Source organism: Phragmites australis, chromosome 1 (assembly GCF_958298935.1).
Source record: "Phragmites australis chromosome 1, lpPhrAust1.1, whole genome shotgun sequence".
Lineage (NCBI taxonomy): Eukaryota > Viridiplantae > Streptophyta > Magnoliopsida > Poales > Poaceae > Phragmites > Phragmites australis.
This window is the reverse complement of record NC_084921.1, coordinates 41,214,442-41,356,946: the sequence shown is the minus strand read 5'-3', so window position 1 is coordinate 41,356,946 and position 142,505 is coordinate 41,214,442. Positions and strand designations below refer to the sequence as shown.

The window sequence follows — 142,505 nt, the reverse complement described above, 5'->3', positions numbered from 1 at the left end:
GTGTATCCATCTCGATCTCTATAGTTTATTTTATCGGAATATGTTTTTATCTCTCTGAGATTTGAGCTATCTCTTAAGGGTTTGGACATTTTAAATACGGGGTGCACTCTTTATTGTAGAACACAGATAAAATAAAGAGAAAAACTTTCTCCCACATCGTATCTCCTTCTGTGTGATTGTTCATCGCTGAAATCTCTGGACTACACCCGATAGCAGAGGTTTCTCAACACGTTATCAGCACGAAGCTCTGCCGGAGACCAAGCTAACGGAACGAATCTGCCTGTGACCAAACTACACTGCATCGAATTCATCCTGCACTACGCGATTTACCGACATCAATCCCTACGATATGTAAAAGGAGTCCATCGTATTTCTGGATCCTGAGACCATTACAATCTCGGTCATCCAATTTCACCCCAACTATGTTTGTGGACTATGTGGCCAGGACAATACAACAATATTTCAAAATGGACTACCTAGTGAGCGCCCACAACATCGGTGACCATTGAATCTTACTGGTCATTTGCCTCAAATGGAACTTGGTATTTTACCTCGACTCGTCAAGACTAGTATGACCAAAAGGCAAACTTAGACAGCTTGATTACAACGCTGTAAAAAGACTCATCGATATGTAAGTTCTGTCTGTCTTAGTTCACATATTCAACTTTTCTAACATTCAAATGTTTTCTAATTGATCCCTCTTTATACAAGGCTTTTGACAAGTACCTTCGAGCTGATCCTGACTACGACGCGAAAGCCGGCTGCAGATGACACACAAGACAGGGTTTGCAGTAAATGCTACATAACATAATACCAAATGCTCTATGTTGCTGTTTTTTTCCTTTTGATCTAACAGTAAATTTGCTTTTTAACAGTGCCACCACCAACTATCGGGCAACGCTTGCGGATTCTATGTTGCGTGGAACATGATCCTCACGGTCCGAGTAAAGGATATCAAGTCTCCCGATGTAAGTTCAATACAAGATTTTATTAACTAATTTTAGTAATTATTTTAATTATATGATAACATGACATTAGTTACGCGTCAAATTATGCATAAATTTTTAGCTTGTTTTTTCGACCACGGTGCACTTCTGGAGATTTGATGACGGATCGCTGAGTTCACGATGTCTGAAGTCATCAACCCACACGGCGAGTTCTACTGTAGAAACCCTAGGTTCTGAGATCTTATATAATATGAATTGATTAAAACTTTGTAACCTTTGCGATTCTGTGATGAATTGATTGGAACTTTATAACCTTTGTGATTATGTGATGAAGTGAGTTTGTCGATATGGATTTGGATGCATTGCTGTTGCTTGCAGGGAGAAGACGTCTACCAAATCCTGGCTACGCTCCAGGATGCAGCCATGAAATAAAAAATTCCCGCAGGGTAACCTACACATAAGTGACAGGTGAAGAAGTTACACGTCACTTATGTCTTTCTCGCCAGCGTATGAAAACGCTTATAGGTGACGGATCACTGTTACGACCCGTTAACTATGATCACATTGATGATGAATCTTTACTCGTCACTTATACTCAGTCATTAATGACATATTGAAGATGACGGATATAGAATCTATCATTATCTGTCACCTTTAATTTTTTTAGGTTGTGTTTGAATCGCAGGGGTTTATCGTCAAAGATATTGACAACGCCATGCTGTGCTCGAGCTCGCCACAATTTATTCGGCTTTGAGATTGGGATAGATTGCTTTATGGCATCGAAAGCCACTGACGTCCGTGCATCATTGTAAGAGTAGTTTTGAATTGCAATGCAGGTTGTATTCATGATCTCGGTGTACATTTATACGGGAGCAGGCAGTGCTCATCGTGGCTAATTGAGAAGCTACAAAGCTGCTAACGTGCATGGAAAGGAGGTGAGTGTCGTATGAATCGGTCTCTGGTGAGCAACCTGAAGAAGCTGTTGCGTAACAGCCAGTGGACTGACGACGTGTTTGTTTGGACTTGTTCCAGCTGTTTGTACGGCATTTAGTTCTTAGAAATAGTCCAAACAAAGGCCTATTTTTTATAAGTGCTTGTCACAAGCGCTCGAGAAAAGTTGAACTACCGGGCGTAAGTTCCCCGTAGCCCCTGTGGCTTCTTGGATCTCTTAGTTTTCACATTGCCTATAAAGTTTGTCAGATTTACCAGAAAAATGTCATCTACTGTATAACTAAAAATTATTTTAAACCAATCTAATAATCTAATAGACACGACCCATTTAGATACTAACTCAAAGTGAAACTGAAGTAGCTTTTTTTCTGTTCTGGTCATCTCGCCTTCTTCCTCCCCGCTTCCGTCTCCTTCCCCAACCTTGACCCCGCAGCAAAGGGGGCGGGGCGGCCATGAGGGGGAAGAAGCCGCTCAAGGAGCTCAAGCTCTCCGTGCCTGCGCAGGAGACCCCCGTCGACAAGTTCCTGTCGGTCTCCTCGATACCTAAGCCTAAACAGCCCCCTTTTCATTCCCCTTTTTTCTTTTTTAATTTGCTCCCCTATATTGGTTTGGCTTGAGTTGCCAGAGTGATTCTGTAATTAGTGACCTTCGTTGTTGATCTTTTCATGTCGGTGTTTAAGTGGCCCGGATTTGCGGTTCCAGATCATACTTAATTTGGTTGATCCTTCGATTTGATCGTGTACTCCATTATTTGTTGTCAGAAGTTAATGTACAAAGTGATCTGATGCCCTTGATCGCTGGTGATGTTTTAGGACGGCGAGTGGCACATTCAAGGATGGTGAACTACGACTCAATCAAAGAGGCTTGCGGCTTATCTCTGAGGAAAATGGGGATGGAAATGTGAGTTCCTGTATCGGCAAGAATTACTTCTAGTTCTATCCTTTGTAGACCCATGCAATTGTATTCTTGCAGAATGTACTTAGTATGGTGGCATTGTAGGTTTGCACATAATGTAGGCAGGTGTACCAGTTCAATTGCAAACCTTCTCCGTTGTTGTTAAATAAAAAATCCCCTTGGTTGATTGAATGGAATCTGTCCAATGGTATGGACTCGAGGGGAACCCTTGTTTCAAATCGTTTTGTCATTTTTTTGTTTCAGGTTTGTCTTGATTGACAGATCACAGATCTGGAATTTTCATGCATAGGGTTTAAATTCTGTGACTTTTTCTTTGAAGTGTAATAGTATGGATGGCTCCTACTGGTTGTAATTTATTAGGTGAAAAAATGTAAATTGGAGAGCAGGAAAAAGAGTGTATTAATTGTTACTGGTTATTAGATGTGTCATGTGTGTGTTTAGCTGCTCTTGAATGTGTTCTTCATATTCCTGAATGAGCCTGGAAGCTTTCTATCGTGTTGCCAAGTCATTTTAGTCCGATCTTTAGTTTGAGTACAAACTTAGGTCTGACATCTTTTAGTTTCTGTAAGACTTGGTGGTTTCTGAACCTACTATTCCAGCGATGGTTTCTGTAGAACTTCATTCTGTTCTCTGAATGGAAGTAGGGAGTCCGATTTCAGAAAGAAAAAAATGTCACTCCAAGAAGGCTAGAAGTATCTCTACTTAGTGAGAAAGTATGTTGTCCCTAATGGCTATTATTTTTTAACTTCAAGTCCTATAAGGATATCTTGTTTTCTAGTTTTTGTTTGTACTTCTATTATTTGGTTGGTCATCTAGTAGTTTCTGAATTTGGATTGCATCTTTTCCCCAGGAATCAACAAAGCTGAAGGTGGAAGATGTGCAGTTATCAATGGATGATCTTGAGATGATTCAAGTCATTGGTAAAGGAAGTGGTGGTGTTGTCCAGCTAGTGAGGCACAAATGGGTCGGGACATTGTATGCCTTGAAGGTAATTTCCTGTATCCTAAATTTATCTGGTGAGCCACACAACCGACACACTGCTGAGATGGAAAATATGTATATTCGTGCACTCCTAGACCGCTAACTTCCTCCCATTTTTCTGTTTTTGTATTTTTTGTTTTTCTAACTTGAAAATAAAGCTCTTTTTTCTAGATGGCACATGGAATAAAACTCTTTTTCTAGATGGCACATGGATATCTATATGTTCAAATCCTTTTTTGAAGATTCGTTACATGTTATGTCTTATTCTGACAATCAGAATATTCTGCATCTTCTTGTGTGGTTGCTTTCTTTAGTCAACTTTGTAATGGCATGGCAGCATTCATTTCAGTTTGCACCCTCTAAAATGAGGTGGAAATGCTATGAATGGGATAGCCATAGCATCTAGTACCTACATGCGAAATCTGTGGATAAACTAATTGTCAATGAATTATGATGCTAACGAATGAGAGTACATCAGCTAATATATTCAGGTCACTTGATTGATATTGACCAATTTCCTCTGTAGGGTATTCAAATGAACATTCAGGAGGCAGTTCGCAAACAAATAGTACAAGAGCTAAAAATAAATCAAGCAACACAGAACCCTCATATAGTTCTTTGCCATCAATCTTTTTACCACAATGGTGTAATATATCTTGTTCTTGAGTACATGGATCGTGGATCTCTTGCAGACATCATTAAGCAAATGAAGACAATTCTGGAGCCATACCTCGCGGTACTTTGCAAGCAGGTATGAGTAAATTTGGCCTTTGTTTTCTGCTTTGACTTCTCCTGTATTTAGAATAAGCTCAAATTTGTCTCATTAACATCTGTTGAAACTTGAAACTATGTTCTTACACAGCTAACATTGTATAGTATTATGTTAATTCAGGTCTTGGAGGGTTTATTATATCTTCATCATGAAAGGCACGTGATTCACAGGGACATAAAGCCATCTAACTTGTTAGTCAGCCATAAAGGTGAAGTAAAGATTACTGACTTTGGGGTAAGTGCAGTGCTAGCAAGTTCAATGGGTCAGCGAGATACATTTGTTGGAACCTACAACTATATGGCGGTATGTTGAATTAATCATCTTCTATGCCATGTGATTGCTAGTTTATGTTCATCGAGGAATGCATAATTGTGTGGTGACTGTTCTTTACTTTTTGTCCTTCTTAATCCTGTCTTCAGCCTGAGAGGATTAGTGGAAGCTCGTATGACTACAAGAGTGACATATGGAGTTTGGGCTTAGTAATACTTGAGTGTGCCATTGGCCGGTTCCCCTATATACCTTCAGAAGGAGAAGGTTGGTTGAGCTTTTATGAACTTCTGGAGGCAATTGTTGATCAGCCACCACCTTCTGCACCTGTAGATCAGTTCTCTCCAGAATTCTGCTCATTTATCTCGTCTTGGTACGATAAACATTCTTCTTTGAAATTACACATGGAAATTATCCCAGTTAATGCCTTTATGCATATTAACAGAAACATTTTTAGTTGTTGATAAAGCTATGACTAGCAGAACCATTATATTGTGAGCATTTGAGCTTCACTAATTAATGTAACATAATGCCTCGTTCATCTATATAGAAGTTTTCAGATAATTACTAATGGAATCAACTTAAGCCCAGATTTAATCATGGGCTATATTTTTTTTGTTACTACCTTTCATATTACAATTGATCTTGCAATGTAACCACTGAAAACACTGCAACTGTGCCACAAGCATTTGTGATGATGCAAGATTAATTTTGCTACCAATGGCCTCTGTGAGTAAAACTTTTACAATAGGTGTATCTCTTGCTATTGGTAAAATGCTTTGTATATTTGTCTTCAATCTGGATCTGTAGTAGGTGAGTACTAATCAAGGAAGCTTAGGATTCTATGCTAGTTGGGATGCAATGTGTTACTTACACTTGGTGGTTCTGTCTTAGCATTTTAATGTCATACCTATATCGTTTAACAACACTATTTAATTCTATCTTATCCTTTAACACAAATAGGTTTTGGATACCACTTTGACCCATGAAACATCATATTGTACTACTTTAGCTAAAATCTGAAGTTCAAGTTATCAATAGTTCATTTGAAGCACTAGCATTTGATGGCCCTGACCATAATGTTGACAGTGTTTTTCTGGATTGATAAAATCCTGTAGGTGAGGTCGTGAATAAAACTCTCTTTGTATTTCTTTTTCTGAGCTACTGCCATCGTAAATTTCATGAAGATTTTTCGTTCAAGAACTGCACAGCTTGAGCGCAACTATCATTACTTATTCCTATCGTCTGTGTATACAGTCCTGTAGTTTTATATTTTTGCTATGTTTTATTGGCAGCATACAAAAGGATCCAGCAGAACGCATGTCCGCTTCAGAACTCTTGGTCAGCATTGCCTTTGACTAATAGTACAGATGAATCTTACTGTTGCACCATCTATCGGGAAAGTTGTGCTGAATTGCCATTTATGTTCTTGCAGAATCACTCTTTTATCAAGAAGTTCAACGATAAGGATTTAGACCTGCGAATTCTGGTCGAGAACCTGGAACCTCCAATGAATTTACCCGAGTAGTCTGTCATCAGGAGGGATGAGGCTTTTGTAATGTTTTCAGGGTCGCCCTCTTCTCTTCTTGATACCAGCACATATGTCTCCTGAACTGCAATATCTCCCTAGATGCGAAGCTGTGTGTATGTGTTCTTGAACATGCCAGATCATTCTATTACCCAAGGCCCTTTTGTTGTGTTTCTGAATAGGATACCTCTTGTGACTAGTTGAGCGTGAGAGTAGAGGGAATCATGCTACTGCCTTCATATTCTTGCCGATTGCCTTATTGTAGCTATTGTTTCGATGGGCCTTGTGATTATGAGTCGTGCTTCACTTATTGTGGTCTCATTAGTAGAGGATTCTAAAGAGAAGAATTGAATAATCAAACATCACATTGCTTGCCAATATGCTGTAGTATGACGGATAGCTGTCTTTTACTGCAGGAACGCTATTTCACTTGAAAACGCCATTAGATTAAAAACTGTAAACTTACACGGCTGAAGTTTCAACTTAACAATATGGACTTTGAGATCAAATAAGATTTCAATTTTTTAGTGTATCCAAATCCCATGTAGAATCCCCTTGTTTTGAGTAGAGTTGTAAAGGAATAGTAGTTTGGGAGAATCAGAACGGTCTCACATGTTAAAGGATATAAACATGTCCATTTAGTACTAAATGGGTGCCCTTTAGATGATAACTGAAAGGCAGTTAGCATTGCTAATGATATTTGATCACATGCACAATACAAGAGGTGTCTGTTTGTAATACTCCTTGATCAATTATCTTGTATGTAAATTTTTTATTGAGAAACTTCTCTAAAATCCTGTGAGAAAAATATAAGGAGAAATACTATGTTATAAGTTGATAATACCATTAAAATTACTTTAAAATCAAATAGAAAAATATAAGGAGAAAATGATATGGTATATATTAGTTAGGGATAAATGCAAAAACCTCTCCAAAAGTCACTTGGATTTTGACTTTCCCCTCCAAAAATTGTTTTGTTGCCAAAAAAAAACCCCAAAAGGTTTGATTTTGTTGCAAAAACACCCCTAAAAGTTCAAAAAAATTAAAAAAATCATAAAAAATTCTAAAAAAAACAAGAGACAATTATAAGACCTTTTGTGAAATTTGTTTTAAAAAATAATATCCTTTGCATCATATTTTAGGGAGAGTAAGTTTGAAAAAAAAAAGAAAAATGTGCAACTCATTTATTAATTCGAGTTAAATGCATAGTTAATTATTTACTAATCCAAAAATCATGAAACAAAATTTTTTAGTCTTCTTACATGATCCTCTATCTTGTAAAAATACATGAAATCTTGAAATAGTTATTGTAACGTGCAGGATTGAGTAAATATGTTGCAGATAGATTAATTCATAACTAATCCATAACACCCCCAAAATTAGTGAAACCACTTTTATTAGTTTACTTAAACAATTATTTGTGTAGGAAAAATAATGGTAGACATGAAAAAGTTAAAATAACATGAGTTACTAAATGAGCTGCACATTTTTCTTTTCTTTTTTCCAAACTCCCTCTCCATGAAATATGATGCAAAGGATATTATTTTTGAAAACAAATTTTACAGAAGGTCTTAGAATTGTCTCTAGTTTTTTTTTAGAATTTTTTTGATTTTTTTTAAATTTTTAGGGATTTTTCAACAAAGTCAAACTTTTGGGGTTTTTTTTCAACAAAACAACTTTTGGGGGGGAAAGTCAAAATCCAAGTGACTTTTGGGGGTTTTTTTTTTTTGCAGTTTTCTCTATTAGTTATTGCCTCATTGTAAGGTTATATGAGAAAACTCATTGGTGAGCTTAGAGAGTAATAATTATGATCTTTGAATCATATTAAAAACCTTCGAAAACCATTTGGAAAAATAGGAGGAACAAAGTAGATATTGTCTCATTAAAAACCTTGTATCAGAAACCGTATAGGAAAAATTTATAAAGAAAAAAAAGTGCAATATAATATGAACAGGTTATTATTCATGAATCAACTCCCCCTGAACATTGTAAATCTTGCTATCGTCGCATACCAATTCTATGAATATATTTTTGGAATGTAGAAGTTGGTAAGAACTTAGTGAACAAATTAGTAAGATTATCACATGATTTGGTTTGCAAGATTTCTATTTTTTTATTATTTTGTAATTCATGAGGATGGAATATTTTAGGGGCAATATGTTTAGTTATATTGTTTTTTATGTAACATATTTGCATTTAAGCAATGCATGCAAAATTATCTTCATAGATAATTATCGGTGATTGAATAGAACCAATATCACATGATTGTTGTATATAGTTGATCATTCTGCGATGTCATACGCATTTACGTGATGCTTCATATAATGCAATTATTTCAGAATGATAAGTGGATGTAGCCACTAGAATCTGTTTTGAAGACATCCATGAAATGGCTGTTCCACCATTTAAGAACACAAAGCCTGTCTGTGATATGACATTATAGGGATCTAATAAGTAGCCAGTGTCAATGTATCCAATCATATTCATATTTTGATTTCTTTGAAAGAAAAGACTAAGATCTATAGTGTATTGGAGATATCATAAGATATTCTAGACTCCTGCCCAATGACGTTTAGTTGGAGTAGCGCTATGCCTAGCTAGTAAGTTTACTGCAAATGCGATATCATAGATATATAGAATACATACAACTTTATTGAGTATCAATGTGTTGATACATTATTGGGATATATAATACAGTATAAAATGATAATAACCTATTACAACACTATGTAGAACATGGATATAATAATATCTAATTAATTGAGAGCCTAATTGATGTTTCCAAATAAGTCCTTAGAAGCAAATTCCATAAGCATATTGTCCATGCTCTCAAGGCCCTCTTGCTGCTGCAGAGTGATATCGTTGTTCAGTTCTGGATGAATGATTTGAGAACAACTTGCCGTTCTGGTGGTGTTAGGTTGAAGATTGAAATGAGCTTCAAATCTTTTGCCTTGAGTTGGTCGGCTTTGTCCGACGGACTTAAGGTAGAGATCAACCAAGTATTTTAGGGTGTGGTATTTCTTAGTTGTGTGGCTGTAGCAACTACATTTATGATAAATATCAGATTTGTTTTTGTTGTTCTTGAAAATACCATTCCCCTTGTTGTTTCTATGGAATTTTTGCTTCTTGATGTGGTTCTGCTTGCCTTTGAAGCTTTTTGGGTGGCGTTTGTTGCTGTCGAACCTCTTAGTATTCTGAATATTGGAGTTTACTTTAGGTAAAGGGGCAGTGCCTGTAGGGCGTTGGTGATGATTCTTTAAAAGAAGTTCATCATGCTTTTCAGCCTGAAGTAAAATATGAATTTATTCAGAATAGTGCTAATAGTTCCTAGTACGGTATTGTTGTTGCAATACCCTATGGGCATGAAGCATTGTAGACAAAGTTTTTTTTATTTTCTCCGTATCGGTGGGAGTTTTGTCACAAAATAGCAATCTAGAGCAGATCTTGTGAATATCATGGTATTATTCTCCAATGGACTTAAAGTCCTGGAGACGAATGTTGGACCACTCGCGTTGTGCTTCAAGTAGTATTATTGTATTTTGCTGTTCATATCGCTCCTTGAGCGAGTTTCATAGGTCATGTGGATTTTCATCTATCAAGTATTCAGATTTAAATCTAAATGTAAATGGTGTCTTATGTAGTATAAAGCCTCATACTTGATTTGATTTTGAAGTGATGGATCTCCCTCTTGAGGAGGATTAATCGTCGTCATAAGTCCGCGGGACGATAGACTTATCTTCATGTCCATTGCCCATGTTAGATAGTTTTTGCCATCTAACTCGAGTCTTTCGAACTCGACGTTGGACATTTTGTCATACAAATTGACCAATGATTGAATGAATTTACACTTTGGGTAAATTAAAGAATTATGGTAATGTTGTAATAGTGCAAAAATTGTGAAGTCAAGTTGATACTTGAATTACATAGTGTAGACCTCAAATTATATTGGTAACACATTGAAGGTAGTCACCGAGATGGTGTTGACCTTGTTTAATTCATACTCAAATTGGGTACGCACGTAGAGGATAATCACTATATGCAAACATAGTGTAGATCCCATAGTAGTATATAGATATTACTTTGTGTATGGCCAATATGAGATATGAATTAAGGTAATCATCTGAAAAAGGTGTAGATCTTGGTTCCAAATTTAATATTGGGTATGCACTTTAAGGATAGTTAATGTGTGTTAGACATAGTGTAGATCCTGTAGTAGTATTAGAGTACTACTTAGTGTATGGCCAATATGCAAAGATTTGGAATATAGTGTTATATCAAATGGAAGAGGTAATCACTTAATTTGCAGTAATAAGTATTTTTGCAAGAAATATAATTTCAAATGCAAAAACAAAGTTGTAAACATATATGTATGTCATAGGGAATGCACAAGGGCAAACACATGGGACATGACAAATTTTCAGAGAAAACAGGGTCTGGAACATATATTTACAACATAAAACAGTACGAATCACAATTATAAATAAAGATAGGGACTAAAACATAAATTGTATAGTATTGTAAACATAAAATATTATAATTGGCTATGAAATAGATTAAACAACCCAGGGGGTTTTCTGGAAAATAGCCAAAGTACACAGTCTTTTCCAACCGGCTGGCCGAAATAACCTGGGCTCCAGCCTTTTTGGCCTTTCGGCCCAAGCCCATACGGTCCCCCCTCTCCCTAACCCTAACCGCCCCTATGCCACAGCCGCCATGCCCATGGGCTGCCGCCGCAGCCATGTGGTAGAGTCGCCAGAGGGTGAGGGAATGGAGCCGAGCCGCCAGCCGTGGAGGGCGCGGGCCACCGGTGCCGAGCCGTCGGTAGAGGAGGGTGTGGGCCGTCGGTGCCGAGCCGCCGGCAGAGGAGGGCGTGGTCTGTCGGTCGAGGAGCCGCGTGGGTTGTCGGTCGAGGAGCTGAGCCGCCGGCCGAGGGGGTGCACCACCCCCTCCCCTCTCGCACGCGCATGCCCCCGGGCGCGTTTAGACGCCCTTGGAGGGGAGGCTGGAGGCCGCAAGGGCCTATGACCCCGGGTGGAGGCCCGGACGACGGTTGGCTACCGCTATTGCGAAGCAATGGAGGGTGCGATGGGCTGGTGCAGTGGGAACAACCATGGTGGAGCCATCGGCTCGGATGGGCGACGCGGCGGCCATGGAGATACCAGTGGATGAGTCGTTGGAGAGGTCATCCTCGACTTCAAAACTGGAATCAATGAAGGCTGGTGTGATGGAAGATGACTCGGCCGGCAAATTGAGGTTGATGCCCCGGGAAGAAGAGGCTGGACTGTAGTCCAACATTGCCCCTGGGAGGCTTCTGCCGCGACGGACCCGGAAGATCCAATTGCGGCGGCGGATCTCCGGAGTCGGTTTTGCCACCTCAGGAGAGGGAGCTGCGTTGGCCATGCCAGTGAAGGTGCCAGTGGGTGGCACTGGAATAGAGGTAAACAGCGGAGTGTACTCTGGAGAGTACAACACGTACTCCTCCGGATCCTCCTCCTCCTCAGACGCCACTGTTGGTGTGCTGTTGAAGAAAGGTGTAGCCCCGCTGCGTGCTGCCATTGTGGGTGGTGGGCCGACGGGAACAGTGGCTACGGGAGTCACTACAGGGGTTGCTGGAGCCCTTGGAGGACCATGGCGGTGGCCAAGACAACGATGACCACATGTACGAGGGCGGCGACGGCGACGAGCACGTGTTTGGCTGAGCGGTGAGATGTGCCGGAGAACTGCCGCCTCCAAATTCATCAGACAACGAAGAACTTCTCCAGTGGTGGATGAAGGTGAAGCCATCTATTTCTTTACCTTTTGTGTCTGGGAGAGACCTTCGAGTCCTCTGGTGCCTGTGGTGGCCGATCGGCCCCTGGTTCTTCTTCTGTGATGTTTGCACAGTGATTGCTCAGTGGTTGAATCTATGTGTGCTGATAACGTGTTTTGAGTAGAGTTGCAAAATAACAGTAGATTAAGAGAATCAAAACTGTCTTTTATGATTGATGATTATATATATATATTCAAAGAATATAAATATGTTCATTCAGTACTGAATAGATGCCCTTTAGATGATAATAAAAAACAGTTAGCATTGCTAATAATATTTGATCACGTACACAATGCAAGAGGTGTTTGTTTGTAATACCCCTAACAAGAGAGTCTAGTTTATTCACTGAGTTAAGCAACAAAGATTTTTCACATCACAAATTAAGTTCAGACCCCTGACACAGAAAGTATACATCCCTCCTCTTTCCGGCAATGCGGCCTGCGCTCATAAATCTATCAATCCATGTCAGTCATACCAGTCCACCAGCGCATCGACGGCGGCACCGTCGGCTCCCTCGATGTAGTACATCTTGACCTCGTCGTGCTTGAACTTGTGCCTCCCCTTGCCCGACGCCGCCACCGCGCCCTTGCCGCTGAGCTCCCTGGACGAGCGGCCGCCGGTGAACTTGGAGTGGTTGGTGGGCTTCCGCGACGCCCTGACGAACCCGCCGTTGGCTGCAGTCGGCCCCTCCACGGCGTGCACCGCGCGGCGCTTGCCCTCCGGGTCGACCAGGCTGCGGTCGACGGCGTACACCCACCCGTGCTGCCGGCCCTCACGACGCATCGCAGCACGTTTCTTGGCTTGCCTTTGGTTCTTGTTGGGATTGTGTGCGGCGACAGGGGGGCGACCGGTGACATATTTATAGGCCGGGAGTTGCTGTGCGCCGCGGCCGCGCGTACGGTTCCTTGGCGGTCACGCCGTTCGTGTAGGGATCGGCAACTTGGCGTCCAAGTCTCTGACGGTGACGGACTGACCGTTCTACTTTTTTTTAAGAGAGAGAGGACTGACGGTTCTACTTCTACCTACGTTTGAAGGTCGAAGCTACAGTACCTCATCCGAACGTCACTGGCATCATGGGAAAAATAAATCTCAATTATTAACTATTCAATTTCGTCTTTTATGCACCACACTAAACATGTGTATCATATAGACATAGATACGTTGAACTGTGCACTCCGGTCCTGAGAGCCTACGTAGGGATGCTAACGGACACAAAACCCGTGGATAGAGACTATACAAACTCATATTCACAAGCTAATTTCTAAACCTATATCCACACCATTACTCGTCACAGGTAAGAAATAAAATCAACACATGTCACCCACAGGCATGCCTGTATGCCTGTCAAAAACATAGGAGGTCCCTCATATTCCCGTGAAAAAATATCTCTACAAGCTCATGCATCTCCGATAGTTACCCATAGAAGCATTTATTCAAAGGTGTGCTGGTTACAAATTGTGTTTGAAAAAATTAAAGTAGCAAAAAAATAAGGGCAAGAAATAAGATAAAAATAAAATAATATAGAAGTATTTGGACACACATGCTGGACTATACAAATATTTGGGAACACATGTAAGGTGCTTGGAGCAGGTACACAGGGAAGATTTTTATATATCTGCGTATGTATGCCCATTAAATTTAGATATAAATCCGTGTCTATTAAGGTTTTGAACCGTGTGGGCACGCGGATAATATGTGCTCATTATCATCCCTAACACTACTGGTCTGCGGAGATTTAGGCCTTTTGGACTGTTGGGCCAGGCCGAGGCCGCAGATGTTGGGCCTCAGAAATAGCTACGTGCTAAGCCTGATCTAGCCTGCTCAGTACCTAGTTCAAGTCATAAATTTTCTTAAAAAAAATTAAGTCTCGCAAAATTAGTCTGGATTTGCTGAGTCAAGCCAGGCTATATTCCTGATTCCTGTAAACATTGTACTCGATCTATGCTACAAATAGAAAGTTTCATCGTCCTCTCTCTCTCTCTCAATAGAAAAAAAGGAAGAATGTTTCATCTTCAATCTAAAAAAGAAGGTTCCACCTTCCGTCTGGATTTGCCGAGTCAAGCCAGGCTATATTCCTGATTCCTGTAAACACTGTACTCGATCTATGCTACAGATAGAAAGTTTCATCGTCCCCCCCCCCCCCCTCTCTCTCTCTCAAAAGAAAAAAAGGAAGAATGTTCCATCTTCACTCTCAAAAAGAAGGTTCCATCTTCTCACTCATAAGAAGACGAAGAATGATTCCTCCACTCAAAAACAGGAGGAAAGATCATGGTCGTCAGAAACTCAGAATCTCGATTTTACCATTTTTAATATATAAATTGACTAGACTGATTTTATGATTCTAGTCAGTAAAATTTGTGATTTTATTATTCTAATAGCTACATGATTCTACGATTTGGGATTTTATTACGAGACTTCCGGTTCAATTTAACATCTGCAATTTTAACAATGTTGGGAGATATTTTTATATGTGATTTTAATTATCGGTCACATACATCCGTGGATGTAGTGGCTGAGATATTTTTATTTGTCTGATAAAATAAAACTCTCGTTATCTAAAAAGCATTCTCTTGCAGCTGCCACTCGCGCAATCTCTCCCACAGGTGGACGTTTTCATAGAGTGCTTGAACCGACAGCGCCGGTGATGTCCCGATCCATCTGCGCTGGGATAATCCTTGGGCCAGCGATTTGGCGCACCGAAACAGAGTTGGCGCCAGCGATTTGATCGAGGTCCCGTGCACCCAATTATCAGTCCAGAAGAGAGCTTTGCGTCCATTGCCCAGATGAACTCTGATCGACGCATCGAAGAATTGCACAAGAGATGGCTCGATCCTCGATATGTACCTTAGAGGACCACCGCCGCGACTGATCGGTCTTCTGTAACCATGCCCAACGAAGCCGACGGGCTTCGCCGGCCAACTTCAAGTCCGTGAGGCCCAGCTCGCCAAAATGAGTCGGCCTACATACTCGGGTCCGTGCAACCATGCACTTGCCACCATGTCACTTTTGTTTGAATTATTTTTTACAGTCACGGCATAGTATATTTTGTTCCCCTGTTAACAAAATGTGCCTAAAACTCAAGGACCATCTGAAAGTGGCCACGGCGTAAAGTAAATGTGCCTAACACCGAGCATCGGCCACCTCGTGCGCGCCACATGCACCTGCACGGGAGGGAACTGCGACGGGCCGCGCCGCACCGTAATACCGTCGCGCCGTGTTTGAGCGAGCCCCACCTCGGCGTCAACTCCTGGCATACGGTGCACGTCACTGCAGCAGCGTGTCGAGGGCAATCCGGACGTCCAGGCCGGTATCACCAACGTCGTGCCCGTCCAGGCACACGGTAATTTTTTTTCCCCTAGGTAGGAGCGTGGGTTACACAGGTAGTAATACAGGTTGATCAAGGATCTGATGCGCCATAGCCACTGTTATTTATTTGGTCATACATTTCAAGTACAATCCCATGCAAATCTCCTGACACGAAAGTCTAGTTCAGAGTTCAGACTAGCACCACAATTTCGCCGAAGCAACAAAGGTTCACATCACAAAAAAAGTTCAGGCTCCAGATACAAAACTACGAAGAGTTAATCTCCACCTCTTCCTGGCAATGCAGCTGCGGTCATGCATCCATGTCATACACATCGACGGCGGCACCGTCGGCTCCCTCGAGGTAGTACATCTTGACCTCGTCGTGCTTGAACTTGTGCCTCCCCTTGCCCGGCGCCGCCACCGCGCCCTTGCCGCTGAGCTCCCTGTACGAGCGGCCGCCGGTGAACTTGGAGTGGTTGGTGGGCTTCCGCGACGCCCTGACGAACCCGCCGTTGGCTGCAGCCGGCCCCTCCACGGCGTGCACCGCGCGGCGCTTGCCCTCTGGGTCGACCAGGCTGCGGTCGACGGCGTACACCCACCCGTGCTGCCGGCCCTCGCGACGCATCGTGTAGCACGTTTCTTGGTTTGCCTTCGGTTCTTGTGTGTTAGGATTGTGTCGAGCGACCCGAGACTTATATGTACGCGTCGTGGAGACGTTGGAGATGCAGCGTACGGTTCCTTGGCGGGCACGGGTTTGTGTTTCGGTTGGCAACTTGGGGTCCAAGTCCCTGACGGTTTAATTAACCTGAGCTGGAATATGGACTTACGGATACACGCGTCTGATGAAGCCGTATTTGGACATGTTGAACTCTTGGACCAAGAGGAATTCGAGTTCTTAGGCCTGGCCTCAAATAAAGAGGAAACATGCACAGCCCACGGAAGTTTTTGGGCCAATAGCACCCGGTGCCGCGCCGCGCCATAGCCCGAACGTTTCCAACGCGTCGAGGACATTGTCTGAAGTGGCTCGACGCCACACCTCTCTCATTCCCGGGCTGGAGGCTGCGAACTCATCGCCCCCGTCATGGCAAGACCGAGCGTTAGCTCGGCCGGTAAAGTCGCTGGTGTCCGACCGAGCCTGTCCGTGTTCCAGTTTTAGGGCCGGCGCAGGTGTTCACCAGACCTTTATTCTCTAATTGCTGTTACACACGTGTACGCGTTTAATAATACTGCACGTTTCCGTGCATAGAGGTCTTGAGCCTTTCCATTCAATCTTATCGTGTGTATAGACGTATACTTGTATGGACGTGTGATGTGAGTATGGTATGTGTATTTTTAAAAAGCGGCCTGAGTCGGAGAGTGAAACAACGACCGGCCATGGGTCGTGCAGGAACGGTGCTGCGTGGAGTTTCTTCTTGTACACGTACGACTGTACCAGGAGCGGCGCACGGTTGCATGCACGCGGTGTATCGGATGGCGCCTTGGCCGGCATGAAGGGGAGCGTCAAACGTCAGCAGGTCAGGGATGCACGCACGGGCACGGCTGGTTTCTTGCATGTTTCGTGATGCTCTCGCTGTTCGGCAGATCTCTTTTTAGTTTTTGCCTGTTCCATGCATCCGTGAGCCTCTATGACGCGGCCCCGTTGCCTCGTTCGTTCCTTCCTTCCCACGGACCACGGCGCCATGAGGCAAGCATGACGCTGTGACTGTACAATCTGACGCGTTTTCCTCTCTACTCGTTCACGGTGTTCTGGTCAACTAGCGTGTTACTATTTCTCTAATTATTTTTTGCGAGCACTATTTCTCTATTTAGATGGTACCTTTCACTCATACGTCTCGGAATCTCAAAGCTTGAAGCCTTGAACTGAGGGGATGATATTGGTTCAAGGGGGCGTCGCAGAGTAAGAAAAGCCTTTGGCTCGTCGGTTGCCACCACAACTTTGATTATTTCGCTGATCAGCTACATGGGCTGTGTTTGGCAAAACCTTAAATTCCAGCTTCACCTTAGATCTGTAGTATGTAGGTTAAAATGAAATGAATTAAGCATCTATTTTTATAACTCATCTAAACATCTCAATGTACATATAACTTCAGCTCCATAAATTCTTGAAGCTAGATATACATCACTCCAAGAATTATGGAAACTCGAGCTCTACCAAACAAAACCCAAATCACCGGACATCAATATTTTGGTAGATTTATTGCGCATCAATTTACTAAAAATCACATCCATACAGTCAATGTCGATGGTTAGTGGGGCTTAGTTTCGGGTTTTGGGATGGAGTTGGATTAGAGTAGGGTCCATCGGGTTTAGAGGGATGCTTAGGGTGACAACTTGACCGATGGTGGGAGGTGGCATGGTGGTATGGCGAGACAACGGAGAGTAGTAGGTAGTGTCGGCAACGGGGAGGTGAAGAAACAGTTTGAAAGCATTGGGTTAACGAAGCGATGGGTTAACGATGGGAGGAAGAAGAAACGTGAGGAGCAAGATGACCTGATGACCATTGGATCCTAACCTGATGGCTTAGATGTGTCGAGGACAAGTTATTGTATTTTCAGTTTATTGAAGTATACCATCTCCCGTATTTTGGCAATAGAGTATGCATATCTTCCACAATTGCATAGCATTCTTTTTTACTTCTCAGTTTCAGAAAGATTGACACGTACATATACGTACTACATATGCAATCAATGGGATTGCACAGACATCATAACGTCTCTTCGAGATCCGTCATCATCAGTTCATCACTAGCTACAACAGGCAGCAGCTACGTGTATATCACTCTTATATATAACTACCATGATCCGGAATTTTCGTGACAGTGGACTATTTCCTTGTGGGCATGGAAGGACCCCAAGAAAATTATAGGGTAGACGAAAAAACCACCAAGAAAATATTTTTTTCTTGGGTGGGGTAAAAATATCGCCACGAAATGGGGGGGGGGGGGGAACTGCCAAGACAATTGTCTCGTTATTCTGGTAGTCATCCTAAACCGCTAAGAAAATTATTGTCACCGCCAAGGTATTGCCTTTTCTGTGGCTACGAAGCACACCACCAGGGAAACGTAGTCGGATGCGCCACCATTTTTTCGTTTGCACCGTAATTTGCTTGGTTGCGCTCCATTCCACACCATTGGGCCAATAATTTTCCAAGCGCAGCACATCGGCGCGCGACTCCGTAACCTAACCCGCCATCGAGCCCGAGCGTAAAAAAACAGATCAACCCTCCGTAAACCTTGATCTCCCTGGCCGAACCCCGCCGCCCCCAATCGCTCCCCAGGTGGTGCCTCTGAACCCCATTGCACGCTCCCCTTGCTGCACCCCCTAGATCCACTTCCCCTAAGCCGGTTCTCCCTAGATTGGAATTGAGCAGATGGGCGATGAGAGAGCTGCCGGAGGTGCCGGAGCCGATCGACGCTGAGAGGAGATGACCGCGTGACACCACTAGCAGGAGAGGAACCATACCGACGGGTGTAGAGCCGATGAGCAGCCAAGAGGAGCCTCTCGTACCACACTGCACCAGTCTAGCTAGGAGCTGCCTGTGCCATGCCCCACCATCTAGAAGTGGGTTTGTGTTCCTCTTCGACAAGGTGCATCCATCTAACTCTTGTTCTAAAGAACCGTTTGTTTGAGGCCACCCCTACCGCCTCGAGTACATTGGTAAGATTTATGTTTCCCTCTTTTTTCAGTTTATGGTGGTTTATCCTAGTGTTTAGGTCTGTGCTTTGCTTAAATCTGTGACTCATGAACCATTTAGCAGTTTGCACTTACCAAATCTTTATGGAGATTTATTGATTTTTCTAGTGCAGTAGTCACATTAGTTTTAATTTCCAAGTCAAGGTGCATATCTAGTAAAGTTCCTGGTATACATGAGCTAGTTTTATTTATTTCAGAGCTGCACTCAACAAGGAAATAATTAAGCTATGTGAGCATGTGGTTTGCTATTTGATTCCTGTAATATTCAAATCTACATTGTAGCATGTGTTGAGATCATTACTAGTGCTCTATTTTCATGTAACATGTTTGACTATCGTAGTTTGTTTGGTTACTTGGTACAGAGCCAAATAATGGTGACCATGGTTGGATGTACACTGGTTGATCTCGTAGGCGGGCTCCCTCTAATTATTGGATTGAAAACGCTAACTGGTTCAGCCAAATAATGGTAGACCATGGTTGGATGTACACTGTTTGATCTCGTAGGCGGGCTCCCTCTAATTATTGGATTGAAAACACTAACTAGTTCTTAGATCTGTTTTCTCTATGCCTAGTTTGGTTGAAGGTGGTACCATTAAGTCTATATGCCTTGTGTCAGAATTATGTAAGGCACAAAAGGTACAATATAGAGCTGCATCTGTGTAAAAACGGGTTTAGGGAGAATTATACAATATGGATAGAACATGGTGAGGGTTTTGATTGTACCGATCACATGTACGATATGCTGGCTAACCTAGGCCATGACCATCCACCGGCAATTGATGAAGAGCTAACAGCCTCTGTTCAAGCTTTTTATAGGATAGTTGCTAGTGTTGATGAATCAGTTCATGGGAACATGGCACACTCGTCTCTCTCTGTTGTTGCGCGCTTGCTATCTTTGAAATCTCAATATAACATGTCAACTACGCACTTTGAAGAAACTTAGAGTTAATCCATTGCCTCCTGAATCTAAGTTGACGGAAGACTTCTACCATTCAAAGATATTATTAGAGGTCTTTGTATGCCATATGTGAAAATTGATATATGTCATAACAATTGCATGCTTTACTACAAGGATAATAAAAATGAAGACAAGTGTGATATCTGTGGTACCTCTCGCTATGAGGAGGGCTAGAACAGAATCCCACGTAAAGTGTTACGGTACCTTCCTATTACTAATAGACTACAAAGGCTATTCACATAAGGAGACAACAAAGCTTATGCGGTCACATAAGTGGTCCACATTTGGTAAGATGGTGCACCCATGTGACGGGGAAGCATGGCAACAGTTCGATGCAGATTTTCCAGATTTTGCTAGTGACTCAAGAAGTATGAGGCTTACTTTTGCAACGGATGGTTTCACTCCCTTTAGTTTGGGTGTAGCTCCATACTCATGCTGGCCAGTTTTTGTTACTCCACTAAATCTTCCACCAAGCATGATTATGAAGTCAGAATATATATTCCTTGCTGCTTGTAGTTCGGTGTCCTGAACATCCTAGGAAAAGACCCGAACATTCTAATGCAACCTTTAGTTAATAAACTTATGAGATTATGGGATAGGGTTGAAACATGGGATGCTTCACTCAAGTAAAATTTTATGATGCAAGCAGCCTATCTATGCTCAGTCAATGATTTCCCTGCTTATGATAACTTTGCTAGATGGAACATTCATTGGACGTTTGCATGCCCAATATGCTTGTTTGATAGTAGGGCATTTCAGCTCCGCTATGGTAAGATGGCTTGTTGGTTTGACTGCCATAGGTGCTCCTTACCTAGAGACCATCCATTCAGATTTCAAGGTAACGCTTTTTGAAAGAACACATTGGTGCTTGATGATGCTCCAAGGAATTTAACAGGAGAGGAAATACTAGCCCAAATGAATACACTCATAGAAGATACAAGAAACTTTGGTAAGTTGCACAATTGGGTGCATGTTAGTTGCTTTTGGCAGCTCCCATACTTCCACAAATTGTTGCTACGACACAACCTTGATGTGATGCATAATGAGAAAAAATGTAGCTGAAGCAATATGGAATACATGCTTTGATATACCTGATAAAACTAAAGATAATGCAAAAGCGAGGTAAGATCTAGCTGAGATATGCGATCGCCCATCATTGCATTTGGAGTTAATGGAAAATGGCTAGTGGCACAAGCCACGAGCCCCATTTTGCATTGATAAGAATGGCAAGATAAAAATACTTAAATGATTTCAAGAGCTCAAGTTTTCTGATGGCTATGTAGCAAATATTAGGAGAGGGGTCAACTTGTTGCAAAGAAAAAAATTTGGCCTAAAGAGTCATGATTATCATATCTTCATGGAACACTTACTCCCTGTTGCTTTTCATGGATTCCTTCCAGAAAACATATGATTATGTTTGGTTGAGCTCAGTTTCTTTTATAGGCAGCTATGTGCCAAAGAGTTGAGGAAGGATGTCATATACTCACTAAAAGATCAAATTGTTGTTCTTGTATGTAAATTGGAGAAGATATTTCCTCCTAAGCTCTTCAATCCTATGCAACATCTCATTATTCATCTGCCTTATGAGGCTCGATTAGGAGGCCATGTCCAAGCCTGTTGGAACTATCCATATGGGAGGTAAAAATATAAATACTTCCTTCCATAATATATTCTTTTGTGAATTCATTTTTTATTTGGTCTATGTAGAAAAATCCAAAAGCTTAGAAAGAAAGTATGAAATAAGGCTCCTGTTGAGAGTTGCATTGTTGAGGTTGAACTAGTTGAGGAGGCCACAAATTTCCTCTCTCTACATTTTAGTCACTAGGTTCGATCGGTTAGAAACAAGATTCCTCGATATGATGATGGTGACTCTACCTTTCAAAGTTCATACAACCTTAAAATCTTTGTATACCCTGGCTAGTGCACTTGCCCTTGAAATATCCGTGAGCTCTCAAGAGAAGACTATGAGGTTGCTTTCTTATAAATTTTGACAAACATATCGGAGATGGACAAAATCTTCAAGTACGAACAAATACAATTTATAAATTTTAATTTAATTTCCAAATATATTGCTGGCACTATTCTAACTTAGTTTTGTCCTCGTAAAAAATTTGAGAAGGAATAATGGAAAAGCCAAGTTAAACCAAAACCTGAGCAACTTCATGACTTGAGGTTGAATGGGTGGAAGGCTAGCCGTGGGAAACATAGGCCTAATTTATTTGATTGGTTCAAAGAATAAGTAATGTTGGTGAAAGCTTTCAGATTAGAACAGAAATGTTGCTGAAATCTACCTAAAAACATTTTGAACTGACATAACAAACTTTTTTTTTGGTTTGCAGTGCATGAAGATGTCTAGCATTGATTGTGCCCTATGTCAAATCTCTTATGGTTTTTGTAGAAGAGTCCCCACATATGGGTGCTATGATGTGAACGGATATAGATTCCGTTCCAAGAAGTACGAGAGTGCAAAATCAGGATTAACTATGGTCAATAGTGGCATCAGTGTGTCTTGTATAGATGACAACAACAATGAGCTAGAATATTATGGTGTCATTAAGGACATCATCAAAATTAAATGGGAGGGAAGCATGTAGTTAGAGATGGTATTATTTGATTGTCTCTAGTTTGATCCAACACCAAATGGGACGAGGCATACTGAAAATTTAGGGTTGGTGGAGACTAAGCATTCCTCTAGGCTTTCATTTTTTGAACCTTTTGTCATAGCAAGTCAAGTTAAACAAGTTTTTTATTTGCCCTATGCATGTAAGGACAGATCAAATCTAATAGATTGGTGGGTCTCATATCATGTTGCTCCATGCAGCTATGTTCCTCCAAGTGATAGCAATGATGATTCAAACCCTCCCAATGAGTCAATATAAATCATTCTATCAAGAGGATGGACTTGAAGGCACATTTGTCATTGAGCTTGAGAATATAACTTTAAGTGATTCAGATGAGATAACCAATCATAACTATTTGGATTTTTTATCCAAGCTGAATACTGAAGGTGAAGATGGAGAAGATGCAGATGAAGAAGATACAGATATAGAAGATGAAGAGGGTCACGATGGTCAGGCTGACCATGCACCTTATGACCCAAATGAATTTTGACTTTATTTTGTTTATATTATTGTGTTGTTCTACTAATGGAATGCTCAAGCTATTTTTGTATTTATGGAATTAATGCTCAAGCTGTTATTGTATTTATGGAATTAATGCTCAAGATGTTATTGTATTTATGGAATGCTCAAACTGTTATTGTATGTATGGAATGCTCAAACTGTTATTGTACTCTATAGGAGTTGGCTTGCCCCATGGTCGCTTACCAATAGCAAATGGTGCCGTCAAGAAGGCAGACGTTGTAGCAGCTGCTAAATATGCAAATGATAAGCCAACAAGCTCCACTTATTTTCGTTGTGTGGTTCAAACTAATGATCAACTGAAGGAGACAAATGGGATCCTTAGTGAGGAAAATAGCATTTAGCATGAATAGTGAACAAGTGGCTTCTTGTTGACTACAACATGGCTTAACCATAGGTTTAAGTAATGGTAAGGTGGAAGAGAAGGAATTCGCTTGACAAAAGGCCCTTGCCTTTACTTATGTGATGCTTTAAGAGAGTAGTATTCATATTATAGCTATTAGATGTGTAGACCTACTATGAATTTGAAGAAAAGTTTCTACACCTTATCTAAGTGGCAGCATGCATTTTTATTTGGTTCAACTTGCATGTTTATTTGGTTTAGCTTCCATGTCTATACATTGTGTGCTATCGTCTTGGAAATTTTTTCTACCTCATGTTCATAAATGATATCACTGATTTTCCCCTTCCTTCTCTGTTCAAACCATACATGTCATCTCTACATTTGTTGCTAACTCACATCTTGCATGTTCACCTCTGATTTTTTTTATGGCTAGCTCATGTTATGCAAAATATGTTGGTTTCAGAGTTCATTTTAGCAAATATATGTTCCTTGTAGGGAACTGGATCACCATCGCACACAACCTTTGGATCGGATTATATGCACACCACTGACAGTGTTGCTGGTGACACAGATGGAGATGACGACCGTTGCGATGACATGGACAATGAACACAATGACTACAATGATGTTGATGGTGGCTCAGGCAGCAAAGAGCTCAACATGGCTAAAAATGGAAGTGCCACAAGAGAACCCAAAGCAAACGCCTATTGATGCCTTGGCTCGGAATGAAAGCGCACTACTACAGAAAAGCATAAGAGTGCCGGTTGAAAAACGATTTCAATACCGGTTTTTCAGTTGGCACTCTTTACTTGACACTGATAGTCAGTGACTATCAGTGTCGGGTCTAGAATCGGCATTGAAAGTTCTTTTCAGTGCCGGTTCATGCCTCCAACCGGCACGGAAAAAGGTTCCGAGCCAAAAAATAAACGAGCTGAGCCGGCTCGAAAGAGCTAGCTCGGCTGCTGCCTTGTCGTAGCCACTGCCGTCGTCCGCCCCTTCTGCAACTACGCCTTGCCCTTGAGCAGCGCTGGCCACATCAAACAATTTGCACCAAGTCAAGACTTCAACCACCCAAATCTATGAACCACCATCACATTAGGCAATAGAAGGGGCACTCACATCGCGTCATGGTGACCCACACGGAGCCACTGAAGAATGGTAAATTGCTATGTAATATGTGTTGCATCAAGTGAGAAAATGGGCAAACAACAAGAACCGAAGTGATAACAACATAAGTACTACACCAAGAACCAAAGTGATACAACGGCAAGAATCGAAGTGATACAACAGCAAGAACAGCAAGTCCACCGAGCTTGGGGTAGCATAGCGGCAAAAGAGCTCGAGGCTGGCGCTGTGCTTGGGGACAACGAGATCTGCCATCGCTCAGGGTTGGCATGGTGCTCAAGTGGCCGACGAGCTTGGAGGCCTGCAATCTCAGATCTGGGTAGTGAGGCCAGGCCTCGAGGGTTGGCGAGCTTGGCTGCTACTTGGGACCAGCATGATTGACCACCCCTTGGACGACGAGCTCAGATCTGGCATCCCATCTCCTTCTTTGACTGGCCCGCTGAAGGAGCACTAGTGCCTTGTGCCACTTCCTGACGGTCCGCTGAAGGAGGTGGCGCTGCTACTGATGGGGCCGTACCACGTCGAGGAGCAGCTCAGGCGGGGAGCAACTGAGAGAGATGGAGGAGAGGAGGAAGAGGTATGATAGAGAGAGGGAGGGGGATCGATGAGAGTTGCGCGTGTGCCTGTGATCCCGTGAAGAGATAAGGTAGCGAGGGAGAGGTGGACTCGAGCTGGACGAGCCAACACTCAAATTCATAAATATTTTGGGTCCGATTTTATCAGTGTCGGTTGTATATGAAACCGGTACTGATAGTCCTTATCAGTGCCGATTCTTAGCGTCTCAGCCATTGTTCGCGCGTGGGAGTTTAACAACCGACACTGATACGTCTTCAATGGCAATTTTTGCATAACCAACACTGATATGACGCTTCTTATGGCATGTTCTATAGTTGTGGTGGCACAATCTTTGGACTTATTTTGGTCTCTTTTGTTCAAACAAAACCCATGTAACACTTGTGGTACTAGTAGTAAGCTTATGTTTAGAACTGAATTGATGGTTGTCCTTTTTGGTAGTGACTATGCATGGGACTTACTATATAGGTTGTTTACTGTTATATGCGCAAATAGACATCTATTGACTTGTGATTTAAGTCATGGTTAATTGTGATGCATTCATGGATCTTTAACCTTGAATGTGATATATGTTTGTGTATTCCTCAATGAGATAAATGTATGTGCCCATATAGCGCCTAGAAGCAAATATGTTTGTTCCCGTTTAAATTCCTAGCGGCATGATTCATTTCCTTGGCCATTGAATTTGGGCATGGTTAACAATTTTTTTGGCAGCATCATTGTCCCCTTGGCGGTGCAAAGCAGCCAAGGAAATAGGCATATGTGAATTTTCTTGGGGTGCTGTGACACCAAGGAAAAAACATTTTTTGGTAGTTCTATCATTTCCTTGGGGGGAATATACCGCCAAGGAAATTGAATTAACTTGGCAGTCCATCCAGCCAAGAAAATAATCTTTGTCTACGTTTCTTGTCATGTGCCATCACAAATATGACTGTGGACACCTGTCTAGATTCTAATTTCCTTGGCAGCCACCTCCAAGTAACACCGTTAGGAGTCATTTTTTTTTTATGGTTCACCACCACAGTAAATGATTTTTTTTTCTGTCAGCGCATTCATGAGAGGATTTGATTACGGTTCACCGACTAGATACATTTTCATGGCGGTTATGGGTATTTTCTTAGCCGGGATTCACTCTCAGAAAATTCCAGATCGTGGTAGTGACAACATCAAGTTGACCAAGTCAATGCCTAGTACTAGTAGTACAGCAACTCATGCGCCACTGCGGCAACCTCGTCGTAAGACGCGGCCAGCAGGTCTAGGAAGGAGTACGCGGGCAGAGCCGCACCGAACGCGTCATCGCCACCGTAAGCGTCGAACAGGCTGCTGCCGGTGCTGGACTCGGACAGCAGTGTTGTGTCCTGCACGTCCATGCCCCACATGCTGCAGCTACCTGAGCGGCTAACTGTCGGACTTGTTCCCGACGACGATGAAGACGTCGCCGTGAGCGACTCCCTGTCCCTGGTCGACGGTCCAGTCGTCGACGTTGACTGCTGCTCGATGAGGCCCATGAGCTCGGCGTACAGCTGCTCCGACTTGAGCAGGAGCTCATCGTCCTCGGCGACGGCTGTGCCGAGATTAGCGAGGGCAGGAGGTGTCGGTGGCGGAGGAGGGGGTTCATCGTCTTGGGATTGGCTGTCGGCGACGGCGATGCTGCCATCACCGCTAGGAGGTGGCGGCGGCGATGGCTGCCTTTCTTCTCTTGTGATCGCCATGTACCTCTTCTTGAGCTTGGTGTTCCAGTAATTCTTGACGTCGTTGTCCGTCCGTCCGGGGAGCCTGGACGCGATCACCGACCACCTGTGTGTCCGCGCCAAGGCCAAGCAAAAGCGTCACTGGTCAGTAATCAGTACACATGAAGCATGCAGATGCAGTTAACCATGCATGGTTTTTGCTTAGTCGATCATGCAATTCATGCACGCGTACTTGCTTCCGATTTCGCCGTAGAGGGACAGGATGAGGTTGTCTTCCTCGTCGGTGAAGCCGCCGTGCCGGAGCTCCGGGCCGAGGTAGTTGAGCCAGCGCAGGCGGCAGCTCTTACCGCATCGTTTAAGCCCTGACGAAGTGACGAGACAAGCAAAAGGTACATTAACCTAGCTGATCATTAGCTTGAATACGCGAGCGTCAATTAAACTACATGTTAACCTAGCTATATATAGCTAGACAGAGACAGTACAATACTACTACGTTCCGAAACATTCCACCAGACCGGATAAAAAAAAAACCCGGACGGACCAACGGAACCCTTTGACCACTGTGCGCCACCAACCACACGGAGGTTTGCACTTACACGGAAAGTGATACTGCACGGCGAAAAAGACTGAAAAAAAGGAAGCAAGTTGAGTAGTTCTTGATCGATCAGTACGCACCTGCTTTCTGGGGCAGAGCGATCCAGCTGCCGGCATTGCCGAACCTCTCCACGAAGCTCTTGAGGATGGCGTCCTCCTCCTGCGACCACGGGCCCCGCTTCACTCTCGCCTTGTCGCAGCACGGCGACCGCCCCATCGCTAGCTCGTCAGCTCCCTAGCTGATTAGCTGCGTGCCGTTCTGCTAACTGCACCTGCACCTGCACCGATCGGCACGAGCTGCCTACTGGATATATAGAAGCCTGAAAGGGCCGGGAGTGTGTGACGGAGGTGCAACGACTATATGTACAGGAAGATCGGGAGGAAGCAGCAGCAGAATGCAGAGGAAGTAGAGGGAGCAGAGAGCGGAATTGGCGAGGTTTAGCCGCGTCTCCCGGGATTATATCGCCCGCGCGACAGCACTGAACGACTTGACCAAGCGCGTCTACATCTGCATGCCAAGAAAACTAGACGAGAAAAGTTCAACCACTAAGCTTGTCGCTGTGTGTTTTGTGAGACTTTTTTATGATTCAGGACATGTATTACCCTGAACTTTTAACAGGGATGAAACGCATGATCCTGAGAACTATTGTACCCCGTTTCATACATCAAGTGAATTGTATATATATCAAGCTTATAAGAGTTCGAAACGCAACTGAATGATATATAGTAACTCATATGTGTGCGCTTGGTCAAGCGACAAAAATGTCCACAGGCGCGCTTGCTTGTGTGATCTGATCAGCGCAGAGATACTCTTCTATTCTATAGACTCAGCAAACCTACTCGATAAGTACTTTGCAACAACCACGATACAGGCTTACCCTGCATATTTTAGATGAGGCCCAAGTCCAACAAATTAGATTATTTCAGTAGCGGCTATTAACTATGTATGAATGTGTCCAGAGTGCATTGTTAACATGGTGTTCTTCTCTTCAGAGGTCTAGAAAACAGTTTTAGAATTTCAGCACTGCTTGAAAGTCTTCCGTCTTACTCTTTCCTAACTTTTCCTACTGTTCATACGAAATAAGGACTGTTCTTACTCTTTCCTTCTGCTATTTTACTAACATTTTCAGAGAGTTAACGTAGGTACCTCTGTATCTTCAGAGAGGCACTTTTCTTTTCAAGTAAAAGGCATCAAGACAACACATCTACGTCATCAGTAACTTCGGTCTACAATGATCGGACTATAGATACATATATACGTAAGTGTAGTAGATTAAGTAATGGTAACGTCGCAAGCAAATTGGTAGGTAACCACTAACAACCTTAAGGACCGTAAACAATTATACCAACCCGTTGATCCAATGCGTACGAACAATACTGTTGAGCTCATCGCATATGACGGCAAGAACTAACTCAATTGGTCGATGCAGCTTATTTCATTGATAAGGTTATTAAGTTCATGTTGATTATATTCACAGTGATCACAAGTGAGCCCTGCACTTAATCATCTGAATGCATGCGAAATGTGTTTGGACATATAGGGTCCAATCCAGTGCATTGCGATTTTCTATAGTTCAATTTATACACGTACAGTTTTATATATATCTTATTAGAACATTGATCAAGATACACTTCTCATCACCTAATTACTTGAGGTTCAATCTCATCGCACGGGACATACAATGTATGTCTGGGGTGATGAACGTTGGCGTTAAAAGAAATGTTAGACTCTAAATAACGATTATTTTTTCTGCAACTGTGCAGGGAATAATGTGTGACACTTCAACTGCTCGGGACGACATCATCCGAAAATAATAGTTTTCCGTTCCAAAATAATGCTTGTTGCTATATTTTAATGTACATGGTCCTACAAGCACGTCGCCATTTTTTTCTGCGAAAAGTAGGACAGGTTGCAAATATTTAACACGTTGGTCTAGTTGAAGGCAGGCAGCATACATAATTAAGGTGCTAATTATGTCAAATATATGTCAGTTCGAAAGTTTTTAACCAGCATACCTTTGTTTCATATGTTTCCTAGTTGTTTCAAACAGCAGCTGCATCTGATTTGGCTCAGTCCATGCTCGTGCTTTAGTTGTTCTCCATATTTTTTCTGTAGATTACTGAAATAACAAGGTAACTGCTTTCAAAATTAAGGTTGGTGTACTGACTGTCCTTGCCTATGCCCATGCATGGATATGATCATCGATTAATTTGGTTGCTAACTTCTCAAAATACTAATCTTCTGCTAATTAACTCCTAGAAAACTAAGGTGCTAAGAATCATCTAGAAGACCATCTCTATCAGTCTTAACACGTGTACAAGGAACAAGGTGTCAGGCAGTTAGGCTACTAGCACACTTAAACCATCATTCTACATGTACGAAAAATAAACAAGCAAAAAACATGTCCACCGATTATATCCTATGCTTCATGTGCAAAATTGCAACAAAAAAAAAAACAAGAATATAAAAAGTACGAACATTACCATTTGTTTGCCTTATAACTTGTGCTGGGGAAACTAATTTGATTTGGTCACTATCAAAATCTTGTTAGATAGCTGACATTCTACAACTCAGAGCAAATAATTGCCCTAGTCTACAAGTGTCACACCATGCGTGAAGCACGATCCTATCGTGTGTTAATTTGGTGCACAAGCTATGCATGCATCGAAGGAGAATACAAGTTGCTCCTCCAAAGAATACATGCATGTGAAATCAAATGCAATTAGCAACACATCAAAATATAAGGTAGGCAGTATAAAATACTGAAATCGTGTTGCTGTATCGTCTTCTTTGGCTCATGTCATGCAAACGTTCAGGAGCTGCTTAATGGTGCAGCTAAGTTATCTAATCACCAACCAAAAGATATTGCTCGTTTCTGAACAGCTAGCATATAGGGACGGTGTGTAAGCATGAGATATGTATGTCCTATTAATGTAATATCATTCCGCTGAAGAAGAAAAAAAGACAAAACTGTCAATATAGTAATGTAGATGGATGGCACTTGTTGGAGCATTCGAGATATGTCATAAGAGTTGAACACTTGATAAGTGGAAGCGGATTACAAAAGAATCTATACGTTTGTTCTAAAAATAATAATAATAAAGGACAACACTATTTATCTGTCGATTGAAAAATGGGGTAGAAATTCATAGAATTTTTTTTACTGTACTATCCACGCCAAGATTCACACTGCCTTCTTCCTCGTGACTGCTCTGGTGAGCTCGTCTTCTCTGGCGATGGCTAGGGTTAGGGTTAGGTACTGGGTTTAGGGTTTCGGGATTCGGGGGGATTTGTGGTCCTTGGATTTAGAGGGAAGCCCTGGGGAGGTCGCCGACCCGATGGTGGAGGCGGCCACGAGGGCAGGGCGGTGAGGCGACGGGCGTGCCGCTGGCCGTGGGCGGCGGAGGACCAACGGTTGGGCGGGGATGGCGGCGAGGGTGTCGTGGTTGTAGTGGTTAGCGGTGGTAGCGGTTGAGGGTGGTGGTTCCAGCATTGGGGGCACCGCTGGTGGCGACGAGGGAGCGTGGGGAGGAGAAGCAGTGGCGACGAAGGAGGGCAGGTCACACCTGCATCGGACACAACGCGTGGGTCAGGGAGGAGCTGAGGCGAGGTATGGATCGGGAGGCGGCGGGTGGGAATGAAGAAGGGGCTATGCAGGCTTAGATGTACGCTGGGCTTCTGATCCCAGCCACCAAACCCATCTAATAGCTCAAAATTCCACAGATTTGGATGAGTCAAATCTGCCAGCATACAGCTAGCTACTCCCATATATAAAAATGGAAAAGATGAAAAAATCCACTGAAGAACAAAAAAAATGAAGAAGGCAAATGTGTCCTACGCGAGATCCTAGGGCTATGGACACAGGAGGCAATAGAAACCATATAGTGCGGAACACCTGTCACGAAGAGACGGGTGGAGGGCTGTGAGGCCTCCGATTTCTTTCAGGATTAGTATATAGATAGATATATGAACACGATACAAATAGTAGCAGCACTGGCTGCCTAGAATAACCTCCTGCGATTTCTCCCTATAGTATTGTCTCTGCCTTATACCGTTAGGCCATCTTCAATAGAATCGATATTATAAATTGTATTTCTGTGCCTGTCAGATTTGCCGATAGCAGTTGTCACGAACCAGCTCTAATGGAATCAGCAAATTACTTTTTCAAAGCTACAGGGATATGGGCTGTAGCTGGAGTTGGGCAAATATGCGGACCGAAAAGTGAGCCTGTATCACTGTGCACTGAGTATGCATGTGGATCCGAGGCAGGACTGGCCCTGAGGGGGTCAAGCAGGGCGACCGCCCTGGGCCCCTAAAACCGAGGGGCCCCTCTTCATATATCGATATATAATATACATACCTAACAGTCCGTACGACAATAGATAGAACTAGGTCTAAAATAGCAGCTAGGTTTAGTAGTCCGTACGGTAGGACGCAAGTAGCCTGGTTCCTCCAGTCCATAAAAATTCAAGTGACCTGTCTGTCTAACCTATTTGGCTGTTTGTATGTTTCATGTTTTCTTCCGTACAGACAGTCTAGTTTCTTGCGTTCCGTGGGACCACAACTCCAAGGCGTCTCGCATGCCCGCAGCTTTGATCGAGGACATGCATCAGCCATTGCCATATGAGTTTTCGACGCTGATTTTTCTGCTCTATAGTTTCTACTTCACCTCAAATGGATCTGATCCTTATTGAGATCGCACGTTTGAAATATGAAAAGGTTCCCGCTTGCTCTGGTGATTCATGGGTCCAGCATTTGTACTGCAGTGCTGGCACATGCAAGCAGATAGCTCCAAAGCTACTATGGTTGCAAGCTAACTGCTGCATGTACCGATAAGTAACTAGAGCTGCACGCAGCAAGTTGTACATAGGCATATGAGTATCTCTACCTAGCTAGCATGCATTAACGCAAGCATACGTGCATATACTCTGATCCCTCACAATTTTATTCAGCATTTACGATAATTTTGTTTCAGCTTACCGTAACGGATGTATTTCAAGTTGTTCAAGTTTATCTTAAATGTTCGTGGATTTTATCCAGAATATTATCTTTGTAATTAATATATAAATATTTCAATATTTATATTCAATGAGGCCTCGCTTTTAGTTTCGTCCCGGACCACCGAAATCTCAGGACCGGTTCTGATTCGAGGGAAGGAGGAGAGTAATAGAATGTAGGAAATAGAGTAGTTGTTGAAAATAAAAAAAAAATAGAGGATGCTATAATAGTGTTAGGGGATATTGTAATAGCATTATAGATGATGAATTTTTAAAGTATTCGTTGAAGATGACCTTATTGCTTAAATGCTGCGCAGATTGCTTCAGGATCCTTGTCCTATATAACAGTAACGTCGTCCTGGAAGTGTACGGCGCATTAAGCTTTCTGAATTGCTGAACTGTATGGGGGTAGTTAATTCATTTATGAGAGCTTGTTTTACCTGTCAAGAAAGACAACTCATTATCCCAAAGAACAACGTTGCAAAACTCGGTGTACCTTAATGGTTGCACTATTCAGAGGATCCAGGCCAGAATGTAGTCTGAAAAAAATCCAGGATCCCTCATAAATTAGCACACGACTATGGAGAGGTGAAGATTCATACATCCAGAACAAAACTGACTACGCAGGGCTTCCTGAATGTCCCATTCCTGTAACTTATGTGAAGAACATCTTGTTGGTCACCCGGTTTGGCCTGGATTCAGGTCCAATATTCAGCATATTCATAATGTATTCATGTGTTTAGGTATAGAAGATCAACGGCAACACCGAATCTGCACAAGACAAGGATGATTCCCTCCAAATAGAAAACTACCCGTTTAGACTGGATTTTTTAAATATTTTTTTGTTTTTATATTTTCAAAACTACACCTCCATTTGAAAATTTAACAGGAATAGGTTATCGTCGCCCGTTTATCGGGCAAGAACAAAATGTCGCCTGATGAACAGGCGAGACCCTGTGGGTCCCAGCACTCTGAGAAGGTCTCACCCGTTCATGTTGCCTACTGAACGGGTAACACCATTATAGCGTCGTTCATCGAGCGATCATGTTTGTGAATAAATTTAATTTCTGGTATAATAGATATGGTTTTAAAAATATATTTATTGTGTAAATAGTTGTCCAAACGGCTTTACAGAGTGGTTTATATTTTTCCTTCATTTATTATTAATTTTGGTTTGATGTAATTTTGTTAACATTTCTTTATTTAGTTGATGTAAAATTGTGTGAGAATTTTTTTAGTGAAGTAACGTTGGGAAGATACAAAATTAAATGTAACACTTAGTTTTAAAGAAACAAAACCAGGTACAACACATATATATCAGGATCAAGTTTTCGTACATATGTTACATCATCAGTTTATCATCACAGCACCATTATTACAGTAACGTTATTAACTTATTACAAAATGACTCGAGGTCTTAAAAGAAAATACAATGGAAAAGATAAACTCTAGGGCCAGAGGGTCCTTCATCTTCCACAGACGTCAACTGGGGGTACACCAGCCTAGAAAAGGAGCTCTGAATCGAAGTCATCTTCATCAAATGATGCAGCTTCATTGACAGCTTCTGAACGGTAGAAGGATGAAAGAGAGGGAGCAATGGGTGTGAGTACATAATGTACTCCACAAGTGTAGTGAAAACATGCTATGGGGCTTAAGTTAAAAAAGGTTTAGACCCTAGTAGACTGCACTAAGCAACCTTAACCTATGACTCCAACAACAGGCATCCTATTTAATAATGTGAAAACACAACTATAACAAGAAGGAATGAATCATAAGATTCCATCCGACTACCAAGACTCACTAGGTAATTCCATTACCCAACTATCCGACAAACCATACTAAAACCTGATCCCATCTAATCAAGAAGAAATCCAAACCGCTCTTAACCGAGAGCACGACTGACCGAGCAGTTTTATACTATGTAGAGTACACACAGCTTTTTTCACGAGTCATGATTCTCATGCTGCTTCACACTTCTAGGGTGTGGAGTCGGGATCACACTACAAGGCCTTTACAAAGCTCCTGCCGATTTGTAGGTACCCACTAAGGTTTCACCGCTAACAGTGATTCCATCACTGCAGAAGCCCCCTCTTGTACCACTCAACCGTCTACTGGTGCCCACAAAATCAGATGGGTAGCTAATTAATTGGTTAGGTCATACCCATATAAGCCTCGTGGTTGTACAGTTTAGCCGGGTTACATGTTTCCAGAACCGGTCCTTAGGATCCTACACAGGAACAACCACAAACCAACTGTGCATTCCCACACCATCATCACACAATCATCCTGCTAGGATCTCGATACAATGTTGCTACAAAATTATCATACCCATTTCATGTTGCATAGACATTAGTCAAGATTAATATTTACCTCAACCATGATAGTAACTAGCATATCTACCCTTCATTTTCCATAACTCATCAACGATGATAAGGATAATCATACAAAATCTAGTAAACCCTAATCATAGACTTTCATTTTAGACAAACGTGCAAAGAAGGATATATAACTACATATAAACTCTAAAATAGGAGCAAGATGTTCAAAGACACTTGTCTTCAGTTGAGTGTTGCTCGAAGTCTTCAGAAGCTTGGTCTTGTAGGTGCACGAACTGCTCACCTCCTAATCGGCACACCGAAAAAGTATACAAGGAAAACTACTAAGAACAGTACAACAAATAATACTGAAATTAGGTTAAACCCCTACAAAAATATTCTACACGTCGCTATGAAAATTTGAGCGCAAAATTCACCCAAATCGAAGCTACGAGTAAAAAGTTATAAACTTTTGAAGTTTTAGGGTTTTTTCTGCAAATTTTATACTGAAAATCTTGATTATGACATCATAAAGCAAAAAGGCATATTTTCTATTGAAAAACCTACGAAAAAGGTTCATGCGCCCATGGACCACGACCTGAAGGTCGATCCATGGTCCATTGTGGACTGGTTAACTATGAGTGAAGGGGTATGCGATCTGGGTCGCTAGATCTTGATCTGTAAGACCCTGTTCCCGGGTTCTCCTGTGCCTCTAGTATCAGTCTCTAGATTAAATAGCTGATACGCATAATATAACAGTTGTAGTATCACGGTCAAACTTCGTACATAATTATTAAAGTTATAGAGTACAAAAGATTACAAACCATAGTGTATTTGTCGGTGTACCAGGAACTGGGGGTCCCTGAGTCTCGAGACCAGGCCGACCGTCCGCCACGTGTCACTATCTCGCGAAGTCCCTCCTGCAAGATGAGGAAAATCTAAGTTCCGGGAGAAGGTGCTCGGGACCACAGCCTCTGGTTCCCGAGCACCCCAGTTCCCCAATGACCCGCAGAGTCCAAGTATCGGGAAGAAAGTGCTCGGGAGGGTGCCGGCTCGCCCCCGAGTACCATAGTCCCCCGATGGGCCAAACAACCAAGTACTCGGGAGAGAGTGCTCGGGGCTGCACGTGGCAGCCCCCGAGGACTCGGTTCCCCGAATGTTCTATAGGAGGGCTCGGGAGAGAGTGCTCAGGGCTGCACGTGGCAGCCCCCGAGGACTCGGTTCCCCGAAGGTTCTACAGGAGGGCTCGGGAGAGAGCGCTCGGGGCTGCACGTGGCAGCCCCCGAGCACTCGATTCCCCGAAGGTTCTACAGGAGGGCTCGGGAGAGAGTGCTCGGGGCTGCACGTGGCAGCTCCCGATCACTCGGTTCCCCGAAGGTTCTACAGGAGGGCTCGGGAGAGAGTGCTCGGGGCTGCACGTGGCAGCCTCCGAGCACTCGGTTCCCCGAAGGATCTACAGAAGGGCTCGGGAGAGAGTGCTCGGGGCTGCACGTGGCAGCCCCCGAGGACTCAGTTCCTCGAAGGTTCTACAGGAAGTGCTCGGGAGAGAGTGCTCGGGGCTGCACGTGGCAGCTCCCGAGCACTCGGTTCCCCGAAGGTTCGCGCAAGATCACCCGACGACCCGGAAGGACCCGTCGGCGAGGTGTCAGCCAGTCAAAGGTCCGAAGCTGCATTTAATGGGCATGCACGGCTTGACATCCTGACATTCCCAACTGCCCACGCCGCAGTGTCAGTCCCTGCCATGCTTTGGCAAAGGGGCGTGGGTCCATTAATTGCACGGGTCCCGTCCCGTATCATCCGGGGTATCTCGGGATAACGTTGCTAGGATCAAAACGTTCCGCCTACCACCCTGCCCTGGTAGAAGAACAAGACAGGGTGGGCGCGCCGGGCGCCTCTGTGGCCACCCGGTAGGCCCTCTCAACGGCGCCAAGACGTCCACAGTAACGGGTGGTCGGATACGCACCGCGTTTTTCCACCGCCCCTGTCACTTTGCCCGGACGGAATGATGACGCCTTTCTCCGTGGCGTATTGGAACTCGTGCCCCCACTTTCCCATTTGGGGTAAGTCGAGGTCGGCGTGTGTATAAAAGGAAGGGATGGATAACACAGGAAGGCAGACCTAAGAAACCAAGATAGAACCACAGGAAGACAGGCCCAAAAACCAACCCGACACTCTTGAAGAACACCACAAGCAAGCTCGGGTAGAGCTAGAGCAAGGGAGCCCCAAGCTCTCTGTTAGCCATACATCCTTGTAACCAGGCACATCCTTGAAGGATTCCCTTAAAAGAAGTATATTGCATCCACACAGGAGTAGGGTATTACGCCCCCGAGCGGCCCGAACCTGTCTAAACCCCGGTGCATTTATTTCTTTTTGCACTAGGTCGATTATTCCCCCACCACCGACCGTTGCATTTATTTCCGTTTCCATTTATTCCCCCGATGAACTCGTTCAGGATCATCCCCCCGGCCGAATCTTTAAAAAGGGGTCTCTCGGGATCCCTGCGACAGGAGTTCATCCTCCGACAGTATTTATTACAAACCTAGCTGAACGGCTAACTAAAATACAGCGGAGGGTAAAAACCCAAGCCACAAGCAGCTAGGGTATGAACGCGACTTCTAGGACTACTCTTCATCCTCTCCTTCACCTCCAGCGAAGTCGGCATCGGCTTCCTCATCTGAATGATAGCAGTGGTGAGTATGAAAGGTATTCAGCAAACCCTATACTACTTCAAGGTGTTGATAGATGCATAAAGGGGGTAAATCAAGGATAAGGCTTTACGATTTAGTTTTTAAGCATAAAGCAGTTTATGCAAGCATCCAATTGTATCATATAAGATTGACTTAAAATAGTTTAAACAGTTCAAAACCAGGTAATAAGCTATATCTGGGGGTTTTCGGTCTTGGGAGGGCTACACCTCACTCCACAATCTCCGTCATTACCTCTGGTGTACCTCTAGTACCATACATCTTCTAGCCGATTGAGCCAGGAACCTCAACACACGGATATCTAGTCCACACACTCACTCATCAAGACACACACACTCACTGTACCCACACGATATGCTCAATCTCCAACTGTTGCAATCGAAGGAGCGAATCATACCGAGATACTTCAATAACCTTTCCTGCCGGGCTTTTCTACGAGATTTACCCCCAAATACCAGTGGTCTTGTACTGAACGGCGGGTTCCCTTTTTAAGCATTTGCCGGTCTCTGCATGCTCAAACAGAGGGTCACATAGTCACTTGACTGCTCGCTACTCTCAGCCTCCTAGTATGATGCCAACTCAGTCTGGTGAAGGAGAAGTCAAGTCCCGCCAATTCAGGACGTATGGTTGCACAGGGTGGCTAAGCATGACGGTGCAACGACTCAGTCCTTAACTGGAGTAGGTATCTTCTGGCAATGAACACCACAAAGATGACTCAATCCCCCATGAGCATCCTCATCCAGAGTACTACTCCACCTGCCCCTGCCAAACAGTTTTCACCCATTTTTACACATTACCCACCATATCCCACACGACATCAAGTATTTATAACCATCACGGAATTCATAATCATGAAGAATTCATAGTATATGAATTATAATTGATAACAGTAAATCTTATTCCCAAGGAGAGGTGTTTTAAAAGTGATGTATCCGAGAAGACGTATTCAATCATATGCATGCTAGATATCAAGGTGTTCGATATTGATTTTGAAGTAGTCAACCTTCCAAAATGTGAGGCTATTTTGACTTGTTCCGACGTTGATTTTGAAGTAGTCAAGCTTCCAAAATTGTTGCTTAGCTTCTATTTTTGTCCCTGTAATTATTTTTCTATCAAATATGCAAGTTGGAATATTCTTTGTAATCAACTATGTCCTGAATTTTATGCCTCAACCCTACATAAAAGCGTGTCATTGTAGCATCTTCATTCTCAATAATATCACAACACAACATACTAATTTGTAGCTTCTGATAATATTCTTCTATGAATCTATCACTTGGGTTTAAATGCTATAATTTCTTACGCAAATCACGCTTAAAAGAGGGTGGAACAAATCTGTCACGTATAGCAACTTTTAAAGCATTTCATGTAGTATGCAGTAATCCGTCTATTCCACCTGATGATTGCAAGGTCTTTAAATTCACTAGATGTGTGCTTAACTCTATGCACTTCAGGAACCAAATGAGCATTAAACTTTTGTTCGACCGTCATCTTACTAAATATTTTTTAGCGTCATAAGCATCCACAAAAGATGGTATAGTAAACTTAACCTTAGCAATTGGGTCATCATTAACATATGGGTTATGTTGTTGAAAATTATTACCTCTCATACTTGACAATTGAAGTTTAATCGATTCTATTTTTGTGCATCAAAGGCATCTTATTCTTGCCTCAAAATTTTATTATCCGCGATGGACTCCTCTTGCTCATGGGATGCACCATGAGGATCCTCACACCCATTGTTTGGTGGCTGATTAGCCAACCTATCCAAGTGTGCATTAAGTATTGCAATACTATCATTGAGTTGTTGCAATGTAGTATTTGTTTCTATGAGCTTCTTATCAATGTCGTCATTAATAGCATGACGGTGATCATCCAACACCATTGTGAGTTCTTCCTTCAAAACACACTCTTGCGCATCCAACGCTTCACATGACATGGTTTGTAGCAAACAAGAGACAACAATATATTATCCCTATTGACAACTGGGTGGTAAAGGTGAATGTGGAGTCACACACTCTCAAATGTCTTACCATTCTCTTGCAAGTGTTCTTACCAATCACAGCAATTGGAACAACCGGTGGCTGGTTTGTAATACCTTATAGGTACGAATGAGGTAGTTGCAAGGGTAGAACTGTTCTGATCAAGAGAAGGTGGAGCTCGGACAACTAATACTTAGTAGTAAGGAATAACAATAATTGAAATCAGATTAGCAAAGCTGAGTAAAAGATCATAGTACTCGTCACAGTTATTAGCCCGAACGTATTCCTAGAACTAGCTCAAGTAAGTCGAAATATATGATAGGCACAAGCACAATGGAACAAAATTCACAATGCAAACTATTTTTTTATTCTCTTTTTTTGCATTCTTTGCTTCTTACTTTCTTCTCACTTTCTTTTTTGTTTCTGTTTTTTTTTGTGAATGTGTCACAAATTCAAAACTCTTCTACTACCTTTTCTATGATCAATGAGGTGAGTGAGACACAAACTTTTTTTTTTTTGAGAGTAGGGGTATAAAAGAAATAAAAAGGTACACTCTCTCTGGATTTTTGATTGCTCTGTTTTGGCATAGAGTTGCTACTCGAACTCTGTATGACAATGCTCAATATGAAGGGTGCATATGGGTGTCCGAGAGCATCCAGAAATAGAAGAACTCTGACTAGGTTGTGGAGGCGAAACCGAGTGGGTGGTTAAACACGACTAGTGGTCGAACCCAAATAGGTGGTCAAAGCGACTGGTGGTCAACCCAAGTTGGTGATCGAACCTAACTAGCAATCAAACTCGAGTTGATGGTCAAACCCGACTAGTGGTCGAACTCGAGTTGATGGTCGAACCCGATTAGTGGTTGAACTCAAGTAGGTGGTCGAACCCAAGTAGGTGATCAAATTTAACTAGTGGTCGAATTCAAGTAGATGGTCAACACGACTAGTGCTTGAACCCGAGTAGATAGTCGACACGACTAGTGACACAATCTCGGCTAGAATAGACAAGAGCAAGTCGATATACACGATGACTAAAACAACAAAGACTCAACGCTAGAAACTAGAACATGATGACTCAACCAGCAACAAAGACACTGGCGATAGACTTGAACTCAACACGAAAACTGAAATCAAAATTGCGAAAGGCACAAAGTGGTTTGGATAGCAGAAAAACTAAGATCTAAATTTTTTTTGTAGGGCAATTTTTTCTGGACTCTAGGTAATGGAATACGACGAAACAAATAGGAAAAATGAGATTACCTAACAGGCAATTGAGGCTTTGATATCACTTGATGGGGGCATGCTCGATCTTCTGAAAGGTAATATGATAAGTCGATTTGGTGAAGCTTCGACGTTGATGATCTAAAAGCTCTAACCAAAACAGATCAAGAATTCTAGCAACCACTAAACCACTACTCCGTGGTTATCAACTATATCAAGACGCGGTTAACCTCTCCAAAAATGCTTTTCCTACAAGCGAATCGAGAACACAAGCAAGAACAAGTAGATGCAATATGAATATTGCTGATTACCGATGAAGTACTTGAGTTGAGGTTCTACAAACTGATATATGGCAAAATTATCCAAAACAGAATAATCTAAGCAAATTTCGAGCCTAAACTATGATGACTATTGTATATTTATAGGAAGGATGTGAGGAGATCGATCTAGGGTTGTGCAGCCATAGAAAGAGACACACACAACCTGGACTCCAACCCCAACACCTTACAAGACCTCACAAGGCCCACAATGGTGGCGCAACACCTTATTTCATTGACTATACTAAGCTATTACGAGTATTTAGTCGAGATCAGATCCATAGAAAAGTGCTCGTCATAAGCTTTTCAACAAGTCCAAGATTGTCTCAATCGGACTTTGTATGTGAGAGTTATGTCCATTTTATTGATGTGTTATCCTAGGACTCGACCTCAAGCTCAAGTAGACTTTAGAGTTTGACTAGAAATCGACTTGGAGTCCGAGTAGACTTGACCTTCGAGTGATGATGTCTAGGTGAACTTGTGGTGCTTCTCCCATATTCTTAAGCATTAAAACATCACAAGAATATAGTAGTAATCCATCTAAGAAGTCATGTATCGTGGTTGTGGTGGCTAAAACATTGACGCTGGTTTTGTGTAGAAGCATGGCACCGTAGCCTGAGTGCGTGATGGAGAACTTAGGTGTGTGGTAGGCTCTACGACATCCGGTAACCTCTGGTATGAAGCTTGTAACATCCGGTAACCTCCATAGCGAAAGTGTCGGTGACCTCCGGCTTGTGCCGTGGTGGTTCCGAAGGCACTGGTATGCACCTAACCCGTGTTGCCACGTAGAACCAATGAAAGGGCGCGACCTCCATCGTAGGGTTGTAAGGGCCGCTGGGGATGTGGATGTGTGCAGGCGCATCCAGCCACTGCTCGACCCACGACTACATCTTATCCATCCAGGTAGCATCATACGCGATGTCCTGACCCTTCCTCATCATCCTACAAGAGAAATGTACCATTACGGAATTGAAAACATAATTAGTAAAGCACATTTAACAACAAATAGTTACAAGTGAGTGATGTCAGTCGGTCGTCACTGCAAGGGAAAGTGTTGTTGATACCTGAATTGCCTATAGACTCTGTCCGGGTAGTAGGGCTCAATCGTGACGTCGAACATCAACTGTCACCTCGTAAGCCAAAGAGCTTGGTCCTTGTGGCACAACTCAGAGAGGCCAAGACACTAACCATGCAGTGTCACACCTCGGCAAAAATCCATGAACTCTCCAAGTGCAACTTTCGGCTAAACATTTAATGTCGTATGTTCGAGAACTAGAAATTACCACATTGAACTGTCTCTTCTCCGAGAAACACCATCTCATTACTGCATGCTGCAGATAGACCTTGTCATGAAACATTTGCCCTTTGGTCACCACAGTAGAATCATGCTGCCATGAAAACTCGTGCCCATTGTTCACCATCAATTTCTCTAATGTAAAATTCATCCATTCCTCCATAATTCCTGCACCTGAGTCCACAAATGTGTGGAACTCATCATCATCTGTCTACATCTAGTCCACAAGTGCCTCATCCCGCTCCCCTGATTAGCAAGCATCACGACCTGATTACCTTCCTCATTGTTACGTTCTTCTCTTGCTATCTCTACCTCAATCAGTGCACTAGTCCACAAGGAAACCTCCAACACAACACTCTCCTACTCCTCCTCATCGATAACATTTTCACCAATAGCTTCTATGGTTCTACGGCTAGCTACTGTCGAACCAAGACCGCTCACTTCTACAAGGATGCACTGGGAAAAACACTGTCTCAACCCTAGTGACATAAATTGCTGCTATTGCTTCGAACATGTATGCTCCCAGAGCTCCCATTGCCACCTCGTTTCATGATGTCTATGAATCACAACCTTCACTGTAAGCCTCCGTAGCGAACATGATCATTTTAGAGCATGTATGTGATTTTGGTGATTAATGGCAACATAGTCAATGTGACTAACATGTTTATCAAGTATATACTTTAGTATAGATGCTATACATAAAGAAGCCACCGAAGTCGAACTCAAGAAAGATAGAATTAGATGAGTTTAGATAAGATTGCACTCACTGGATGGTCCGGTGCTTAGAAAAGTTATTAATACCGGATGATCCATGCTCAGAAAAGTTATTAACACCAGATGACCTAGAGAGAGTTGTTACTAGGTATTGCAACCTAGAGAGGGGATTAAGGAGTGGTCCTATATTGTACCAAGTGGTACATCAACACCTTTGAATATTCTTGTTAATGAGATCAATGGGCTAGGTTTGACACCAATTAGAGATGATCAAGTGACGAGAAGAATACCTCTTCTTCCAAAGTACAAGTTGATAGTTTCTATCATCTAAGACAATACCAATATTAGCAAGATGACTCCAAACTAAGTTCTCGGTAAGATCACCGCCCATGAGATAACTATGAATATGAAGGTTGAAGGCTCATTCTCATCCAATGCCAAGGACTTTGCCCTCACAAGCAAGAAAACTTCTTGCCCACGCATGAAAGAAAAGATGAGAAGGCAAGAGCAATAGTCAAGCTCAAGCGAAGATAATAGTGATAAAGATGAAGAGAGTGATTAAGAAGATGAGCAAAATATCTCAAGTGATGAAGAGATGTATCTCAAGATCGCCAATCTCATTTCAAGATTGGAGAAGAACCTCAGGAGGATCAACACTAAGATTGATTATTCAATCTCTATGAAAAACTTAGTTAACACAATTAATCATATTAAGAAGGAAAAGAAAACCAAGAACAAGAGGGAGACAAGGGGAAGAGACAAAGTATTTACAAGCATAAAAAGATAGATGAGTAAAGATCAAGATTCAAGCTCAAACGATAAGAGCTTCACCATCCACTCCTTCAAAAGAAGCTCTTCCTTAAGGTCGTCATCACATAAGTGTTTTATGGCCAAAGGTACTGAAAATGATGTAAGTGGTGATGAATCCGATGATGATTCACTCTCTCAAGAAGAACTTCTTGAATTGATCAATGAGAAACAAAAGGCCTTAAATAAACAAACTAAAGAATTGAAGAAATTCAATGCCCTTAATGGTATTCATACTTCTTTTGTTTCCAATTATAAATAATTGTTGAGCAAATTTGAATCGTTAAATAAGGATCATGAAGAGCCAAAAGCAAAACTTATGGACATTGAATTTCAACCTAAGGTCCATTTGAAACAATATACCTCTCTCTTTGATTTTAATCCTAAGGTAGATGCTTCCAGTTTTCGTGATGATTTGATTGATCTATCTAGCGCACCCTTTGTAATGAGACATGTGTTGAGAATGTTGTTGTAAAATCTTATAATGATCTGATTGCATAAGAGAATGATGAGTTAATGCAATAAGTGGAGACGCTCAAAAACGACTTAGCAAGATTAATGAAAAAAAATCATGTCCAACATCCTCAAGATAATCGTGACAACATGGTGAAGATGCTTACAGAGGGTCCACCATGACATATTTCAAGTGTCATCAAGAATATCACAAATTCTTCTAATGCAAGCAAGTCAAGAAGGAGACCAATGAGAAGAAAAAGGAAATGAATATCTCAAACAAGACCTCAAACTTCTACATCAATCCCAACTATAAGATCAAGACCAAGAGCAACTGCTATAAACTCAAGAAGAAGGACAATAGCAAAGTGGTTGCACATATGGTTGGAAGAAAGGATTAGAGGTGGAACCAAACCATTTGGGTGCCCAATGAAGTCATCATCAACATGAAGGGGCCCAATTAGTTTGGGTTTCAAAGAAGACTTGAAATCCATGGGTCGGCTCGAGGTATTTGAAAACTTGACTCACAAGATGAAGTGAAGGTTCAAGCAAAAAAGTCAAGTGTACAAGATTAGACGTATTGATGAAAATCTTGATCATTATATACCCAAATTCCCAAAAAAGGTAAAAAAAAAAAGGGTAATGGTAGCTAGATTTTTGTTCATGCATTTTATTTTTGCATCTAGTACCTTTTCTTTGTCTAGGATTGCATGAGCGCATTACATTTCTTTGCAATGCTTAGTATATATTTTTCATATGGTAGGTTGCTTGTATTTCTCTCTAACCGATAAGCAACCTATATTGTTTTGTTAGTTGTAGGTTCTTTTCATGACACTTGTTTTCAAGTCTTTTCTTTATGTGTCATAAGTCTAATCTATAAGATAAATTCTCCATTTTTATCATATAAAGTGCATATCTCTCGCAAGTATTCGACACTTCCATGCATACATTTAGGGAGCATATCTTATGAGTTGTGATTTTGAGACTAATGTGTTGTAAGTAATATATTTTGTAGTCTCATGGAGTAATCTACAAGTCCCCGAAGGTATGTAATGCTTCATCGTCAATTGGTATTATTTTCAATTTATTTGATCTTTTAAGCTACCTCCATACATAATATGGCTTAAACTTCTTATCTTGTCATAGTGTCAAGTTGTGCATATGTGTCACTCTCATCATATGTCTGCACGCATATATGGAGAGTTTAGATCATATTATATGATTCTCATGAATTTTTACCCATGTATTTTTATTTCAAATGGTATTCGCATAGCTCATTTCAATCACATTCCTATAGTTGGCATGAATACCTACGATTGATATCATTTATCCTACAGTTGATATCATTCCTTTCAATTAGATGCCTATAAGTGATATCATCTTATTGGATCATGATTCATGAAGATCTCTCCCGTATGCTCTAACGTTTTTTCTTGAGTTCAACGTGTGTTTGTACCTTTTGAGATTGTTGACAAAGGGGGGATTTTGATGACCAAAGTTCAAGTTGCATGATGTGAGATTGTTGAAGATTATTAATAAAGGGAGAAACATGATGTAAGAAGCGTGTATGGAAGGATTATAAGTGATATCAAGGCTAGAAGCACACAAAGTAAAGAGTTCTTGCATGGGTCGATAAGGGGAGATAGTGATGATGGAGAAATAGGGAGAATTGTCTACATGGTAGTCACAACAAAGAGGGACAAAGTGAATATAAGAACAAGGTATAACAAAAATGGGATCTTTTCTTTACAATTGATCCATCTTCTATTGGTATCTTTGGTGCACTTTCAATTAACATCATTAGTTTCCTTACCATTGGTACCATTGGTTGTTCTTACCATGCATCCAAGCAAAGTGGTAAGGCTTGTCAACTTTAAAAATTATTGTCATTCATCATTTCTGCACTTTTACGTTTGGTATTATTTATGTTTTGTCACTTGCTTTGGTTGTATTGTCATCAATCACCAAAAGGGGATATTATAGCGAACATGACCATTTTAGGGCATGTATATGATTTTGGTGATTAATGATAATATAGTCAATTGAACTAACATGCTTATCAAATATATGGTTTAGTATCTCTCATGGATGCTATACATGAATAAGCCACCGAAGCCGAACTCAAGAAAGATTAAATTGGTTGAGTTCAGATAAGATTGCACTCACCGGATGGTCCGGTGCTCAGAATAGTTGTTAACACCGGATGGTTCGGTGCTCTGAAGATTATAATCATCGGAATATTTTTTAGTTTAGAGGAGAAAATGAACACTACACCAAATGGTCTCATGCTCAACAAGATGTTCACACCAGAGCATTTTCTAGGAGAAATATTTTGGTGCAGAAGATTTGTACACATCGGATGGTCCGGTGTTCAGAGAGATATACACACCGGAGCATTTCTCCAGAGAACTATTGAAGACTGAAGATCTATACACCGGATGGTCCGGTGCTCAGAGGTGTACGCCGAATGGTTGCTCCGGAGCATTTTTCAGAAGAAGGTCTCAACAACTAGTTTTGCGTGGTTGTACACACTGGATGGTCCGGCATCCTGAAGATCTACATGCTGGACAATGAACATTGAAGAAGAAGTGGCTTGGTCAGCTGAAGTATACACCCCGAATAGTCCGGTGATGGAGTTCATATTATTGCTGGAATATCTGGTGTTCATAATGTGTTTGAGTTGGGTTCCGATAGCTAGTTTTCTACTGATATACATACCGGATGGTTCGGTGTTTGTACAGTTATTAACGCTAGATCATCCGGTGTTCACAATCTTTTGTGATCGTTGGAGCAATGACTAGTGCACAGACTTGAGGCTATAAATACCCTCACTCAACCATTTGAGTGTGTTGAAGACTAAAGAAGCTCATAGACACTTGAGAAGATATCTAAGCCACCAAAGTGCTAAAAATTATCATCCAAGGTAATTAAGCACAAGATTAGAGAATAATTAGTGCAAATTGGCCTAGAGAGAGTTGTTGTTAGGTGTTGCTGTCTAGAGAGGGGATTAAGGAGTGATCCTACATTATACCAAGTGGTACACTGTAACCTTGAGTCTTGGTGATTCGCCAGCACCGTGAGCCTTTGTGGCTCATGCTTGTTGACCTTCCGACTTGATGTGGAATGATGATAAGACTCCTGTACAGGGACGCGGTGACTTGTATCTTGGTGGCTCAAGCTCCGAAGTGAAGACGGTGACAAGTGACCAGAAGAAAGACTTGTGGTGAGACCTTGTCTTAGTGGCTCAACCTACTTGAGGCCTAGGTGGCTCAAGGGCTGTGATCAGGTGTCGTCTTGGAGCTGTAGTATAGGTGGCTGCTCCAACGTAGATTAGGGATGGTATTTATACCATTGATATCACAGGAGAAAAATCTCTTGTGCTGAGTTTGCTCTCTCTGACATCTTTACGTTTTCGCATTGACTTCTTGCAATCTATCCTTGCATGTTTACCTTCATAGAGTAGTTTGCTAGGGTTGGCTATAGGTTGTAAAACTTTTGAACGGACGAGTAGACACATTAGATGAACCTAGAGCACATTTAGATAAAAATTGATATAGATTTATCTTGTGAAGTTTTTGGAGTCGATTAGTTTTAGATGTCCTAATTCACATCCCCTCTCAGAACGTCACCGATCCTTTCACCGCTCATGTGCCGAACTAACTTGTTGTAGAGCATACAACCAATCTAACATTTAAGCCTACCGCACCTCTCCCAGACTACTCAATTATGTGTCAATATACTGAAAGTTACTCAAATTCACTCCACTATCACAATGCATGATATATTTAGGGTGTAAAAAACCTTGAACCCCAATATGATTGACATCCCTGATTCAACAACCATACTATACTCTATCAAATTAATTAATTGTAATCAACATACAACATTAACAAATGAAATACCTATGCAACCTCAACACATGTATTCTACATAACCATCTAATATCACCATTACTATACCCTTTCTGTAGACATTATACCAGTCTAAATATAATGCTACCAAAAAAATACTCTATTTCCATTCTAAAAATTCTACAACTATGAAATATTTGTACTACATATTCATAACAATTCAACCCCAAACTATTCTAGATTGTCCAAAATATGAATGCTCTATGCTAACTTCTCTATTCTACATCGAATAATATCAATTTTTTGAAGAACATTGAATAACATATTTCAACTCTAAATTATCGAAATATTTCAACTTTTTCAACTATTTTACATTTCCTAACTAATTACTATATTTTGTGCATATAGCTAATTTCCAAACCAAACCTACTCTATTCTAAATTTCATATACTTATTTTTCTAAATTATATACTTTATTCTACATTTCTCTAATATTTTCTAACTATTTTTCTATTATTTTTCTAAATACTTATAGTATTTCTAACTATTCTCTACTATTTTTCTAGTATCCTACATATTTTCTAATATTTCAAACTATTCCTAATTTCTAACTATTTTATTCTATTTTTATAAATCACCTAATATTTTTTTAACTATTTACTAAATTCATATCCTACTGTTTTTCCTAATTCCAATTTTTCCTAACTATTCCTATTTTTTAACTACTTCTAAATTTCTAACTATTTTTAAAAAAATTCACCGGTGTAGCCACTGCCGCTTGCCGACCCGCCATCACCCACTGGTCTGCCGCTGCTCGATGGCCCGCTGTCATCCGCCACACCACCAGCAGCCCACTCGCTCGCCCGCCGTGCCTCTCCCTCGACCGTCGCGCACTCTCTGTTACAATGGTAGCGCATGGGAGAGAAATCAGCGACCAAGAAATATAAATAAGCTTACCGGCGCTCTGCGTGCTGACATACCTAAGGTTGCACATGTCGGCATTCCACATGCCGACGAGTAATGATACATCACTTATCGGTACGCGGAGTGCCAACAAGTCCCTTCGCACCACAAACATCCTACGTGGCACCCTTTTTGTCGGGTCCACCACTTATCGGCATTTTATGTGCCGATAAGTCCTCGAGCCCACATCGACACTCGGAGTGCTGACATGTCACTAGTTGGCACTCCGTATACGAACATATACTTATTCTTGTATTTTTTTGATTTTGACTATTATTTTTATAATTTTTTAATAAAATAATATTATTAAAAAATCTAGAGGAAAAGGGTATCATAGATAAATATTATGTATTGGTGTTGCGAGAAAGAAAATCGAAAGAAAAGTGATGCGCTGTTAGAAAAATGAAAAACAACATGGTCGAGAGTTTGGAGAAATCATGAGGGCCATGGATGTAAACCGGAAAATGAAGTATGCGGAGAATGATTGCAACGATAAACATGCATATAGACTAATAGACATCACATCATGATGGGAGGTTATATAATACAAACCCTTTGGTGGAAACATAAAAACCATCCGACAAAACCAGTGTAAAAGTTTCGAAGAGTTCTAAAAGATGTAAGATATGCAGAGGAGGTGATATTATACAATCATGTAACATTTTTTAAAACGATATTTCCCCTTGATAAGCATGGATTAAACTTAACCTCAAAGAAAAAACATCTCATTTTCGCTGCTAATTTAAATAAAATGGATCATTCATCACTTTTTTATTTGAAGCCTCAATATTGAGGTATAAACTGTAATATCTCAATGCATGTCCAAACACACACCACACCTTATATATGCACACCCACATACACCTTTAAGACACATGATAGACCTACAATCTATACACACGCTTATTGAAGAGATCCATGAAGCCTCTTGCGGAACCATTCGTCGCTCTTATCATGTTTTTTTAGAAGGGGTGGCTTTATTAAATCAAGTAAAGCATAAATATTACAAACACGAACCTTCGACAAAGGAAAACATAAAGAAACAACACACCCTATTGCCAACACACTGAGCTTCATCTTTGATCCATAGTCGCCAAACATGGCCGAAGAAACTGGAGCCAAACTATGCACTGATGAGGAGGGGCCATTAAAGGCCATTAGATTTTTCGCAGCCACCAAGAATAACATCATACTACCAGGATGCATTAAGAGTGATGAATGCTGTAGCCAACATGACCCTATTAGAAAATATATGTAATTTTGGTGACTAATGAAAACATAGTCAATGAGACTAATATGTTTGTCAAATATATACATTAGTAGGTCTTATGGATGCAATACATGAAGAAGTCACTAAAACCAGGACAAAGATTGATTGAATTGAAAAACTCCTAGAAAAATGACTATGTCGGATGGTCCAACGCTAAGGAGTTTGCACACGTCGGATGGTGCGTCGGAGTATTTCTTCCAGAGAAGGTTATAGATGTTGAAGAATAAAGATCAACATGCCGGATGGTCCGACGTCTTGATGATGAACACACTGGAGTATTTTGTGCAAAGAAGAAGTGGCTCGGTCTATCTCAAGTGTACACGCTAGAAGGTCCGGTGATGGAGTTGAAGAGCACACCGGAATATTCAGTGTTCACAGAGGATTTGAGTGGGGTTTGAACAACTATTTTTTGAATGATACACACACTAGATGGTCTGGTGAGTATAATGCTATCCACACCGCATCATCCGACGTATACAGTAAAGTTAAGCTGTTAGGGCAACGACTAGTTCGTGGGGTTGACGCTATAAATACCCCTCAACTCGGTCATTTTAGTGTGCTGGAGTCCAAAGAAGCTCACATACACTTGAGAAGACATCCAAGCCACCAAAGTGTTTAAAGTAATAATCTAAGGTAAATAAACACAAGATTAGAGAGTGATTAGTGCTAATAGACCTAGAGAGAGTTATTGCTAGGTGTTGCTACCTAGAGAGTGAATCAAGGAGTGATCATAGAGTGTACCAAGTGGTACGCCAGCATCTTGGGCCTTGGTGGCTCAAGCTTGTTAACCCTCCGACAACTTTTGTACGGGGACGTAAAGACTTTTGCCTTCGTGGCTCAAACTTCGAAGTGAAGACGGTAGCAAGAGACCGGAAGAGAGGCTTGTGGTGAGGTCTTGCCTTGTTGGTTGGTGGCACTACCCAATTAAGGCTTTTGTGGCTTAAGGGAGCTATAGCATATGTGGATGCTCCAATGTGGATTAAGGGTGATGTTTATGCTATCAATACCACATGATAAATATCTCTTGCGTTGAGTTTGCTCTCTCTAACTCATTACGTTTTTGCATTTATATACTTGCAATTTACCTAATGGTAGAATAGACACACTATATAAACCTAAAACATATTTAGATAGAAATTGATATAGGTTTATCAACAGTAGAATAGACACAATAGATAAACCTAAAACACATTTAGATAGAAATCGATATAGGTTTATCTTGTGAAATTTTTGGAGTCAATTAATTTTAAATGTCCTAATTCACCCCCTCTTAAGACGTCACTGATCCCTTTAAACACATCAGGTAAACTTGCCAACCAGAAAGGAACTCGACGCTGTCGAACACACCGATGACTTGGAAGGGAGAACTGGCACCTCCAACAAGCACGTTGTCAACTCGGACTTGAAGCTCGTATCCCTTCACAAAGATACAACACAACAAACACAAATACACAAATAACATATGCATACCTATCACCAAACATCTTCCAAAACACAACAAATAGACACAAACACTTAAACTACTAACCTAACTATCAAGATACTAGATTAAGAAATCAAGTTGAAATATGACTTGGTTTATATGTGATGAGTAATTGACAATATTATTATTTTGGTTTGTTTTGTGGATTGGATGAGTATGTATATGTCTTGCAATTATGATCATATCTGACCAAAGTTGCAGAGAGAAATGGAGTTGACATGTTTGTCTTTGAATAAAAAAATTATACACACCGGATGATCCATCACTTACGATTTTGTACACGCCAGAAGGTCCGATGTTCAGATGAGGCTCACGCACCAAGCTTTTCAACTCATAAGCAAAAATTGAATTACACACCGGATGGTTCTGCGATGAGCAGCAATACACGCCAAAATATTTCTTGCAAAGATGTTGCAAATTGGCTCTCGTGAACTTAAACTCGCCAGATGGTCTGTCGATAAAGAGCAATGCATGCAGGACTATTTCTTGCAGAAAGATTGCAGAACAGTGATCTAGTGAAAGTGAACTCGCTAGATGGTTCGACGATGGGATAAAATGTACGCCGGAGTATTTCTTCCAGAGAGGTTGCAAGATAATTGGTCTGCTAGATTGAACACACCAGATGATCCGACACTGAGGAGGTGATAATGCCGGAACATTCGTCATTCACGATTTTTCTGAGATGTGCTTTAACTGAGGATTTTGATTATGGACTAATCTATAATAGAGTTGGAGATATGTGTGTGCTTGTCTTATGTTATGCAGGTGATGGATGTAACTTTGTAGTCGATGATAGGATGATCGGGCCTAAGAAGGGTGCTTAGTGCCGGACGATCGAGGAGGTCGAGCGGAGCTAAGAGTGACCCTAACTGTGCACATAAGAGGTCAAGCAAAGCGTGTGAAGATGGATGAAAACTGTGTGTTGATAAAGTCAAGCGAAGGAGATGCCAATGCAAGTGATAAGGCGGCCAGAGAGATTGGAAGCGAGAGAGACTTGCCGGCGATCAAGATCACAAGACGGAGTACACGTGTAAATATCAGGATACTTGCTTAAGGTGTAAGCAAATGACAGTGAGTCACGTTTTGAGAAACGTGCAAGACTGTTTTATGGTTTGGTCTCAAAATCGTGAAATGATGGAGTGTACGTGGCATCATTGTAAAGTATGCATTGAGGCAAAGCTAAGTCATGAAGAAGTTATGACCATTCGATAAAAGAAGCAAAAAATAGACCAAAATACCCCGATGGTAAGAGATCATTGGAAATGAGAGTTATTTTGAAAATAAGAAAATTTAAGGACTAAGCTACCTCCCTAGGTCTATAAATAGAGAGGTAGGACCGTGTGGGAGGTGAGTGAGGGTCAACCATTTGAATTTTGAGTGTTAGGTTTTAGAGGAAAGAAGTTGGGAGAGCTTAACCTTGTAATATGTGAGAACTTTTTTGTGAGGGAAAGACTTTGTAATCTGCCTAAAAGAGGGCTGATCTTTAAAAAAAATGAAGTGCATGTTTCCTCCAATACTTGTGTTCATCTCCTTTGCTTTTTATTGGCTCCCTTGCTTTGTTGCGAGTTTTTCCTATTTCAGCTGAGATTTTCGTTTTTGTTGATAAGATGAGTTTTTCCCTTCTTACAAAGTTATTCTTCTTGTTGCTAAAGATATAAAACTCATATAGAAATGTATACAAGTGAGTTTGAATTCTCTTACCTCTAGATCATCAATTCGAAGAACTTCTTCTTCCAGTGATCTTTACTTTGAAGCAAAAATTTCTTCTGTCAAGTTGCTATTTTACGTGCCGATGACTCGTGTATGAGTATCAATAAAACCTAGTGTTCATCTACGAGAGCCAAGCTTTCCTTTGTTGAGCATGTGTTTCTTAAGTTTTTGCTTCCATTTCTAATTTTAAAGTGTGTTAGATGATAAAATAAAAATAATCATAAAAAAATTTATAAGATACCTATTGAGTCCCTCTAATAACCATTCTCAATACTTAACCTAACCGCCGAGAACAAACCACTCCAGCTCCGACGCACCCGCGTCTACAAACAGGCCGGTCAAGTCACCGAATCACCTTAGAGTCACGTGGAGTCGCCTATCTTAGTCGCTCATACAATAGAAGTCTCTACAGAGCTCAGTTGTGTTCTCTCGCTGATTGGTCCTACTCTTGTGATGTTTGTTATGATAGGAATGGACCGGACCCTCTCACCCCGGGGTGATTGATTTGGTTCCCTTCCAAATTGATTTGGTTCCCTTCCACCTAATCCCCACCTATCAAACTTGAAACCAGTCCCGACTTGACACGCATTTGGCGACGAAAGCATATCACAGCCGTCCGATTGGTAGCCACGGCTTCAGTGGCCAGATCCCAAATCCACGAGGCGCCTCACGCCCCTCGAGGACCACGGTACCCAGGAATTCCGAAGCTACCCCTCTGGTCTACCTCGGCGCGCCAAGCGGCTCAAACGCACTTACGCAGCAACCACTCCTAAAACGGAAATTACCTCTCAGTCCCGAGGCTATTACCGTAATTCCTAAGATCCCGAGCCAAAATGGTACGTAAAAAATTCCAGTAATCCCACACGAAGGCGAAAGGATATGAGCTCGCGTAGGAGTGCGGCTAGGGTTTCTCCGTGTTGTACACTCTGCCCTCCCTTCCTCTCCAACCCCTCGCCGCCGCCGCCCAAAACCCTACCTTCTCCTCCTCTCGCCCCTCCTTCACTTCGCATCCTATGGCGGCCCAAGTCCGGCGAAGCTGCTAGCGCCTGTATAGTTGTATCTAGTCTGCGCCCCCAAGTACCTCGCGAGCCCACCGCAGCATCCTCCCCGCCGCCGCCGCCATGGCCACCATCAACCCGTTCGACATCCTCGGCGCCGACGACAACGACGACCCCTCGCAACTGATAGCCGCGGCGGCGGAGGCGCAGAAGGCCGAGGCGAAGAAGTCCGCCGCGGCGCCTGCTGGGAAGGTGGCCCAGCCCGCGGCGGCCGCCAAGTTCCCGACCAAGCCCGCTTCCCCCACGCAGGCTGGTGAGTTGTGGTTGCCAGGGTGCTAGATCTGGGGTCTTGGGCATTTACGCTTCTTCTAGCTTTCCATGTATTCTGATTCATACACACTTTTTATGATAATTTCTAGCATGTTTTAGCAATAATTTCTGGTTTTCGTCTATCCATTCCTGAGGCTGCAACTGCCAGTTGTAAATTTGGATGCCGTGAGTGGTAAAGATGTGACCTTTTCTCTGCTGGAAAGTAGAATTTATACCTTTCTTTAGGCCGGATGTACGAACCTCAAGTAGATTTTAGCTCCATTTCTGAAAGCACGAATGCTATTCTAAAACCATTGAATTCTAATTGTTTCAGTGAGAGATGCACGCGGTGGCGGTGCACCATCACGTGGTGGCTTTGGCCGTGGTGAACGTGGCCGTGGCAGAGGTGGACGGGGCTATGGCCAGAACCATGACTTTGGTGGCGACAACACGAATGGCTTCCAGGGAGGTTATGGTGGCGGAGGCTTTGGGGATGGTGCTGTAACTGGTGGAGGTGAAGGGGATAGGGAAAGAGGCCCTCGTCCCCCATTCCGTGGAGGAGGCAGGCGCGGTGGCTACCGAAATGGTGAGTTTGGCGATGACTCAGAGAGACCACCTCGGAGAAACTATGAGCGCCACAGTGGAACTGGCCGTGGGTATGAGATGAAACGCGATGGCGCTGGGCGTGGGAACTGGGGCTCTGCCACTGATGAGGTTCTTGCGCAGTAAGGAAACTATACCACATTGTTTTCATTGCTGTCTGCATTTGTGTAGCATTTTTCGTTGCTGTATGGATTGGTAGAACTAGATTTAGCTAATGTAGTTCTGTGTGACTAGGGAAACTGAGGAAGCTCTGAAGGTTGACGAGGGTACTCCTGTTGCCGAGAAACAGGGCGAGCAGAATGATGCCCCAACAGCAGATGAGAACAAAGATAGCAAGGATGCTGCTGCAAATGAGGAAGAAAATGAAGAGGATAAGGTAATTGCAAATCTGATGTTATCCACTTTTTAAGTTTACTTATTTTTTAATTGGCAGTGTTCACAGTTGTGATAAAGATTGGAGAATATTTGCCATAGCAGAGAATTTTATTACCTTACCTCGCTTTTCTGATAACCTTGATTTCTAGTCCAGGACAATCCAGATCACTCAAAATTTTGAACTTTGTTTTTCAGTTTTGGTTCCAAATAAAATAACATGTAACTTGGCATTTGTTGTATTATATCTTTCAGGAGCTAATTTTCTATTGATGATTTATTTTTAATTTTCTTGTTACTGTTTGTTAATCACAATTCCATATCCTGAGGTATTCTGCTCATTGAACAACTTGTATGTACCAATTTCCCCCCTATAGAGCTAAGGCCCTATTCGCTTCTTTTTGTGTGTGTATAATGATATCAGTGCTGATCTATCTATGTTCTAATATTCAATTTTGCAGGAGATGACTCTGGAGGAGTTTGAGAAAATAAGGGAGGAGAAGAGGAAAGCACTACTTGCATTGAAGGCTGAAGAGAGGAAGGTTGAAGTGGATAAGGATCTGCAGTGTATGCAGCCACTTTCCACCAAGAAAGGAAATGTTGAAGTTTTCATTAAGCTGGTTAGTTTCCCAGCATATGATATTTTGATTATTTGATTCATAAAGTCTTCTGTAGCTTTGCCAATGTGTGCTTGAATATATTTCTTATTTTCTTAGGGTTCTGACAAGGATAAGAAGAAAGAAATTGCAGAGCGCGATGAGCGTGCCAAGAAGGTATTTATATCTTATCCATGTAGTAGCATTTTGCAATCCTGGGTGCTATCTGTTGGAAATCAAAATAGTTGCAGACATATAGTCCCTCACATGTTTAGTTATCTGTGCTGCTATTGCACAAATGTGATGTTATTGTGTTAATTCCGTGTCAGATAGATTTAGTTTTAAATTTTGTTAGCTTATCTCGTCCTCTTTTCCTATTGATTGCTTGGACTGGGTGCATTTAGACCAATCCCCTTGGGAATTTGTTATATTTGTAGGGAATAAAATCTGAATTAACTCTGAAACTGTAAGCTTGTGATTTGTGAGGAATAAGTATTCTGAACCCTGAATAACTAAATCCCAATAAGAGGAAGAAAACCCATGGTGCAGTCTTAGTTCAATGACCCATATAATTCCGTCAAGTCCATGTTTGTGATAATTATGCTCTGCTGTTTTATCATTACTGCTTGTAAGTGAACAGATTAGTTAGGGCAAACCCTCCTGGGTGCTAATAAGTAATTGGCAAAAATCTTTGGTGCAGTCGCTGAGCATCAATGAGTTCCTGAAACCTGCTGAAGGAGAAAGGTACTATGGTGGCCGTGGTCGTGGAAGGGGCCGTGGGGAGCGTGGTGGTTTTAGAGGTGGATATGGTGGGGGGTACAATCGTGGCCCAGCTTCTGCACCAGCCATTGAAGATCAAGCGCAGTTCCCAACCCTTAGTGGGAAGTGAAAGTGCGTTTAGTGTTGTCTCGAGCATTGCATTATCTCTACTGGTGTTGCCTTTAAATTTTGCCCGACCTTGAATTATTGTGCCACGGTTAATTGGAACAAATAATGGTGTCACATGTTGCTTTATTTCACTGTGTGTTACTTGACTTTGTATACCGGAGTTTGTCAGAATTAGCCACTAATTTCGTAGGCAAGCTTTACCATTTTGTTAAAGATCGGCACTCCTAGCATGTTATATTGCTTCTTGCTTGCCTTAGCTTTATATTTGCGTGGCTGTGATTACGCAATATGGTTTGTGTTGTGTGTCAAGACTGCTAGGTTCAGCAATCAGCTGCTTGTGGATCTATAGCCTTCTGTTTGAGCTTTAGTGCAATTGGGTTTTTAGCTGGTGTCAACTGTCTGTGAGTCTTGTGGTTATTGCCTGTGGAAGGGCGTAATACTCGAGGCATGGATCAAGTATGTTATTCTGTTCGAAACCTTTCAAGATTGCACCAATACTACTAGCCTAGTGTGAAGTACACAATTATATGATACTACCAGAACAAATTCACATCAAACCCTCGCCTGCCGAGGGCGTTTCTTGCTGACCATTGAGCATCTGGCGGCCGTCTGGGACGCACCGTTCGCCAAGTATGTGTATGCTAAACCTCCGTATTACCATGCGGAACTTGCCCTTGATTTGTGACATCCTGTGAGAATATCTAGTGCTGTTAGCTTGGGTACACCATGCTGGGGAGAGCGCTTCTGATTAAACTTTGCAGATTGTAACGACATGTTAAGTCCTGGCCATCCTCCATATGTGTACTGGCTGCTCTCCGTAGAAGATTTGTAGGATCCTCACCAAACTGGGCGTTAAGACTGGCTCTCATAAGGCTTGCCACTACGTTTGCTCCCAAGAAAGCACCTTTCAGCAGCACCGTGATCTCCATACCTAGAAATGCAAGCTTTGGTTGATCATTGGGGTTCGTGCTCCCCGAAGGCGAGGACCTTGAAGAAGTACCAGTAAGCTTCTTGAGGAGATCCGTGGCGTCGATCCTGCTGCAGCCACTGGAGCTTGTGCTTCTGCATCTTCTGCCTTGGCTGCCTGTACCTCTGGATCACCATGGACAGGGCTCTGCGAGATCACTCGCGATCGCTGAAAGAATGGGTTCCATTTCAGGAGTCCTCTTGAGGAGAATGTTGACGGTGCAATGGGGCGAAATTTTGTGTGCAAACCACTCTCGGTGCAAACGTGCACACGAACGTTCTCAATCGGGCGATCCACATCCAACGGTACCCAGCGAGTCCACCATCCCACCGGCCACTTTTCGCACATACCCCCCTGCACCCATTCGCACCGTCGCATTTTCGTCCCCCTTCTCCGCTCGTAGTCGCAGCCAAAATCCCCAATCCCGAGCTCCAGCCTTTTCCTCTGCCGTCGCCTCCTCCCTGCGGCATGCCTCTGCTGGCTCCGCTGTCAGCCTCCTCTGCTAGCGTGGCCCCTTCACCGACGTTGGCCTCCTGGGCGAGCGCGACCTCTGCGTTCATGTCTTTGCCGGCGGCCACGAGGGGCTCAACTTCACGGAGGCCGTGGCCATGACCAAAGAGCGCAGCCGAGAAGCTCTTCAAGGTGCTCGACATGTACGAGGCTATCCGCTACGCGGCCCTTGTCGTCGACGTGTTCCTCGTCTCGGAAGACGAGGCCATTTTTCAAGACGGGGGCCGACCTCAAGTCCGAGTTCACCTCCGTGCGGTCCCGCTTGGGTGAGTCGGCTGTGGCCATCTTCTGCGACCTGGAGAGTTCCATCCTCGCGGACTCCGGCAAGCAGCCTGCTCCCAGCGGCGTAGCCAAGAAAGTAGAAACCCAGACCGCCTCGAATGGTGCTGTCGCATTGCCAATTTCTATGTCGCCGCCGCCTATGTTAGAATAAACCACGCCATGGGCATGTGTGTGCGCCGGCGCCATGGACGTGAGTGTGTGTGTGTCTGCGCCATGGACGTGAGTGTGTGTGTGTCTGCGTGTTCGACGGCGCGTGAGTTCGTGCTCGCGTTCGAGTCCGTCATCTAGGTAGTTGAGGTCGGTTCGGTTGATGGCCAAGTCTTCGGCGTGTGGCGACGGAGGCGGGATGCGGCACGCACAAGGGGCGCAGTCAAGCTGGAGACCGAGTCCTGTGGAGAGCAGCGGCTCGGCGAGGAGTTCGGGGGCGCCAAGAAAAGCGTTCGTGCGCATGGTCTTCGGCTTGGTAGTTGCGTGGGTGGTGCGTTGCCATGGCTATAAAGCCGGATGTAATCGTTGTGTTCTGTGTGAGAGTCCTTGAGTGAAATAACAGCCAAGATATAGGCCGTACGGCAGCCGCGGCGTTCGTCGCCAAAATCGCGTCTACTGTTCATCGTCTTCAACCTCCGTCCGGCGAGAGAGAGATAGCGATCCTCGGGCTTGGCTCCAACAGCCTACACTAGCGTAGCTCCTTCTGTTCTTGCCTCGCCAGTTTCTTGCAATGGATCTTGCAGTTGTGCCTATGTTGCACGTGTGTACCTGCAGGCCCAAATCCATGGAGAAATGCACGCTCTTGCTCCCCTTCTTCTTTTTCCTGGTGCTTTCCGCCCTGCTCCCGCCAGCGCGTGCCACGCCGTGCACCCGGACGACCTCCGCAAGCTGCGGCCCTTCGCTAGCAACCTCACCGGCGGCACCATCCCCGTCGCATGGGCTGACGGGGCGGTGCCGCGTGCTGATGCCGACGGGGGCGTCGTGGCGTTGCGGCTCCCCGGGCGCGGCCTCGTGGGTCCCTCCCCGTGGTCCTCGTCGACATCGAGCGTTTGGAGGAGCTCGACCTCAGGCGCAACACACTCCCTAGGGACCTCTCCCCGGTCGCCACCGTCGCCGGCCTCCGTGCTGCCAACCTCTCCTCCAACCTGCTCGATGGCGAGCTGCCCGACCTCGTCGCCCTCCCAGGCCTCGCGGCATTCGATGCCAGCAACAGCTCGCTCTCCAGCGCGCTCACCCCCAACCTCTGCGCTGGTGCGCCAGCCCTGCGGGTGCTAGACCTCTCCGCCAACCGCCTTGGCGGCGCACTCCCATCCTCCGTCAACTCCACGCCGCCGCTCTGTGCCGCCACGCTCCGGGTGCTCTTCTTGGGCTCTAACGCCTTCTCAGGCACCCTCCCCACCGCGCTCTTTGGCCTCACCGGGCTACAGAAGCTCTCCCTCGCGTCCAATGAGGACAGAGGAAGCTTGATGGTGAGTGGAGTGAGAGTGTGAAGCACGTGGCCTTCCGGTGGCTTCCGCATCGGTGGAGGGGACACGCCAGCGGAGGAGGCTGACGGCGGAGCCAGCAGAGGCATGCCGCGGGGGAGGAGGCTGACGGCAGAGGAAGAAGCTGTAGCTGGGGATTGGGGATTTTGGCTGTGGCTGCGGGCGGAGCAGAAGGGGGACGAAGATGCGACGATATGAATGGAGCAGGGGGTATGTGCGAAAAGTGACCGGTGGGATGGTGGACTCGCTGGCTACCGTTGGATGCGGATCGCACGGTTGAGAACGTTCGTTTGCACCGAGAGAGTGGTTTGCACAGAAAATTTCGCCGTGCAATGGAGATGAGAGCAGAACGGGGCAAGTAGTGGTCAACTTGATGTGCACAAGTCCTTGCTTCTGTGCATATTTGACTGCAACTTTGAAAATAAGGGCAGCGAAATGAAAATGTGACTGGCATAATAAGTCTTTGATTTATATTTCAAATGGAGCCTACTGAAATTTCAATCCAAATGAAACTTATCTAATAGTTTCGGTTATAAGCGTCAGATATAATGGTCCTGGTTTGAATATTTGACACGACTCTGTAGTACAACGTGGGTAGAAAAAAGGGCATGGATGACACAAGAGGTGGTTCATAAGTACAAATGTTTTTCTATGATTGTGAACTTAGTACAAGTGTCGCTAGAGCCTACAGCCATGCCTCAATAGTCAATAGTCAGTTCCTACTCTTGGAAGAACTTCCACACAAAAATCAGCCTATCTGTTTTTCTAAAAATTCTTTTAGGGCTATCAGCCTATTTGGTCACCTAAGTTGCAACTTGATGCAGACAACAGCATGCATGATCAGAATTCTGCATTATGGTATGCTACTGAACGGATAAAACATACAAAGCCTTAATATCAACACAAAATCAGATCAAATTGAATTCTGAATGCTAGATCGCCATGCCAGGGCTTCAAACTTGCACTTCCAGGGCTGCTGGGCAGATGAACATGCTTGACAACAACTGTAAGCAATGAACACAGCATGATCCAGTAAGCAAATACTGTACTCTGGTTGGAACCTTACAAGATTACAGCTAAACGCTACGAGTAGTGTTTTGCACACACTGATATATATGATATTACGAGAACAGACTCGTATCAAACCCTCGCCTGCCGAGGTCGTTTCTTGTTAGCCATCGAGCACCTGACCGTCTGGGACGAACAACTGGCCAAGTAGGTGTAGTAGGGAGGTATGCTAGATCTCCATGTTACTGCGCGGAACCTCCCCTGATGTGGAAGTGGAACACTTCCTATTACAATATCTTGTGCAGTTACCTTGGGGTCATCATGCCGGGGAGAACGCTTCTGATAAATTTTGCAGATTGTAACGACATGTTGAGTCCTGGTCATTCTCCATATGTGCACAGGTTTGCCTTTCTGTACAAGATGTAATGGATGCTCACCAAACATCAGCAGGTGCTTGCTGGTGAAATCTCTCAAGCACTCAAGCACCCTGCTCCAGAACTGGGCGTTAAGATTGGCTCTCATCAGGCTTGCCACTACGTTTGCTCCCAAGAAAGCACCGTTCAGCAGCACCGCGATCTCCATGCCTATGGATGCAAGCTTTGGATGATCGTTGGGGTTCGTGCTCCCGAAGGCCAGAACCTTGAAGAAGTACCAGTAAGCTTCTTGAGGCAGAAGCTTCAGTCTGAGAGCCTGAGCTGTTCCGAAAGCCGTTATCTTCGCTGACCGGCTTGTGACTATGATCTTGCTTCCATGCTCCATGTTGCTTGCCGCTGAGGTGTACAGCCTTCTCCATGTCTCCTCGTCCATGTCCCCAGCTAGCTCAATGACCACAAGTGACCTCCCATGCTTGCCTGCCGTAAGATCTTGATGCTTTATTACACCACTGCCTCTCAGAGTAGCCATGTCTTCGGCACCAAAATCGCCACCGGTGAAGAAGATGATGTGCGAGAAGTAGCCGCGCACCCTCTCATCAAGGCAGACATGCTCAACAAGCGTGCTCTTCCCAACTCTCGCTAGGCCAACGACCGGAAGCACGCCTGGATTTCCATTGCCGGCAGCTTCTGGCCGGAGCAGGAAGTTGATGATCGTCTCCTTCTCCATCTGCCGACCGAACATGACTTTGTCAAGAATCAAGTACGTGCTGTACGGCTGCCGGCAGATGCAAGGGTATCCCTCCAAGAACACAGTGAACTCCTCCATGTCGCCAATCATCGTCTCGAGGCTACCGAGAATCTTGTCCAGCTTCTTCACGCTCTCGGCGTCGAGGACGGTGTTCTGCACGTTCTCTGTGTTGCCGCTGACGGGGGAGAAGTGGAGGCGCTTGGCTGAACTGAATATAGGAAAGGCAACTGCACGGCCACAACTCACATGGTCGTCGCCTCCATGGCCTCTGTACCTGAAGGTGTCGAGCTCGTAGTGGCCGCCGTACATGCCTTGCCTGAGCATCTCAAGCTGCCATAGCATCGACTGGTTGGTGATATGCCGCCCCTCGGCCTCCTCGACCATGGCGTCGATCCGGAGCAGCACGCGCTGCAACCGCTGGAGCTTGTGCTCTGTCTCTTCGGCCTTGGACCGCCCGTATCTCTGGATCACCATGGACAGGGCTCTGCTCAGGAGATCGCTCGCGATTGCCGAAAGAAGCCGCTCCATTGCAATACTCCTGGAGAGGAGAAGGTTGGCGTTGCAGTGGATCGACCAGAGAAGAAAGGAGAACGGGGCAAGGAGTGGTTTGCTTATGTTCACGTCTTTTCTCTGCGCATGGTTGGACTTTGAAAAGGAGGTCACGGAATTAACGGACGTGACAGTATGATGCATAGACATATTATATAAATCTGGATTTATAGGTCAATCGAGTATGCTCAATTTTCCATCGAAGTGGAATGCTTCCGACAAGGTTTCAAGCGTCAGAGATGTGTGCTGATTCGCATGTTTGACTCGACTATTTAGAACCACGTGTGTTGAAGAAAAGGTAAGCATGTACTAGCTAGTAAAAGAGCAAAACGGGTCCAAAGACATTTTGATGCTTGAGAACTTGATAAGTCAGCAAGGAAGACAAGGATATGGCACAAGGGTCGTTGATTCGTTTACAAGTTCTGTGAATTTGTAGCTATCTAGGGACTCTCTATACTTCAGTCGTTTGAAAGCTCAATAAATTACAGTCGACACTTTGTGTCCGTTCGATGCCCATGTGTTGTCTGCTTCCTCCATCAGCGATCCACTGTTTTCCTTCCACCCAACAGTGCTGATCCACTGTTTTGTCCGTTCGATGCCCATGTGTTGTCTTCTTCCTCCATCAGTGATCCACTGTTTTCCTTCCACCCAACAGTGCCAATGCTTTGTCTCGCTCCCCCACCCGGTCCTACTCCTCTCACCTCTGATGACGCTCCCACCACTAGATCCATCGCCGCCGCACTAATGACTCAGTGCCTTGCCTCCCTTGTTACCAGTAGCACCCACTGTCGGTCCTGTGCCACCCCAGCCGATAGAACCTCCACCGCCACACCACCCTGCCTATTGACCGTTACCACACCTGGGCTTGCCTGCCTTGACGGGCACCCCTCTAAAGGCCAACACTGATGAATCCCCCTGCCCCCGCAGCAAGAAGGTAAACCCCCACCACGAAGTCCTCGCTGGCCCCATCGAGTGCAATTTTCGACATTTTCAGTCGCGTGCACTTTAGGAAATCTGTATGCTATAATAAAATACTCTAGTCGAAACTTTATAAGGTCACAACTAAATAGTAGCATTTGGTACACAATATGATGCTGCCAGAACAAACATAGTACATATCAAACCCTCGCTTGTCGAAGGTGTTTCTTGCTGACCATCGAGCATTCGGCTGTCTGCGACGCACAACTGGCAAAGTAGGTGTAGTAGGGAGGTATGCTAGATCTCCACATTACCATGCGGAACTTCCCATGATTTGTGACACATCCTGTTATAAATTCTTTTACTGTTAGCTTGAGGGCACCATGATGGGGAGAAGGCTTATGCTAAACGTTGCAGATCACAACGACATTCTGAGTCCTGGCCATCGTCCATGCGTACATAGGCTGGCTTTTGTACACAAGATCTGATGGATGCTCACCAAACATGAGCAAGTGCTTCCTTGTGTAATCTCTAAAGCACTGAAGCGCCCTGTGCCAGAACTAAGTGTTCTGGTTCGTTCTCAGTAAGCTTGCCACTATATGTTTGCTCTCATGAACATGCTGTTAAGAGGCATCGCGATCTCCATGCCTAGGGATGCAAACTTCGATTGATCGTCGGGGTTCGTGCTCCCGAACACAAGCACCTTGAAGAAGTACCAGTAAGCTTCTTGCGGCAGAACGTTGAGTTTGACAGCCTGCGTTGTTCTAAGAGCAACTATCTTCTCTGGTCTGCTTGTGATTATGATCTTGCTCCCATGCCCCATGCTTCTTGCTACCGAGGAATACAACCTCCTCCATCTCCCCATCTAGCTCAATTACCACAAGTGACCTCTCAATCCCATGCGAGGCGACAGTAAGATCTTGATGCTTGATCAAACCACTACCTCTAAGAGAAGACATGTTTCCGGCACCAAGATCATCACCAGTGAAGAAGACGATCAACGAGAAGTGACCACGCACCCTCTTATCAAGGCAGACATGCTCAACAAGCGTGCTCTTCCCAACCCTCACTCCACTGACGATGGGAAGCATGCTGGGATTTCCATCGCCAGTAGCTTCTGGTTGGAGCAGGAAGTTGATGACGGCCTCCTTCTCCATATGCCGGCCGAACATGACCTTGTCAAGAATCAAGTATGTGTTGTACGGCTATCGGTAGATCTTAGGGTATCCCCCTAAGAAGTGACCACGCACCCTATCGTCAAGGCAGACAAGCGTGCTCTTCCCAACCCTCACTCCGCCGATGATGGGAAGCACGCTGGGATTTCCATCGCCAATAGCTTTTGGTTGGAGCAAGAAGTTGATGACGGTCTCCTTCTCCATATGCCGGCCGAACATGACCTTGTCAAGAATCAAGTATGTGCCGTACGGTATACCCCCCCCCCCCCCAAACACGACGAATTCCTCTATGTCGCCCATCAGTGTCTCGAGACTGTTGAGCATCTTCTCCAGCTTCCTCACACTATCGTTGTCGAGCATGGTGTTCTGCAGGTTCTTCATGTCGTTGCTCACATGGGAGAAGAGGAGGCGTTTGGCTGAACTGAATCGAGGCAATGCACACGGCCACCGCTCACCTCGTCGTTGCCTCCATGGACTCTGTACGTAAAGGTGTCGAGCATGTAGTGGACCACCGTACATGCCTTGCCTGAGCATCTCAAGCTACCAGAGCATCGACTGGTTGGTGATATGCCGCCCTCGACCTCCTCGACCGTGGCGTCGATCCGAAGCAGCATGCGCTGCAACTGCTAGAGCTTGTGCTCCGTCTCTTCTACCTTGGACCACCTGTATCTCTAGATCACCATGGACAGGGCTCTGCTCAGGAGATCACTTGCGATTGCAGAAAGAAGCGGCTCAATTGCAATACTCCTTGAGAGGAGAAGGTTGAGGTGCAGTGGATCGACCGAAGAAGAAAGGAGAACGGGGCAAGGAATGGTTTGCTTCATGTGCACATGTCTTTGCTTCCGTGCATGGTTGGACTTTGAAAAGGAGGTCACAGAATTAGTGGACGTGACAGTATGAAGAATGGGTATATTATATGACTGTAGATTTATAGGTTAATCGAGTGTGCTAAATTTTTAATCAAAGTGGAATACTCCCAATAATTTCAGTTTCAAGAGTCAAAGATGGGTGCTGATTCACATATTTGAATCGACTACGGAGAACCACATGGGTAGAAAAAAAGGTAAACATGTACTGCTAGTAAAAGAGCAAAACAGGTACACTAACATTTTGCTGCTTGAACAAGTCAGCAAGGAAGACAAGGATATGGCACAAGGGTCGTTGATTTTGTTTGCGGGATGCTGTAGTCTACCAGTGGTGGCATAACAGAGAAGAGACAAAAATCCTAACACATGTATTCCTTGTGGTGACAACTAAAAGAATAAAAACTGTAAAAAAAAAAGGCTTGCACACATGAAGTTTCAAGTGTGCTTCTTCCCCCTTCTCCCCCTTACCCTGGCCTTACTTTCCTAGTTGTTCTAAGTAATGGCGAGCCTGATTATCCCTAAACCCAATGTGAGACCTATAACAAGTCATGAACTTCTTCAATGAAAGAAAGTCTCATGGAAATGTGCCACTCAAACCGCTCCCCAAAATGCATTGAGGCGCACCAGTTGATTGGTGAAGAGAGATTGTAAGATACTCTCAATAGGGCAAGCACCCAATACCTCGTAGAGTCCAAAGCTCCTTCTCAAAGAGTTCAGGAAGGCCAACCATCTACACTTGATTAGATGTAAAAAAAGACTTGTGGTAAACTTGTGCAAGCTACTGGACCTGATTTTGACATGCAAGTGTTTTGTGCCCTTCGTCCTTTCCATCCATATGAACTAATGGGGCTAAGGATACAACTCCTTTTAACTTGGTCTCTCTAAAATAGGGATGAGAATTCTACTCGTAGGTTCAGGTACCCGCAGGTTCTATGCCCGACAGATGTGGATTCGGGTGCAAAATCGCGCCCATGGGTCTGGCAGGTCGGGTGCTCGAAAAGGGTGCGGGTCGACGGCGGGTTGCTGATTTCACTCGTTGGTGCGTATGGGGTAGTCTGAGGAGATGTCATTCCACTCTCAGATCTACTCACAATCATCTACTTGGTCGTCTTCCCCAACAACTTCAAGCTCCAGGAGACGTTTGGGTCATCATGCAATGAAGGCATGAAGGCACCGTCGGCGTTGGCCCAGCTCACTAAAATGTACACCACAAAGCCGCCCCCCGTTGACTTATGCGTGTTCCTCAGCATTCTCACTTGCCTGGACACGTATGAGCAACACACGCTCCTATGGCTCACCTACTCCCTCCAGTCGTCACCCGTTCGTGCAGTCATCAACATGTGCTTCGTCTTGTGCAACCTTGACAAGGAGGAGGACTGTGTACTAGTGGCACTAGAGATCATCACGCATGGCCAGGAGCCAATGGCAAAGAGTAAGGCCACATCCAGAGGTCAAGGAGGCGACCGCGGCCAGGAGCTGCTGGGATCGAAGAAGCATGGTCGGGGGTAGAGACGGATGGCTGCTTGGGATGGAGGAACCAACTTCTCACCATCTTCATTCGGATCAAGCACCGTTGATGTAGCCATAGGGATCGCTAATGGCTTGGTGTCGCTCATGTCGAACTTCTTCAACATCTCTTTGGTGTACTTCGTCTGGTGGACAAATTTACCGTGCTTGCATTGCTTGATTCAAAGTCCAAGGAAGAAGTTGAGCTCGCCCATCATTGACATCTCGAACTCTCTGCTCACACTTTCTGCAAACTTGGCCACAAGTGCACGAGAAGAGCCACCAAAGATGATATCATCCATATAAATCTGAATAATTAAGAAATCTTTGCCATGCCTGAGAGTGAACAAAGTTTTATCAACCGACCCCATCACGTACCCATGCTCTAGCAAGAAGGACCTAAGCCTATCATATCAAACCCTAGGTGCCTGTTTGAGCCCATACAAAGCTTTCTGAAGCTTGTATACTCTATGTGGCTATTTGGGATGCTCAAAGCCCGAGGGTTGCTTGACATAGACTTCTTCCTGAATAGAACCATTTAGGAAAATACTTTTAACATACATTTGATACAACTTGAAACTCTTGGATGCTGCAAATGCAAGAAGAATCCTAATGGCTTCTAGCCTAGCTACGAGTGCAAAGGTTTCTCCAAAGTCTATCCCTTCAATCTAAGTGAAACCCCGAGCTAGTAGTCTAGCCTTGTTTCTCACTACAGACCCATTCCCCCTCTGTTTGTTTTTGAAAACCCATTTAGTGCCTATGGTGTGAACATTGGGAGGTGGCTCTACAAGGACCCAAACTTGGTTTCTCTTAAAGTTTTCTAACTCTTCATGCATAGTATTGAACCAATTTGAATCAGATAAAGCATGTCCAATATCATAGAACTCAAAAGAAGCAACAAATACAGAATCAGTAAAATGAGCATGAGAAGTAGACTTGGACCTAGTTACCCTCTCATCAAGATCTCCGATTATCATGTGTGGAGGGTGTTGCCGCTGAATGTGTTGAGGGACCTCACGCCGTGAGAGAATCTCCCCCTCAAACACAGATGGTGCAGGCTCAAGAGCAGCTGAAGTGGATGTAGCGGCTGCAGCACCCTCTGCTGGAGTAGTTGCAGGAGCCAACTCTGGAGCAGGTGTGATCGAGGGAAGTAGTGGAACATCCTCGTGATCACTGAGAGCTAGAAGGTCGCCATCTACAAAGATGCTCTCGCTCATCTCCTGATCTCCTGCACACTCAAAAAAAGAACTAACACAGGGGGTTGTTTCATCAAAAGTCACATTACATGATTCCATAATGGTGTTAGTGTCAAGATTATAAACCCTGTAAGTATGACCATGATGAGAATACCCTAAGAAAATACCATCAGAAGAACGCGACTCGAACTTGTCAAGATTGACATACTTTAGGATGAAGCACCGACAACCAAAGACTCTCAAATGTGAAACTTTTGGCTTCCTCCTAAAGCGCAAATCATAAGAAGTCAAATTCAAGATCGAGCGTAAGAAAATCCAATTTGAGATGTAGAAAGCTGTGCTAATAGCCTCTGTCCACAACCTCCTATGAGTCTTATGCTCATCAAGCATCGTCCTAGCCATCTCAACCAAGATTATGTTCTTCCTCTCAACCACGCCATTCTGCTGAGGAACGTGTGCGGCAAAAAATTGATGCTCAATGCCATGTTCAAGGTAGAAAGCATCAAAGAGACAGTTCTTGAACTCGGTATCATTATAACTGTGAATTGTTTTCAATACATCGGGAAGTTCTTTGAACAATCTCAAAACTAAACTCCGAAAATGTGAGAACTCTTCATCCTTGCTCACAAGAAAGAAAACCCAAGAGTAGCGAGAGTAATCATCAACAATGGCAGGAATATAACACTTCCCACCGGCCGAACGAACCCGGGAAGGACCAAAATATCCATATGGAGAAGTTCTCTTGGTCGTTCAGTCATCACCAGATTGACTGGTGGGTAAGGACCGATAACCATCTTGTCATGCCGACAAGAAGCACAAACAAGGTTCTTCTCAAACATGAGCTTGGGCAATCCTCGGATCAAGCCTAAGGCACTCAAACGAGTAAGCAAATCAAAGCTCATGTGGACTAGTCTTCTATGACACATCCAAAGCTCAGAAGAAGGTTGAGCAAGTAAACACCGAGAAGAACCAGAAGACTCAGACAAATCAGCTCCAAAAACTCTCCCAACTCTAGAAATCTTGCAAATCAAAGCACCAGAAAAATCAAGAAGTTGAGAAGTATCGCGTTTAAAGCACACTACCAAGTCCTCATCTAGCAACTAAAATACAGATAGCAAGTTGTATCCCATATGCTCAACCAAAGCCACATCTTTGAGAGTGAAACTCTCATTTACCTTTACCATTCATTTGGCCTTCACTCTACCTTTCCGATCATCCCTGAAAGTGATGTACTCGTGATGCTTCGTCGGGGTGAGGCTGGAGAACTATGATGATCTCCGGTCATGTGGTGTGAACAACCAAAGTCGATAAGTCACTTGTTCTCCAGGCTTCCGCTTGCCACGTACATACAAGAAGAATAGAAGGTGGATGGCTTAGGACTGGGGTTAATCAGAAACTTCTTGGGAATCCAGTTCTGGGTCATCCGACTTGAAGTAGAAACAGTAGGTGCATGCAACTCAACACCAATACGCTGGGGATGAGTACCACAATGGGGAACACGTGGTCCGCCGAAGCGCTAGGACTCAAAGCCTCCGGCACGTGGATCAAAACCGTGTGAGCCAAGGTATGATCCACGCCAGGCAACATCTCTAGGAAGAGACTGAAAAGCGCTAGAGACTCATGGGTAGGAGCGAGAAAAAGGCTCATGTACACTAATAGAGGGACGATACATGTCCCAAGAACTCCACTCCCACTCACGTCGCTCATATCTCCTACGACGAAAGCAAAAACCAAGCAAGTGACCCTCCTTCTGATAGTAGGTGCAATGATAAAGTCTCTCAAGAGCTCAACTATTGGTCACTCTGGTCTCTCTCACAAGAGCTCTCACCTTAGGTTGTGGAGCTTTCTTGGGCTATGGTGCAGGTTTCTTCTTGATGGGTTGTGGTATGGGTTTCTTCTTGATGGGTGGTGGTGTGGCATTGATTTTGGACTTCTCAACATCTAGGGTGGTAGGTGTGGTGAACACAGTCTTACTCTCCCCATTGTACGTCACCCTCTCAAAACCCAACACAAAAGCCAAACCCACCTTGTCAACACACAACTTGGTCTTATCTAAGATCAAATTCATTTTTCCTTTGCCCTCTAAGCACTTCTCCACTAGAGAAAGGAGATACTCATTTTCAGTCAAAAGTTTTTGAACTTGCCCTCTAACCCAGCTGACCTTGTCCTGAAAGATAATGTAGGTGGAACAGTTTGGCTGCACATCCTTCGAACACCCAGCACTCTCTAATCTAGCTTCTAACTCCTTAAGACGCTTGTCTTTCAGTTTGACATCCTTTGCAAGAAAATGGCAATTCTTACAAGCACCCAAAAGAGTAGACCTAGACTCCTCCTCAAGGAGCTTCTTCTCAGCATTCTCAAGCCGACTGGCGACTTGAGTATGCACATTCCGAAGCTCAGCAAGTTCCAGCCATGACAATCAAACAACTTTCACACTCCTCAACATCCGGCCTAGACCTAAGCAATACAAGTTAAGAAGACACAGACTCATACTTAGGACTAAGATCCTTCAACTCACGCACAACTTTCTTAAAAAGCATATTCTGGCTAACAAGAGCATCATTTAAGGTATCTACTTGGATGGAAAGCTGGTTGTAGGAAAGTAATACCTCGAAAGGATCAAGATCGGGATCGCTGTCACTGTCGTTGTCATCCGCCATGAAGCAGAGGCTGGTGAAGTCCTTGACCTTCTTCTTATTCTTCACTTGTGGTTCCTCCTCTGAGCTCTCCTCCCCACTAGAAGAGGTGTCGACGTTGCTGAGAGTTGCAACAAACGCCCTAGAAGTCACCTTGATCGCCTTCCTGACCATCTTGTTGCGGTTCTTCTTGAAAAGGGGGTTCTTGTTCTTCTTCTTGTGCTTGTTGTAGTTGTGGTCGCTGTCCTCCCTATTCTTGAGCTTGGGGCAATCCTCCTTGAAGTGGGTGGTGTCACCACACTCAAAGCAGGCTTGAGAGCCACCCCTCCTCAGATCTCGGCGGTTGTTGTAGAAGCTGGTGAACTTCTTCACAATGAGGGCAAGGTCATCATCATCAAGTACCTTCACCTGCTCCTCTGTGATAAAAATAAGGGATGACAAAGAAAATCCACCAGATAAAGTGTTAGTACAAGAAACACCACCTCCAGAATGGTTGCCACCGCTACGTCCGGAAACTTGATGAATCTTCAATACTCAAGATCTTCACTTTACATATGCTACGATAGAGAGTATAGAGAAGCTTGATCGCCCATTCATAGTCAGAGTAGGGCAAAACATTAGTGGATCTAAGGTTGCTCATAATTCCATCAAAATGAGCAAACATAGCATCCAGAGATTCACTAAGTCCTTACACAAACATTTGGTATTCTTGGTTGTATTTGCTTTGGCGTCTGGCCTTAATCTGATTAGTGCCTTCATAAAAGACACTCAGAGTAGTCTAGATTTCCCAGGCAGTAAGGAGGTGCTGGACCCTATCAAACTCATTCCAACTCAAGGTAGTGAACAAAATATTTCTAGCCTTGTTGTTAGCCTTATACTGTTCGATTTGAACCTGAGTCGTGCGAGCAGCAGGAATCTTGTAGTTAGAATCAACTACTTCCCATATTGAACTTCCTTGACTTAGAAGATAAGCCTCCATGCACATCTTCCAGTACGAAAAGTCTCATCCATCGAATAACAGAATATTCCTACTTCTCTCCATATTGCATATGGATCACAAAGCTGGTTAAGGTCAACTAGTGATCAAACCGGCTGCGATACCAATTGTGGGACCGAGATAGGCGACTAGAGGGGGTGAATATGCGCCTTACAAATTTCTTACGAAATAGATTGCCTACTCTTTGTTCACCCAATGCTCCTCAAAAAACGCACAATCAGAAGCATAAACTTTAGAGAGACAAAGGGAGAAAGAAGGTTCCAAGGCAACATGACACTACAGATGAAATATGAACCATAGGTTCTATTTAAGACCATTCCATGTGTCTTTGTGCACAAAAGTTTAAAATTTGAACGAAAAGCAAAGCAAAACGACAGTCACCTAGATAAGCAATTCCTCAAGTTGATGGTCTAGAGGCAAGGGGATTCAAGATCCTCTCAAATACATGAGTATATAAACGTTTATGCCTCTAGCAACAAGAAGAACAACTTCTTAAGGTTGAAAAATCGCAGCTCAAAGGCAAAAGGCGAAAATCAACAAGAAAATTGAAAAACTTGCACTGAAGGCAAGGGAATCAAAAGAAGTAGACTAGAAGGAGATGAACACAAGCTCATGCGAGAAAATAAACTTTATTTAGCACATAGGTCAGCCCTATTTTAGACAGATTACAAAGTTTTTTCTCTCACAAAAACTCTAGCCTATTGCAAAGACTAAGCCTATCTTCTCCTCTACTCCAAAACATATCACTAGGCTCTCAAATGGCTGGCTCAACATCTCTCTACAGCCCTACCTCTCTATCTATAGGCCTAAGGAGGTGCCTTGGCTCTTCCTAGTTCCCAAAATATCCCCACCGGTAATACACTCCTACCTACCACCAGGGCATTTTGGTCCATTTTTCGCTCCGTCCATCGAACGGCCATGACTTCTTCATGACTTAGCTCCGCCTCAATGCAAGCTTCGCGATGATGCCATGTGACCCTCCAGTCCTCCCGCGGTTTTGTGGCCAAACCGCGAAATCCTAGCACACTTTTCAAAACATGACTAGTCGCCATTTGCTTGGCCTCAAGTAAGCGCTATGATGTCGATGCGTGCCCTCCGTCTTGCAATCTTGACCGCCGGCAAGTCTCTCCCACTCCCGATCCCTCAGGCTACCTTGTCACTTGCACCAGCATTCCCTTCGCTTAACTTTATCAACACGTCGTATTCATCCTTCTCCATCTATGCTTTGCTTAACCTCCACGTGTACCGCTAGGATCACCCTTGATCTTCCAGCACCAAGCCTCCCGCTTGGCCCCGATCATCTCATCGTCAACCGCCAAGTTGCATCCATCACCTGCACACCATAAAATAAGCAAACATGTTTCTCCTACTCCAAACCATCTCCAGGTTAGCTCAAAACAAAAGTCCTTAATTGAAAGCACATCCTATAGAATCGTGAACATCGGATGTTCCGGTGTGTTCTGCGTCTGAACACCAGACCATCCGGTGAGTCCAACTCCTTTGTGCACTGAAGAATCTTGCTTCTGCAAGACAAGGTCTGGTGCATTGCTCCAATGTTCACTGTCTAGACACCGAAACATTCTGTACATTCATATCTACCAGAACACACTGTTGCAATCCCTCTGCAAGAAAAGCTTTGTGTACTCTCCGGTGCTCACACGGCTCATCACCGAACTGTCGGGTGAGTACAACTCACCAGAACCCAGTTTGCATCCTTCTCTGCTAGAAATAGTCCGGTGATCACAAGTAGCCAACACCAGACAATCCGATACCTATTTCAAATTTTTTCACCAAACTGAAAACCTCCGGCATCAGTATCAGCACCACACCAGATCATCCGGTAAAGCCAATTTCCCAGGCGCCGGATAATCCGGTGAGAACAAATCACCTGGACTCAGAGAAAAACATTCCAATTCCATTCTCCTTCAACTCGAGTTAGTCATGAATAAAAACAAACATCAATAAACGCATACTAACCAAATCCAACTCAACTCAAACATTATCTATAAATCATCACACATATCACTCAAAGCTCTTATCCACTTGGTTTCTCATTGAGTCCTCACCGTCCTCCATATGCACACAGGCTGGCCTTTCTGCATAAGATTTGTAGGATGATCACCAAACGTTAGTAAGTATTTACTCGTGTAATCTCTCAGGCACTGAAATACGCAGCGCTAGAACTAAGCGTTCTGGTTGGTTCTCAGCAAGCTTGCAACTATGTTTTCTCCCATGAACACACTGTTCAACAACACAGCGATCTCCATGCCTAGGGATGCCAGCTTCGGATGATTGTCGGGGTTTGCGCTCCTGAACGTGAGCGCCTTGAAGAAGTACCGGTAAGCATCAGCGACAACGCACTCGACAGGCATCGAACGGAAGACACGCTCCTAGATCACTAGGTCATCATCTTGAAAATCTTCGAAGTCCTCCACTGAGCAGCATATGTATTGTGGGAGATAGCAAGGGTGAGTACATGAAGTAATCAACAAGTGTGGTAAAGCAATGACATGCAGGCTTTCAATAAGAATATGCTAACACTTGGTATATTTGCATAAATGCGAGTAATAAAAAGATATTTGGACGCAAAAGCATTAAACAATCATTAAGTGAAGGTAACCCGATTATCCAACTATTAGACTTCACCCAAAGCTAATCATCATGCAAACCATAACCATCTAGTACCACCAGCACCATAGCCATAACCATTCCACCACCTAATCATGTGAGGATCCAAGTCTCCCATATCCGTGGGCTCGATTGATATATCAGATTTTACACTCTGCAGAGGTTGTCCATCTTTACCCACGAGATGTGATTTCATCACCTGCAAGCAAGTGACTAAAGTCTCCATTATGCCAGTGCTGATTAGGCACATATCACACTACCTAAATTCTGCGGCCAGGAGATCACTGCAAGACTGTTACAAAGCTTCTTCCAGAATGTGCATGCCAGCTAAGGTTTCATCGCCAAGTTTTATGAAACAAACGCAGTTGTCCTACCCAGAAGCCCCCTCTTGCGCCAAGTGGTTCTCAGGATCTTAGATTCGTTGCCCACACGTCCACTACCACTTAACTAAAACACATCCACTCCTACATTCGGCACACACAAACTAGAATCCACTAATTAATAAGTCAGTCCCTCCCATAAAGGGTCGTGGTTGGTACGATACTTCTTGGGTTGTCGCTCTACGAACCGATCCTTATTTAGGTCACTTGAGCAAAGACTAAACTAACAACATATCTATGATCACCATCACAATCACCTATTTGCTCAAGGCCTAAGGTTCCATGTTTCTATACCATTAGCCAATTAACTTTCATTGTTGCAAAAGTTCATAAATCAAGTATAAGACACTTCCCAACATTCCCGACAGCATGGCTAAGCATTTCTATGCATAAAAGACACCTAACCATAGACCACTTAGGCTTCAAGGAATGATAAGGGAATATCTAGGTAAACCATAACATAGGTAACTACCCATCAAATTGACATTGTATGAAATTTTGTAAAACAAAACAATTTAAAAACATAGGTTCAAGATAATCAAGGACACTTGTCTTCTCCTTGCTGCTGCTCAGTGTACTCTACCTCTTGGTCTTGATGTTCCTCAAACTGATCCCGGACGTTGTCGACTAATCACACAATTACCGGCAAAGCACACAAACAAACACACTAAGAACAGAGCACAGAATAGAAGAACAACAAGATAAAACCTATCTAGAAAGATAGAGCTCAGAAAAACAAATCTAATGACACAAGAATCGCTCAAAGAGGAGCTAGAACGAAAAAGTTATGAGGCTTCTACTAAACAGGGGCTTTTCTGCAAAAAGGTCAGGGCTAAAACCTAATTTATTGGTCCAGGGAGTATTTGTAAAAAGATAGGGCTTAAAATTAATTATTAACAAGTCTAGGGTGCTTATTGCAAAATTTAGGACCTAGATCTAATTATTTAAACTAGCCAGAGACCTATTTGTAAAACTAAGGCTGACTTGGCTCGGTTGGCTTGCGTGGCGCACACGTGGACGCTAACCGGGGCAAAAGGCGCTGACTGGGTTATGGAGTGACATGTGGCGGCTTCTAACTGGCTAGCCAAGGGGTAAGTTTTAATCTAATCCGGACCACACGATCTAGATCGGATGACTGAGGAACAAGAGGGATGCCGAAGGGGATCGATATGGTCGCTCAGGGGTGGCGGTGAACAAAACACAGCGGCGCATGGCTGGAAAACACGTCGGACGATGCTTCGGTGCACGGCGAGCTACTACGAGTGGCAAAATATGGAGAGGAGGCAACGGCGAACTCGATTGATGGCTTACCTCGGGCGATGCGGCTCGGGAGGAGGGTCAACGGAGGAGGCAGAGGTGCTCGGGATTTCAATAGGAAGATGGCTCTGACGATCGGGAAACGAAGACGGCGGCTGCACGGGCTTTGGTGGGTGGTGGTGGATCTGTTGATCAGCTTGGACGGCATAACTCGGTGCTAGAACGGTGCGGCGGCGAGCTAGACCGACGCGGTGGCTATGGTGGCGGCGGCGGCTAGGTCTCGGCGAGATGGCTCGGGTTTCGGTGACTTCGGGATGAGATGAGAACGGGGAGGAGGTCTCGAGTTATATAGGTGGGCGGAGAGGACGTGGGGAGGCTCGGGACTCTCAGCGGCAGCGCGAGACCAACTCGGACACGATGCGGGTTCGAAACTGGCTCGGAGACGATGACGCAGCGAAGGCAGAAACGGGCGCGACACCTTCGACTGAGCAGGCTGGCGAGCGGGCACACTGGGCTGCGGCGCGGGCTGAGCAAGCTGGGCCAACGTAGCTGGGCTGCTCGGCTGACGGGGCCCAGGCAGGGAGAGAAGGGGAAGGAGAGGGAAAAGACTGGCTCGGGCCAAGCCAAGGTGAGGGAGGAAAAGGGCCAGGCTAGATTTAGATGTGAGATTCCACTTCTTGAGAGACTTTAATGAGAAAGGAGACATTGAGTTGAGCTATATAGATAACCAACACCAGCTAGCCGATATCTTTACCAAGTCTCTAGATGCAACAAGGTTTATCTTTCTGAGGGGAAAGTTTGGTGTGTGCCTTCCCTATAGCATTGTGTGAGGGGGAGTTGCCTTTGTACATACTCTATCTTACTTTTGTTGCATTTGTATTGCATAACATTCTTGTAAGATGATCATGTTAGCAAGCTTCACTTATATGTTCTTTGCATTTTCTTGTACTAGTTGTGAATTTGTGCTAAGTGTAGTGGATATATAACAATTTGTGCAAGCTTAGGTTCTTCTTGAAACATGACATAAAATCTATTGAGCAAGCTTGTCTTTTCTAAGAATGAACTTAAAATATGAACATAATCTCTTGTCACCCTTGAGTGTTTACTTTAGCTTGATCAGTGCTTAAATTAGAGCTAGTTCTATGAAAAGCTTGTGCTAAGCCGCTTTGTTCAGTTCAGCGGATTGTGGATCTTTGATCTTTGTCTATGTAAATATTTAACTCATAATTAACTCTTGGGAGAGCATGTGCTTTTTTATGTCACAAAGTCACAACTTGTTTTGGCTTTGTGAAAAATTGCATATCTTGAATCCTATGTTGAGTTAATAAAATGAAGGATCTAGTTTTGAGCTAAAATTGAATCCAATACGGTGGCTTAAGGCTTCTTGTGGTTTGCCAAAGAAGTGAACTCATGATTGCTTAAAACTCACTTGAGGATAGTTAAATGATCGAATGAGAAAGTTAACTTATGCTTTTTAATGTGCTAAGAATGTTCTTTTTCATGTTGTTAAACTAAAGCTTGGGTTGATATGTGAGTGTTTGCATAGCCCGTCGGGTTGAACTTGTTTGTCTAGTTTGAACTTGATATAGCACTAGTTTTTTCTAATCTTTGCACTGATCATGAAACTGTGGATGTTTTTGTGGTGACATCTTTTGGATAATTGAACAACATAATCAAAACTTGTTTCACTCCCGGTGCTTGTGATATTACTCACTTCGAGACTTTGTGCATCTTTGAGTTATATTGTTTACTTCTCCTGGTGCTTTGACATCTCTAGTCCTTGCAACTGCTTTGTGATCTATATGTGAAGCTTTGTAGGTTTATATTTTATTTACACATCTTTTGCATAGTCATGTATCCTTGATGTTTGCATTGCCAAATGGGGAGAAAATATGTCCAAAGATATTATGCACAAATATTCAACAAAGGAGGAGAAAATTGCATTTATCTAGAAATGAAAGGAAAAAAAATAGAATATATGTAATCATCAAGGAGGAGAATGTGTTCTTGGGTTTTTGAGTTTTTCTTGCTCTTTTGAGGTTTTTAGCTTGTCTTTGCCTCTCTTAACACTTTTGCAACATTTCTTATGCTAAGTGATATATTTTGCTCTTTCTCAAGTTTTTATCACTCGGATTAGCTTATCTTAATTTCTTTAAACCAAAATTTTTGTGCTTTGAGGGTTATCAATGCACTCATCAAGGGGGATATTGAGAAACCAAGTTGAAATATGCCTAGTTTACTTGTGATGAGTGATTGACATTGGTATTTATTTGGTTTGATGATTTTCGGTTTTGCATGAGCTTTGATGTGATTTGAATTGATTTGGGATTTTATTTGAGCATATTGATTATGGATTAACTGGAATTGGAGTTGTAGATATGTGTTTGCTTGTCTCATAATGTGCAGCTGATGGATGGAATTTGGTGATCGATGGCGGGATGATCGGGGTCAAGCGGAGTGCTTGGTGCTGGACGATCCAAGAGGTCGGGCGGAGTCAAGGGTGCTATCTGAACACATGGATGCCAAGCAAAGCATGGAAGACGGATGAAGACGACGTGTTAAAATAGTCGAGCGAAGGGGGTGGCGGTGCAAGTGACAAGGCGGCCCGAAGGATCGGGAGCAAGAGAGACTTGCCGACGATCAGGATCGCATGATAGAGTACACGTGTCGATATTGAAGCGTTTGCTTAAGGTGTAAGCAAGACAGTGAGTCACGCTTGGAGAAGCGTGCACACGATTTCGCGGTTTGGCGTCAAAACCGTGGGAGGACTGAAGGAGTACGTGGCACTATCACGAAGCTAAGTTGTGAAGGCGCCGCAGCCTCCGATAAATGGAGAAGAAAATAGACCAAAATACCCTCAGTGGTAGGTAGGAGTGTACTATAAGAGAGTGATATTTTGGAAAAAAGCTAGGAAACTTAGGAGTCAAGTTTTCTAGACCTATAAATAGAGGGGTATAGCTATAGGAGAGTTTGAACTAGCAACTTGAGCCCCCTTGTGCCACCTATTTGAGAGCTTAGAGCTAGAGTTTTAGATGAGAGAAGGATGAGTGATTAGCCTATGTAATATGTGAGAGTTGATAGGGAAATCTTTGTAATTTAATATGGCTGACCTCTTTGAGTAATGAAGTTTATGCTTTCGCATATGTTTGAATTTCCCTCCTTCTAGTTTTCCTTTATTGGTTCCCTTGCAAATTTGCAAGTTTTCAATTTTTGGTTTTGATTTTCGTTTTGGTTTTTGGGCTAAAATTTCAACATCTTGTGAGTTTATTCTTCTTGTTGCTAGAGATATAAAATTTGCATACACACGTTTATGTGGTAGGGTTTTGAATTCCTTTGCCTCTAGACAATTAACTTGGAGAGTTTCGTTGCTCGGTGTTTATCTTTTCTTGTTTCATTGGAAGTTGTGATCTTTCGAGTGTTAAGACACATGGATTGATCTTAAATAGAACATATGGTTCATATACCATCTGTGGAGTCGTGTTGTTTTGATTTTCTCTTGTTAAAACTTCTCTCTATTTCGCTTGAGTTTTGAGGTGCATTGAGTGATCCAAATAGGAAAAGATCATCAATTTCGTAAGAAATTTATCAGGACATCTATTCATATCTCTCTAATCTTCAATCTTGTTCCTACACTTCACTTCCAAATGGCATGTAACTTCTTGAAGAGTATAACTTTTTGCATTGCCTTTCGTCTAGTACTAAATTATCAGCATGCTCCATGACAATAAGTATCCTTCCATGTGAACCATGGGCTTGCTTCTTCACTACACCACTGTCTTCTGGAGCAGTAGGATCTCCGCTGCATAGAACTATTGAAGAGAAGTGGTTGCGCACCCTCTCATCATAACAGACATGCTCAACGAGGGTGCTTTTACCAACCCTCGGTGGACCGATTATCGGAAGCACTTGCAAACTTTCCACCCCTTGAAGCTCTGGCTGCAACAAGAAGCTAATGATCTTCTCCATCTCTGCCTGGCGGCCAAACATGCACTTCTCCAGAAACAAGTACTTTCTATAAGGCTCGCGGCTGATGGGAGAATAGGATTTCAGGAAGACAATGAACTCTGCCATGTCGCCAATGATGCTATGCAGGTTTCATAGCATATTGTGCACCTCCTTCACCCCATCACCTTGAAATGGCATGCTCATCCTCCTGGTAGAGAAGCACAAGCGCTTGGCTAGACTGAATTTGGATAATGCAAAGGGTTGATCACCAACCTGATCATTGCCCCTCTCTTGTTGCAGCACCCGATACCTGAAAGTATCAAACAGGTAGCAGCCTTCGTACATCGCCTCTCTCAACATGTGAAGTTGCTGCAACATCGCTTGGTTCCTGATGTGCCGCCCCTCGGCCTCCTCGACGGTGGCCTGCACTCTCAGAAGCACGCGGAGAAGTTGTTGCAAGCTCTCTCTGTAGGAACGAGAATGGCGACTAGAGGGGGGTGAATAGGCGTCTCAACAAATTTCTTTCGAAATAGATGGCTTTTTCCTATTTCTCACTCAACGCACCTCAAAACGCTCAAGCGGAAGCAAAAGAATTAGAGATACAAAGTAAGAAGACTACTTCCATGACAACATGACTCCACAGATGGAATATGAACCATAGGTTCCATTCAGGACCATTCCATGTGTCTTTGTGCACAAAAACTCGTAACTTCCAAAGAAACTAGATAAGATGGACACAGGACAAGGTTATCCTCCAAGATGATAGTCTAGTGGCAAGGGGACTCAAGACCTGCTCAAATACATGAGTATGTAAGTATTTAAGCCACTAGCATCAAGAAAAACAACCCTGTAAAGGTGAAATATTGCAGCTCAAAGAAAAAGATCATTGGGCAAAAATCCTCTCCAAGTTGATGATCTAGAGGCAAGGGTACTCAAGACCCATGAGCATACACTCGTATGTGAGTTTTTATGCCTCTAGCAACAAGAAGAATGATATCACAAGGTGCTGAAATTTCAGCTCAAAAATCAAAACGAAAATCAAAACCGAAAATCAAAAAACTTGCAAACTTACAAGGGAACCAATAAAGGGAAACTAGAATGAGGGGAATTCAAGCATATGCAAAAACATAAACTTAATTACTTAAAGAGGTCAGCCCTATTTTAGGCGGATTACAAAGATTTATCTCTCAAAACTCTCACCTATTACATAGGCTAAGCACTCATCCTTCTCTCCTCTAAAAACCTAGCTCTTAGACTCTCAAATGAGTGGCACAATGGAGCTCAAATGGCTGGTTCAAAGCTCTCTCTAGCTCTATCCCTCTATTTAGAGGCCTAGAAAACTTGGCCATTAAATTTCCTAGCTTTTCCTCAAAATACCATTCTCTTATAGTGCACTTCTACCTACCACCGAGGGCATTTTGGTCAATTTTCTTCTTCATTCATCAGACGGCCGCGGCGCCTTCACGACTTAGTTTCGCCTCGACGCAAGCTTCGCGATGGTGCCACATACTCCTCCAATCCTCCCACGATTTTGAGGCCAAACCGCGAAACCGCCTGCACGCTTCTTAAAGCGTGACTCACCGCTTTGCTTACACCTTAAGCAAGCGCTTCGATATCGACGCGTGTACTCCGTTATGCGATCCTGACTGCCGGCAAGTCTCTCCCGCTCCCGATCCCTCAGGCCGCCTTGTCATTTGCACCGGCATCCCCTTCGCTTGACTTCGCCGTCTTCATCCGCCTTCAATGCTTTGCTTGACCTCCATGTGTTCAGCTAGGATCACCCTTGACTCCGTCCCGCCTCCTTGATCGTCTGGCACCAAGCACTCCGCTTGGCCCCGATCATCTCGCCGTCAACCGCCAAGTTGCATTCATCACCTACACACCATGAGATAAGCAAACACATATCTCCAACTCCAATTCCAATTAATCCATAATCATTATGCTAAAATGAAGTCTCAAATCAATTCAAATCACATCAAAGCTCATACAAAACCGAAGATCATACAAAACCGAATAAATGATAATATCAATCACTCATCACAAGAAAACCAAAACACATTTTAACTTAGTTTCTCACTCTCCCGCACCCTTCTGCCGCTGGTAGTACCTGTCGACGATGAAGGATACTGATCTGCTGACAAGATCCCCGTGAAATGCAGAAACGAACCTCTTTTCTGAAAGAATGGTTCAGTTCATCACTGGTCTCTAACAACTGTATGAGCTGAGACAGAGCCAGCCAGACAGGTTACCTAAATGTTGTAAGACTAGCTACAAGGATCTGTGCTGTTTCTGCCAGTTGACTAGATTTTTAGGCGATGGCTGTGTAGATTTGTGCGAGTTTGTGTGTGAAAAGCACGTAAGGTGCTGTTTTGGTTTGCACGTGTTTGACTGTTCGAAGTAACCATGTCAAATATTGGTTTGCAAGCTACGGCTTCTTCATTAATTAGTTGACAAGGTTGGGCAAGGTTGGTGGAATTCCACACATCAACCATGTAACAAATTAATGGAGATGTTGACAAATTCCACACATCAACCATGTTAACAGATGTGTGGAATTGAGTTGTGACAACTCTCGAGTCTTTTGAGTCCAATATTTGACATGTTGACGAGTCTGAGATTCTTGTAACCGTAGCTTGCGGTTAACAGGAATTAAGATAGAAGTGCTTACGCCCAACATGTAGGATCGAGTCAGAACTTCTTCAGTTGTACACCGATCTGCATTCTGCAGCAGGCGTCCAAGCTCACATGCTTGACTCTGAACGTCCTCTTGTTTCATTCCTCATTGGCTATTGTTTACTGAATTTCTAAAAGAAAATAAGTCTGTACGGCTTGGACCAATGGAGCTTAGATACGATTCCCTGATGAACAAAATGAAATGACCGAAGCGACTGCTTGGACCATTGGAGTTTAGATACGATTCCCTGATGAACAAAATTAAATGACCGAAGTCAGTGCACGTGCAATTTCTTTTTTTTTTTTGAACGAAACAGCACGAGAAAATGCTGATATCTATTGCATAAAGAAGAGAGTTCTGTACATGGTAGCAGCCCCGGGGGGAACTAGAGGAGCCAAAGAAAGAAAACAGAAAACAAGAAAGGATTAGCCTCTCGGAATGATACTCGCAAGTCAGCGCGCTCCCGCCAGGGCCCATGTTCTTCCCTCCTCTTTGATCTTGGCAAAAAGCGACGTCACGGAAAGCTCTTTGTGGTCGAAAATTCTTGCATTATGTTCCTTCCAGATCTCCCAAACAACTAGCAGGATTAGAGATCGGCTAGCTCTCTTTGGGATTCCTTGTGTGAAGGCTAGCATCTTCCACCACTCATGCACTGAATTGCTTTGGCGCCAGGAGGATGGTTGGAGTTCCCGATACGCAACCCATGCCACAATTACAGTCCAAACCCTTCTCGAGTATCTGCAATCAGCAAGTAAATGATGTGCCGATTCCGATGTGTGCCTGCATAGAGGGCAGTAAGTGCCGTTTGGCCATCCCCGTGCAGCTAGTCTGTCCGCGGTCCAAACGCGGTTTTGAATGATGAGCCATGCAAAAAAACATGCATTTTGGAGGAGCCCAAACTTTCCAAATCATTATGCTGTGTAAGGTCCTCGCCGATCCGATAAATTGTGCTCCATATGCCGAGGATGCCGTGTAAGTGCCCGTAGTGTTCAGCTTCCAGGAGATTTCATCCTTATGATCTGAGTTGAGCTAGAGACTTTGAGTCGCATTCCATAGTAGGACGAATTCCTGAAGGGTTACCGAGGTGATATTGCCTTGCAAATTCAGATTCCGCATCCATGTGCTGTCTCTAAGAGCCTCCTTGATCGAAACCTTTTTCTTCTCTGAAAGCTTGTAAAGATTTGGCGCTAGGTCTTTTGGATGTTGGCCTTGCAGCCAGCCCGAGAGCCAGAAGCTCGCTTTTGCACCATCTCCAATGGTAATCGAGGTCACTGCTGCAAAAAAGCTTACTGCCAATATCATCGCACGGCATACCCATACCTATCCAAGGTTTGTCTGTCGATCTCCATTCTTACCATAACCATCGGAGACGTAAAGCTCTTGCAAATTTCTCCAAGTCTAAAATTCTTAGGCCTCCCGAGTGTGTTGGCCGACACACTGCAGCCCAATTGACTTTGCATTTACCTCCTGTCAAGTTTCCTTCGCCAGCCCACAAAAACTGTTTTCTGTTGTGATCAAGCTTCTTTAACACCTCCTTTGGCACTTTGAGGGCTATGAGGAAGTACACAGGTTGTGAGGAAAGCACGATCTTGACTAAGGTGGCTTGGCCGGACTGGCCTAAATTTTTCCCTCACCAACTTGTGAGCCGCCCCGCTGCTTTGTCAGCAAGAGGTTGGAAGTCAATTGTTCGGAGCCTTCGAATTGCAAGGGAGAGGCCTAAATAATTCATAGGAAAAACTGCACGTGCTGCCATGAAATCTTGGAGAATCTCATTGAGGTTTACATTGTCACACCTTATCAGAGCCACCAAAGATTTTTGCAGATTTTTTTTTAGACCCGAGGCACTTCCAAAGTTGTCGAGGATTTGCACTAGAACCTGCACATCCTCCTTGACCGGATTAACAAAGATTGCGGCGTCATCTGCATACATCGAAGAACGAAGCCATGTGTTCCTTCCCCTAAGCTTGCTCAGAAGACCTATTTCTGTTGCTTTGGTCAAGATTTGTTGGAGAGGGTTGAAAGCTAGAATGAAGAGGAGAGGTGATAGGGGGTCGCCTTGCCGGAGGCCGCGACCATGGCGGACGACCGCGTCAGGGATGCCATTCAACAAAACTCTGGAGGACGAAGTGGCGAGCAGGGAGGCAATCCAGTCCCGCCAGCGCGAGGGAAAACCTCGATGTTGCATCAAAGCCAGAAGGTAATCCCAACGAACCGAGTCAAAAGCTTTGGAGATGTCAAGCTTCACTAGGAGTATTGGAGTCTTTGTCCTATGATATCGCCTAGCCAAGTTGCGAACATAGAGGAAGTTGTCATGAATGCTTCTACCTCGTTTGAAAGCACTTTGGCAGCAAGGAATTAACTTGTGCATGAGGGGCGCAAGACGGAGGACCAGCACTTTTGAGAGGATCTTGGCCACCCTATGGATTAGGCTAATTGGCCTGAAGTCAAGTATGTTGACTGCCCCTTCTTTTTTGGGAATGAGAGTAATGTTAGCTGAGTTGACGATGTGCAGGTGGGAGCATCTCAAGCTGTGAACTGAGTTGAAAACTGCAATTAGGTCTTGCTTGATTAAGTTCCAACACGACCTGAAGAAGTTCCCGGTGAAACCATCTGGCCCCGGAGCCTTGTCGCTAGGCAGCTCCTTTATTGCTGCGAAAATCTCATCTTCAGTGAAAGGAGCATCGAGAGAGCTTAGGTGAACAGATGGGAAGCCTAGGGTATTCCAATTTATGTCCCTGTCTCTGGGCGGCGGGTGGCAGAAAATGTTGGAGAAGTGAACTTGAACTATATGTGCCTTCTCCTCATGTGAGACCGCCCACCCACTTCCATTTTGAAGGCATTGAATGTGATTCTTCCTGCAACGTGCGTATTTGGTATTGGCATCTCCCTCTTTTAGGTTGGTGATTCGGGAAGATTGTCGCTTTCTTGCTCTCTCGATAACAGCAAGGCCCATTACTCTACGCTTGAGACTTGCCCGTAGACTGAATTCTACTTGTGTAAGAACCATGTTTTCTTGTGCAACGTCAAGGCGTAAAATGACATCCTGCGCCATTTGAAGTTTAAGTTTTGCCTCTGAGAGAAGCAATTTGCTCCAAGACCTTAGACTCCGTGCCGTATTGCTAAGCTTCTGGTTAAGTCTGTGGATTGGTTCTGTGTGGCAAACCAGCTGCAGCCAAGGCCCCTACACCACCTCCATGAAACCAGGAATCTTTGTCCAGAAATTCTCGAACCTGAAAGGTCGCGGACGTCTCAGCCCACTTTGGGTTGATAAGAGGAGTGGGCAATGATCTGATGCAGAGGAACCAAGGGCGTATAAAACATGATGATCAAAAGTCAGATCCCAACCCTCATTACAGAAAACTCGATCTAGCCTAACCAAAGTCCGAGATCGTCGCTCATTGCTCCAGGTGTACTTTCTATCCTGTAAGTGAATCTCCCGAAGTTCACAGAAATTCAGAGCGGTACAGAAGCGTCTCATCAACGAGGGGTTTAAATTGTGGTTGTTTTTGTCTTTTGCACGGTAAATGAGGTTAAAATCCCCTAGGATTATCCACTTCCTGTCACCTTCTAGCTTGAGGCGGTGAATGTGTCACAGAAAGGCATTTTTTCGGAGGTTCTTGAAGGGCCGTAGACTGAGGTGAGCAAGAAAGTGGTGGAGCAATGCCTCATGGTTATAAGTGCAGAGATGGAATATCTGGCCACGGCAACCTATTGCACATCAATAACATTCTCATTCCATAGAAGTAGGATTACCCCTCTGGTGCCCTGAGCTTGTTTATACGCAAAAGAGCTCAAATTGTAGCCTCCCAGATATGCAGCAAGAGAAGCGTCTATGTTGCGCAATTTGGTTTCTTGCTGGCATGCTAAATGACATTTCATAGCCGAGAGCAATTCATGGATTGTGGAACATCTTGCCACTGTGTTGAGACCTCTAGCATTCCAGCAAATTATATCTAGGTTTGTAACTGTCATCGAAAGGGTGATGAGCTCGGTAGAAGGAATGCTTTAAGCTGTAGAAACTCTGAAACCTGGCTTGTTTTGCCGTCAGCAACAAAGGCAGTGGCCGTCACTATCGCCTGATACACAGGAAGCAAGGTAGTAGAGGGGCAAGCTAGGAAGGCTAAGTAGGTGAAGTTTAGAGAAACCAGGCTGCGCAGCATCACAATCAGAGCACAAGCATTACCATACATCAGGCGAACCTCTACAGTTTCTAAAATAAAAACTGTCTGTTGAAAGGCGGGCATGGTTGATGCACGTATAAAGTTGGAGCTGCTGATCATATAAGCGATATCAGAAGGCAGAGGTTCTGAAAACATGGATAGGCCGTGAAACATTGATAACAAGGTCTAGCTCTAAGAGGCCGTGCAGACGTAGCAACTAGGCAGCTGCAGACTCAGGCACATCAGGTAGATCAGCCACCCCTTCTCCAGCAAGCTCAATCATCACCCCGTGCATATGGCCGGCGACCTCATCGTCGATGTCGAAGAGCACCGTAAGAGCAGCGATGACGTGCGTCAGAAGGGGTCCGTCGAACATTGCCATGTACTTGGTGAGAGCCTCTGCAATCGGAGGATGATCGTCTGCCTCGTTTAGGAGGCCAAGTCTACGGCAGAGCACCAGGTGCGCCCGCTCCATCGTCGTCATCCGCGATTGCTTGGCGATGCGTGCATTGCGTCGAAGGTTGGACATGTTGAAGACCCGTCTGCACCGAGACGGTTGGGGGATCTGTGACACTCGTGATGATGCGTTAAGAGCTAGTGTAAGTTGAAGTGGCGGTTTCGCTGCAACAAAAAGGCAATCGGTGGTTAGCTTGGCGGCAATAGGAGTTGTTGGGTCCACCTCCATCGTCCTGGTGGTAGCCAGGAGGTGGTTGCAGTTCGCCACTTGGAGTTCGATGTCAATGTCTGATGCCATGATGGATTGGTCCATTCTTGGAGCAGCGGAGTCCGCAGCAGAAGCTGTAGCACCGATCAAAATCGCAGGTGCCGCCATTGTTGTTGTAGCTGCAGGAAATTCCACCGTGGGCGTGGTCCTTGTGGGACCCGCCGGGACAGAAGGAGCAGAGGCAGCATGGGGGACTTGGTGTGGGCCCTGCTACCAGAGAGGGCGGTCGATACCCACGTCTTCCCCCTCGCGTGCAGCAGCAGCAGCAGGGGTGATCAGTGGTGAAGTCGCTGCTAGGTGCAGAGACTTATCGAAGAGGTCAAGAGCGTCTTCAACCGCCTGCTCGGTGATGGTTGGAGGGGAGGGCAATTGCAGGCGACCGCCTTCGAAAGCAGATAGGATGTCATTTCCCAAGCACGGCAGTTGTGGTACGCCTGAGATATTGCGCTGATCAGTGGACCGGCAAGATTTGGTGATGTAGGCCTCTGCTTCCCTTAAACAGCGAGCAGTGTTTTCCTGCAAAACATGGAGCTGTGCATTGACCGGTAGGAAGGCCGCCTGAACATGTTCTTTTACCTGATCTCTTAGCAGCTTCTGCAGGTCGCCCCACAAGGCGGGTGTTTGAAATGTAGAGCAGTCTTGAAGGCTTGATATCTCCTTGGTCCTAGGCTCAACCGTCAATGGCGGACCTGATAGCTGAGAGATCTCTGTGGTTGGGGTCGTTGAGGTCTGGCGCATCTAGCCGTCAAGTTGACTCCGCCCATCGGGACAACTACCATTCTCTTCCCTCCGCCTAGGGGAGCGCGAGTACTCACGGCAGAAAGCTTGTTGCAGGTTACCTTGCCGGTTGTTGCCAAAGCCATGGCGGTGATGGTCGCCATCGTTGTCGTCACGGCGGCCGCGTAGGGAGTCGTTTGGGTGCTCGGTGTTGCAGCTATGCCCTCCGTTGTGACCTTGGCCATCCAAAAGCACGCGGTTCCCGGGGATCTCCCGGAGAGCCCGGCGTAGCTTGACTCGATCCTGGTCTGCCGAGCGAGCTGAGTCGCCATCCGCCACCCCATAAAACCAGTCAAAGTGCTGACGCGTCGGAGAGAGAGGAGCCTGGGCATATCTTACGTTGCTGATGTGCACTGCTATTGCTGAGAAGTCTTCAATAACCTCCAGATGTACAAAGACCTGGTGCTTGCTTCCCTGCTGCCAAGGAGCTGGCTGCATTGCTGATACATGAGTGGTGGAGGAATGGTCAGACCCTGCACTGTGAGAGAAAATAAGCCACACTACCTTAGGGATAAGGCCCGGGTTGGACGTCGAGGCCCACAGCGCAATGTGGCAGGTGTGTTCCGGTTGAGAGAGATCGGCCTCAATACACTGAAGCGAGCAGGAGCACCCCACTATGCGTTCCACGATGTCCAGGGTCCAAGCATGCCTTGGGACGTCATCCAGGCACAACCGAACTCTGAAGAGGAGCTTCATTGCAATGGCCTTAGATAGACTGCGCCATGGACCAAGGTGGAGCTCGATGCCATGCCTTTTGATGCATTGACGCCGGCGGGCTTCTTCACAATGGCGCCTTTGGTGGAACTTAAGGAGGAAGGCTTCAGGATGGTGCCGCGTGACGATGACATCCCCGCGGTGGAGCCGTAGCTCAGCTAGGACGGCATCTTCAACATCCCGAGCTCCCGCACCTGGAGGGAGGTGAACAGCCCACAGCACAAGTGCGTTTGCCTCCCACGCCAGACGGTCGTGCTCCAGATCAACGGAAATGGGGACGAAGCAGTCTTCTTCAACAGGACGTGCAGCAGGATCACCGAGCCCAGACTCAGCGGGAGGCGTCGCATGCCTCATAGGCTGGCACTCCCTATATGGAGCAGCATGGCGAGGGGGAGCAGTGACACGATGAGGAGAGCGACAATCCCTCTCCCTGTGCCCAGAGCGCATGCACCGGAAACAGCGAACTAGATCCCTGCAAGCAGCAGCTCTGTGATCGGGAGCCAGGCAAATGAAACAGCGACCCTTAGTACGCTCCTGGAACAGAGCAAAAGTGGAGGACGAGCGAAGAAGGGGGATCCTAGAGTCCTTAGGTGGCATTCGACCTGCCCTCCCGTCCTGTCGACTTAGGGAAGGTTGAGGCGTCACGTCTGAGCTCTCCACTTTGCGCCACCAGTGCCGGCCACTGACTATGGTCCAGCCCGACTCCTCGCGCGCACCGCCGAATCCCGCGCACTGCTCGGCAATCCACGGGGCGATGCCGGGAGGGGATTATGGTGACGGACTGGAAGGGGTTCATAGAGACGAGACCGGGCGCCAGAGTGGAGCCTTGGAGGGCTCGGGGCGAAGCGAACACGTCGGCCGACAGGGCGAAGAGGTGAGACAGGGCGCTGATGGAGGTGTGCTGAAGCGAAGTCCAGGGAGGAGCGCTTCACAATCTCGGCGTAGGAAGGTGGCGGCGAGGTGGCAAAATCCGGGGTGGCCGGCATGAAGGCGACGTCGGCAGCGCCGGCTGTAGGGGGTCCTGGCGGAGGTGGCGGCGGCGAGATAAAGGTGTAGAGCTGCAGATCTAGAGCTGGGCTATCAGGATTGGCCCCCGAGGAGGTGGACACGGCTTGGATCTGGAGGGAGTGGGTGCTCACTGGATGGGGCGAGCGCCGAAGGATTGCGATGCGGGTCTAAGACGGCGGCGGCGAGGGCTGTGGGGGCAGCAGGAAGGTGGTGAAGCTTTCGGAATGGTTGTTGGCCACTTGCTTACCCGCTGGGCCGCAAGGACCAAAGAAAAGGGGGAGATCCTGAGGGAGGGGAAACGGGGATGGTTGGAGGTTGAAGATCTCTGGAGGGGAGGGCGAAAAAATGATGGATTGAAGGGGATTTGGTGGATTTTGGTGGTGGTTCGTGGAGTCGCCCGAATAGCCGTCAGAGAGGCCTAACGGCTCCATCCTCCTCGCCTGCAGAAAATCACCCAAATGAGAAAAATCCCACGTGCAATTTCTACGATTGTCAGCAGAGAACATGTGGCACTCCAAAGTTTCAGAAATCTGAAGTCTGTCTGGTAGGTTGATACAGGACGAGAAAGAGTTCAACGAGGACAAAGAGGATGCGCCCTTTGACGTTTCTGGAGGTAGAGTCGTCCATTCGCACACCGCACGTCGGTGATCACCGGCATACAAAACATATTGACGATCTGATAATGATATTTACGTCCTTTTGCCCTGTAGAACCCCAGGTTACAAACAGCTGGATAGAGAGAGGAAAACATGTCTGTACTCAAAGATTCAGCTACTAACTACAATGGAATCACAGAGGCATGCATTATTGTTTGGCAAGAAATTGGGAGAAATAATCGCCATAGCATTTGATCTCAACAGGGTAGACACGCCAAAAGGAAATAAGTCAAATAACTAACAAGAAGCTTTCTTTAAGAAGTATCGCAGAAATTAATATTCCAATCTCCAAATTCAAACCACTACTATGCCACTACCACCTGCTAGTCTGCTACAATCCAGCCACCACTCACATAATCACAACTGATCTAAAAATATATCTTCTTAAACAACAAATATTCCAGCAGTTCCGTCACGAGTTGTAGTAGCTGAATCAACATATAAAACCTTATTTAATCTAATCTAATTCTAAACATGGTAAAACTAACATAAATGCAGATAACTACACATCTTTCTGCCGAGACCGCTTCTTGCATGCCCGTGACTCACAACTCATCACATAGTCGTGGTAGGGAGGTATATGTGATCTCCATGCTAGAACTTCAAATTTCCCATGAGGTTTAGCACTTCCAGTTTGAACATCAAGTAACATTACCTTCGGAAAGTCCTTGTTAGAAGGGTGTGTCTTATAATCACGGACTATAAATAACTGTGAGGCCGGAGGAATTCCCCAAAGATATATATGTTGATTTTTCTGAAGTAGAGTATGAGGATGCTCACCAAAGAGAATGAGATGTCTCTCTGTGCAGTCTCTGTGGTACTTAAGCATTCTCCTCCAAAACTTGATGCAAAAATTAGCTCTCAATAGGGCACCAGCTATGTTTGCGCCTGTAAAAGATCCATTTAGTTCCACTGCGATTTCCATACCTATAGATGCTAGTGTTAGACTGATCTCTCACTAATTAAGCCCAACGGCTTAATTAGAACCTTGACCCGCGCCCTGATCGGGGGCGTCCAGCCCATTTTGGCTGGTGGGCCCCCGTCGCCAGCGCTATAAAAAGATGTGGGGGCCGGGGCGCTCGGCACGAGGTTCACCGCGCCGCTAGTCACCCCACCGACACCTAAACCCTAACCGATCTAGAGGAGAGGGCGCTGTGCCGACGGGAAGCTCCACCTGGCCCTCTGCGTCACGCCCTGGACTACGTGCGCCTACGTCACCATCGTCGGACGCCGGCGAGCCCTTCTGCCCCGACCGTCGCTGCCCTAGCGCAGAGCTCCACCGACGAAGCAGAGATGGCGGGTTCTAGCAACCCTACTCTAACCACTGGAGTCTCAGGTATGAACCCATCCATCTCCCCCCTCTCTCCCTTCTACTCTCGGTAGTACGGTCATCAGGTTGTTGAAGATGAACATCACATTGCTCACAATGGTATCAGAGCCCACAACCAAACCCTAACCCTAACAGTTCATCTTCGACTAGAAGGGGGGGGGATGTCTCACCTCTTCTGGCCGTAGATCACCGCCGTGGGCGGCAGAGTACTCGCACCGCCGCTCGATGGCGTGCGGCACAGAGCCGAGCCCCGAGCGCCTCCTCCGCGGGCTCAAGGGGTCAGGCACCACCGTGAAGCCACTCGACGGCGGCGCGCACGCCGGCGAGGAGCCTCGCGGCGGCACCGTCTCTCCTCTCCGGCGCCGGTCGCCGCGGATCGCCTCGGTCGCCACCGTGTCGCCGCTCGGTCTCGCGAGAGAGAGAGGAGATCGAATGGGTTAGGGTTAGGGCGAGGGGCGCGGCGACGTCGGGTTTTGTTCGGCCGAGATCGCCGCTGCGCCGTCCGATCCAAATGAATGGCTGAGATCGACGCGGGCGGGCGCGGGGGCGCGCTGACGGGCCGAATTGGCGACCCAGGCCCAGGTTGCGGCCTGGGCGCGCGTCGGCCGTCGCGGGCGCGTCCGCCGCGGGCCGCTAGCGGGCCAAATCTCCGGCCGGGCCGAAAGTGAAATGGATGGGCTGTCAAGGCCGAAATGGCGTTTTCAACAGTATAAAAGTATCTATACTGTTTAGCATTTTCCAGAAAGTATTTAAATTGAAATATTGGTGTGATTTTTATGCAAAAAAATTTATCCAACGATAATTTTGCCCAGAAAATTATAAAGTCTAGAAATAATTCTGGAAAAATAGTATAAAGTATTTAAAATTGTTTTCCGCTGCGTATTTTCATTATTAAATTCAAACCAACGGGAGAATTTAATTCTGGAAATGAAAATGATGATTATTATTATAATTTTGTTATTATTCTGACCAACGTTGATTAATAGCAATATTATAATAATATTAATGTATAATCTCATGTATTAATTCTATTTCTGCCCAACGGTGATATAGAATTAGTGCAGGGAACAGTTGTATGTTTTGATTTTAACCAACGTTGCAATCAAGGCATGCAATTGTGGTGTCATTTCATGTTCTCACATTATTTGAATTGTATTTTCAGGAGGGTACAACTTGATGGGTTGTATCAATGAGATTCCAACTCTGAAAGGTGACAACTATTCAGAATGGAAAAAGAAGATCGACCTAGCCTTCATCTTGGCTGAGGTTGATTGGGTAGTCACCACACCGTGTCCTACAGATCCTGTGGCACCGGTGAGGGAGACAAACGAGGCTGATGCCGCTTGGGCAACCAGAGATAGGGATTATCAATCCCAAAAGATGGCCTATGACCTTGAGCATAGGAAGTGGGTCACTGCCAACAAGAAATATTTGGCAGTGATAAAGAACACGATTGAGCCTGCTATTGTGGGTTCGATCCCAGAGTGTGACACTGTCACTGAGTACCTGAACAGAATAAAGAGTCAGTTTACTGGCTCTTCAAAGACTTATGCTACCCAGCTGATAAAGCAGCTGGTAACAGAAAGATACTCAGGTGGAGGCAGTGGCATAAGAGAGCACATACTGAGGATGAGCAACTTGGCATCCAAACTCAAACCAATGGATCTGCCTCTAAAGGATGAGTTCCTTATCCATTTGATTTTTGCTTCTTTGCCAAAAGAGTTTGATACATTTGTTGTGAACTACAACATACAGCCCGAGAAGTGGGATTTAGAGAAGCTCATTGCTATGTGTGTGCAAGAAGAGGAAAGGATAAAAGCTTCACATGGTGGTTCCATCAACTATGTGAAAGAGAATAACAAGAAAAAGAATTTCGATGCCAACTCTCCAAAGGGCAAGGGCAAAGGCCCCATGCAGCATCAACAAAAGAAATTCACAGTGGAGAAAGATCAGTGTCTTCATTGCAAGAAAACGGGGCATTACAAGAAAGACTGTCCCGAATTCTTGAAAATGATAATGGCAAAGAAAGGTGAGAACATTATTACGTTCATAAATGAAATCCTGTATGTGAGTTATTCGAAATCTACATGGTGGATTGACTCAGGAGCAACTGTTCATGTTGCAAACTCATTACAGGGATTCCGTTCGACGAGGACTACGCAAAGAAGCGAAAGACACGTTAAAGTCGCAAATGGAGTCCAAGCAGATGTTGAAGCCGTTGGCGACCTTCCTCTGGAGCTTGCTGATGGATTCACATTAATTCTTAGAGATGTGCTTTATGTTCCCTCTTTACAGAGGAATTTGATTAGTGTTTCATGTTTGGACAATGATGGATATGATTGCCACTTTGGAAATGGCAAATGTAAGATAACATTCAATAATGCATGTGTTGGGATTGCTATCTTACAAAATGAGTTATATTTGTTATCACTACGTGATGAAGTAAATGTTATATGTGATAGTGAAAACGTATCCTCGTCTGCGGATGTAAACAGAAAACGAAAGCGAACTCAAGATGCGTCGTCGAAATTATGGCACTGTCGTTTAGGCCATATTTCGAGGGGGAGAATAGAGAGACTAGTAAAGAATGATATTCTTCCTCCATTAGAGTTCGCAGACTTAGAGCAATGCAGAGATTGCATAAAAGGAAAATATGTATAGAAAATTAAGAAAAATGCCAAACGAAGCACAGGAATATTAGAAATAATCCACACAGACATATGTGGTCCATTTCCTGTGAAAAGTGTGGATGGTTTTGACTCGTTCATAACATTCACAGATGATTACTCCTGTTTTGGCTATATTTATCCAATTAAAGAAAGAACAGAAGCATTGGATAAATTTAAGATATTCAAAGCAGAAGTTGAGAACCAACACAGTTTAAAGATTAAGATAGTCAGATCTGACCGTGGAGGGGAGTACTACGGTCGTCATACCCCGTATGGACAGATTCCTGGACCTTTTGCAAGGTTCTTACAAGAAAATGGAATAGTAGCCCAGTATTCGACACCGGGCGAGCCTCAGCAAAATGGAGTAGCTGAAAGGCGTAACCGTACCCTGATGGATATGGTGCGTAGTATGATGAGTTACTCATCCCTACCATTGGGTCTATGGATAGAAGCATTAAAGACAGCAATCCATATTCTCAATAGAGTACCAAGTAAATCGGTGCCCAAGACACCGTATGAGTTGTGGACAGGGAGAGTACCCTCACTAAAGCATTTACGTGTGTGGGGGAGCCCAGCTGAGGCCAAGGTGTTTAACCCAAACATTGGGAAGCTAGATCCCAAAACAGTTAGTTGCCATTTCATTGGCTATCCTGAAAGATCGAAAGGTTATCGTTTCTACTGCCCTGATAAACATACAAAGTTTGTGGAAACGAGACACGCAATCTTCCTAGAAGATGAGATGATGAGGGGGAGCGTGGTAGCTCGAGAGTTTGACCTTGAGGAGAAGCGGGAATATGTGCCCACTCCGTTGACTCATGAGCCATTCTTCTCACTACCCGTTGTAGCTGCACCGACAGTGGAAGACACTGTAATGCAAGCACCTGTGGTTGTCCCTCCTGTGGCAACAACGAATGAAGATGTGGAACCTGTGCTTCAGGAACCCATGGAAGCTATTGCCACAGATCAAGGGGAGCAACAACAGCCTCAACTTGAAAATGTTCCAAATGTGGAGGCTCTTAGAAGGTCTCACAGAGTGAGAAGATCAGCTATCCCTGACGATTATAAAGTGTATAACATCGAAGAGTTTCAAATGGAAGGTGATCCTACCTCGTTTGAAGAAGCCATGAGAAGCGAACACTCATCCAAGTGGCTTGAGGCCATGGAAGATGAGATAAGATCAATGAGTGCCAACGAGGTTTGGGACTTAGAGGTAATTCCTAAAGGAGCCAAAACAGTGGGCTGCAAATGGGTCTACAAAATAAAATATGACTCCCAAGGGAATATAGAAAAGTATAAAGCGCGACTTGTGGCAAAAGGCTTTACGCAAAGAGAAGGGATTGATTACAATGAGACCTTTTCTCCAGTCTCATGTAAAGATTCCTTCAGAATCATAATGGCGCTGGTAGCCCACTATGATTTAGACTTGCATCAAATGGATGTAAAGACAGCATTCCTTAACGGGGATTTAGACGAGAGTGTCTATATGGCACAACCGAAAGGCTTTGTCGTAAAAGGAAAAGAACGTCTGGGATGCCGCTTAAAGAAATCCATTTATGGGTTGAAACAGGCTTCAAGGCAGTGGTACTTGAAGTTTGATAAGACAATAAGACAGTTTGGGTTCAAAGAAAATGTAGAGGACAATTGTGTATATTCAAAGTTTAAAAGTGGAAAGTATATCTTTCTGATCTTATATGTGGATGACATCTTGCTTGCGAGTAGTGATGTCAGCCTAATGAAAGAAACAAAGAAGTTCTTGTCCTCGAACTTTGATATGAAAGATCTCGGTGAAGCTACATATGTTCTGGGAATTGAGATACACCGAGATAGAAGCAAAGGGGTATTAGGACTGTCACAAAAGGCATACATAGAAAAGGTCTTGAAAAAGTTCAGTATGCATAAGTGTAGTGCCTCACCTGCACCCATAGTCAAGGGCGATAGATATGGGGATTTTCAATGCCCAAAGAATCAATACGAGATCGATCAAATGAAAGTGGTACCATATGCTTCAGCTGTCGGGAGCTTACAGTATGCGCAAGTTTGTACACGCCCTGACATAGCTTTTGTCACCGGGTTACTTGGCAGATTTCAAAGTAATCCAGGACCAGAACACTGGAAATTGGTAAAGAAGGTCTTGCGTTATTTGCAAGGCACAAAAGGCCTCATGCTAACGTACAGAAAATCAGATTCCTTGCACATAGTAGGGTACTCGGATTCTGATTATGCGGGAGATGATAGAAAGTCCACGTCAGGGTACGTGTTTACTCTCGCAGGAGGAGCAATATCATGGAAAAGCTCCAAACAAACCGTCACTACATCGTCCACAATGTATGCCGAGTTTGTAGCATGTTACGAGGCAACGGGGCAGGTGAACTGGCTAAAGAAGTTCGTACCCGGTTTAAAGGTGGTTGACGACATCTATAGACCACTAAAGTTATACTGCGATAATTATCCAGCAGTACAGTACGCTCACAACAATAAGTCAAGTGGTGCTGCCAAACACATTGACATAAAGTATTACGTTGTGAAGGATAAAGTCCGGGATCAAATCATAAGTCTCGAGCATATAAGTACAGCAAGGATGCTCGCGGATCCGCTAACGAAAGGCTTACCACCCAACGTGTTCAAGGAACATGTAGCCGGCATGGGGTTAAGGGATAGCCTGTGATTCCTGGACTACTAGGGCCCAAAAGTCAAAGAATCTGTTTCAAAACAGAGACGTGCTTGTAGCTACCAAATCTATCGGCGATTGACCGTGACGATGAAGTATGCTCTATGCAACTATCTGTGATGGAATGGGATAAAAGTAAAAGTTTAAAAGTAAAAGTGTAGAGTAAGATCAAGGGGGAGAATGTTAGACTGATCTCTCACTAATTAAGCCCAACGGCTTAATTAGAACGGCTTAATTAGAACCTTGACCCGCGCCCTGATCGGGGGCGTCCAGCCCATTTTGGCTGGTGGGCCCCCGTCGCCAGCGCTATAAAAAGAGGTGGGGGCCGGGGCGCTCGGCACGAGGTTCACCGCGCCGCTAGTCACCCCACCGACACCTAAACCCTAACCGATCTAGAGGAGAGGGCGCTGTGCCGACGGGAAGCTCCACCTGGCCCTCTGCGTCACGCCCTGGACTACGTGCGCCTACGTCACCATCGTCGGACGCCGGCGAGCCCTTCTGCCCCGACCGTCGCTGCCCTAGCGCAGAGCTCCACCGACGAAGCAGAGATGGCGGGTTCTAGCAACCCTACTCCAACCACTGGAGTCTTAGGTATGAACCCATCCATCTCCCCCCTCTCTCCCTTCTACTCTCGGTAGTGCGGTCATCAGGTTGTTGAAGATGAACATCACATTGCTCACAGCTAGCAGTGGATGCTCCTCAGGATTTGTGCTTCCAAACGCAATCACCTTGAAGAAGTACCAGAAAGCTTCCCGAGGCAATTGTTTTAGCACAAGAGGTTGCACTGTACCCAAATTTATGAACCTCTCGGATCTACTTGTAATAATAATTTTGCTCCCAGGTGGCATGAAGTTTCTTGAAGAGCACAACCCTCTCCATCTTTCCTCGTCTAGAACCGCATCTTCAAGGAACTCAATGATTATAAGCAACCTTTCATGCGTAGCACTAGCACCGCTGCTATGCTTGAGTACACCGCTGTCTCTTATATCAGCCAAGTTTCTGCTTTCAATGTCACTTCCGTTGAAGGAAACAATAGAAGAGAAGTAATTACGAACCCTCTCATCGTAACAAACATACTCAACAAGGGTGCTCTTCCCAACTCTTGCTGGGCCAATTATTGGAAGCACTCCCAAACTTTCGACCCCCAGAGGCTCTTCTTGTAACAAGAAGTTGACGATCCTCTCCATTTCTGATTGGCGGCCAAACATGCACTTGTCCAAAACTAAGTGCTTGCTATAAGGTTCACGGCACAAGGGAGGATAGCCCTTCAGGAAAGTGACAAACTCCTTCATATCGCCAATGATGCTTTTTAGGCTACCAAGCATCTGTTCTACCTTCTTTATCTCCTCGAGGTCAAATGGCATGTTGATTGTCGTGGTGGATAAATACAATTGCTTGCGGCGACTTAATTTGGACAGAGCAAATGAGTTATCACTAACCTCATCATTAACCCCCTCTGGTTGGAGCATCTGGTACTTGAAAGTATCAAGCAAGTAATTCCCTTCGTACATCCATTCTCTCAGCATCTGCAGCTGCTGGAGCATCGCTTGGTTTGTGATGTGCCGCCCTTCGGCCTCCTTGACGATGGTCTGGATCCTTAGCAGCAGACTGCGCAGGCACTCTAGATCCTCCTCCACGACTACCTGCCGGCAGTAGAGTCTATCAATGATAAAGGATAGGGTTCTACTAGCAAGATCACCGAGAACTGCAGAAACGAATGCATCCATCCTGAAACTTTCACGACGAAAAAAAGGAAGGTCTCGTCTTTATCTTTGGGTACTTGATTCAAGTCACCACTGATATATATGATTCGATGAGATTAGACATGTTCAGTGCTGCAAGGAAGCGTCAAGCTGAAAGGGTGACGTTACATTTGATGGCCTCTTCCTATGTGCAATATTTCTACAAAGGCTCTAGTTTCTTCAATTCAATATGCCAGGTGTTCGCCTCTCTCCCTACCAGAAATTTTGGATGGCAGATCAGCAAATGTCAAGGCATGAGAGATAACGTGTCAATTAAGCTGGCAGTATCAGCTACAAGTCTTCGAGACAGACACATGTGTTCACACGGATTACATTTTCCCTTTACTAACGTTCAGACGCAGGCAGTGATATAGCTGAACGGTGAACACCTTGGGACACTGATAGACAAAGACTATTCACATGAACGGTCTAAAGATCCTTAAAGTATACAAATTAACTTCTTTCTTCTTTTCAAACCTGCTTAGTTTTTTCCAACTTACCGTTGAGTAAACATGTCAAGGTTCGGGAGATGTGTAGAAGATTAAGCTGTCACAACTTTGACTGCAATAGTGCGCCATCTAGATCTGAGAAACTAAGTGGAAATGTGCTTTAATTTATTTGTGATGAGTGGTTGACAAGTTTGTAGTCTTAATTTGATGGGTTTTGGGTTGCATGCGCATGTCTATATGTTACAAATATAATCATATCTGACCAAAGTTGAAAAGAAAATAGAGTTTATATTTTTGTCTTTAAGTCCAGCGAAATTGTACTCACTAGATGTTTCGGTGTGGAGGAAATTATACACACCAAATAGTCCGATGATCAGAGGCAGTACACACCGGAACTTTTTCTATACAAAGGTGAAACTTGGAATATGCATCGGATGGTCCAGTATTCAGGGGATGTGAACACTAGAGCATTTTCCAGAAATATCTGTTTTTGTGCCTATAGGACCGAGAATGGCGGTTAGAGGGAGGTGAATAGGCGCCTTATAAATTTCTTGTGCAATAGATGGTCTACTCCTTGTTCACTCAACGCACCTAAAAAAACGCACAATAAAAGCATAAACTTTAGAGAAACAAAGCGAGAAAGAAAGTTCCAAGTCAACATAACTCTACAGATAAAATATGAATTATAGGCTCTATTCAAGACCATTTCATATGTCTTTAAGCACAAAAGCTTGAAACTTGAACGAAGAATAAAGTAAAAAAAAAACAGTCACCGAAAGAAATAACTCTCTAAGTTGATAGTCTAGAGACAAAGGGATTCAAGACCCTCTCAAATACATGAGTATATGAACGTTTATGCCTCTAGCAACAAGAATGATAACTTTTCGAGGTTGAAAAATCGCAGCTCAAAGGCAAAAACGAAAATTAACAAGAAAATCAGTACCAAAAAAGGAAAACTTGCTAACTTGCAAGGAAACCAATAGAGAGAGACTAGAAGAAGAGGAATTCAAGTATATGCAAAAATATAAACTTCATTATTCAAAGAGGTCAGTCCTATTTTAAACGGATTATAAGGATTTTTCTCTCAAAAACTCTCACTTATTACATAAGCTAAGCACTCATCTTACTCTACTCTAAAATCCTAGCACTAGGCTCTTAAATAGGTGGCACAAAGGGCTCAAGTGGCTAGTTCAAACTCTCTCATAGCCCAACCCTATATTTATAGGTTAGGAAACTAAACCCCTAAGTTTACTAGCTTGTTACCAAAATATATCTCTCTTATAGTACACTCCTACATACCATCGAGGGTATTTTGATCAATTTCTTGCTTCGTCCATCGAACAGCTGCGGCACCTTCACGACTCAGCTTCGCCTCGACGTAAGTTTCGTGATGGTGTCACATAATCCTCCTACGTTTTTGAGGCCTAACGGTGAAACCCCTGCACGTTTCTTAAAGCTTGAGGTAAAATTGTGGATAGGTTATCAATTGATTCACATCAATAATTTATTATAAATCTTTCCTTTATTATTGATATGATTCATGTGTCTCAAGGCTAGTGGTAAAAATGATACTAATATGATCTATTGACTATTGTTTGTTGTACCTGAACTTTGGTTCCTACATTGCTTTTGGATTAATCTTTAGTAGGAAATAATGGTAGGAAATGTAAATCTGCACTTGCTTTTATCTGACCTACTATCAACAGTTCAACATCCCTCCTTTGCATTTTGAGGTTGTTTCAAAAATATATGTCTTATTAAATATATCTTGTCATTTGTCTTATCATATAAGATGCATCATATTGTCGTATACTTATATAGATTGTAGTCATATTATGTAGTTATGTGTGACTTCATTGAACTTACCATATGAAATGTGTAACTTGTGAATTACAGCTTGTTGTTTTCGTTCAGAATTATTGATTTCCTTAATATCGACATATTATCGATCTGACAATGTTGTTTTCAATTTTTTGATACAACCGATGAAGTATCTGTTTTCAGTGTTTCTGAAAAAAGGTTGAAACTGAAAATAATTTTAACGTTTTCCAATCGTTTCCAACAGTTTTCACCCATATTCGCAAGCATTCGGGGAACCTACACATCTACCACTCTTTTTAAGCTTTGGCACATGTCACTTTGAAGATTTGTGTGCAGAACTAGCGGTCGGCGAGGATGATCCGCAGAGGAGAGAAGGGATTGCACGGTCCTTGTCATGTGTCGACACTCAATTCATGCAAGATGAGTGGGTAGAAAATAGGTTTGGATTTCAAACATCAAAACATTTTTCACCCAAACCGCGAGTCCATTTTTAAATCCATTGGAATCATTGTATTGTTTAGAATTAATGCAACAAAATAAGATCCAATATGAATATATTTTGTTATTTTTGTTTTTTTAAAAATAATATTTGAATGTACTATTTTAACATTTTGAATATAATGTTTTAGAATTTTAATATAAAATTTTGAACTAGAGTAAAAAAAATGTTGAACTAAGGCTCACAAAAAAAAAACTGAATTGAAATGACTTTTTCAAAATATTGAATGCATATGAAGGAGCAAAATGCAAGATTGGACTGTGAATTTGAAAATTGTTGAACTAGTGTTTCAAAAATGTTAAACTAGGTTTCACAAAATGTTGAATCAAACTTTTCAGAATGTTAGGTTCTTATTAAAAAATACAAAATTATATATCAATAAAAACAATAAATTAGTAGTGCATATTAGAAAAAAAAAGAAAAAACTTAACTTCTCATAAGCTGTAACCCATGGTGGACCTTCTGGGCGGACCGACGTCCGAGCTATGGGTCGGTTGACCCACGTATAGGCAGACGGAACGGGAGCCTGGAGCTTGGGACCGAACGGAACGGAAGATCAGGAGAGGGCGAGGGTGGAAAGCGAGACCAAGGAGTTTGGGCCTTGATGGGACTTGTTTGGACTGATCATGTACTTGTTTCCTTGGTTCAACTGTTGGGCCGGCCATGTACAATACACTAGCACTTTTGCATGGAAGGGGAGTCTGCAGGCATGATACATTGTATATATATATTCTCAACTCTAGTTATTGTTATGTTATTCTCAATTACAATTTAAAACATAATAGAATTACAGAGAAGTACAATCAGATATAAAAAAATTTGAGTTACAATTGCATTATAGATGAACGTAATTTCTAACAAATTCTTTGTCTAATGATGTACAACCTAAATAACACGATTATAATCGTAGTACAATCTAAAATGTAATTTCGGTCCATATATATATTGTAATTATATATTTCTGGACGTGTGGTTGTAATTATTATATCTAGCGGATTGTAACCGATAATTTTTTAATTGTAACAGGGTATGTGCGTAATAGTAAACTATATATATTTAGACGGAGAATAGACTCGTCGTATGTATATATGTTCTCTCTCCTCTGGTTCCCCTACTTTTACTGAACCCTCTGCTTCTACTTTGAACCTTTTATTTCTCCCCCCAAATTCTCTAAGTATATCCTCATCTATGGTTCGACTTGATTTTGTGGTGCAATTTGTATTTGGTAATGAAGGTTTGTTACACGTCCTTTTTCCGGATCACTCACCAGTTTGCTGCAACATCTTTCGGGTTTAGAGCATGTTTAATTTCCTTACCCGCGTCACTAGCCTTGCCTCCCTAGCAAGGCTAGCCTAGCCTTGCTGGCGCTGGAGAGCCGAATCGGCTTGCCCGAGCGAGTGAAGGAAAAGCTTGCTTTCACAGGCAACAAGACAACCAGTAAGGAATCCAAACACGCGTATTTTTGCTCAGCCAAGCTAGGCGAGCGCCAGCAAAAGATCCAAAAGAGATCCAAACACGCCCTTAGACCATGGCCAAAGGTTTTCCTTCGGGGACGATAATCTCGTCGTGAAGAGATTTTCGTTCTCTTCAGCGCTCCAACGGTTTCACTTCACGGTTCTCGTTACGAAGGGATTTTCAAGATCATTTTTTTCAGGACGGGATTCTCTCTCCTTTCCCTTCGCAATTCCGTTTGAAGAGAAACTGTTGGAGATAAGAGAAAATAAAAAGAATAAAAACGAGAAAGAGAATAAAAATGAAACAAAATAAAAAGAATATGATTGAAGATGATCTTAATAGGGGCAAGGAGAGCCAGCAAAGCAAGGCGCGGATGGGAGCGGCATCGCTTCTGTTGACTGATAGAAGGGTGAAAAATGCAAGCAAAGCAGGTGAGCGGATGGCACAGCATTGACGAAAGCTGCGGTCCAGCGGTCAAGTCCTGGGATACAATATAGTTATGGCAAAGTCGACCGAGCAGATATTGGGGCACCTTGTCATCCTCGACCAATTTGTAGTAACAGATTAAGATCAGCACCGTCCAGTCCAGCCTATCCACGCACTTGAAGCTGAGAGTGATGAGAGTGCAGGTTGTTCCCCTGCAATTTCTTCTAGTTAATTCTCCTCCTGATGCTGTCATCTATCAACTGCACTGAGAAATGCAGAAAACAAATCAACGGCACCTCCAAATTCATTTTAAATGGAAGTCAGAGCCGTGTTCACCTTCTTCTCCCAGCAAAGGATCAGGATTCAGGCCTGGAGGCTGGAGGTTGCCGTGTTGCACCGAGTCAGCAATGTTTACGGGGCAGGGCGTAGTGCATGTACCTCAAGAACCAAAGATTATTCCAACCTTTATATGCATCGGCTCGAGTAGATTGTGTAACACGCAAAGATCCCGTTGCGATCCCCCAACAGGAATATCTTAAACCATGTGCTACAGGAATACAACTCTGCACCGTATACAGATAACTTAAACCATGAGCTACCACAATTTGACCGATTGTCGCCTCGTGCTTTCGTTTATTCGGATATCTTGAGCATTTGCCCATCTTGAAAATGGCCAATATTGTGACACCAATGGTTGAGGAGGATTACCCACCAGTGCTGCTATTCACGGTCTATCTGTAGATGCATCAACGAGGTTTCTGTATTTTCTTGTAGATCGGCGGCGTTCAAAATGAACAGGTCAGGTCGCAAAAATGCTCCCTTCGGAGATGATGCACGAGCAAACATTTTCCCCAAGCTATTCTCATGAACACATCGAAAGCAACGAAGACGCCAATTCGATCGAGTAAAATTTGTACTCATCAACAGCTTCCAAAATTACAGAGTGAGCTTCAGTGCATCTGCCTGGAGACGAGCACGACAGTGTTGTACAGGACGATGTAATCCGTACAAGGAGGTGTAGTGGTTCAGATGGTGTAGTCCGACCACTGCTGTATGAAAGAGGTGTGGTCCATGGACTCCCCCGGCATCATGTGCTCGCCCTTCTTCCCGCCGATCAGCCTCGCGGGGTTCCCCACCGCGGTGCTCCTGGGCGGCACGTCGATGAGCACCACCGACCCGGCGCCGATCTTCGCGCCGGCGCCGATCATCACGTTGCCAAGGATGGTCGCGCCGGCGCCGATGAGCACGCCGTCGCCGATCTTGGGGTGCCGGTCGCCCACCGCCTTCCCGGTCCCGCCCAGCGTCACGTGGTGGAGGATGGAGACGTTGTCGCCCACGACGGCGGTCTCGCCGATGACGACGCCCGTGGCGTGGTCGAGGAGGATACCCTTGCCGATGGCGGCGGCCGGGTGGATGTCGACGGCGAAGACCTCCGCGACGCGGGACTGGAGCGCGAGCGCCAGGGCGCGTCGGCTCTGCGCCCACAGCACGTGCGCGACGCGGTGCGCCTGCACGGCGAGGAAGCCCTTGTAGTTGAGGAGGCAGTGCGCGAACCCGGCGCACGCGGGGTCCCGGGACCGCACGGCTAAGAGGTCGGCGACGGCGGCCGCGCGGAGGGACGGGTGCGTGGCGAGCGAGGCGACGAAGAGGTCGTAGAGGAGCGTGGAGAGGAGGGTGGAGGAGCAGAGCTTGTTGGCGAGGTGGAAGGCGAGGGAGCGGTCGAGGGAAGGGTGGGACAACACGGTGGCGTAGAGGAAGGATGCCAGCGCCGGCTCGGCGTCGGCGTCGCGGCGCGCCTCGGCCTTGATCTGGGACCAGACCCATGACTCGTTGTCGTCCGACTCCGGGGGCGGGTACGACGGTACGACGGCCGCGTGGAGCGCCGGCGGGCTGCTGTGGCGCATGCGCTGGGGCTGGGCTGGCTCGGTGCGGAGCGGCTGGCCGGCCGTCATCGTCGTCGGTGTCTGTGTGGCCGGTGGCGGGTGCGGGCGGTGTGTGGCTCGTTGCTGCCGTGGTGTAGCCTGATACTGATATAATTTAGGGCCGGAGCGGTCCAAGTGGAGCCACGTGGACCAGCCAATCTTTTTTTATCAGGGAAAGGACGTGGACGAGTCGATCTGGTAAGGGGCCCGCAGCCCGGACAGCACGAGACCGAGTTGCCGAGAGCAAGCGGAGGGCACGTTCCATCCTTTTTTTTTTTGGAGAGAGAGAGAGAAACGATGCATTCCCTTGATGGCTTTACATTTGCTCGGGCAGTTGGGAGGGATGGTGGGTCGTCGGCCTTGCCCGACTGGGTAGTTCTGGCCCAGGCTGCCCGGCTAAGTCAGCCCAAAAAACTTCTTAAAAAGATCGGCCCAAAACAGTACATTTCAGCTGGGATTAGTTAGCCTAACTCGGGAAATGCAACTTGGCATGCTCTTACACACTGATTGTTTATCTCGACTGTCTATCCCTTTCAATATTTACCCATCCATTGATTCTCTCATATCTTAAAAAAAAAATTCACTTATCCTTTCAGCACGAATTTTAACACAAATAAACAGTTTTGATAAACTATATGTCCACATGTTATAGTTGATTTTTCGTGTTCACTTCACAGTTCCCCTTAAAGCCATCAGAGCGCTGTTGCTCGGGCAAAGCGCAAGGGCAGCACCGAGAGCTTACTTACATTCATCATCCCTTCGGTATGCTGTATGCACATGCCTATATACTGAGAACAGAAGTCATAATGCGAGCTTGAGGTGTCACATTGTGAGGCTACTGCAGAGAACTAGTTCTATGCCTCCCATTGTATGGTGATGGGTATTGGATTTGGATTGGGCATCGTTCTAGAAAATAATCATTTGAGAATTGGTTCTCATGCATTTGAGGGCTAGATCAGCCCTCAAATGCATCGTTCTAGAAAATAATCATTTGTGGCTATAGGGATCTTGAGGATATCATAACTTGCATCGTACTATGACTTCTGCAAATGATTCGTGTAGTCGTATGGTAGAGTACTGCATTGGAAGGTATGGCGGATGTCATATCTTGTATGCGCAGTTCACGTGTCCTCCACTGCCCATGCATGTTTTCTTACGGTAAGAACTAAGAAGTGAACAAGGTGATGGTTCAGTGACCAAGAAAAAATGGTGCAGAAGGTTGAGCGAGATTACGATGATATGTGCCTGACCAGGCATGCATGAAAATATATGTTTGGCTGGAGACATGTATCTGACTATCTGAGAAAAAAATGTGAAGGTTAAAACTTGCTTTCTCGATGAGAATACGTAAGCATGCAAACACATTTTGAGTGGGCTTCCCAACCCGTTAGCAAAGACAGCATCGGAGGAGCTTGCCCGCGATGATGCTTATGTAGAGAGGTCGTGGAGACCACTAAAATAGAACCACTAGGAGGTGGACAAGATGGTGGGTGATCAAATTGGTCTAATGCATGGTTGGAGTGCCAAATTTTGTGAATTGATTGCGACAGTTTGCAAAGAGGAAAAGAAGGAATAGTGACTTGGATCTCGGCGATGACAACGGTGGTCCGCTCGCTCGGTCTGATGGGAGGCTAATGAGGTGAGAGGAGGGCGTGACGAACTTGCCGAAGGCAGAGTCGACGACGAGGATGAGCTAGGGGCATAGGTTGTTAGAGCTATAGAGAGTATTGAGAGCTCCTGCCATCAAAGTAAAGATTGAAGATCAAGATAATTGATACAAGATAAATAATTTATTAGTGCTAGTTTATATCTAATGTGCATTTAACTATGTGACTAGTTTAAGTTGGATCGAGTAAGTGATTCACACTTGTTACTTTTGGTGCTTGCCTATACTTAGACGGCTTGCTAGCAGAGAGTCTTGTGAGACCCTCCAACCGAGTTTGTGTAGCGGTCGTAAGCGTTGTGAGCGGGAGGATACGCATGTGCCAAAGTGGTAAAGCACTACATAAGAATTTGAGTGTGCATAGTAGAAGACCCACCAGTATATGAGAAGCTCTAATTGCAAAAACCGCAAAGTTATCCGATAGGTGAGCTTTGCCTTTGGGAGGGGCTCCAACATTAACTATGGTGTGAGGTAACTCACCGATATAACAGAAAAAAGTTGTCATGCCAAATTTACGTTATCTATCTTGTTTATATTAGGAAAAAATCCAAATTACTACCTAAACTATGCTTGTTGTCCAGATAACCTCCCGAACTTTAACACTGTTTGTTTAACCCCCCTGGAATCATAAATCTAGCTCACTTTGCACCTTTAGCTGTTTAGGAAGCCGGTTTTGCTAACGTGGACGGCGGTTTTGCTGACTGGATTGTCTCTTTTGCCACTCCTCTCTCTTTGATCCTCTCTCTTCTCATCTCTCTCTGACCTGCCAAAGAGTTCACCGGCGTCACTGCCGTCAGCGGTTCTGGCCGCATTTCAACTCGATCACGGCAGCAGAAGATCGGGAACGAGATGGGGTCTCGTTTGAGGGCTCAACAGCCAGCGGGCTCAGCCATGGCCGGCGGCGAGCGCCCACATGGTGAGGCACTCAGCTCCTTTGGCGAGTCATGCCGACGATGGGCCAAGGTCGAGGCGGCGCACGCTACAACATGCGCAGGAAGAGGAGGATCTCACCGCGAGCTCAACTCGAGCAGAGGAGGCTCAGAGAAGCGGGTCGGCGGTATGGCTTGACGGGGTGGTGGCGGCCGGACTAGGGAAGAGGGCGGTCGATGAGCTTGATTCGGTCAGGGAATACCAGATTCGTGCGATGACTGGTTGAAGGAGACACCAGCGACCTTCCCTCAAGTTACTTGTGGCTTGGCCCTTGTGGATCCATGCTTGGTGGCTCGGGATTTGGCGGCAATGTGCGTTGATTCGTGGTGGTGCAGTGCTCAGCTTGTGCGCTGTGAGGGAGAAGAGAGTGGCAAGGGAGAGCAAGGAGATGGGGGATGGAAAAGATAAAGCCGACCTCGTCCTCGTCGCGCGCTCGCTCACCATGAACCTCTCCTTTGCGCTTGCCTTATCACGCCGATGCGTATAGCCGCTGGCGCTCACCCCGCAGGTGAACGCGCACCTCTAGCAGTCTGGGCCCGAGCCGCTGCCGCTCCCCCCTCCGACGCATGCTTTAACGTCGTCCCCACGATGCGCGACTACGCTGAGGGCGAGAGGAGAGAGCACAGAGGGTGGCGATGAGAGGAGAAGGCACCCTTTGTGGCCTCCACGAGGCCACACACAGAGAGAGATGACATGGCAACCAGGTGGCAAAAATTGGGTGATGTGGCATCCACGGTGGCAAAACCACTTGTAAAACCAGTCTCAGGGGGTTATGTGATCCAGTATTCGAAGTTTGGAGGTTTAAAAGTTCGAGGAGTTATCCGAACAACAGGTATAGTTCAGGGGAGTAATTTGAATTTTTTTTATATTATGCACTTTTACATTGTATATTTTTATCTTTCGTATTTATCTTTTACAGAATTGCATGTGTAGTTGCTACGACTAGAACTTACTATGCAAAATTTTATTGCTATAGGGTAGTAACACTGGATAAATCTAAAACACATTTAGAAATAAATTAATAAGTAAATTTCGCAAAAATACATATACTTTAATAAAATTATCGTAAAACTACAGATTTAAGCAATAGTTTCACAATACTACAGATTTAGTGTCAATTTTATCGCAAAATTATCACAAAACTACAGATTTAAGCAATACTTTCACAAAAATACAAATTTAGCACTAATTTTTATCGCAAAACTACTGATTCTAAAGGAATTGTTCCCAGCCCTGTTATCATGACGACATGGCCCCACTTGTAGTCTCACAGCAGCTACCAGCTTATGAAACAGACCGTCTGAAAGCTCATGAAACTACAAATACTTTAGCCAAGTTATCGCAAATCGTAAAATTACAGATTTAAGCAACATTTTCATAAAACTATAAATTTAGCGTCGATTTTATCGTAAAACTATAGATTCTATCGCAAATCTATTAACCTGATGAATGGGGCCCGCTTGCAATCACATGAACTCCCAAACAGTCTGTTTCATGAGTTGACAGCTATTGTAAGACTGCAAGTGGGGGCCGGTCGTCATGGTAACGAGGCTGGAAATAACTTCTCTAGAACATATAGTTTTGCGATAAAATCAACGCTAAATCTGTAATTTTATAAAATTGTTGCTTAAATATGTAATTTTACGATAATTTTATTAAAGTATATGTTGTTTTACGATAAAATTAGTAATTTATAGTTTTATAAAATTATTATTTAAATATGTAGTTTTCTGATAATTTTATTAAAGTGTAACATCACCGGTAACCGAACAGGCTCCGATGTACCACTAGCTAGTCACGAGATCGGTAGAATGCTACCACAAACAAAGTTGTTTTAGCGATTCTTTGTTCGCATCTACAATGTGCATGTTTTGGATGAAGGGATTTTGAAGAAAAAACTGTTGAAGCGTCTAGTATGGATGATTGGTATCATCAAATTCGTTCGAAAGTTCACAAGAAAAACAGAAATCCATCGAAGTCTCTTGGAAAATTTTCTGCTGACTTGGTGTTGACCGTCTTGACAGTTGCATCGTGGTGCAGCCGTGCATCTACCCAAGCCATCGCTCGCACCACCGGTGACCGGAGCCTTCTGCCGCTCCAAAGGCCCGTTGCCGGATCCGCCAAAGCGACGGCGTCAAGTCTTGTGCCATCGTGCCGTCCAATAAACTACTGCTACTGGAGCCACACGAAGCCTTCGCTCCCCGTTGCCTCCCTCCCTCCCGACTCCCGAGCGAGCCAGATTGAGTTTTTTTTTTAATTTTAAAAAGGGAATAACTCTATTCCATTAAATGATGGACACACTGAGCACTAAGTCTTCCACACTACTCCCTTCGTTAAAGAATACGAGTCATATTTTATTTTAAAAAATAAAATTTATATATTTTAATTAATAATTAGTCAAATTATAAGTATATTTAATATTTAAAATTATATAATTTAGATTTATATTTCAAAATACTTTAACACTATATTAGTTTCGTAGCTATAAACTATATATTTTATAAGATAATAATAATCAAAATCTAATTTTAAAGACCGAGTTAAAATAAAATACATTTTGTATTTTTGAAAGGAGGGAATATTTGGCATGCCATCCCAATATGGGTTGGTATGTTGAGAACACTTACAAATCAACGTTGCAATAGCATGCACAACCTTATTACAATCTGTAGGACAAAAGTTAACCAAAAATTAAAAAAAAAAAGTGTAGACGAGTAAGGGTCTTGATGTCGAAGATGATGCCACCAGAGACCAGACATTGCCAACCTCTATGTATCTCCTCTAGTGCCATTTTTAGCATTAAGGAATCTGTCTGAGCAGCAACATGGATCATACCGCTTTCGATGGCCGCATGGACACCAGCCAAACATGCCATTGCTTCGAATTTGAGATACAGAGGAAAAGCATGTGGATGGGGCAAGGAAAGATTACTACCTCAACGGAAATGTGTTCTCAGGTTTACGCCTTCCTATCCAAAAAAATGTAGCATCGTATTTTATGCTGTTTTTTGAGGTTACATGTGTATTCATTTTCTATGTTCAGAAGACCGTTTCCTATAAATTTTCTGCTTTGCCGAAATGATAAATTCTACTTGTACTGTCTATACCTTGAACTTGATGTAGCCCATACTTAAAGGTGATGCCAAATTAACGGTGGCAGTGTCCTAACTGAGCTCTTGGGCTAATGATTATGGATACCTCTTAAGCTCCATTTGTAACCGAGAATTCGGTATGTACAAAAGTAATCACCCAACATAAGTAGATGTGAAATTTTCCATGAAATTCTTATTAGAATCTCACTAGCCTAGACTAGGAATCTAGTACTAACATGGCCCTATAGTTCAGACCGAGCCGGGCTAGCCGGCTAGGCCAAACTGAACATAAGAAAGTCATGTGTGCCCTGCTCCATGTTATTGCATTGTCATTTGCCACATCAAAAACATAATGTAGAATGTGTATCTTCAACAACAACAAAAATACTAGAGAAATCAATGAATGTGACCAAACTCATTCAAATGAGAAAGGGACTAGAAAATTCTCATGAGAAGCTCAGGTCAGGAATGCGCTCACATCCCCTCAGATTATTGTACGGATGCCAGCCACGATGTAATGATGTAGAGTCCTCAACTCGCGTCCAAGCAAATTGTATCCATAGATACTTGAGTAGAGCTCAGCTACTCAGCACGTTTGCTCAGTCATGCAAAGCAACGTTTGGGGAGGACAGTTCATTCAGAAAAAGGTCCCCTGTTCCTGAACCTTCTCGATCATTTTCTCCTCCCCAGGAAACTCAGGTCCGGTGGATGAAACTCCATCGCATGATTCATGGAAACTCATCAATCCCGTGTCGATATATCGATGGAGCCTGGAGGCTGACATATCACACTGCATTATTGCACCCTTGCAATTACGGCAGACAGCAGAATAAAACAGGTTCGTGCCCCAGAAATCCCAGTACCACTAAATAAGCAAGATGCGGTTCATTCCATGAAATATGCTGCTAGCTTTGTTAGCCCGGCACCGAATAAGAACATGGCATAGTATTTGTAACATCACCGAGACAAATCTGCTTGCTACCTAGCTTATGCGCGGTGGTGGCAAACCGACGCGAATCTTACCACGACAGGTATCGCGTGGAGTTCAGTGGGCATCAGACTCCCAGCTCGCGGTGCCTCGCCCACATGAAGAGCATCGGATCTTGATCACGGAGATGTGTCAGCTAGCAAAACACAAATTGCACGGCGGGTAGCTTCGCATCGTCCCGTGCGAATGAAACTTCCCATCGTGTGAGGCCGTCGGGCCTTGTGATCAGTTGTGAATCTGCACGTTTTCGAACAATTGCGTCTTACTATTTATGCAATGCATGGGAAGAAATTTTCAAATTAAACTTGGCAGAATTTCAGCATGTGAGCCCGTAAAACTCGATGCCTGAGCTTGGAAAGCAAGCAAAATGAATGAATTGTTCCTTTTCCTTAGAGTAACACTGGCATTATTCTCTTTTGGTCTTCAAATATGTATCTATAGGTCTATTTGGTAGAGCTCTAACTCTAATAATTTTTAGAGTAGATTGTCATTTGCTCTAAAAATTCTTAGAGTTGGAGTTATGAATAGATTGATTGTCTTTGGTTGAGGCATCTTGTTCTTATTTTAAATAAAAATAAATATTTAAATAACTTTATTTTATCATACAAACTCTAAATCCTCTTTAGATCTTGGAGCTAGAGCTCTACTAAATAAGCTCGTATATCTATATCTATACTTCCTATAAAATACACAAGTTGTAGCAGAACTGAACGATCTCCACCGTCTATCCAAGTTGATCAAACGGTCACCATATAAAGATTCTCTCCATTCCTTTTTCAAAAAATACATTTAATCTCACATTAATTATCTTTCATATCTAGACGTCCAATATTTGTATTCCATATATTCTAAAAATATATTCAATCTCTCATTATTTATCTTCCATACATAGACGTTCAATATTTACTTTCCATATATTACTATATAGTGGATTGATTTCATATGTACAATTGCTAATCCTATAAAATAGACGAGTTGTGGCAGATCCGAACGATTTCTACTGTACATCATACACAATCAAACGATCAACAATCAAATTTGGTCCCCTCGTCTCCTCATCTCTCAATTGTTTAGAAACTTCCAATTGTTGGTTGTGATCTCGGCTAACTGTCACCCACAAGAATGAGGCCACTGTTGACCAAAATAATGGCTATGATCAGTTAGCCAATAATTAACTCAATGACTTGGTCCCAGGTTGCACCAGCCTATAAGAAAGGGTCTTGACGCTACAGAAAGATGATGGGTTTTTGAGTTAGTGCGTTCAGATTAGCTAGCCCTAACTAAACCTTACTGATCAAGGGGTGGCTCGGAGTGACTTGAAGGCCAAGCCGATCGCTGGATGTCTGTGCCGGCAATCTCCCTGTCCATGGCGCTGCAAGAAGGAGAAGCTCAGCAATGATCCCACACCGACAACACACGTCTGCATCAAGCAGGAACGAGGTCTTTGCGCCCATCAGGGCATCTTCCAATCGGGTCAGTAATGATTTCTAGGTGTTCATGTTATTAAGCTAATTAAGATCCTATTGATTTAAGCCCTAAGAGTTCTAACAATGGCATCATAGCATAAATGGCCTAATACATGAACCCTAAGTCTCGAATTAGCCCATGATTAGACCCAATTGTTGTTAATTTATCATGGTTAGCACTCAATAATGATGCTAAATAGTCAATTCCTCTCGGATTATTATTGGTTTATTCATGTTTAGACCTTGCCTATCTCAATTACCTCGGCTTAATACGCTCAATGAACCCTAATGCCCCTATCAACAATGGTTCTACCCTAATCATACCGCTTTTAGTTATAATTAGTTAAATTTAAGTCTTTTTCTGTCAATTCTATGTTTATGCACCTAAGGCTCTCAATTACCTCATGTTTTAACAACAATTGGGCTCGGTTAGCAGTTTAGAAGGCGAGGATCAAGTGCTTTTGCAAACCCTAAGATGAAAATCCCTAAAATCTGAAGATCCCTAGCCCCTGTTTTCTCCAAAATCCTTAACCCTAGACTGGATGCGGCGATTTTGACTTACCTTTGATGTTCACAATTGAGTAGTCATCGCCGCATAGTGGATCCTGCCGTCAGGTGAGTCCCTTCGCTCCAGTCACGCGCGACCTCCGCTCGCCGCCTTCGGCGTTGCATCAACTGCCACGACAGATTGTTTCCATTTATAATTATGTGCAAGTTGTTGGTTACGGGGTATGTTGGTTAAGCATAGATGCTCACACATATATGTCTAGGTTGCTTAAGCATATTAATGTACTTAATCTTGTGGTCTTTTTCTTGCTAATGGCTCAATGCATGATCTTTGGAGTCGGGTTATTACCATATATGGATTAGGTCTTACGAGTACCTTCGTACTCAGCTGCTCTACAGGTTTTGCAGATGAGGAAGATGCGTTGTTTGGCTACTTCACGTCTGTCGAGGGTGACGGGCATGAGTAGACAACTACTCGATGGCCACGCTTTTAGGGTGAAATCTAAGGGCATATGGTTTCACCCTCTTTGTTGGTCTATAGCTTTTGTTTCCGCTACGCAGTTTCTCTTTTGGCTAGGAGTTGATCAGTTTTAGTATTCTCCTAGATCTCTTTTGCTGTAAATTGTTAAATTTATAAATACTTAAGAACTTATAATATAATATAATTACTCACTCTAAGGTTGGTTGTGATTTCTTATATTGGAAATGCATGTGTTTCGATCTTGGGCATAAAACACGTGTCGGGACTACCAGGATAGTATTATGGTTAATCGTTGAAGTTGTGATTAAGTAAATTATCGACTTAATGATTAATTAGAATATTGTTTGGACGGTTTCTCACACAAATTAAGATCCCAAACTTCGATTCTGGGGACAAGAAAGTTTGTTTTCCATTTTAAAAAGTGCACATGATGACAAGTGAAAGCAAACTACACATTTAGGACTATAAGAGTATGAGCCATCTCCTAATAAGTATATATTCTATCGAAATGAAATAATACACTATAGGTTATGAGGTTCAGCGGTGCCTTTACCAACTGCTACAACACATTACCTTGGTGTGTTGTTCTATTGAGTGTAGATGTCACGTCCCGAAATCCATAATTGTGTGTTTTAATCCTAAAACATGCAATTTCAGCTTCATGTTCCAGTTTGGGTCACTGGAGCACTTCACTTTGAGTCAATGAGGTGGGAGAAGGAAAAACTAAGAGAAATAAAGGAGCTGGAAGCAAGTCTGAACTTTCCTCTAGGTAAATGGGGCCCACTTGGGTGGAAAATATCTCTCTATAAGTGGGCAACAGCTCTCTCTCACCCACTCCACCACATAAGGCTTTTTGAGGAAGCAAGTTGGAGTTGGCTGTCTCTCTCACTCTCTCTCTTAGGCTCCCTTTTTCCCCTTTGGATCCCTACCTCTGGGAGCAAGATCAAGGTACGTATGTGGTACTCACGAGACCACCAGCTCAAGGACTACTCGTCCATCCAATTCATTTTCAGTTTCCCCGAAGGAATTCGAGCTGGTTCTGAACTTGTTTGGTGTTCTTTGGGAGAAGCAAGGAAGCAGCAGTTTTTCCTCTCTTCTCCAAGCCATTTTCCGTCGTTTCCTCCTTCAACTGGCGGTCACCAACCTCAGCAAAGGACCTTAGGTGAGTCTGCTAGACTCCCATGGCAAGTATGCTCATTTTTGGTTGGATAGATCTTGGATCTGGAACTAGGGTTGCAAAGTTCTTAAAGTTCTACAGTCTGGGAACAAATGAGGATTTATGTGGATTTGAGTTAGGAATCATGTTGCTAGGCGGTTGAACAAAGTCTAGACCCTGTACACCCTTCTAGGCATTTTTACTTTTGATTTAGAGAGACTCCCAGGTTAGTTTAGCTCAGTTTTTCCCTTCGTAATGGCTGCTGTTCTGGAGCTGCGCGAGGCTGATTTTACTGTAGCGCGAGTACTGTTCACCCGAGCACCCCGGATACTGTTCACCGAGCACCCCCTGATACTGTTCACCGACGACCCCCGGGTACTGTTCACCCGAGCACGGGCGCAGTCACCGCGAGCACTCCCGAGCACCCCGGGTACTGTTCACCCGACGACCCCCGGGTACTGTTCACCCGAGCACGAGCTCAGTCACCGCGAGCACTCCCGAGCACCCCGGGTACTGTTCGCCCGACGATCCCCGGGTACTGTTCACCCGAGCACGAGCTCAGTCACCGCGAGCACTCCCGAGCACCCCGGGTACTGTTCACCCGACGACTGTTCATCCGAGCACGAGCTCAGTCACCGCGAGCACCCCGGGTACTGTTCACCCGACCACGAGCTCAGTCACCGCGAGCACTCCCGAGCACCCCTGGTACTGTTCACCCGACGACCCCCGGTACTGTTCACCCGAGCACGAGATCAGTCACCCCGAGCACTCCCGACGACCCCCGGGTACTATTCACCCGACGACCCCCTGGTACTGTTCACCCGAGCACCCCGAGCACCCCCTGTACTGTTCACCCCGAGCACCCGAGCACGGTCGATCCCGAGGACCCCCGGGTACTGTTCACCCGAGCACCCCCGGTACTGTTCACCCCGGGTACCCCCCGTGAGTACTGTTCATCCCGGGCACCCCGAGCACGGTTTATCAGGCTTTCCTGATAGCTGATAGCTTGTAAAATTCGTAGTTAATTCGTAGGAACTCCAAACTTTTTGAGACCACTTGGAAAATTCTGGTTTGGTCAGTACGATCTTGGAATAATGTTGTCATGTATTGTGGAGCATATTTTTCTTACATGATCGCATTTCATACATGCTCATTACATTGCACGCGTTGCTCTCTGTAGTGAACGCCGATCCGTCGATCCCGGAGGCCGTGGGCGATCGTGAGGCGTCCCACCTTTCTGATTCAGGGCAGCAAGGCAAGCATCGTTCATATTGCACCGTGTCTACTTGAAATTTTAATATGTTATCTACGCTTATGTATACATTGCATGTGTCGGGTACTGAGTTGGGTAGAACCTATGCCGATGCATTATCCCATTTCGGTCACGTGTCATGTGTTGTTCCTAGGAGCCTAGTGGTGTCATCGAGGTCTAATTTTAGTTCGCTATGCTTAGTGGTACTTAGGCTTTCCGGTAGAAGTCGACGACGGCGTCCACCGTTGTCGCGAGCCTAGGACTTATTACTTGTTCACACTTATGGTTGTGTTGATGATGAGTTGGTTTGGTGAGTGGTGAGTTGAGACGAGGTGTGGGCGGTGTTAGGGGTGTCATCTGCTCACGAGGAGTCCTCAGGCAGTTCGGGGAGGGAACCCGGACACCGTAGACCGCTTGCACCGGTTAAGCACCGATCATCGGTGTAGTCGGCTTTAGCACATACCTTACTCACCACATGCTGATATAATGGTAGGCGAGCCGATTACCTTCGCAGACGTGGTCATGTGGGCCTCGTCATAGACGGTGTGAGTCCGGTTTGAGTCCGGGCTTTTAGCGGTATTAGTTTGCTCGGGGAGTAGTTCTAATACCGCCGTGCCGAGCTATGGTTGATCCACATGGTTGGGCCTGGTTGGGAAAGGTTGTCACGGGTACCCCCTTGTGCGCATCTTAGCGGGTGGCACAAGCCGTATGGTCCCTGTGTCGTGTGGGTCCAGGAGTATCCCCCTGCAGGGTGTATAATCAGTTCGAGCTGCCGCGCTCTCGGTCATGAGCATCGCTATCGCTTATCTCCACCGAGCGACCATATTTTGGTCGTAGAGTTTCGATGTGGGTTGTGGCATGGTTGGATTGGGGTGGTTTGGTCGGTATGTGGTTGGTGGTTTGGTGGGAATGGTTTGCAAATACACTTGTTGTTATATATCTGTTTTGATCAGTTGGTTGGCAGGGTTTGAGTCGGTGGTTGGTTAAGTCAGTTGCTTACACCTAGAGTCTAGGTTGCTTACCGCTTAATGAACTTAAACATGTCTTAATCCTTGCTACAGCTTTAAATGCATGATCCTTGGAGTCGAGAATATATATACTCATACTGTGTAAGACTTGCTAGTACCTTCGTACTAAGGGTGCTGCCCTTAAGTTGCTTTCAGGTTCGCAGGTCGGCGAAGATGGGGCAGTGTTCGGCTACTTTGTGCCTGCCGATCAGGGTGGCGGGCAGGAGTAGCACCTTCTACTCCGAACTCCGGCGCTTTTGGTATGGAGCCTAAGGGCATACGGCTCCATACTCTTTTGTTGTATAGGTTTTTCTTCCGCTGCGTAGTAGTTGTTGTTGTTCCTATTTTGTTGTAAATTGTGGAAGCAGTTGCTTGTTTAACAATGGTAATCCAGTTTAATTATTTGCTCTCTATTAAACTGTGTTGTGATATTTGAGTTGGAAGGCATGTGTTCCGATCCTGGGCACAAAACACGTGCCGGGACTACCGGAATGGTATTCTGGTTAATCGTCGAGGTTGTGATTATGAATAATGATCCTCCTGATGATTAATTAGAATACTATTTGGACGGTTCCTCACAGCTTGGTATCAGAGCCTGGTTTAATTTAGTAGCCTAAACATAATTAGTGCGTTGTTTAGTAAGTCGACAACTTCACCTAAACAACCCATAATTTATGTTTATGCCTCTTCATGTTTAATATGTATTAAACTGCTATCGTTTATACCCCTAAGTTAAAATGCGTATTATGAGGGACGTTTATATGTCTTATACCACGTTGTTTTGCTTTCGACCCTGCATTGATTCATGTTGAGCATTGCATCTTCGGCTTTGCATCGTCGGAAGGTAAGGTACGACGCTCGGTGGCGGTTAATCACCGAGGGCTCAGCCGGATGCGAGGCAGAGGCCCGGCATGTTCCGTACGGTGATCCGTACGGGAAGTGAATACGCTAGCAATAGCGTATGAACATCCACCATGCGATGGGAGACATGGTCGTCTACTCGTGTGGCGTTTACACGAGATGTCCCGTAGGGTCTACGGGAAGTGAATACGTCGTTGTCGACGTATGGATTGTCGCTTGTACGGCATGTGGTACAAGGGCCGTTCGCGCTCTTACTCTTTCTAGCGCGAAGGGTACGTTCTGGATGTTATAAACTGCCTGTGATTTTGATGCTTGCAGGTGCGGTTCTTATTTTGAGAAAGAAGCGGTAGCTAGGTTCGAGCATGCATCATTTCATGGCATTCATGCATGCATTCATGTTTGTACATGTATTACGGGATTCTAACAATATATCCGGCGAACGCATTGTGCTGAGTCGGAATTTGACGTTTCCCCCCTTTTATTTTACATTTCAAGAATGGTTGTCACTCGGCGTAGTGGAGAGGTTCCGGAGGGTTCCGGTCAGAACAACCCTCCTCCACCGCCGACCATGGCGGAAGTGCTCATGCAAATTGAGCAGAACCGCCAAGCGAATCACGCTCTCCTCCAGACGAACCAAGCGCTCCTGGAGGCTCTCGTGCGCAACGCGGCTCCTCATGGAGGAGGTGGGGCCGTGCGCCGAGACGACTTCTCGGACTTTTTGCGGACTCAGCCGCCGGTCTTCTCGCGAGCTGAGGATCCTCTCGATGCTGATCATTGGCTCCGGACGATTGAGCAGAAGCTCGCCCTTCTTCGTTGTGAGGATCACGAGAAGGCGCTCTTCGCCGCCCATCAGCTTCAGGGCCCAGCGGGTGCGTGGTGGTCCGGCTTTCTGGCCATGCACCCCGCCGATCACCGCGTGTCATGGGCGGAGTTTCGCGAGGCCTTCCGCTCGTTTCACATACCGAGTGGCCTCATGGAGGCTAAGAGGCGGGAGTTTGAGGACCTCAAGCAAGGAGGTCGGGCGGTGATGGAGTACGTGCAGATGTTCAACCACCTTGCACAATATGCTACCGAGGAGGTCAGCACGGATGCGCGCAAGCAGCGCCGCTTTGTGAATGGCCTGAACTCAAAGATGCAGGACCGGTTGTCCGCGCATAAGTTCGCCGACTTCAACGAGTTGGTGAGCACGTCGATCACAGTGGAGCTCAAGTATAAGAGCCACCAAGAGGAGAAGAGGCGGAAGAGGGGTTCCTCGTCTTCTGTGGGCGGGAGCTCGCAACGCGCCCGCACTGAGAGTCAGCCTCCACAGTCTCAAGTGCCGTCGGCTGGCTACCCACGACCGATGTGGTTTGTACCACGTCCTGCGTTCTCCGCTCCACAGGGGCAGGCTGCACGACCAGCCGGCTCCCAAGTGAGCGTGACCGGTGGCTCAGGCGGTCCGTGTTTCAACTGCGGTCGCGTCGGCCATTTCTCGAGGGAGTGCCCGTATCCGAGGCCGGGAGCCGCGGTGAGTGCCCCGCGACCACCGCCGGCTCAGTCAGCACCGCAGTCTTCGCAGGCGACTCACGTTCCCAAGCGTGGTCGAGCTCGCCACACTACCGCCGACGAGGTTCAGGAGGGTGACACCGTCCTAATGGGTACGTTGGATATGAGTTTCAACTCTGACATCTTTTCTGCAGTGGTTTTGTTTGATTCAGGAGCCTCTCACTCCTTTATATCTTCGGGTTATGTTTGGGAAAGTGGGTTGAGAGTCAGTGCTACCCACACGCCGTACCTTATAGACGCCCCAGGGGCCAAAGTTTTAATCAACCAGTGTGTGAATAAAGCGGCGGTAATTGTCAACGGAGTTCCCTTCCTTGTCAATCTGTTAGTGATGAACTCGAAGGGAATTGATGTTATTCTGGGAATGAATTGGCTCTCCAAGAACAAGGCTGTGTTGGACTGTGCTCGGCGGACCGTCACCCTCAATGGTCTGTCAGGTACTCGGGTCCACTTAAAACTAGAGGATGTCAAGTCCTGCCTGTTTGCCGTAAAGGCTGTCCCCACCAGGGTTATGGAGACCATTCCTGTGGTGTGGGAATTTCCGGATGTCTTTCCGGATGAGTTGCCTGGAATGCCGCCTGGTAGGGCAGTGGAGTTCTCTATTGATCTCGTGCCCGGTGCGGCCCCGGTTTCGAAGAAGATGTATAAGATGTCGCCAGTTGAGCTAGTTGAGCTGAAGAAGCAGATCCAGGAGCTGCCGGCGAAGGGTTTCATTCGTCCTAGTTCCTCACCTTGGGGATGCTCGGCTCTATTCGTGAAGAAGAAGGACGACACTCTCCGGATGTGTGTTGATTACCGTCCACTGAATGCAGTCACTGTGAAGAATGTGTATCCGCTTCCTAGGATCGACATCTTGTTTGATCAGTTGACTGGAGCCCGAGTCTTCTCAAAGATTGACTTGAGGCTGGGCTATCACCAGATCAAGGTCCGACCAGAGGATATTCCAAAGACAGCGTTCTCTACTCGATACGGCTTGTATGAGTTCATCGTTATGTCGTTTGGCTTGACTAATGCGCCGGCTTTCTTTATGTACCTCATGAACTCGGTATTCATGGAGGAGTTGGACAAGTTTGTCATTGTTTTCATCGACGACATTCTGATATACTCCAAGACTGTACAAGAGCACATTGGGCACCTCCGTATTGTTCTGGGCAGGCTCCGAGAGCATCAGTTGTATGCCAAGTTCAGCAAGTGTGAGTTCTGGCTCAGGGAGGTGGCTTTTCTGGGACATGTTCTATCAGAGAACGGAGTGGCAGTTGACCCGAGCAAGGTGCAGGATGTGCTCGACTGGGTTCAGCCCCAGAATGTCAGTGAGATCCGGAGTTTTCTTGGACTTGCAGGCTATTACCGTCGGTTCATTGAGAACTTCTCCAAGGTTGCGAAGCCGATGACTCAGTTGTTGAAGCAAGGCAGCGTGTTTGAGTGGTCAGATGCCTGTGAGTCTGCCTTCCAGACATTGAAGAAGCTGCTCACGACCGCTCCAGTGCTTGCTCAACCTGATGTGACCAGAGGATTTGATGTGTATTGCGACGCGTCCGGCATCGGTCTCGGCTGTGTTTTGATGCAGGAGGACCGAGTCGTTGCATATGCATCCCGACAGCTGAAGCGTCACGAGGAGAACTATCCGACACATGATCTTGAACTTGCAGCTGTCGTGCACGCTCTGAAGATGTGGCGCCACTACTTGATGGGCAACTTGTGCCGTATCTACACAGATCACAAGAGCCTGAAGTACATCTTCACGCAGTCAGATTTGAACATGAGGCAGCGCAGGTGGCTTGAGTTGATCAAAGACTATGAGCTGGAGGTTCACTACCATCCTGGCAAGGCGAATGTGGTCGCCGATGCTTTGAGTCGAAGGGCTCATTGTCACTGTCTTATAGCCTCGCCGATGGATTCCACGTTATGTGATGATTTCCGGCGTCTTGGGCTTGATATGGTGCCGGATGGTTTTATTGCCAATCTCGAAATCAAGTCCACGCTCATTGATGAGATTAAGGCTGCACAGAGGGATGATAAGGGTATGGCCCGAATTCGAGAGAAGAGGAAGATCGGGCAGGCCTTGTGCTTTACTGAGGATGATCAAGGCGTTATCTGGTTTGGGAACCGTCTAGTGGTTCCGAGGGTCGAGGCGCTGAGGAAGAAGATCCTTGACGAGGCTCATGATTCGTTGCTGGCCATTCACCCTGGCAGTACGAAGATGTATCAGGATTTGAAACCCCGTTTCTGGTGGACTCGCATGAAGCGGGAGATTGCTAGGTATGTGTCTGAGTGCGACGTCTGCCGAAGGGTGAAGGCTGAACACATCAAGCCTGCCGGCACACTCCAGCCTTTGCCCATTCCATCTTGGAAGTGGGAAGAAGTTGGGATGGATTTCATTACTGGCTTACCGAAGACTTCGAGTGGGTATGACTCTATTTGGGTCATCGTGGACCGGTTGACAAAATCCGCGCATTTCCTTCCTGTCAGGACCACTTATTCTGCTAAGCAGTATGCGGAGTTGTACCTCACTAGAATTGTTTGTCTCCATGGAGTGCCGAAGAAGATCGTTTCTGATCGGGGTACACAGTTTACTTCTCATTTCTGGAGAAGTTTCCAGGAGGCTATGGAAACCGAATTGTTCCACAGCACGGCGTATCACCCGCAGACGGATGGTCAGACGGAGAGGGTAAATCAGATTCTCGAAGATATGCTCCGTGCTTGTGTGCTCACTTATGGGAAGAAGTGGGACATATGCCTGCCGTTCGCGGAATTTTCGTATAACAACAGTTTCCAGGCTAGTATTGGGATGGCGCCATTCGAGGCCCTTTATGGTCGGAGGTGCCGTACGCCGCTGAATTGGTCTGAATCCGGTGAGCGGGCTTTTCTGGGTCCGGATTTGGTCAAGGAGGCAGAAGACCATGTCCAGAATATCCGCAGGAGTATTCTCACGGCCCAGTCTAGGCAGAAGAGCTATGCGGATCGACGTCGCCGAGAGCTCACCTTTGAGGTGGGGGATCACGTGTACCTGAAGGTTTCACCTCTCAAAGGCGTTCGTCGATTCCAAGTCCGAGGCAAATTGGCGCCTCGGTATGTTGGTCCATTTCAGATTCTTGCTCGGCGTGGAGAGGTCGCGTACCAGTTGGACTTGCCTCCATCTCTCTCCGCCGTACACAATGTGTTCCATGTGTCACAATTGAAGAAGTGTCTCCGAGTTCCGACGGAAGTCGTTGATATTGCACCCCAAGAGTTGCAACCGGATTTGACATATTGTGAGCGACCAATTTGTATCTTGGATGAAGCCGAGCGCAAGACACGACGCCACTCTACCAAATTCCTGAAAGTCCAATGGAGCCACCATACAGAAGCCGAAGCGACATGGGAGCGGGAAGATAAGCTCCGCTCCGAGTATCCTGAGTTCTTTGAGGACTTGTGAAAGATGTCGTAATATGGCATATTTGGAATCTCTCACATGAGTGTGCTCATCGTTCTCTCCACGACTCGTACTGAATCTCGGGACGAGATTCTTTTTAGGGGGGGGAGGTTTGTCACGTCCCGAAATCCATAATTGTGTGTTTTAATCCTAAAACATGCAATTTCAGCTTCATGTTCCAGTTTGGGTCACTGGAGCACTTCACTTTGAGTCAATGAGGTGGGAGAAGGAAAAACTAAGAGAAATAAAGGAGCTGGAAGCAAGTCTGAACTTTCCTCTAGGTAAATGGGGCCCACTTGGGTGGAAAATATCTCTCTATAAGTGGGCAACAGCTCTCTCTCACCCACTCCACCACATAAGGCTTTTTGAGGAAGCAAGTTGGAGTTGGCTGTCTCTCTCACTCTCTCTCTTAGGCTCCCTTTTTCCCCTTTGGATCCCTACCTCTGGGAGCAAGATCAAGGTACGTATGTGGTACTCACGAGACCACCAGCTCAAGGACTACTCGTCCATCCAATTCATTTTCAGTTTCCCCGAAGGAATTCGAGCTGGTTCTGAACTTGTTTGGTGTTCTTTGGGAGAAGCAAGGAAGCAGCAGTTTTTCCTCTCTTCTCCAAGCCATTTTCCGTCGTTTCCTCCTTCAACTGGCGGTCACCAACCTCAGCAAAGGACCTTAGGTGAGTCTGCTAGACTCCCATGGCAAGTATGCTCATTTTTGGTTGGATAGATCTTGGATCTGGAACTAGGGTTGCAAAGTTCTTAAAGTTCTACAGTCTGGGAACAAATGAGGATTTATGTGGATTTGAGTTAGGAATCATGTTGCTAGGCGGTTGAACAAAGTCTAGACCCTGTACACCCTTCTAGGCATTTTTACTTTTGATTTAGAGAGACTCCCAGGTTAGTTTAGCTCAGTTTTTCCCTTCGTAATGGCTGCTGTTCTGGAGCTGCGCGAGGCTGATTTTACTGTAGCGCGAGTACTGTTCACCCGAGCACCCCGGATACTGTTCACCGAGCACCCCCTGATACTGTTCACCGACGACCCCCGGGTACTGTTCACCCGAGCACGGGCGCAGTCACCGCGAGCACTCCCGAGCACCCCGGGTACTGTTCACCCGACGACCCCCGGGTACTGTTCACCCGAGCACGAGCTCAGTCACCGCGAGCACTCCCGAGCACCCCGGGTACTGTTCACCCGACGATCCCCGGGTACTGTTCACCCGAGCACGAGCTCAGTCACCGCGAGCACTCCCGAGCACCCCCGACTGTTCACCCGACGACTGTTCATCCGAGCACGAGCTCAGTCACCGCGAGCACCCCGGGTACTGTTCACCCGACCACGAGCTCAGTCACCGCGAGCACTCCCGAGCACCCCTGGTACTGTTCACCCGACGACCCCCGGTACTGTTCACCCGAGCACGAGATCAGTCACCCCGAGCACTCCCGACGACCCCCGGGTACTATTCACCCGACGACCCCCTGGTACTGTTCACCCGAGCACCCCGAGCACCCCCTGTACTGTTCACCCCGAGCACCCGAGCACGGTCGATCCCGAGGACCCCCGGGTACTGTTCACCCGAGCACCCCCGGTACTGTTCACCCCGGGTACCCCCCGTGAGTACTGTTCATCCCGGGCACCCCGAGCACGGTTTATCAGGCTTTCCTGATAGCTGATAGCTTGTAAAATTCGTAGTTAATTCGTAGGAACTCCAAACTTTTTGAGACCACTTGGAAAATTCTGGTTTGGTCAGTACGATCTTGGAATAATGTTGTCATGTATTGTGGAGCATATTTTTCTTACATGATCGCATTTCATACATGCTCATTACATTGCACGCGTTGCTCTCTGTAGTGAACGCCGATCCGTCGATCCCGGAGGCCGTGGGCGATCGTGAGGCGTCCCACCTTTCTGATTCAGGGCAGCAAGGCAAGCATCGTTCATATTGCACCGTGTCTACTTGAAATTTTAATATGTTATCTACGCTTATGTATACATTGCATGTGTCGGGTACTGAGTTGGGTAGAACCTATGCCGATGCATTATCCCATTTCGGTCACGTGTCATGTGTTGTTCCTAGGAGCCTAGTGGTGTCATCGAGGTCTAATTTTAGTTCGCTATGCTTAGTGGTACTTAGGCTTTCCGGTAGAAGTCGACGACGGCGTCCACCGTTGTCGCGAGCCTAGGACTTATTACTTGTTCACACTTATGGTTGTGTTGATGATGAGTTGGTTTGGTGAGTGGTGAGTTGAGACGAGGTGTGGGCGGTGTTAGGGGTGTCATCTGCTCACGAGGAGTCCTCAGGCAGTTCGGGGAGGGAACCCGGACACCGTAGACCGCTTGCACCGGTTAAGCACCGATCATCGGTGTAGTCGGCTTTAGCACATACCTTACTCACCACATGCTGATATAATGGTAGGCGAGCCGATTACCTTCGCAGACGTGGTCATGTGGGCCTCGTCATAGACGGTGTGAGTCCGGTTTGAGTCCGGGCTTTTAGCGGTATTAGTTTGCTCGGGGAGTAGTTCTAATACCGCCGTGCCGAGCTATGGTTGATCCACATGGTTGGGCCTGGTTGGGAAAGGTTGTCACGGGTACCCCCTTGTGCGCATCTTAGCGGGTGGCACAAGCCGTATGGTCCCTGTGTCGTGTGGGTCCAGGAGTATCCCCCTGCAGGGTGTATAATCAGTTCGAGCTGCCGCGCTCTCGGTCATGAGCATCGCTATCGCTTATCTCCACCGAGCGACCATATTTTGGTCGTAGAGTTTCGATGTGGGTTGTGGCATGGTTGGATTGGGGTGGTTTGGTCGGTATGTGGTTGGTGGTTTGGTGGGAATGGTTTGCTTTTATACACTTGTTGTTATATATCTGTTTTGATCAGTTGGTTGGCAGGGTTTGAGTCGGTGGTTGGTTAAGTCAGTTGCTTACACCTAGAGTCTAGGTTGCTTACCGCTTAATGAACTTAAACATGTCTTAATCCTTGCTACAGCTTTAAATGCATGATCCTTGGAGTCGAGAATATATATACTCATACTGTGTAAGACTTGCTAGTACCTTCGTACTAAGGGTGCTGCCCTTAAGTTGCTTTCAGGTTCGCAGGTCGGCGAAGATGGGGCAGTGTTCGGCTACTTTGTGCCTGCCGATCAGGGTGGCGGGCAGGAGTAGCACCTTCTACTCCGAACTCCGGCGCTTTTGGTATGGAGCCTAAGGGCATACGGCTCCATACTCTTTTGTTGTATAGGTTTTTCTTCCGCTGCGTAGTAGTTGTTGTTGTTCCTATTTTGTTGTAAATTGTGGAAGCAGTTGCTTGTTTAACAATGGTAATCCAGTTTAATTATTTGCTCTCTATTAAACTGTGTTGTGATATTTGAGTTGGAAGGCATGTGTTCCGATCCTGGGCACAAAACACGTGCCGGGACTACCGGAATGGTATTCTGGTTAATCGTCGAGGTTGTGATTATGAATAATGATCCTCCTGATGATTAATTAGAATACTATTTGGACGGTTCCTCACAGTAGACTTACGTTGTTAGTCTTTCGATCAATTGAGAGAATATTAGTTATGATCTCAGCTAACTGCAGCCCATAAGAATGGGGCCACGGTTGACCAAGAGAGTGGTTATGATCGGTCAGCCAATAACCGACTCAACAGCTTAATCCCAGATTGCACGAGCCTATAAGAAAGGGTCTTGACGCTATAGAAAGATAATTGGTTTTTGAATTAGTACGTTCAGGTTAGCTAGCCCTAACTAAACCCTACTAATCAAGGGGTGCTTGGAGTGACTTGAAGGCCAAGCTGATCACCGGTTGTTTGTGTCGGCGATCTCCTTGTCCATGGCGCTGCAAGAAGGAGAAACTCGGCAATGATCCCACACCAACAACACATGCCTGCATCAAGCAGACACGAGGTCTTCGCGGCCCATCGGGGCATTTTTCAATCGGGTCAGTAATGATCTCTAGGTGTTCATGTTATTAGACTAATTAAGATCCTATCGATTTAAGCACTAAGAGTTGTAACACCAATCGATTTAAAAAACTACAATTAATAGATGCTATTAGTATTAAAAAAATATTAATACACTATTATTTCTTCCATCTATAGGGTGCATCCTCATCTTAATTTTTGTTTTCAATTATTTTTTCCTATAATTTTTTTCCTCATCACAATATTATTGATTTTACGTGTGTAAAATACTTATGTGGAACACATGATTGCTAGTTGTGCATGCCATTAGCTAAAAAGACGGGTGAATGAAATATATTTTGGTAGGAACTTAGGATGAGAATTTGTTCTTCCCTTACCGTGTCCCGTGATAAGGTAGAATAATGAAACAACTAGGAGGTTTCCTAAGCCGACCAGCTAGGCTGCTTTCTGGTTTCTGCACATGATTCCATGTTTCAAACTTTAGATACAGACACATCCAGGAAACCAGTATATGGCCAAATGGATACATGGTTCAAACTGCAGTACTAAAGCTGGCCAAAAGGAAACATAACTCGTTTCTTGGTATTGGAAAACAAACGGGTATGGAGTAGGAGATTTCTAGCTGGTTGAATTAGACTGAAAGAAAAGCTGGTACGTGGAAATTGACCAAGAAACAAAACTTAATTTGAAGATAAGATGAGGGAGAAAAGGGAAAGAACAAAGGCTACCGTGTTCTACGGTATATGGTCCCGTTTGTTTTAGCTTTAAATTTTGAGAATCTAGTTTAATGTGTATAATTCGTGTAAGTTTTTTTACATTAGAAAATAGATTATAAAATTTTATAGTATAATTTGATTTGTAGTAGTGAGAATACACTTTTATATTATAAACTATTGTTTTTGCTTTTAGGATAGAATCTATAATCGCAATAAAAAAAACAGCCTCAAAAGAGTCAGGTAGGACCACCTAAGCGACCTCGCGGGGAGATTCTCCGCATCCAGCGAATATCCGCTAAGAGACACAGCAGGAAACGTGACAAAATCGCAGCACATGCCTGGTACATGACCTTTGCTTGGGACCGGATCTTGTGCCACAAGCACGACAGCATCCCCTGGAGCTCTGGAGAAAAACACAATATATATATATAAGGCGTTTTCAAATTTCACTTGATCGACGCAACGGAGACCAGTTTTGGTAAATACAGTAAGAACTTCCTCTAAATCAATTCAGTTACAGGCAAAAATCGACGGGCTCGTACTACAATCTTTAAATTCGGTGGAACCAGACGATCACACATGCAGATACGGCGAAAGCGACCCCACCGCGGCTCCAGAAGACACAGAGAGTGGATATTCCATCGCCAATATGCAGAGCCTCTCGGGATCCTTCTCCACGCGCCACACGACCGACCGCGGCGCACCTCCAGAAGCCAGCCGCCGCCGAGCGCCTCCTTTCCGCGGTCGCAGCCTAGTACACCACGGCTCCACACCCACCGCGCGACGCGGCGCGAACCAAACCAGAGCAGGCAGGCGCCTCGTGTAGCCGTGTGGTTTCCCGAGAGGCGCCTCCGCCGAATCGATCGATTCCACCGCGCCAACCCTTGATCCCAACCTCGAAACCGAAACACCGAGACAGCGTCGCTATTCCTAGGCATCTCTCGTAATATTCCCTCGGCATCTTCCCGCCCCCCGGCCCCGTATATAAGGCCACTCATGCCGCGGCCCTCCGGCCATCGATCGATCACGAGTTCCCAAACTCACAAAGCGTAGCCAGCCAGGCCAGCTAAGTAAACCCTTCTCGTCGAGAAAGATGGCCGGGATCGTGGTGGTGTTCGACTTCGACAAGACGATCATCGACGTCGACAGCGACAACTGGGTCGTCGACAACCTCGGCGCCACCGAGCTGTTCGACCGCCTCCTCCCCACCATGCCCTGGAACACCCTCATGGTACGCATACGGTCGATCCCCTGGCCTACATTCCCGGCTGCCATTGTTCGGTTGTTGGTATCGTGCTCGTGCTTGCCGCAACGATGACATTATGTATGTGGCCGCATCTCAATGGTGGCATGATTTTGATCGATTCTGCAGGACACGATGATGGGGGAGCTGCACGCGCAGGGCAAGACCCTGGCCGACGTCGCCGAGGTGCTCAAGACCGCGCCGCTGGACCCGCACGTCGTGTCCGCCATCAAGGCCGCCTACGCGCTCGGGTGCGACCTGCGGGTCCTGAGCGACGCCAACCTGTTCTTCATCGAGACCATCCTGGAGCACCACGGCCTCCGGGGCTACTTCTCCGAGATCAACACCAACCCGAGCCACGTCGACGCCGACGGCCGCCTCCGCATCGCGCCCCACCACGACTTCCGCTCCGCCCCGCACGGGTGCGGCGTCGGCACCTGCCCGCCCAACATGTGCAAGGGCCAGGTGCTGGACCGCATCCTCCGCGAGGCGTCGGCCGGGAGGAAGCGGGTCATCTACCTGGGCGACGGGCGCGGCGACTACTGCCCGTCGCTGCGGCTCGGGAGGGAGGACTTCATGATGCCGCGCAGGGGGTACCCCGTGTGGGACCTCATCCGCCAGAACCCAGCGCTGCTGCAGGCGGAGGTGCACCCGTGGAGCGACGGCAGGGAGATGGAGGAGACGCTGCTGCGGCTCGTCAGGAGGACGCTCGTGGAGGAGGCCGCGCTGCTGCCGCTCGACTGCAAGCTCGAGTCCTTGCCCGTCGCCGTGCAGGACGGCAGACCCATGCCGCTCGGCGTCAAGAACTGATTCGCATCAATCTATCGATTGTGTTCACACTTCACAGCGAGTAATTGGTAGGACGGTATAGTTGACAAGATTAAGGATCGATGAGATTGCCGGTTTGGGTTCTTGGAGAGCTCGAACAATCGTGCGGCACGGTTAGTAGAGTGTAAACGTATTGACTAATTTGTATGCGGTGATGTGATGTATCCCTGAGCCTCTAAACTGGCGATTAAATATCAAATTAATGAATGAAATCAATGACGACAAGCAAAATTGCAGTACGTTGCGTTCAATTTCCTTTTTGAGTACCACAGAGTGCCACCGTTAGGAGGAGAAGCGAAATGAAAGTAAATACAGATTGCAGCCACCATCAGCACTAGAGTTCGACGTAATCTCAGTTGCAAGCAAGCGAGGCATGACACACTTTTGCCATACAATTTGGAACTTAAATTCGTTTCGTCTAAAATTGCACAAATCTTTTCTGAGGCTACACTGATCTACTTAATTATTTCAGAAAACAGAAAGGCATGTATCCGTCGCGTATCCTATACCCGTGGAACCGAAAGAGATGTTTGCCGGCAGGTTCGCCACACATCCGTGTTTCAGTGTTTCACCAAATTTTAGTTACATATTCCTGGGATATGCTCTTGGCATATCCTCGATCCACGGGAAGCCGGGAAAGCAATTGAAGTGGAGCCACGGAGTCCCGGCTCGTCGGATTCACGTACTCCCATGTGTTTGCAGCCGCACACTGTTGGGAGAATTGTCGTTAAGGACCCTGACGTTCTTTGGCCTAGGAAGTCTGAGCCTGAAGACCGTCGGGCTCCGGCCCCCTCCAGTGTCCGGGGCTTCGAGATGGTCTAGAGGTCGTGCTTTTGAATATCTGGAGCCTTCTAAGCCTTTGAAAAAAAGGAAAAATATAAAAATCCTTCAAAAGTCATTTGAATTTTGATTTTTCCCTAAAAATTATTTTGTTAAAAAAACCTCAAAAGTTTGATTTTGTTGAAAAACATCCTAAAAATTCAAAGAAATTTTAAAAAACCACAAAAAATTCTAAAAAAACTGAGATAATTCTAAGACCTTTTGTGATTTTTTTTTCAAAAATAATATATTTTGCATCATATTTCATGCAGAGGAAGTTTGAAAAAAAACGTGCAGCTCATTTATTAATTCGAGTTAAATGCACAGTTAATTATTTACTAATCCAAAAATCATGAAACCAAATTTTTTAGTTTTCTTACATGATCCTCTATCTTCTAAAAATACATGAAATCTTGAAATAGTTATTGTAACGTGCAGGATTGAGTAAATGTGTTGCAGATAGATTAATTCATAACTAATCCATAACACCCCCAAAATTAGTGAAACCACTTTTATTAGTTTACTTAAATAATTATTTGTGTAAAAAAATAATGGTAGACATGACAAAGTTAAAATAATATGAGTTAATAAATGAGCTGCATATTTTTCTTTTTTTTCCAAACTTCCTCTCGATGAAATATGGTGCAAAGGATATTATTTTTGAAAAAAAAAATTCACAGAAGGTCTTAGAATTGTCTCTAGTTTTTTTTAGAATATTTTGTGATTTTTTTTAATTTTTTGAATTTTTAGGGGTTTTTCCAATAAAATCAAACTTTTGGGGGGTTTTTTGCAAAAAAAAAACTTTTGGGAGTGAAAGTCAAAATTCAAATGACTTTTGGGTTTTTTTTTCATTTTTCCCTTGAAAAAATCAATTAGAAGGGATCCGTAGGCCGCCCCTACGTGCAGTGAGCTGATCAGCATTTAATATTGGTGCAGTGGTGGCCACCTGACATTATGGCACAAGTGACGGTCGTCTGACACCATAGGCCCAAGTGGTGGTCGCCTAACACAATTGTAGCAAAAATAGTCTTATTAAGCTATGATTGTAATTTTGATGATTAATGATAATATAGTTATTGGGACTAACATATTTGTCAAGAATATATGTTAGTAGGTCTTATGGATGCAATACATCAAGAAGCCACTGTAGTCGTGACAAAATTTGATTGAATTGAAAAAAGTCTCAGAGAAATTGCTCTCACTGGAAGGTCCGGCCCTGGAAGAATTGCACTCACCGGATCATTATGTCTAGAGGCAGTTTGCCTCACCGGATGATTCGGTGATAAAGAATATACACGTCGGACCAATTCTGTCAGAGGGGTCTGAGTGGATTGCACTCACCGGAAGGTTCGGTAATTAAGACGGTGCACATCGGAGGCTTCATCGGAGCATTTAACAGAGTATGTGAAAAAACCAGAAAAGAAGAAGTTCTACACACCGGAAGGTACGGTGATGAAGACAGTGCACACCGGAGGCTTCACTGGAGCATTTAACAGAGTGTGCGGAAAATCCAGAAAAGAATAAGTTCTACATACCGGAAGGTCCGATGATGAAGACAGTGCACACTGGAGTATTTTGTGCAAAGAAGAAGTTTAGCGCGGTCAGGTTCAAGTGTACTCATCGGATAGTCCGATGATTGATTGAAGATTACACCGAACAATCCGGTGTTCAGAAGAACTCTGAGTGGAGTTCCAGCGGCTAGTTTCCGAGAATGTACACACCGAATGGTCCGGTGCTTGTACCTCTATTAATGCCGGATCATCCGGTGTTCACATAATATATGAGCCGTTGGGATAATTGCTAGTCCGCAGGGTTGAGACTATAAATACCCCTCCACTCATTCATTTGGAGTAGCTGGAGTCCAAAGAAACCCTTGTACACCTAAGAAGATATCTAAGACATCTAAGAGCATAAAATGTTCATCCAAAGTGACTAAGCACACTATTAGTGAGTGATTAGTGCTTATAGACCTAGAGAGAAGAGTTGCTAGGTGTTGCAACCTAGAGTGTGGATCAAAGAGTGATCCAAAAGTGTACCGAGAGGTACGCCGGCGCCTTGGAGTTTTTGTGACTCGCCGGTAACTTGTTGACCCTCCGACTTGGTGCGGAGCGGTGGCAAGAGGATGTGTAGGGACACGAAGACCCTTGTCTTTGTGACTAAAGCTTCAAAGTGAAGATAGCTTACAAGTGACCGGAAGAGAGGTTAGTGGTGAGACTTCGGCTTAGTGGCTTGGTGGCTCATCGTTCTTGAGGCTTTATCTTGGTGACTTGATATCTCAAGAGTCGTGATCGGAAGAGACTTAGTGACCAGGAGTATATCCTTTGTGGAGCTCCAAAGTGGACTAGTGGTAGCTTGTGTACCACCTATACTACGGGATAAAAATTTCTCGTGTCGAGTTTGTCTCTCTATCTCATTTACGTTTCCGTATTTACTTACTTGTAATTTACCTTTCAATTCTCTTAAACGGTAGAGTAGACACACTAGATAAGCCTAGAACATATTTTGATAGAAATTGAGATAGGCTTATCTTGTGAAAGTTTTGGAGCCAATAATTTTAAGTGTCCTAATTCACCCACTCTTAGAATATTATCGATCCCCTTCAATTGGTATTAGAGCCTTGTGCTCTTCAATTGGACTTAACCGTCTAGAGTTGTGACGTTCGAGGTTAGGGATGGATATTAGTAGTGCTGCACACTTTGATGGCACTAATTTTCCCCGGTAGAAAATTCTTATGACATGTTACTTGGAAGCAAAAGGTCTAGATATTTGGAGGGTCACCGAAGAGGAGATGAAAGAACGCATCACCAAAGCGGAGAAACAATTTGATGCTTTAGCGAAGAGTATCCTTTTATCATCTTTATGTGTTGATGTATTCAATAGAGTATATTCTCTCACGAATACAAATGATATTTGAACTAGTCTCATTGAAATACATGAAGGCATAAAGAATGCGCGCAATGAGAAATATCATGTTCTTGTGACTAAACTTAATAGCATCAAATAACTTGTCCATTAAAATACTAATGACATTTACTCACGTATGAATATTCTTATCAATGAGATCAATAGACTAGGTTTGACAAATATTGAAAATGCTCAAGTGGTGAGAAGAACACTCCAAGCTCTTCTTACAAAGTACAAGCTAATTATCTTCGTAATCTACAACAACCACGATATGGGTAAGATAACTCAAGCCAAGTTTTAGGTAAGATCACCGCTCATGAGATAACCATAAACATGAGAGTTGAAGCTTCTTCCTCATCCTACACCAAGAAACTTGTTATCGCAAGCAAGCAAGCATCATGTTCACATATGAAGGCGAAGATGAGAAGACAAGACAAAGAGTCAAGCTCAAATGAAGGTGATAAAGATCAAGATGAAGAGAGTGAAGAAGAAGATGATCAAAGCACATCAAATGATAAAGAGATTGATCCCAAAATAGTAAAGCTCATATTACAAATGGAGAAGAACATAAAGAGAATCAATACAAAGATTGATTATCCAATCTCTTTAAAAGAGTTGATCAAAATAATTGATCATATAAAAAAGAGAATACTTGATTAAAATAATTGATCATATAAAAAAGAGAATACTTGATTAAAACAATTGATCATATAAAAAAGAGAAAAAAATCAAAAACAGAAAGGATACAAGAAAAAGAAGCAAAACATGAGGTCATGCTATAGTGTTCTACTTTGCTCAAGCAGGATACAAATACATGAGCTTGTTTGCCGCCAGGACTACGCAAATAATTGCGTGCTCCGACTTCGACGTGACAATTTTGCTTAGCTTTGATGTGTGCCATTGGACACACAAATTAAGCCCAGCAGCACTTGGAGCCAGATCCTAGTGATCTAATCCTCTAATTATCTCTTTCTCATGTTTTGGTTTTGACAAAACAACCCCTTCCTTACACGCAGGTACAAGTCTTTGCCCCTTGCCTCATTTTTACAACCCGAAAGAGTACAACATCTCCTATCACGTACTGTTCTCGTCGCTCCATTTTCTAATTTTAAGCCTAAGACTATCTTCGATCATTTCTCGTCAGGGCTAGAAAATCTTCACGAAGGAATTTTCGTTCCATTCAGTATTCTAACGGTTTTTCTTCACGGTTTTCGTTATGAAAAGATTTTCAAGGCTATTTCTTTTAAGACGGGATTATCTCTTCTTTCACTTTATAAATTTTTTCGAAGTGAAACTATTGAAGATGAGAGAGAATAAAAAAAATAAGAATAAGAAAAGAAATTAGGAAGAAAATAAAATGAAGAGAATATAATTAGACACTTGGGCTGGGCCGATGTACAGCCGGCACCACAGAATTTGTGACCTGGGCGGCGCTCACCCAACACGCGCCCGGCCTTCCCCACGGCCACGAGCCAGCCACCTCCGCGCGCCGTGACGTGAGCTTCGAGAAGCCATCCCCCAAATCCGCCTACGCTTCCACCTCCTCCTCCACGAGGCGAGGAAACCCTAGCGAGCGGGTGACGACCGACGCCATGGCGCTGCTCCCGCGCACGGCGCGTCTGGCCCTCCTCTCCACCCCGCGGGCGTACTCCGCCGCGGCGGCCGCGGGCGCCTCACCGTCGTTCCCGGCGCCGTACAGGGGCGCGCCTCCGCCGGCGCCGATGTCGAAGGCAGCCGAGTTCGTGGTCTCCAAGGTGGACGACCTGATGAACTGGGCGCGGCGCGGATCGATCTGGCCCATGACCTTCGGGCTGGCCTGCTGCGCCGTGGAGATGATGCACGCCGGCGCGTCCCGCTACGACTTCGACCGATTCGGCGTCATCTTCCGCCCCTCACCGCGCCAGTCCGACTGCATGATCGTCGCCGGCACGCTCACCAACAAGATGGCGCCCGCCCTCCGCAAGTAAGTAACGCATTCCTCATTTCGGTTGCTCAGACCGATCTAAGATTTCGATTTGGGGATTGTTAGATCCCACAAAGGATATGCAGAAATAGATTTCCATCTCTACACCGAAGGAGTAGGATTCCATAGAAGAAGAATTTGATGAATATTGGTTAGCCATGCCGTTTGTATGAACCAGGTTGTGGTAGCATCATTAGCAGGGAGTGTTTTCGATGTGCCATGAACATCATGTTGATACTGCTGTCCAAACTGTTACTGAATATGATGTGGTAATTTGATTTGAAAACCACCCACGAGGACTTGGTTATATTTACGAGTCCTCTAGAAAGATGATTATATCTACAAGCTTTCAACATTATTATTCAATTTCCTCTGTACTGATACTATATAATAAACTTTTGAGTTTGTTTGTATAGAGATTTTACTACTTGTGCACTTAAGACAAACCCCTCATTTTTCTTGTTTCCATATTGTCTTCTGGAGTTATCATAGTATGTGACCTTGGTTTCCATATCATGAAAATGAACATTGGTAGTTTTCTTGATTGAAATTTGCATATGAGGCCTGCTATTTGAGCTGTGTGACTTGTGCCTTGGTGATAAAGTTGGTTTCCTTCTCTTTAGCCATTGACGGCAAATTGCTGAAGTCCAACAGAAAACTTAGTTTATTTCTCTATCTTACGTATTGTTTTCTGCATTATGAAGGTTTGGAGAATTAAATTCTGAGCCTGTACTGATCTTTCGAATGTTCATGAGTACAAATGAGTGATCGTAGATGTTGAAACAGCAAAATGCTCTATGAATTCCAGCATAAGTCATTATTTTTTTTTAAAAAAATCGATCACTGACCATGCAGTAGTATTTAGGCTCGTCAACCAAAGTACTTGTACAGTGCCATTCATTCAATCAAATTTAATAACATATTGCTATAAAATTAACAGTGAAAAATGTTGGAGAAGACATGTGCTGTGTTTGCGTACCATGGTAGAAAAACAAGCATGCACTGACTGGCTGACTGTTTTGCATCTGCGTGGATTTACTTATCCTTTATACTGGAACATAAATAGATCCAATATATAGGAACAGGGGAGGGGGGGGGGGGAGTTGTTTGGTGTGTCCTTCAATACCAAGCCTCGATTATACATTATAGTGATTTTCTCTAAGCTTTAGTTGCTTCTAATATGCCTGTATTGTCTCTTTTCTTTTGAGATGTGTGTGCGTTTGAGAGGCCTTCATGAACAATTCTGATTATACCTGTTGCAATTCGGGGACCAAGTTTGTTTTCTAATGCTCCTGACAGACACAAACTTCATTATTACTTGCAGGGTTTATGACCAAATGCCTGAGCCTCGATGGGTTATTTCGATGGGCAGCTGTGCTAACGGTGGTGGATACTACCACTACTCCTACTCTGTTGTACGTGGATGTGACCGTATTGTTCCCGTGGACATTTACGTCCCTGGATGCCCACCAACTGCTGAGGCTCTACTGTACGGTGTTCTTCAGCTCCAAAAGAAGATCAACAGGCGCAAGGATTTCCTTCACTGGTGGACCAAGTGAAGCAATGCCTGTTCCTGTTCTTGCTTGTGTTTTATTTCTTTGCATTCGACCTACTTGTTATCTGAAATAAGAACAGCATTGTGCTCGATTTGCAAAGATGTTGTGCCTGGGAGGATGTATGCCCAGGTTGTTTGATGAACATGGGACTCGTGCACTGGGACAGACCAGTTGTGAGCTGGTTTTCGCTTTCCATTGTAATACAGCAATGCACCTTGTTGTCTTGTTTGTGTATGAGTTTCTCCTTTGTTGCAACTGAGCGCTACGGGTCTTTATTTATGTCGCTTTTTTCATGCTATCTGATGCAGGTCTCTAGTTAATATAACTGCAAATGAGTGCTAAGATAGTGTCTAATGATTCCATCCTCAACATATTATTCGTCCAAACTAGACACCGCAACACCTATCTGGGGAAAATTTCTTCGGTAGCACTGCAAAGATGTATGAACTGAAAAATAGAAGTGAATATCAAGTGGTGGTCCTGGGCCACATGTCAATGACAAATGGATCGATGATTCTCTCTTTGGTCATAAATAGATATTGTTTTAGATAATACAAGGTTTCTAATGCATAATTTTGACATTATTTTTTATTAAAATATATTTATAAAAATTATTAAATTTGTAATATTATAAAAATATTTTTCAAGATAAATCTACATTTCAATATTTTTAAATTAAATATTTTAAGAGCTATTGTTAATTAAAATTGTTAATCAAAGTTTTGATTGAAGCTTTTCTAAAAAGACGTATTTATGACCGGAGGGCTAAGTAGTTTCAACTTATGCCGTCTTTATGCAGTGCAAATTTGTGTGGAAATAGTACTATTGCAGGGATCAAAATCGTCTGCGTAATGGAGTCCACTTGGACAAATTAAGCAGCCCTAACCTCCCCTCCAAGCCTATACATCATCACCACACTCCTCCCCCGCCGCCTCTCGCAAGTCGCAAACCAGCCCCCCTCTCCTCGGATCTCTCCGTCCCCTTCCTCCAAAGTCCAAACCCCCCACCACAATCACAAGGTAAACCCAAAGAAACAAACCATGGAAACATCCTCGAATCTTGATTTCTTCTCCCCCCCCCCCACCACCCCCCTTCTGATTTTCTTCTCACCCGCATTGCGCCGTTTCTGACCTTGTGACCTTGAAACAGCAGCAGCGACAGGTCCCATGGCGGCGCTGGGGTCGAAGCTGGCGCAGCTGCAGACAAAGGCCTGCGAGGCGACGAGGTTCGTGGCCAAGCACGGGTGCGCTTACCACAAGACGCTCATGGAGAAGAACAAGCACCACGTCGTCGACCCGCCCACCGTCGAGAAGTGCCAGGAGCTCTCCAAGCAGCTCTTCTACACCCGCCTCGCCAGGTCCGTGCTCGCTCCCCGCGCCCCTAACTGGCGTGCGTCGTTTTACCGTCCGGTTCTATGCGCGGGAGTCCTTGGCGTCGATTAGGAATGCTATATTGTTTCGTGATGCTTGTGTCGTTATGTCGCCAATACCTGTGCTGCCGAATCCGTGTGTATTGCTGAAATTAACTGAGTATCTCGAACACTATGGAACTGTAGGGGGATACGCCTTTGGAGGGTTCTGTGGAGGATATGTCAGTCTCAGTGTATCAATTCGTCACCTTGTAGATCGGATGGGAGGTTTAGTGATCAGATCGGGATTCGAAATTGTTACTACGGGATTATGCGGTGGCTAGCGTAGAGGTCCTCTTGCGGGGTTCGAGGGAGCAAATATGGATTGGCCTGAGTACCCTCGACATCCAATGTTCGTTCATTGAAAAGAGTCCTAACTGCCCCTTAAGTCCTTATATGCCATGTTCGTTCATTGAAAAGAGCTCAAACTGCTCCTTATATGACTTGAGGTATGGGAGGAAGTACACATGAAACCAGAAGAGATTTGCAAGCACGGTGATCATTTGATGAAACTATATGATTGCATCATATTGTAGTAGCTGCAATCAATTGGTTCCATGGCACAGATAGACAATAGGGAATTTCACAGCCACCTAATCCTTCGGATGGGCTGATTTAGTAGGACCCAAAATATTTTGGATTCAGGCTTTTAACCATTGTGAATTCTAGTTTCTGTGAGGTTGCAATTTGCAGATGGCTGTAACACTAAACATAGAGAGATACTCTTAAGGCTTGCGATATCGTTATTTAGATGAATCATGTCTCTTTGACCACATTGATATTCATCAATTGTGTCTATTGCTTACAGTGTTGAATTATATCTTCTTAATTTATATAGAGGTTTGTGTATACTTGTTTATTAAGTGAAATGTGCATGATGCCTTGTCTATATAGGAAAATTATTGCTGTACAAATTGCCTTTCCATTGAACTTGTGTCAATAGGGAATTTCATGTATAACTCCCTTGAAATTCTTTATTGTTGTCTGCTAGCTAGTAGGTAACCCTATGTTGTGGAGTTTGATATGAACCATATGTTTCGGTCTAATGTCTGGGGGGTGTGCGATGGCTTTGATTTTTTTTAAAAAACTTTAACTTGGTAAAGTTAAATTCGAAGTGCTGATGGACATAAGACGAGTCGACGAAATCCACCTAGATGAACTCTGGGGAAGCCTGGCTACATAGCTAGGGCTAGTGATTTCAGAAGCCTGGCTACATAGCTAGGTTTTGCATCCTAGACAATTTTTCATAACATACGATTGGATAAAGATGCTTTGCATATAATGTGCTCTCGTCAGAAGTTTAGTATATTTACCTGTGGAGATGTGTTTCTTGCAGCCTTCCTGGTCGTTACGAGTCATTCTGGAAAGAGCTTGATGGCACGAAGCTCTTGTGGAAAAACAGAAGCAATCTGAGGGTTGAGGATGCTGGCATTGCGGCGTTGTTTGGCATCGAGTTGTATGCTTGGTTTTGCGTTGGTGAGATCGTCGGTAGAGGATTTACTCTCACGGGCTACCAGGTCTGAATGCCTGCATTACCACTAGCATGAGCAAACACATTAGTCCACATTTTCCAACGAATACTATGTCGGTGGTCAGTTTCACCCTGACATGAATCGTGAATCAAAGATTTGTTATTCTGAACTACTCTTGATGCCGCGAAACTACATTATCTCAGTGGAACAAACGTGATGAGCTAATAATTTACTGTGTCTCTTGCCCCTTTTGTGCGTCAAGTCTATGATATGATATGCTTGGTCGGTATGTCGTATGCTTATGCTGAGTACTGATTAGCTGATATGCATGCAGTGTTACACCCAAGATATAAAAGTTGTGCTGTGCTCTACAGTCATTCGGTAGGATCCCTCCAGTAGTGCAAACCGTGTACGCGTCGAGTTTACCATCCAAACGTTCTGGTTCGTCGTGTGATCGTGTGTGAGCTGCTTGTGGAGTTGTTCGGTTCATTAGATTGGTGGTTCATGACTGATCGGTGATGGCGGCGCTCCGGCTGGAAGGAACTGTCATTAGGACCGGGCAGTCGAGCTCCGCAGCTGGCATGGGCTCCGGTTGGGTTCAACCGTCGATGAGCTCGCTGGCATGGGCTCCGGTTGAACCCTTTCAACTGTCCAATAAATTGATGATATGTCATTGAAAATATTAACCTTTTGATTATGATATACTTATATCAATTAAATATAGGACTTACTGAGTTAATGGTTATAAACTAAGTGGTAAATAAGCGAAACAACT

The 142,505-nt window shown here is 44.7% G+C and overlaps 12 protein-coding genes and 1 pseudogene across 13 annotated transcripts; 6 read left to right on the top strand and 7 right to left on the bottom strand.

Annotated features, from left to right (window-relative positions):
• Positions 1-2,271: 2,271 nt before the first annotated feature.
• Positions 2,272-6,739, top strand: LOC133919572 (mitogen-activated protein kinase kinase 1-like). Its single transcript, XM_062364005.1, has 8 exons — positions 2,272-2,424; positions 2,711-2,798; positions 3,664-3,801; positions 4,321-4,545; positions 4,687-4,869; positions 4,986-5,206; positions 6,129-6,174; positions 6,269-6,739. Exons 1-8 carry the CDS (start codon positions 2,351-2,353, stop codon positions 6,359-6,361), a joined length of 1,068 nt encoding a protein of 355 aa, XP_062219989.1. The 5' UTR covers positions 2,272-2,350; the 3' UTR covers positions 6,362-6,739.
• Positions 6,740-12,412: 5,673 nt separating this feature from the next.
• On the bottom strand, positions 12,413-12,986 carry LOC133889447 (uncharacterized). The gene has a single exon (XM_062329967.1). It carries the CDS (start codon positions 12,951-12,953, stop codon positions 12,636-12,638), a length of 318 nt encoding a protein of 105 aa, XP_062185951.1. The 5' UTR covers positions 12,954-12,986; the 3' UTR covers positions 12,413-12,635.
• Positions 12,987-15,567: 2,581 nt separating this feature from the next.
• LOC133889439 (uncharacterized) lies at positions 15,568-16,129 on the bottom strand. Its single transcript, XM_062329961.1, has one exon. It carries the CDS (start codon positions 16,099-16,101, stop codon positions 15,787-15,789), a length of 315 nt encoding a protein of 104 aa, XP_062185945.1. The 5' UTR covers positions 16,102-16,129; the 3' UTR covers positions 15,568-15,786.
• A 10,174-nt stretch (positions 16,130-26,303) lies between these two features.
• Positions 26,304-28,102, bottom strand: LOC133889429 (transcription factor MYB30-like). The gene is made up of 3 exons (XM_062329958.1): positions 27,674-28,102; positions 27,231-27,360; positions 26,304-27,104 (listed from the first exon to the last, which is right to left on the bottom strand). The coding sequence occupies exons 1-3, from the start codon at positions 27,807-27,809 to the stop codon at positions 26,501-26,503; spliced, it is 870 nt and encodes a 289-aa protein (XP_062185942.1). The 5' UTR covers positions 27,810-28,102; the 3' UTR covers positions 26,304-26,500.
• Positions 28,103-54,548: 26,446 nt separating this feature from the next.
• LOC133919563 (RGG repeats nuclear RNA binding protein A-like) lies at positions 54,549-57,566 on the top strand. The gene is made up of 6 exons (XM_062363993.1): positions 54,549-54,985; positions 55,316-55,706; positions 55,819-55,960; positions 56,418-56,576; positions 56,673-56,729; positions 57,253-57,566. The coding sequence occupies exons 1-6, from the start codon at positions 54,796-54,798 to the stop codon at positions 57,439-57,441; spliced, it is 1,128 nt and encodes a 375-aa protein (XP_062219977.1). The 5' UTR covers positions 54,549-54,795; the 3' UTR covers positions 57,442-57,566.
• Positions 57,567-59,058: 1,492 nt separating this feature from the next.
• LOC133884919 (MDIS1-interacting receptor like kinase 1-like) lies at positions 59,059-61,669 on the top strand. The gene is made up of 5 exons (XM_062324523.1): positions 59,059-59,183; positions 59,931-60,215; positions 60,275-60,656; positions 61,453-61,529; positions 61,621-61,669. Exons 1-5 carry the CDS (start codon positions 59,059-59,061, stop codon positions 61,667-61,669), a joined length of 918 nt encoding a protein of 305 aa, XP_062180507.1.
• Positions 61,515-63,451, bottom strand: LOC133919554 (disease resistance protein RGA2-like). The gene has a single exon (XM_062363980.1). It carries the CDS (start codon positions 63,327-63,329, stop codon positions 61,812-61,814), a length of 1,518 nt encoding a protein of 505 aa, XP_062219964.1. The 5' UTR covers positions 63,330-63,451; the 3' UTR covers positions 61,515-61,811.
• An 11,376-nt stretch (positions 63,452-74,827) lies between these two features.
• Positions 74,828-84,830, bottom strand: LOC133884910 (disease resistance protein RGA2-like; annotated as a pseudogene).
• Positions 84,831-91,838: 7,008 nt separating this feature from the next.
• On the bottom strand, positions 91,839-100,058 carry LOC133884905 (disease resistance protein RGA2-like). The gene is made up of 2 exons (XM_062324501.1): positions 98,901-100,058; positions 91,839-92,514 (listed from the first exon to the last, which is right to left on the bottom strand). Exons 1-2 carry the CDS (start codon positions 99,959-99,961, stop codon positions 92,070-92,072), a joined length of 1,506 nt encoding a protein of 501 aa, XP_062180485.1. The 5' UTR covers positions 99,962-100,058; the 3' UTR covers positions 91,839-92,069.
• A 5,455-nt stretch (positions 100,059-105,513) lies between these two features.
• On the bottom strand, positions 105,514-106,650 carry LOC133919547 (probable serine acetyltransferase 1). Its single transcript, XM_062363973.1, has one exon. It carries the CDS (start codon positions 106,576-106,578, stop codon positions 105,652-105,654), a length of 927 nt encoding a protein of 308 aa, XP_062219957.1. The 5' UTR covers positions 106,579-106,650; the 3' UTR covers positions 105,514-105,651.
• Positions 106,651-130,542: 23,892 nt separating this feature from the next.
• Positions 130,543-131,839, top strand: LOC133919541 (inorganic pyrophosphatase 1-like). The gene is made up of 2 exons (XM_062363962.1): positions 130,543-130,768; positions 130,910-131,839. Exons 1-2 carry the CDS (start codon positions 130,631-130,633, stop codon positions 131,588-131,590), a joined length of 819 nt encoding a protein of 272 aa, XP_062219946.1. The 5' UTR covers positions 130,543-130,630; the 3' UTR covers positions 131,591-131,839.
• A 4,918-nt stretch (positions 131,840-136,757) lies between these two features.
• Positions 136,758-139,084, top strand: LOC133919530 (uncharacterized). Its single transcript, XM_062363951.1, has 2 exons — positions 136,758-137,294; positions 138,619-139,084. Exons 1-2 carry the CDS (start codon positions 136,924-136,926, stop codon positions 138,851-138,853), a joined length of 606 nt encoding a protein of 201 aa, XP_062219935.1. The 5' UTR covers positions 136,758-136,923; the 3' UTR covers positions 138,854-139,084.
• Positions 139,085-139,732: 648 nt separating this feature from the next.
• On the top strand, positions 139,733-141,978 carry LOC133919516 (uncharacterized). 2 transcript variants are annotated; one of them, XM_062363942.1, is made up of 3 exons: positions 139,733-139,869; positions 140,003-140,207; positions 141,595-141,978. In XM_062363942.1, the coding sequence occupies exons 2-3, from the start codon at positions 140,017-140,019 to the stop codon at positions 141,779-141,781; spliced, it is 378 nt and encodes a 125-aa protein (XP_062219926.1). In that variant the 5' UTR covers positions 139,733-139,869; positions 140,003-140,016; the 3' UTR covers positions 141,782-141,978. The 2 variants fall into 2 exon arrangements, with proteins under 2 accessions (XP_062219926.1, XP_062219918.1); XM_062363934.1 differs by having other exon boundaries at positions 140,000-140,207.
• The last annotated feature ends 527 nt before the right edge of the window (positions 141,979-142,505 follow it).

Coding starts and splice junctions, on each gene's coding strand:
- LOC133919541 (XM_062363962.1), top strand. CDS start 130,631: ATGGCCGGGATCGTGGTGGTGTTCGACTTCGACAAGACGATCATCGAC. Junction 130,769..130,909: donor TGCCCTGGAACACCCTCATG/GTACGCATACGG, acceptor TCGATTCTGCAG/GACACGATGATGGGGGAGCT.
- LOC133919547 (XM_062363973.1), bottom strand. CDS start 106,578: ATGACGGCCGGCCAGCCGCTCCGCACCGAGCCAGCCCAGCCCCAGCGC.
- LOC133889439 (XM_062329961.1), bottom strand. CDS start 16,101: ATGCGTCGCGAGGGCCGGCAGCACGGGTGGGTGTACGCCGTCGACCGC.
- LOC133889429 (XM_062329958.1), bottom strand. CDS start 27,809: ATGGGGCGGTCGCCGTGCTGCGACAAGGCGAGAGTGAAGCGGGGCCCG. Junction 27,361..27,673: donor CGCTCTGCCCCAGAAAGCAG/GTGCGTACTGAT, acceptor TCACTTCGTCAG/GGCTTAAACGATGCGGTAAG. Junction 27,105..27,230: donor TACGGCGAAATCGGAAGCAA/GTACGCGTGCAT, acceptor GCGGACACACAG/GTGGTCGGTGATCGCGTCCA.
- LOC133919530 (XM_062363951.1), top strand. CDS start 136,924: ATGGCGCTGCTCCCGCGCACGGCGCGTCTGGCCCTCCTCTCCACCCCG. Junction 137,295..138,618: donor ATGGCGCCCGCCCTCCGCAA/GTAAGTAACGCA, acceptor TATTACTTGCAG/GGTTTATGACCAAATGCCTG.
- LOC133919554 (XM_062363980.1), bottom strand. CDS start 63,329: ATGGAGCGGCTTCTTTCGGCAATCGCGAGCGATCTCCTGAGCAGAGCC.
- LOC133919563 (XM_062363993.1), top strand. CDS start 54,796: ATGGCCACCATCAACCCGTTCGACATCCTCGGCGCCGACGACAACGAC. Junction 55,707..55,818: donor ACTGATGAGGTTCTTGCGCA/GTAAGGAAACTA, acceptor CTGTGTGACTAG/GGAAACTGAGGAAGCTCTGA. Junction 56,730..57,252: donor GCGATGAGCGTGCCAAGAAG/GTATTTATATCT, acceptor TCTTTGGTGCAG/TCGCTGAGCATCAATGAGTT.
- LOC133884905 (XM_062324501.1), bottom strand. CDS start 99,961: ATGGATGCATTCGTTTCTGCAGTTCTCGGTGATCTTGCTAGTAGAACC. Junction 92,515..98,900: donor CTAGCTGTGAGCAATGTGAT/GTTCATCTTCAA, acceptor GTGAGAGATCAG/TCTAACACTAGCATCTATAG.
- LOC133884919 (XM_062324523.1), top strand. CDS start 59,059: ATGTACGAGGCTATCCGCTACGCGGCCCTTGTCGTCGACGTGTTCCTC. Junction 60,657..61,452: donor AGGACAGAGGAAGCTTGATG/GTGAGTGGAGTG, acceptor AAATTCTTTTAG/GGCTATCAGCCTATTTGGTC. Junction 61,530..61,620: donor GATCAGAATTCTGCATTATG/GTATGCTACTGA, acceptor TCGCCATGCCAG/GGCTTCAAACTTGCACTTCC.
- LOC133919572 (XM_062364005.1), top strand. CDS start 2,351: ATGAGGGGGAAGAAGCCGCTCAAGGAGCTCAAGCTCTCCGTGCCTGCG. Junction 2,425..2,710: donor ACCCCCGTCGACAAGTTCCT/GTCGGTCTCCTC, acceptor GTGATGTTTTAG/GACGGCGAGTGGCACATTCA. Junction 5,207..6,128: donor TGCTCATTTATCTCGTCTTG/GTACGATAAACA, acceptor TTTTATTGGCAG/CATACAAAAGGATCCAGCAG.
- LOC133919516 (XM_062363942.1), top strand. CDS start 140,017: ATGGCGGCGCTGGGGTCGAAGCTGGCGCAGCTGCAGACAAAGGCCTGC. Junction 140,208..141,594: donor TTCTACACCCGCCTCGCCAG/GTCCGTGCTCGC, acceptor TGTTTCTTGCAG/CCTTCCTGGTCGTTACGAGT.
- LOC133889447 (XM_062329967.1), bottom strand. CDS start 12,953: ATGCGTCGTGAGGGCCGGCAGCACGGGTGGGTGTACGCCGTCGACCGC.